The sequence below is a fragment of the Nothobranchius furzeri genome, chromosome 18 (genome assembly GCF_043380555.1).
Source record: "Nothobranchius furzeri strain GRZ-AD chromosome 18, NfurGRZ-RIMD1, whole genome shotgun sequence".
NCBI lineage: Eukaryota > Metazoa > Chordata > Actinopteri > Cyprinodontiformes > Nothobranchiidae > Nothobranchius > Nothobranchius furzeri.
Window position 1 is genome coordinate 23,883,219 of NC_091758.1, and position 142,865 is coordinate 24,026,083.

The window sequence follows — 142,865 nt, forward strand, 5'->3', positions numbered from 1 at the left end:
GAGGAGAAAGAAGGAGAAATAATGAACTTGTTAAGCGACAGGAGCTTTGGGAACCTTGATCAGAAAAGTGTCGACTCCCCCACCCTAAAAGAAGCAAGGCTTCAGTAATGGCTATGGTCCATTGTTCAATCTGATCCTTAAACAATTAAAAATAAAGAAATAAAGGAATCACTTCTCTTTAGGCAGCAACATTGGTCTCAGTGTTATTACAATTCTGCTTTTAAACAAAGCATAAAGACAAAAACAACATAAAAATAAAATCATCTTTTGAAATGAGACTAATTAAGGATCAAAGTTTGCTCATGGGTGAAATGGCTGATTTATGAAAGCACAAAGCTTTTAATACATAACTTTCCTTCTGACGCAGCCCCCATCTTTTTCTTTGTTTGGCGCCACCTTCTTTCCCAGTTTGTCTTTAAAGTGGAGCATCCAGAAGGAATACTGGCCCTTCAGTGAGAATTCACAGACTTGAGTTCACTTCCTCACGCTCCACGTCAGGCCGCAGAGAAACGCGAGGAATGCGAGATTACAGGCGGGGACCGGGAGGAGCTGGCAGAGGAACTCCATCATCAGCAACTTTTAAAAATGATCTCCCCCTGCTCAGGAAGTAATGATGATGGGTGAGACAAAGAAAGGAGGGGAGGGGGGGGCAGCAAGCAGGCGCCAATAACAACTGGGCAAAGCTCAATGATGAGAGCTGATGCAATCTACCAAGCTCCGGTTTCTATAGCAACCCACTTCTCACTGCCCAAACCTCTGTTAGTCCGTCGTCTGTTAGGGTCTTTGAAGCAGGCGACGCGTCCGTGGATGTGAGTGTGTTTATGTATGAATTTCACATTACATGTGCACAACTGTCGCTCACTCTGCTTCTGTTGCTACCAGCGGTTGATAATCTGGTTCATGTAGTCCTCAGTGGGGAGCCTGCTGCCCGCCTCCTCCGTTCTGCCTCCCTCTTCACCATCATCCCGCTCCTCCCTCTCCCCCCGCACTCCCTCTAGGTCCTCCTGCCGGGACTCCAGGCTCTGCCGGCCGTGGGAGGGCCACAGGCTGACGCCCAGACTGAGGCCTTGGTGGTTCTGTTGCATATGGTTCTTGATGCGCTGCTGCCGCCTCTCCTGCTGCCTGGTGTACTGGTAGCGCTGCTGGAACAGGTCTCTGGCGTAGTCGTAGAGCTCCATGTCCAGCTCGTTCAGCTCCTCTATACGCTGCACCTAGCGGGGGGGCCAGAATAAATGTTTACGGGAAAACAATCAGTGAAAGAAATGAGTGCGAAAGCAGGAAACAAAGAAAACTAAAGGAAATTTATAGTTTTTAACATCTGGGACATTCTGAAAAAATGTTTTTTTTTTGGTTTGACCTGATATAATGAAGGAAAATAATGCAATACAAGAGGATTTTAGATTTGTTTCTTCCTTTTTTCTATAGAAATGTAGCCATTGAAGCTCTTTATGTGGTTCTAGAAGGGAAATCCCAATCCTAAGAACTATTTGGGTCACAAATGATTTTTTTACAGGCTGGATAAGAAATGTCTTCCCAAGGTATCTGAAGCCTCGATCGACTAATTTAAAAAGGCAATGTCCAGAAACAGAGATGTATCAAAAATGGGATAAATCAGCCTAATGTCGTTAACGTATTGTTGCCACAAAGTGATAAACTAATCTGATATTTTATCAGATCTGTGAACTCACCATCACTAAATGGTACATGTAGCCGTATTTGGATTTTATGGAATGTTCGGTATGGGACAGACGTGCAAAGAGTTCCCACACATAATGCTATACACTTTAGCCGCCAACACACAAAGTCAGCATTCTTTGAAAAACCCAAACAACCCGGTCGATGTACCAGGCACCAAGTCCATCGTTGGCCAGAAGACCAAAAGTCTGCATATGCTCTAAGAGGGATAATTAGGGGTTCACCGATCTATCGGCCACGATCTCTGGCTTTTTTCAAGGTTGGTAATCGGCCAAAAACTGTAATCGGTGCACCCCTAGTTATTGTTAAAGCAAACCATTGCTATTGAAAAAAAATATTTGGACAAGTGTGTCAAAACCGGTAAGTTTTGTTTTCAAAATTAGAAAAACGAAAGTCTGAAGGAACAAATATGATTTTGTAGTTCAAACAGCATTGCTAAATATGTTCCTTTATATTTGAGAACATTACACCATGTCTAGTTGAAACTGGTATTCTTTCATGAGAGTTCATATTGGTTTTCTCAATAAAAGGAAATTGAAACATTTACGTAATCTGATTTTAGTTAAGACAAAATTGGCTTCGGCAAGTCAGGTTTTTCTCAAGATCGGCGATCGGTCAAAAGCTGCAATCGGTGCACCCCTAGCAATAATACAGCCAAAGGTGATTCTGATTAGAGCAGGAGGCTCCGAGGACTCGAGTCATCGCCACTAAAGTGCCAGTCATCAGAGAGGAAGCATCAAATTGTTCGGTTTGAATGACAAAAAGACTGGAATTCAAATACCTTCACAGAAGAATTTAGAGTAAATCTTCTTCCTGTTGCACATCTAATGATTTTCAGCTTTAATAATGACTCCATTTCACACAGCAGTCTCAGAATATGATATAAATGCTAATTCGAGAATAATTACCAAAAAAGCCCTGACACACACACGCACACACCTTTTTTTGGGGTAATAACTTTTGGTCCACCTCTCCAGAATCTGGCAGCTGTGCATATTTTATTTCCTCTCCAAGCTGCAGGTTTGATGTATAAATCACCAGTGGGCTGCGTACCGGAGGGCTTTGAGGAAATTGAGCTTAAGAACTCCCTCACTGGACCAATCAAAGTGTGAAGAACACATTTGAAGCTGCTGTCTTTTAAACAGCTACAGTTCTCCAAATCCATTTTGCAGCAATCTAAGACCCGGATGTTTACTTGCTTTCTCACCGCTCTCATCCTCAGTATGCATCCACGATTCCAGGACCAGATTTGATTTCTTTTCGAAATGTTTTTCCTTTTTGACAAGAGTAAAGTAAACTAACACATTTGTCTTGATTTATTGTCTTTTTGCTGCACTGACCGTGGCGTTGTCCAGGTCCACTCCTGCTGCCCGCGTGCTGTTGTACTGCATGAACGGCCTGATGAAGCGTAACCTGAAGGTCCGTTCAAAGAGGAACTGGGTCTTCCTCTGGTACTCGGTCAGACCAAAAAAGGCCATGTCTCGCAGGTTCTTCTTAGCTGACTCCAGCAGTAGCTGGGCCCTCTTCTTCTCTGGGACCGTGGACATGTTGTAGCAGCCGACAAGACTCAAGTCCGCCAGCATGCGAACCTGCAGACGAGACCAAAAGTACAAAACCAGGTTCACAAACCAAACCTTTAACTCCTCACTTAAAACAGAAAGTCTGTGTGACACAGATGAGAAGATAACACCTAACTTTCCTTTAAGATGCACTCATTCATCTATGAAATGTGAGGAAATGCAGCAGTAGAAACTCTCAGGAGGAAGGTCAGGTGGTTCATTTACTGCGACTGCTCCTGTTTACATTGAATCATTCCTGTGCAACATTACCAATTAGCAGGTTGATTAGTGTCTGTGTGTTCCTAATCTCTTTATTCTGATTATCTTTACTATTATATTCACAGATTATTGTTTTATTGTCTGTGTAGAAATGTCTAGAAAAGAATCCTTACATCTAAGATTCATCAAGAAAAATATCAACTAAAGCAAACTACAAACAAATACGGGAGCCGTCTTCTTAATTAATTAAAGTTTCATTTGCCATGAAATAGAAGAAAAGTTTGGTACCTAAATAAAAAATCTTCTATATTTAATATTCTGATGTTATTCGATTTGAGCGGAGTCGTTAAAAATCACTGAAATATGAAAAAAAAAACAAAGATCATTGTGTGTGTGTGTGTGTGTGCACGCGACAATATAAGACCTTTAGTAATAACACCCTCAGGTTAAGATGAGATAAGCTGGTCAACACGCCGAGGTGGGAGACTTAGATAGCAGCAGAGAAAAAGGTGTGAATTTGCTGTTTATGGCCAGCAGGCAAACTCCTGAATGTTCATGTAAAGGGGTGTGTGTGTGTGTGTGTGAGAGAGAGAGCGAAAGAGAGAGAGCGCAGTTCACTTTACTCACCTACCTTCTTTAATTTGAAAGAATCAAGCTAATTAACTTTAGCTTTCTGAGTTTTTCTGTGGAGATCATTTAAACAATTTGAGGTATTATTTTAAGATAAATATATAGATAAGTGCATTTTTAGAGGTTTGTTTTATTGTTTAAATACATTTTATAATATTCTGGCTTTTCCTTTACCTGTCTGTTGTTTGCCAGGTTGTACGGACAGTCCATAAACTGCTGCAGCGTGCACCCCGACCAGTCCGACCCCTCGTAGCAGGAAGGCAGCTCCTCTGGCGTCGGAGTTCTCCCATCGCACATGTGCAGAGAGGTTTTCCATGTGGCTCCTCGCTGCACATGCCTCCACTCGCTCAGGTAGCGAGACACGGGGTCCCTCAGCAGAGTGATGTAGTAGAACTTCCTGTTTGGTAGAAAAAGGAGGTTAGAATTAATGTTTCTCAAATAAAAATCCTGATGTAGAATCAATCATTCAGGCTAACTTTATTCAGTTACACAATTCATAATTTAATCATATTTTTTAAAACATGCATTAAATCAAAAGTCTTTACGGACATAGTGGCGCCGCAGTTGAGACAAAAATGTATGCAACAAAAACTCCTAATCACACGTAAGTCCACAACTGGCCATGTGGGGGCGCTGCTTGCAACAAATTACAGCAAAAGTTAATTCCATTTCCTGTTAACTCAGGGCAACAGACTCAGGTTGTCACAACTCCCATTATTAATCTCATTTTTCTAGAAGCAGCAGCGATTTGCCAGAAGACAGGAAGTGAAACTAAAAATGAGCAGGAGGAAAAACTGGACGGAGCAGATTTGTGAGGCGGTGGATGGAGTCAGGCCACGCTTTGTGCAGGAAAAGAAACTGCTGGCACAAGCACAGTTCTCTCTGCGGCACTGTGAGAATCCTCGTGTCTCAAAGAGTAAAAAATAAAATAAAATAAAACATCCTTCCTTCAGCTTCACACTGGCACCAAAGTATTAGGTCTGCCTCTAGGAGATGACTCATCCCACATCTCCTATCCGAATGGGACTGTTTGTGCGGCGCGCGTGTGTAAAGTAATGGTGCATAGCACAGTTCAATGTCTCTCTCTAGAGGGGGACCACTCCCACTTGAGCGGAGACCTTTCCAGGCCTTCACACTCCAGATAATTACTGCAGTCTAATCAATCAACACATCCTCATTAACCACACACACGTTCTGCCTACATGTGTGGATCGGTGCTCGCAGCGTGCCCGAGCGCGCTGGCACGGATTTGTCACAGACTGTGGCAAACATGGGTGCCTTCCTCCTTGGCTTGCAACACGCCGGAGGAATGTTTGCAGGACTCACAAACGCGGCGCAGTTTGGATTCTCACTACAAAGCATGTTGGGATAGAGAAGAGTGACAGACCCAGGAGCAGTGAGTCTAGGCAGCCAAACCCACCCGCTCAGAAACCACAGGGAGATCCTGGACTACACAACACTAAGACATAAATCCTGCAACAATGAGGAGATCCTTGACGAAAAAAAAAAAATCTAATTTCACTTGAGAGCTCCAACAAAATGACCCCACCCTGATTCGGCTGCAGAGCAGTGATCCCAGCAGATGAAACAAATCAAACGGCTGCAGGGGGATCTGGAACAATAAAAATGACTAAACTGTCAATCCACTGGCAGCTGGGAGCACCCAGGCAACGGACCGGACAGACCTCTCAATCCCAGGGACGACAGGGGAATCTCAGCCAAAGACACGAGTGTCTAAACTCCAAATCCCATCATCCTAAACCTGGAATCTCATCCTCTCCTCTTCCCACCTAATAAATAAAATAAAAAAGAGCCAGCAGGAGACATGGGGCAACGTCATGGAGACTCCTATGATGACATTATCAGGATTCTTAACACCCTCCAGAGTGCCGTGTGTGTGTTTGTGTGTGACTTCGTGAGCCTGCTGTGTGTTTGTGAGCAAGAGTACGCCTATTAAATCAGAGATGACATTTCCCCCCTCTTGGCTCCCATTCCCCACACAAAAACATGGTACTGTTTGGGCCCTGTTGCACAGACTGGAAGGGAAAGAATGAGGGAAGGGGTGAAAAACAGGGGGAGAGCGGGAGAAAGGAGGAGGAGAAGGAGGCAGAAGGGAATTTCAATTAGTTTTCTAATACTGTGAAAGCAGTGAGGGCCCCGAGCCCAAGTGATTTATCAAAGTTATGGCTCTTGCTATAATGAAGGCTCGGGAATATTAGCAGGCAAAGTAAATAAAAAATACACAAACGTGCACACACTCATGCACACACACGGATGAGTGAGGTTCAACGCAAATAAATGATCTTAAACGGCACGTTGTGTCTGACGGCAAAAACGATGTCGTGGAGACTTTCTGGCCTGAGAATGAGCCGAGGCTCTGAGACTAATGAGGTTTCAGCCCCCCTCCCAACACACACACGCATGCACGCACACACACACACACACACACACACACACACACACACACACACACACACACACACACACACACACACACACACACACACACACACACACACACAAAGGTGGTATTTCTTCTACTAGAAGCACTTGTCAATTTAACTTCAAAGCTAATAGGAACCACTCGGCGTCTCATTGTTGAGATTTAGGAACATCATCCTGGATGAGTGCAGGAATGTTCAGTCTGGACATAAAACCCTGGAGGAGGTCCGACTCCCAGACTAGATTTATGAACATTTTTCACAAGAAAGAGAGAGAAGAAAAATGAAGAAGTACCTCTACCACAGCAGAAACATCTTATTGATTTATCCAATTAGACAAATTGTGTGTAAACGAACAAGCAGAGGAAATCTTTGGGTGGGTGTGATGAAGCTATTGTCTGAACTGCTGTGGGACTTCAGCAGAACAGACAATTGGTTTGATTTTTTTTGTGTCTCATTTTCTCAACTTCTTTTCAACCTGACCCTGGAGCCGAGGCTGAGAGCAGAACGAAGCTGGCCAGATTTCTGGCTGCGTAAATAAAAATCCACCAGGGGATCTTCCCTCTAGCTCTTTTGTTGTATAAAGAAGTGAGAATGTGATACTTAGGCATTTTGCACCTTCTCAAGACAATAGAAATGCCAGGAACACATAGGAAACCTACTTGTGAGTAGTATTGTTGGTCAGTATTGGTCTAACTTGTGACCGTGTTCATGAGAGGTTACTGAGGATTATCAGAAGGAAACACACAGCATCTGGCCCTGTTCTGCACCGGTTTCCTGTGGCTCACAAATCACCACTTTTAAATTCTCTCTTTAACCTCACTTCCCTTTGGTTTAAATCTTTCACCTTTTCTCGTTAAACTTTTCTTCCTTATGCTCACCTCCTTCTCTTCCGTTGTGCCTGATGTTTTCTTACTTCCAAAAGTTGGATTTGTTGAAACGTAAAGGTCTCGTGCCCTGAGAAATCGTATAATACTTGTTCTTTTTGAAATACAATCCGTCACTTTGGCTGCATACTGAACATGAACACCTTTCTCCTGCATTAGCCGCAAACAGGAAATATATGGGAAAACAATCGGGTAAAAAAAAAGTCTCTTATACATCACAGGGAAAAGTAGTACTCATGGCCTCACTGCTTTCGGCTCGCGACCGTGGAAGGCTGTGTTTATTTAGCATCCAGGAGAGAGCAGAGCCCGTCTTGGCTAGTAAAGGCTAACCGTTAGCACTAGCAACTCTACAACATGACAGAACAAATTTAGGCTTGAGTTAATTGTAGAGTTAAACATCGACGTTACATTTTTCATCCAAGAAAGACCAAACAAAGGCAGCGGAAGAGACGAGTTGCTGTTAGCCAATCAGAACTGATAAATTTGCATATTATGAATATAGAGTAAGACTTGTAATTCTTGTCTAACTGAGCTAAGGTATTGCAAAAGGCTGAATGGGGCATGATTGTGCCTACATGCTCCGCTCCACCCCATCTAAGGAGTCTCGATTCCTGATCCCTCTTCTCCTACACTGTAAACACTAACACTCAGCCTTTCTTTGTAGCTAGCAAGGAGTTTAATCTCCACAGTTGTGAAAAAAGTGTTTTATTTCTTATCTAGCCTGCACTTAAAAATGCCTTTAACTACAAAATGCATTTTTGTCCACAAGAAGTAAAGGTTTCCTGTCCAGTTTTCCTGAAGGAGTTTAATCTGCAGAAATGGTTGGATTTTATCTTCATGAGCTCTCAAAAAACAAAACAAAGACTGCTTGTTAAAACCCTGTCGGAACCGGAGTGGGTTTCCAGATGGATTACTTATTCAAACATATTCCAAAGTTTAAACCACCTGATGGGTAGGTCAGAGCAGTGAGTACAACCAAAACGCTAGCTGGTAGCTGAATGATTACAAAGTTTGGTGAGCGAGCGTCAGTGGTGGGTAGGGATGGGTACCTTTGACATTTGAATCGATTCAGTACAAATTCCCGGTACCTACGAATCGATACCGGTACTTAACGGTACCAATTTTCTATACTTTTGAGTGTTTATTATTTTAATTCTCTTTTATAATTAGATATATATTTTTCTCAATTTATAACCATATTTGATAAATATCACGATAAATAACATACAACTGTTTGTATTTTAACATCGTCCTTGTAGTTTTATAAGCTGATAATTAAACTGAAGCAAACATCTTTACTGTGAACTAAATTTACTGTGTATCTTCATTCCTTTTGCCGTCCTTTTTCATTTGATTTTTCCTACTGGGAAGTTAGAATTTCCGAGGAGAAAGCGAACGCACCATTAGCTGATAACAATGGTGGCAATGGAAGCTAATTTATCAAGCTAACGTTATCGTAAACAGTTTATTTAGCTGCTGGAGCAGATTAAAACGATGATGCCTCACACTTAGATCGTTGTCGCTGGTTTCATCTTCACCCAATCACCCGTGGCATTTAGTAAAGTGAAGCCAAACTTTAGAGCGCGTTCATGTTGTTCTAGTCGGAAATTCGGAGTTCCGAGGAGAAAGCGAACGCACCATTAGCGGAACGGAAGCTAACATATTAAGCTAACATTATCTTAAACATTTTATTTACCAACTGGAGCAGATTAAGATGAGGATCTCTCACTTAGATCGTTGTCGCTGGTTTCATCATCACCCAGTTACCCATTACATTTAGTGAAGTGGACCCAAGCTTTAGTGTGCATTCTTTCTACCATGCTGCTCTGTTTACAACTTGTTCGCAGCGACCGATGTAACGCTCTTGCGTATGCGCAGCTGTTTAGTAGGGCTGGGGGTAAACGATTATTTTTAAAACGATTATTCTGACGATTATTTTATCGAATAGTCGACTATTCTAATGACTATTTAGAAAATTAATCTAATGATTATTTTTCTATTGCATAATTAACAAAAACCAGAAAATCTCAAATAAATTCCTCAAAAAAATTGATAAATTCTTACTGTAAGAGAATAAACACTACAGGCCTTCCATTTTGTATAACACTGCGTTTATTGTGTTGGTTGGTTATGTTCTGGTGACGTGTAGAACTTGGGAGTGCAGGCTGCTGCCTGAGAGGCGGTAGAAGATGGAGTGTCTCCATGCTGCTTTGTTTTGGTCACTTATGTGCGTGAGGCGAGTGGTCTTACGGGTTAAACCAAACTCAGGTGATATTTTACACTAAACCGAAAACCCACAACACTCTAAATGTAATAAAAGGGAGATCTACACCACAAAAAAGATGAACTCTAAACCAAAACGTAACAGCTTATCCCAACGCAAGAAGCTGTTAGCGAAGATGCTAACAGTAGCTTTACCAACGTTAAGTTCAAGTTACCAAGTTTAAATAAACCAAAAACACCCAGCAGCAAACAGACCAGCACGGAGGAGAGACTGCTACCACCAAAACAGCTCTCCTCATGTCTGAAAGAAGCTCCTTTATGAAGGGAGAAGCGCTCCCGGTGATTTTCTACATCTGCGATAGACACGAAGCAGCGCATCTGACCCCGGAAGTTGTTGTCCGTTGCCGGGAGACGAAGGGACAAAACAGGAAAATAATCTAGTAGTGGACGGACGTTGTTCCGGGTCTTCGGTATTTGGTGGAGATGTTAGTGAAGGCGGAGAAGAGGGCGAACTAGAGGAAAAACAGGCAGATTCCTCCTCTATTTACAAACTCCTGGGGATGCAACAAGTGGGCGCGGTGCGTCGACTTCCGGATCTGACGTCGACAAATTTTTAGAATCGAGCCGTCGACTTCGTCGAGGCTTCGCTACAGCCCTAGTGTTTAGACAAGTTCTCATTATGAAGGACGGGTACCGAAACGAGGCACCCTTTCAAATGACGTGAATCGGTGCTCAGTCGGTACTGTGGAATTCGGTCAGTACCTTAAAAAGTATCGAATTCGGTACCCATCGCTATTGGTGGGCTAGGACAATAATTAATCCTACCCACCTTTTTCACTCGAGTAGTGTGGGTATGTTAGCAGCTTGACCCTACAACTGTGGATTCTATGGTGGGTTGCTGAGTGGGACATGTTGGCTTGAATCTTCAGCAACCAAGAATCTGCAGTCTCTGGGTCTGCAGCTGTGTACTATGATTGAATTCACACTGAATTCACCTTGCTTAAATGTAAGCTTATGACTCTCTTTCACACACACACGCGCACACACTCATATGAGTATCGCAGACACACAAACACAGAGACACCAAGTTGCACCCTGCTGCGAAGAGCAGCTATGATTTATTAATAGTCCTCGGATGTTTGTTGAAACCAAATCTTCTCAACAACATGGATATTTCTTCCCCTAACCCTTAAAAATGAAATCTGGACTCAACCAATCTAAAAACACTAAAAAGTAAAAAATGAAAAGAAGGACAACCAAAAGTAAGATGTAGGTTTGTTTACCTGGTTTGGGCGAGTTCAAACACGCATTTGCAGAGTGCAAAATTGAAAGTACAGACTTGGGAGAACTAATTTTAAACAAGGGAAAGGTTTTCTATTATTTTAACTTAAAAGTTGGGAAAAATCAACAAATATGGATGCTGAGGTGGGGCTTGTGAAAGCAGGGCCCAGTCTAGGAAGTGTTTTCTAGTCCTAAAAAAAGAAACTGTCAAAACTGCTCAGCCACAACCTCCCAGCAGCACCGAAGCCACAGAAACACACGGCGAACGTCCACCCCTGAAGTTTACGCCTCTCTGTTGAGCCGCCAAGCTAGGCTGTATTCTGAGAAAAACAAGAGCGTGATTCTCACTCAGCGGCAGGCGGGCATGCAACAGCAAGCCCAGCGATCCTCCAGCCAACTCCTCAGCCTATGGATCCCTCAAAGCACCTTTTTAGGTTCACCATCAAAGTTCTTTCATCTTGGCTCAATTCAAACAAAGCAAGCCTCAGCCTGCGTGTTGTTAGGGAGTTCACACAAACAAGATTACACATTACTGCAAAATTATTCTCTTCATTATTTATTAAAAAGATAAATGAACACAGAAACGTTCTTTTCAATTAACCCCTGATCATTTAACTCACTGAGTAATTTTTAACTACTACACCAATCACTGCTAAGCAGCAAAAAGCTGCAACAACCCACGTAAGGTCTGAGTTTGGGAATTTGTTATTGAGGATTAGGGTAAGAACTGGAAGTAAAATTAAATGCAGTTGACACAAAACACTATGGATTACAGGCCAGATTATGATCAGTCATCAACTCAGGGTAGTTTATTTTAACGGTGATGGGACTAGTTTATAATCTCAGTGTTGCTGTTTGGTTGGACAACAATGAAGGGTAAGGATGGAACAAATGTGGCCTTCAGAGCTGTTTGGTACCATACGAGTAGAGATGGGACATCCCTAATAAGGAGAGTTAGGCGTGGACTCTTGTTTACACTTCCAGGGAAAGCCAGGACTGAACTTAAGGAATGCAGATGATGACATCTACCATGAGTGTGTGTTTGAGTTTAGACAACGAAGCAACAGAAGCTTGGTGGACTTAATGCAGAGTTCTTCCTATGTGGCACTTTGTGCGAATCCAGGGGCTGCATCCTTTCAAGTAAATATTTTAACATCATGTCAAAGGACACTCAAAATCCTCGTACAGCAAGTCCAGTATTTCTTTGTGTATTGCTGCTAAGTTTAGTTTTTTGTTTGGCACCGTCATTGTTGCTAGGTGACAAAAAATATGCTGAGATAGGGGCGGGAATTAAAAAAAAAGACTAGAATGACCAAATTCACAGCCGCTCACTTCCAGAAAGGAGCGAATTTTGTGGATTTGGGTCCTTAAAAGTATGCTGCCCCTGAACTTTCACAAAGCCTTTATTCATCATAAAGCTGGGCGTGTCAGGAAACAGCCCGATGATGAGTGTTGACAATGTTTTGACCGAGAATGTCCAACTTGCATGAAAAGTTGATCCCTTCTAGGGTTGGACATCGAACATCGATTGGAACCGATTCCAACTGTCCATTTGTCCCGGGATCGCTCAACGTTTTTTAATTTCGATTCCTACTATGCCGACGGAAGAGGAATCCGCGGCCAATCTCCATGAAAAATAAACGTGATCTGCAAATTGTGATCAATGCTTTTCAGAGCTGATCACACCAGCTATCTGTGTGCAGCACAGTCCCCCCCCCCTCGAGGGGGGACTCTGTAATGTAAACTTAAACTCCTGCAGCGTAGAGGAAACTTGTTAAAATACGCCGACACGGTGGATTTAATAGAAGCTTTAAAGAACAAACTCTGGACGGTGTGAGGTGAGTTTGTCTCACTGCAGAAATAAAAACACACATGGAGCGTCAGAAGACTGAACAATAACCTGTAGAAATTAAAGTCATCATGCTAGAGCAGCTTATCTGTGGTGGACCACACCAGCTTCTGCCACAATAAATAATAATAATAATAATAATAAATCACACATGAAGCTGTGAACATTTTAGTTTCCTTTCTGAACTATTTCTGTTGAGTTTTAATGTTTAAAATCTGTTAGATTGTTACTGACAGCAGCTACATTTAAGTTTCACTTCCTGTTCTGACTGAATGCTGCTGCAGCATGGAGGTGTAGTTCTCAGTCATCCTGGACATGATCAGCCTGAGAGTTTTAGCTGAAAACAGCTGGATGTTTCTGGATATGCTGGAGACATTTAGCCTCTCATCCCAGAGGCTGCTTCCAGACTTTGGTTGTGGTCAGAAACAAACACACTGGTTGTGCCGCAAGTCTTTTTCTTTTTTTCTCCAAAACATGTTTTTGTCTAAATGAAGGTGATGTTGTTGTTCATTGAATTAAAATTCATGTTGAAGTGAGATTATTTCATCAAGTAGGACCTGTGGTTAGCTAGCTGATGTAAAACATGTCATGTTTTTAAAGAATTGAAATCGGGAATCGATAGGAACCGGAATCGAAACGAGGAATTGGAATCGGAATTGTTCAAAATCAAACGATGTCCAACCCTTCAGACTAAACCCTAGACTTAACCCTTTGACCTCCTTCCTACGTCCGTTCCTGCATCGTCAGCTTTATCCATCCCTTCATCCTGGGCACTAGAGCCAATAAGGATGCCCCGAGGCAGACAGAAATAGACCATCCAGCTCAGAAAATCTCTGCAGGCATCTTCTTTGGCAGCCTTGGCTCACTCTTCCTCTACACGCCACCTCTCTTTGTTAGTAGATCAATAGCAGCCTCAGCCTCCGGAGTTAGACAAGCTGCTTGGTAATTTAGACTTTAGACCCAAAAGACGTAAAGGAGATGGGGTTAAAAGAAAAAAGACAGAAAGATGGAGTGATGGGGAGTAACAGGAAACAGGCAGGACAATATTGGAACAAGGGTACCCGGGGGTGGGGTGGGTGGAAACGACATTCAACAGTAAGTGGTTAAATATGAGAAGACTTGTGGAAACTCTGTTTGCTCCCAGGAACCAGGAATCTGTTTGTACCAAAAACTTACGACATAAATATTTTCTATTCAAACTGCTCATTTATGTATGTATGTATGTATATATATATATATATATATATATATATATATATATATATATATATATATATATATATATATATATAAACTCAAACACCAACAAGTTCTCTCTACTGGTGTCCTCTCAAAGAAGTGCGAGCTGCCATGTGACTAAAATGAAACTCGGCTTTTGCCTAAAACAAAGAACAGTCACAGCATTTTAGCACGAATGCATCTTTGTCTATGACTACAAGACGTAGAAGAGCAAGATCACACGGAGACGGCTGGAGTTAGCTGTGGAACGTACAAAAACAGTGGTTGGTAGGGGGTTGGGACAGGGGAGGGAATCCCCAGAGTACAAAGCTATGTGCAGCAGGAACGTATGGCCGCCTGTTTTCTCATGTAACTTCATGTGCAAGAGCCCAAACAACTGTCCGGCAGAGAGATGGAGAAGAGGTGGGGGTGGGGAGTAAGATGGATTATGTGAAAGGAGAACTGGAGGGGTATCAAGAGGGTTGCACAAGTGCACGTTGATAATACTTTAGTTGTTTTTACACCTTGGACTGAAGCGACCCTGAACGAGCTGGAGAATGAGACGTGAACCTGTCCACATTTTCTTTTGTTACTTCAAGAGATTTAGCTCAACAATTAGGGGAAAATATAGATACAAATATTTTTTCTAATTAAGGAGATGGTTGAAATTTACCCAACAGATGTAGGATCCATTGAGTTGACTTAATCTATCTTCTTACTTCCCCATTCAAGCTTATTTTTAATGAAAATGTTTGTTTCCAGCAGGAAGACAACCTCAGCTGAGTTTTCAATAAGCATTAATTTGTCCCTAAGGCTGCGTCGTACAAAAAAACCGAGATATTTCCAGTGAGAATCTCTATTGTCATGCTCCTGTAGATTTCCCAGATATATCTCGTGTTAAATTGCTCTGTACCAGTGTATAATGAGTAAAGAACCCATTTGAATGTCCGCTGTGACACGACCACATCAAGAGTCAAAGGAAAACCACTAGAAAGTTCTGTTTGTATTTGTTTAGCAGACCCATGAAGATGAATATCATTGCAGTCGGTGCCAGGTTCACCTGTTAGGCTGCAGGCACATCCCAAAGTAACAAAGGAGTGAATTTGTGCAAAAGAGACCAAAGTATAAAAAAATTGTGTGAAAAATGGACTCAGCTCCTTTGGGGAATGCAGTGCTGGAATTAAAAAAGAAAAGGAAAAAAAATTGTGTATTTACCCACCAGAAAACAATCCAATAACACAATCAGCTGTAGTTCCCTGAAGCTGATGCACATAACCATGATCACATCTCAAAAATGTGCTCATAGGTCTCTATAACTGAGGTCAAAGCAGCCATTTTACTCACAGACTGGAAAATGCACGTTCATAAGTCACGCTACCACACCCAATCCCACCTCACACACACACACACACACACACACACACACACACACACACACACACACACACACACACACACACACACACACACACACACACACACACACACACACACACACACACACACACACACACACACACACACACACACACACACACACCTGAATGTCATGACTTAATCCCTGCTGGAAGAGTTGATGTCAGATTATTGATGCCTCCCCTGAGGTTGCCTGCTGTGATCGGGAGAAAAAGTAGTGAGAAAAGTAGGAGGAGGAAGAGACAGAGGAGGAGGAGGAGAGACGATGCAGAGTTTGGGGGCAATTAAAAGGCTGGGTAACGAGGCTAATGAGTAGACAGGTGGCCCCATTATAGAAGCAGCCGAGCACAGTCATTAACACACTCAAACACGCAAAACCTCCCCTCTGGCTGGGATTATATTAGAGTGTGCCTGAGTGTGTGTGTGTGTGAGAGACCCCTGTTCTCAAGTCGATCAGTCATCACATACAAGGCGGGAGGCAACAGGGTGTTTCTGTGTGTTGTGTTTGTGAGCGCGACTTGAGGCGAGAGTGTGAAATTGGAGAGATAAGGCAGAGTCAATCCCCCACACCTGCCTGGGCCGACCACTCAAACGCCACATAGTAAATAACAAAGGCCATCCTCATCGCCTCCGTGTTAATGTGTGTGTGTCAGAAAAGGCGATTGTTTGTTAGAATAAACAGGATAATGAGATGTTGCTGAGCCAGTGACGTGCTGGGATAGCACGCGTGAGCCTAAGAGAGGAGAAGACGGCAGCACAAAGACTTCTCTTCTCCTTTTGAAGAACACACTGCTTCAAGGTAATGTCAAGTGTTTGCTTGAAGAAACACGGAGGAGGAAGTGGGGAAAAAAGTGGCTGTAATTATGCAGACGTATGTGAGTATGGAGATGCTGCGCTTCACCCAGCAGATGCACACGTATAACACAAACAAACATAAAAGAGCAGAGTCACGCGAGCATAAAGCTGCAGCATCCTTGAGAAGTAGAAGCAAGAGCAAAGGAGGAAAAAAGTTTTTTTAGCTGAGAGATGGCCAGAGATGGTGAGGCAAAAAAAAATAAATAAATAAAAAAATAAAAATATACACACACACACACACACACACACACACACACTGGAGAGGTAACTCCGAAATGGAAAAACATAAGATGCAAGAGCTGAAGGGTATGAGCCCAGTTTCATTTGAGGGAAATGTCTGCATGTGAATCAAGTTTGTCTGAGTAGTGGTTGGTATAATCCTCTGACAGTGAGGGGGAGATAGGGGGAGTCAGTGGGTGGGTGAGTGAGTCAGACAGGCCTGGAGATGGGCCTGAGGTTGGATTTCTACTGTCCCGCTCTACAGCCACAAACTTACCCCAGGGAACAGGATGGGCACAATTGGCTCTTTAAGCATGGGGGGAAAGGGGTGTTGATGAGGTATGTGTGTGTGTGTGTGTGTGTGTGTTTGGGGGGGGGGGGGGGGGGGGGTGTAGTGGTGGGTTCCCTCCAAGCCCAATTAAGCCTGACAGCATGTCTAAGGGCTGTGCCAAACATGCCCCACCTGTTCAGGAGGCCAAGGGGCTAATGAGCACTGCCTGGAGGGGAGGAATTGCATGAGTGAGGCAGGAAGGAAAATGGGAGAAAATTCCAGGGACTTAAGGAATAATGACGACGTTCCCTGTTTACTCCCACCCTTCACTCCCTTTCTCCCGCTCTCTGATTATGCAGCCACAACTTTGGAGGCACAGCGTCACATGGACTTCATCGCTAAATTTAGCCTCTGTTATCATAAGCAGTCATACGGTTTAGGGCAGAACTATGTGACGGGGTGAGTTTACACACACACACACACGTACGCACGCATGCACGCACGCACACACAAACAAAAACAAACAGCTAGGAAAACTGGGAAAGGTCGGAGCAAACAGGAGAGCAGGAAGAAGCAAGCAGGAGGAAATTAAGAGGAGCAAAATATTGTGCAACAAGAAAACAATAGTTTTTAACACAGAATGCCTCTGTGTTGAAAGTGTGTGTGTGTGTGTGTGTGTGTGTGTGTGTGTGTGTGTGTGTGTGTGTGTGTGTGTGTGTGTGTGTGTGTGAGTGTGTGTGTGTGTGTGTGTGTGTGTGTGTGTGTGTGTGTGTGTGTATAAAAATGGGGTGAAAGGGGCTCATTGTCCAGCAGTGTAACACAAGCTCACAGCTCCAGATCAGCCTGGAATGAGCCGTGAGGCTGTGGCATCCTTCCTTCAATCCCTCCTTCTGTCCTTTTAGGCGCTTCAGACACACTCCAATCATCCCTTGAAGAAATACTTTGACATTTAGGAAAACACGGCTGTTTGCTTTCTTTTAATGTCACCGATGTCACTCATGTGAGTCCTGTACATTTCAGAAGTTTAGGCTTTCTACCTAGCATGAGGAAGGTCACAAAACCTGCTTCTGTACAAGTTCTCCTCCACAACGCTGGGTGTAAAGATGCACCGATGATGGTTTTCAGGACTGGAACTGATTTTTGATTTTTGTTCAACTCCAGTTAATCTCCCAGACTTATATTTTAATTTGATCTATGAATAACTGTAAAAGTATGATTCTGGGAGCTAAAACATCTTTACAGACTACCCGTTACTTCCAACTGTAGCCGTGGAGAGTTAATAGACCAGGAAAAATGTTGGTTTTTCATTGCCGCATGGTACTAGAGTCATCTCACACAGAAAAAAAACAAACAAACAAACAAACAAAAAAAACCAATTTCTGAGGTTCCAAACATGTTGAATTGGTTCCATTTTTCTAGTAGATAAGATTCCTTTTGACATCTATAAACGATTTTATAATAAATAGTGACGTATGGCTTACTTTGATAATCATTATGTGTATAACCATTAAGTTTAGAAATTCTCACAAGGTAGTAACTTACCGCGGCGATATGTAAACGACACGTTATGGCTACGAAGTGCAATTCATAGCTAATATTCGCCATAATAGCTAATGGGTTTGTTTCCATTGAGCACGTCTCAGTAGTGTAGTGTTACGCCGCTTGCTAAACTTACCCTCCGGGTCTAGTTTTAGGCGCTACGTTTTTAGAACATGTCAAGCTCAACAGTTCAGATCGGGCCAACACGTGAGCAGTATGAAGCATCAGACAAATTTCAAAATAAAAGTCACAAGTAGAATTCCTATTGCCCAACTATAAAAAAAATGCATCTTTACTCGTGACACCTGCGTGGCTGAGAAAACAGAACAGGAAATAAACCACAGACATTTTTGGTAACATGCTGCCTTTTCTTTTTGGTTGTCATTAAGTAAACTGATGAAATCACGTGTGATCTTGTTGTGATTTTGTGATCTTGTAAGAAAAGTTGCATTGAACACATTCACAGCTGCCATCTGAAACACACCCAGTGGGAAGGGACGTGCCTTTAAAGTAAAAACGCATCTAGTATGGTTCGCATTTGGTTGAAAGTCGGGGTTAATCTGAAAATTTTCAGTATAACAACTGAATGTATTGCGAATAGATCTGGCTCACTATTTGGCAGCAAACCTTTTTATTTAGTCTCTTCCTCAATTAACACATAATAAACTCTTGAGTCATTCATACACTTATGAATGATTTCCAAAGTGATCCAGATGACTTAATAACATATCTATAAATTATGTATTAGCTATTTAAAAGCGGAGCCTCATTGTAAAGCGGTACCGACCACACATTGGTCTTTAACTACCGGTATATAAGTTTTTAAATTAAAATGGGACCTTAAATGCAAAATGTGTCTTTAAATTTGTGCAGAAATAAATTTGACAAAATTATAACAAAAAAATCTTACAAGAGTTTTTGTGCAAATAAAACACAGAAAAGACAAACAATGAGGGTTTGTGCCACATTTATTTTTCTCATCAGAATCACAACAATTTCCAAACGTCTCAACCACTTATTTATGTTTTAACTTCTAAACAAACAAATGCACACTCAAGTGCTCAGACTTCTAAGATTATAATTTCTAGTTTTGTTCCCGACACCAGATTACACAAACACACACTCTCTTGCGTTCCAATCAGCTGGCAGCTGCTAACCCCGAGATTAAGGCCAGTGTGACAGACGTGATTTCAGGCTAAATCTGTGACAAAGAGAGAAAGAGAGCAGGACAAACAAACTGAGAACAACATGCAGACACCGAACACTGAGCAGCAAATTGTTACTGACTAGTGGAGAAGGAAGAAAAAAAAACAAAACGAGGTGGATTAAAAAAGAGAGAGGAAGAGGAGCCACGCACCATCTGTTGGGTACATATTGACGGTGTAATCGGCAATTCGAAAGGCTGTTAATGCTGCACAGGAGTCCAACATCCTGGGTCGAGGAAAAGCTGCTATCAAGTCATCTTTTAAAAGAAAGTAGAGAAAGAGGAAAAAAGTGTAGGTGGAAAAGGGTGAAAGTCTGTGCCCTTTTGAAGTTCCCGTCTACAGCTGAAAAAAGGAAATGGATTTAAAAAAAAAGGGTGTTTGCATTTGAAGCTTTTAGTTAAGAAAACTGGCCTTTGCTTGTAGCTAAAACTGAATTCAATCTCCATTTAGTGTAACACAAACATCTCTGCACGTGTTCCTCTCAAATGTCTCCCCTTTTCTCTCATCTCTCTACTCTCTTTTAGCTTCATGCTATTAGAATGACACCGAGAATAATTGAAAAGCCTCCTACGGCCGCCTCTAAACTCCAAACCTTCTTTTAAAGAAAGTCATGGGAAAAAAGGAGAGCAGAGATAGAAGGGAGTCTGAAAGAGAGAAGTAAAGAAGACAGGGATGGTTTCTGGGGGAAGCTGAGCAGCTCATTGATATGACAGTTTGATTTTCTGGGCTCTCCTGTGAAGGAGCTTAAGAGGGCATCCCTCTATTATAAGACCTGTGACATCTAGCCTCTCCAGCTCTTCTGTTCCCAACCTGCATATGCTATTCAAAGATGTTGCAAGTGTGGCTTTAAGTACAAGTATTTTTTTGACTGAATGTGTATCAATCCCAACCAGACACTCCCTGGAGTTTCCAGTCTCGGATAACATGTGGGGGAATGTGAAGCTGGAGCAGCTGTCGGCCTGGCAACACTTCCCGTCAGCCGAGCCGGATAGAAACTCTGCAACATCAACACCTCGACTCAGCCTGAGGTCCATGAAGGGTGTGCATGTTTCAACTCCAGCAACCATTTATGTTGTCACTCACTATTAGGAATTCAGCCGAGGACCCCACCCAGAATGATTAAAAGCCAGTGACTGCATTTAGAATATTTTTACATCAATAAAAGACTGCTAAATCAATTTCAACCTGGCAGCTTCCATCGGCATCCACAAGGCTTTTCACAATCTGTGCCACCTGCTTTAATTTGGCATCATTAGAGGAGAGGGACCATGCTGGTGGCTTTTCTTGCAATGACAGATGGACTAAATTTGAAAAAGGAGGGAGGAAAAGGGCCGTAGACTAATATTTGTCACTGTAGACGAATACTAGCCTGGTAGGCCAGCCTGCATACATAAAAATATAGTCTGGCCACGACCCATAGACAGAGCTCAGTCATAGGGGCAGAATCTATAGTTGTCTTCCAAACTGTCTCCACACGCTAGGACCAATCAGAGACCAATTCATCGCTATGGAAATCAGTCAATGAGGGACTCCGTCATTCACTGTCCTTTTAAAAAAAAAAAAGACTCACTATTTGCTCATGTCTGAAAAAAAAAGCTCAAGTCTTCATCGTCCAAAGTTAAGGCCAAAGTCGCTTCAAACAAGTGCAATTCCAGAGTTGACACCATCTTTGTAGATTTGTTTCACTGCCGTAAAATGGTGCATGTCCAACATCTTTACAAACAGCGTGCTGTGATTGGCCCATTCTAAACTTCGCCAAGCCAATGACTGACCAGCTGAGGCTACAATGGAACATGGCTAGACCAACACACAAAGCCAAATCTTTTGCTACAGCTATGGGTTTTCTAGATTTCTAGGCATGTAAATGTAGCTTTTAATAAAATAAACAAATAAAATGAACAGGGGTAAAATTAAAATAAAAAGAATTCCTGTTAAAATGACAAAAATGAGGAAGCAAATGAACATTCCCTTTAAAGGAATACTTTGCAACCGTTTCATATTTTTAAGTAAGTTTCTTGAGCCAGCATGAGCTAAAATGACCCTTAATATGGTTAATGAAAAGCCACCCATCCCCTATCGCCCCCTGTGGCCAGAATGTTCCACTTGCCACTCTGATGGGAACTTTTTGGCTGACATACCTGGCGCTGCAGTCTGGTTCCAGCACATTTCCTGCATGTTCGTTGCCCGTGTTTGTGATATATGTTGTGTTGCCATATTCTTGCCAACAAACAGCCCTAATAATTATCAAAATTCATCTTCTCTTGTGTTCAGATTGAGTTTTCCCTCTTCAAATCTTTCCTTCTCTGCTTTTATTTTTCAGGATGAAATGAAGTCGATGAAATATAGATATAATGAAGATAAAAATGGCTTTCACAGGGCTTTAGACTTGATTAGGACTTGAACTTGAGTCAAGACTTGCAATGACTTGGTCCCAGCTCTGCTAATAAATAATTTTTTATTAACAGTAAGACTCTAGGAGACACTTTACCAAATTTGAAAAGCTTATAAAAAAGATAATCACTGTTTATTACGCGCGTCTTATTTCATCACTTCCCTCAAGTCATCATTTCTACGAGTAACAGCAGAAACATCTGAATCCACGAGATAAATACTACACTTTGGGAACGTGGCGGTGCTGAATAGAAGCCCGGCGGGGAAAGAAACACTCTTTTCCATGTCGTCAGTGATAAGATCAGCTCTCTTGATGACAATATTTTTTCGAGCGAGGGAAAATAAAACAAACTAAATTTTTTTTTAATTATGCAAAATTGTGAACAGAACCCGCCCAAAACCAGACAATGCAGCTGCGGTTTCAATTCGACAAACAGCAATTGACTCAGGGCTTGCCCGTTTCAGCGCCAACAATGGAGCTCTGTGTTATGGAGAAAAAAATTGTCAATGGAACGCCTAAATGAGAGTAATTGTACTATCAGTGTGCACGAATGTGTGGCAACACATCCTACCCTCTCCAAAACCAACAATACAAGATTTTGTCTCACTGGAATAAATCAAAGACTGTGTGGGTGGAGAGTGATATGTAATTATATTCATATGCCCAGACACGAGAGACAAACACACAGAATGATAACGGAGGAGATTCAGGGTGAATCCGGGAGAATCCCAAACAAATCCTCGGATCAGGTGCTGTGGAAGGGGGGGTGAGGAGAGAGAGAGGCTTGACTGCGTGTCGGAGGCCACAGTGAGAGTTCATATGTGGTTGTTATGAGGGACTTTGATGGGAGATAAACACACACACACACACACACAAAAGGTAACATGCAAAAAGAACAATATCCTATTCAAATGAGTCTGAATCACCTGAACACTCGACACACACAGAAACACGTCTGCTCAGAGCAGCCAAGTGCTTTTCCTAGTTTTCATGCTAAATCCGCAAAAGCCTTGTAACGGCTATCTCAGCTCAGTCTGAGAGGAAGAGTCTAGAGAAGAACAGAACTAGAGAAGAGGACAAGGGATGGAGAGGGAGAGAGAAGTGGCAGACGCTCAGAAGAGCAACTGGCCAATCTCGTCTTCTGCTCCTTCTGATTAGCATTCAGAGGAATGTGGAGGAAACAGTTAGCAGCCTGGCCCTTATCACAGCCTGCATGCACACCTCCCACACTGGGTCACCGCGCTGAAAGCGCACTGTGTCTTTTTCCAGTGTCTTCCCACTCCCCATTATCTGGAAATCCTCCTACGCTGGTTCCACTCCATGTAACAAGAAACATTAATGGTTTAAAAGATCAACCTAAACACATACAGTCAGGTCCATAAATATTGGGACATCGACACAATGCTAACATTTTTGGCTCTATACACCACCACAATGGATATCAAATGAAACGAACAAGATGTGCTTTAACTGCAGACTGTCAGCTTTTATTTGAGGGTATTTACATCCAAATCAGGTGAACGGTGTAGGGATTACAAGAGTTTGCATATGTGCCTCCCACTTGTTAAGGGACCAAAAGTAATGGGACAGAATAAGAACCATAAATCAAACTTATACATTTCAATACTTGGTTGCAAATCCTTTGCAGTCAATTACAGCCTGAAGTCTGGAAGACATAGACATCACCACACGTTGGGTTTCATCCCTGGTGATGCTCTGCCAGGCCTCTACTGCAACAGTCTTCAGTTCCTGCTTGTTCCTGGGGCCTTTTCCCTTCAGTTTTGTCTTCAGCAAGTGAAGTGCATGCTCAATCGGATTCAGGTCAGGTGACTGACTTGGCCATTGCAAAACAGTCCACTTCTTTCCCTTCAAAAACTCTTTGGTTGCTTTTGCAGTATGCTTTGGGTCATTGTCCATCTGCACTGTGAAGCGCCGTCCAATGAGTTCTGAGGCATTTGGCTGAATATGAGCAGATAATATTGCCCGAAACACTTCAGAATTCATCGTGCTGCTTTTGTCAGCAGTCACATCATCAATAAATACAAGAGAACCAGTTCCACTGGCAGCCATACATGCCCACGCCATGACACTTCCAGCACCATGCTTCACTGATGAGGTGGTATGCTTAGGATCATGAGCAGTTCCTTTCTGTCTCCATACTCTTCTCTTCCCATCACTCTGGTACAAGTGGATCTTGGTCTCATCTGTCCATAAGATGTTGTTCCAGAACTGTGAAGGCTTTATTACATGTTGTTGGGCAAACTCTAATCTGGCCTTCCTGTTTTTGGGGCTCACCAATGGTTTGCATCTTGTGGTGAACCCTCACACTGGTGGAGTCTTCTCTTGATTGTTGACTTTGACACAGATACACCGACCTCCTGGAGAGTGTTCTTGATCTGGCCAACTGTTGTGAAGGGTGTTTTCTTCACCAGGGAAAGGATTCTTCGGTCATCCACCACAGCTGTTTTCCGTGGTCTTCCAGGTCTTTTGGTGTTGCTGAGCTCACCGGTGCATTCCTTCTTTTTGAGAATGTTCCAAACTGATGTTTTGGCCACACCTAATGTTTTTGCTATCTCTCTGATAGGTTTCTTTTGTTTTTTTCAGCCTAATGATGGCTTGCTTCACTGATAGTGACAGCTCTTTGGATCTCATCTTGACAGGTGACAGTAACAGATTCCAAATGCAAATAGCACACTTGAAATTAACTCTGGACCTTTTATCTGCTCATTGTAATTGGGATAATGAGGGAATAACAAACACTTGGCCATGGAACAGCTGAGAAGCCAATTGTCCCATTACTTTTGGTCGCAAACTGTTGTAATCTCTACACCGTTCACCTGATTTGGATGTTAATACCATCAAATAAAAGCCGACAGTCTGCAGTTAAAGCACATCTTGTTTGTTTCATTTGATATCCATTGTGGTGGTGTATAGAGCCAAAATGTTAGCATTGTGTCGATGTCCCAATATTTATGGACCTGACTGTATAGGGAGAGCTAATCACACCAAAAGCCTGCAGGACACGTCTGCTCAGTCTGACCTGCTCTGTGTCGTCTCAACCCAAACCAGCACTTTGGACAGTGAACTTGTGATTTTGCAACTTGTCCCTAGTGGACTGATAGCAGGACAAAAGGAGAAAGAGGCAAGGGAAGGCAGCTTTATTTATAGAGCACATTTCAAACACAGAGGCAATTCAATGTGCTTTACAATTATCGGGATATGATATGAAAACAGCAGAAAAACACAAATTAAAATACACACAAATGGAAATACAAAGAGGAGGTATGTGATGAGTAAAATAGAGAGGTCATGGTTCGCCTTAGGAAACGTGCTAAAGATGTTCATCTACAACAGAGGGGTTAAACATTCCTGAACTTGATTTTGCAGCATTGCTAAAGTATGCTAGCATCCCTCAGGACCTTCAAACTCACAAACATATACTCTTGTAAAATGTAAATAATAACATCTGTAAAGGCTGAAGGTATCCAGTCTCCACAGCTGCCTGTTAAATTCCCTGCAAACTTCCCCCTCGATGGCCACTCAGTTTGGTTTTTTCCCTCTGGAATGTGTGTGTGTGTGTGTGTGTGTGTGTGTGTGTGTGTGTGTGTGTGTGTGTGTGTGTGTGTGTGTGTGTGTGTTGGAGGGAAAAGGTAAGCAGCAGAGGAATGATGATCCTGTGATTTCCCCCAGGGGCCACATCTGCCCTCGTTGAGCAGGCCGCCTTTAAAAAGCCCCATCCGACATTCCTGGAAAATTCCACGGACATTTATCAACTGTTCCAAGACCTCCCCTCAAATCCCTCCACATACCCCCAGTGTGTGCACCTCTACCCCTCCTTCCACAAAGATCTCTGAAGTTAGATCCAGAAACGTCCGCAATGACTGCTGTGAGACTTGGCAGAGCTGGAGCTCCATCCCTCCTGCCCTCCCTGCAGCACCGGGGTCATTGTTCATTCCTCATCCGTCGCTCACTTCATCTCTTCTCTCTTCCTCTGCAGGGACTTGCAACTCTCTAATAGAGGCATCTACCATGTCCAACTAACTGCTGGAACAGCTGGAGCTCGGATGCATGCAGACTGCTGAGCATTATGTGTGTGACGGAGTGTACTTTTTGGGCGTGCACGGACGAACATCTGTGCTGCGAGGGGCGATGGGAAATGATGTTGCAAGCACCGAGCTAGGAAAATCTGTCACAGTCTGACATATCGACGCATCCAACTGCATGCACACACAAGCACACACAGCTGAGGACTACAGAGCTCAAACACTCAGCCGCTATGCAAACAATGCAAAGGCTGTTTTTTCTTTAACCCTGTAAATAACAAATCTTCTAATTGCCCCCGACTTCCTCCTAGTCTGACAATCTGCTCCCTGACAACCACTCCATATAACTGACAAACGGGTCACCCGATAACCGTCGCCCTGGGCAACTGCTGTGATTATCGGAGCCTTTGGAATCATTTTGGTTTTGGCAAAGCACTGAAAGTTTGATAAGGTGACGGTGGGCACGGAGCTCCATATTTAGCCACTGCTGTCAAACTGATTTAGCACCACAGGTAATTGCAGAGTGTCACAACAGAGCAGGCAGGGTGTGGGCTGGGAAGGAGGAGGGGCAGGCTAAATTATGCTGAATAGCTCTGCAGCGATGTCCCCTTTTTTCCTGTTGAAACAATGCATCAGCGCAAACTACTTTTCATTGAGACAGCAGCATCAAAGCAAGAATAATGGATCCTTGCAGAAACCTCAGCTCGATAGCAGGAGAAACAAAGCTTGTATTGTAATCTCTGGGCCTCGCCTTCCTCTTGCGCATTTAATCCTTTTCACATTTCTCCGACTCTACTGAGGGCCATTAGATGAGAATTACAACTCTACTTTAAGGTCTCCAATCGGTTTCCTTCCATTTTCCTCCTATTTCCAATCAACATTTGGCAGTGGAGTAAAGAAAACAAGAGATCTCTGAGAACATTAAAGACAAGCACATCAGTGCAGAATCAGACTGATATCAAATACCAAATGACTAATCAGAGCACAAAGTACAATCATGAGGCTAGACGTTAGGAGGGAACAGATCCTGCATTTCTTCAGCTGACATTTCAGATTGAGAAAACAGCTGTTGCCAAAACAAGGTTAGCTAAAGGTCCACTCAGTGTTTGATCACAGGATCTTTTTTGTTTTGATTGCCTTTCTGTGCCTTTTTAAGGGAAAATGTGATTTACACATTAAAGCAGGCAGAGAAAAAATTATATATTTTTATTTGGCGCAGGCAGCATTTAATCGACAAATACAAGAAAGTTGGTTTCTGCTGACAAATCTCATGTGATCCAAACCTAACCTTAAGTCAAACATTTTTATTGGTTTTAGGATACAAAGAATAAACAAAAATAGCATCATAAACATCAAGAAGCCAGGTGGCAGTTATCGGGATGCAAAAAAATTATAATTACTATTTCTTTAGTCACTAATTTAACACAATTACTCACTGATTTGAGGAAATTTTCACAGCATATCTCTTTTCAATTTATAAGATGCTATGATTATCTGATAAAAATAAGGGTTTCAAGCCATGCCCAAACTCACACTAGAACAGTGGTTCCCAGCCTAGACCCATGACCCCCAAGGGGGTCCCCTCAAGATAATCTGTGCTGAAGTTGTAACGTTTCCATGAATATGTTTATAAAATCCCCAAAACACACCTAAAAGTATAATCAAAGCTCTGAATAACAGTTGTAACTCTGTATGTCGGTATAATGTTTGTAATAAATCACTTTTATAAAGTATGGAGGTAGGAGTTTTGGTTGGAGTCCTCAAGGAAAAATGGTTGGGAACCACTGCAATGGACTACATATTCATATTATGATCCACGTTCAATTCAGTGAAGTCATCTATTTGTATTTAGCTGTGCATTTAAAAAGTATCTTCAGAAATGTACCATTTAACCATTACTAGGTCAATTAAAAACCCAAACTTTTAATTGCAGAATTTTTCTGATTCTGTAGCGCTTAAAATATTAAGAGTTCACATTTGAATGAGACAGCAGACTTTGAGCGGTAGAGTTGTGCTAAGTGGTAATTAAAACTCCTGAGTATGAACTTAAGACTAAAATTACATTTATCACAGCAGAACCAATACAGACCACCATGAAAATGTCTAATGTTCTGCCACTGTCCACTCATTATCTGCTGTGAATGTTAACTGCCAATTGAAACTCACTTCTAAATATCCAAAGGAATATACGGAATAACATTTAACTAGGAGCATTTGTGGTGAGAAACGGTGCAGAATAACATCATAGTCATCAATGTTTGTGAAGATCAAAAATCAAAGCTTCAAAATCAAAGACAAGAATTGCAAGAACGAAAGAAAAAGTGTGTTCCATGAGACAACAGCTCACATTTGTGGCTCTCTAGATTAATTAATCTACATATTCTGTGAAAATCTTCAAGTGATGGAATTGATTAATCCTCCAGCGATTATGTGTAATAACAAGAGGTCTGTATGGTAGACGCTCAGACCGCAGGGTTGAAAAAGAAGTGACCACAGATACAAAGCTACAGGATGCTATCGACTGGAGATCCATAGTCGCCGGACCGGAATGAGTCTGCGGGGAAAAGGGACAGCTGGAAAAATAGATGGGAAGTGGTTATTTAAAGCATTTTCTAAGCTCTTGGGGGCTCTGGTGATGATAATTATAATTGATTTTACAGAGTTTCCTTGCTTCTTTAGCAGCATCAGAACTTAAAGTCCCATTTTCACTTTATGGCAGGGCTCTGGGTATTGTTTCATAATGTGGGAGTTGGGTCAAAGGCTGTGTGTCTGGGTGAGTGTGCACACACAGTTGGAAGATAATAAAAATCAAGACAGTTATAATAAATGGAGAGGCTAACACATAGAGGCCATCACAGATAAGTGTTCCAGTTCGTGGCAGATCGGCTAAGGTCCATATTCTCCCGCTCAACCTTCGAAAAAGAACAAAAGGAATGTTGTTCAAGTATCCTTAATCCATTAATGTTCATGGCAATGTTCAAATCCAATCTAATCAATGCCGTGTGAGGACATTGAACATCAGATATCGGTCTGAGAATTCAGACCCACGAGCAGCTGGCGTCCATTGTGTGATTATTAGGACATTCATGGGTCTCCAGGGGGAACAGTCTGCCTCCGTAGCTGCCAGGCATGGCCCAAGGCCTTGAGATAGATGTTTAGTGATTTGTGAGATACCCACTGGTATCTGAAGGGTCTGAAATGCCTTGTATAAGAACACCTCCACCACACAATTGCTTGCTTTGGGAAAATGGCGTCTGGTCTTACCGGACTTCCTTTGTATCCATTAGGCTTTGACTTATTAACTCTCTTCTTTCCTGGTTATTCATATCTGCTGTACAAAGAGTTTCAAATAAGGGTACTTCATTCCTACCATTGTGTCCTTTTCACCCTCATTCTCTCCAAGTACATAAACATTGGCCTCTAAAGGCTCAAGGGACAACCGGGGTGGCCATTTTTGTTTGATTTAACTGACAGATAACTCCACAATGGAGTAATTCTGTGGTGTGTGTTATTTTGTCTGCGTCCCACCCTGACTATGCACTCCCACATGTACAGACAAACACATCTGTCAGTGTGTTGACCGCCATTGTTTGGAACAGGAAAAGTTTATCAGGCTTCACGTGGAGAAGAACATTAAAAAAACCTCTCCCTTTTCTCACTTAATATAATCGAGTCTGCATAAATAAAACCTCCGACTAACACATTTATTATTCTAACCTGCAGGACGCTTAACCGAACAATGTGCTGACGTTTAGCCGATCACAATCACGCTCCATCGCTCCTTTATACGACTCAGCTGGGACCAAAACAAATTTGGTGTGAAAAAAATAAAATAAAAGAAAGATCCGGGCTCATTTCCCTACCTTCAGGAGAAACCATTAGCTGCCATTCACTTTCAGAAAGTACAAAAGACAGCTTCAACTCACTTGTCTCAGCAATATAGTCTGTGGGAGTAAACAGAAGACTTAATTTGATTTAGCCCGTGCTGCTGTGTTATTGTTATTTCACTGTGCTGGGGCTGAGTGTTTTCAGATGGCTCCCGCATTACATTACAGTCAATTGACTGACAATGACAGGAAGACTTAAGTCTCTGCCAGGAAGAGTCCTGGGAAAACATGATAGATGCTCACAAACTATCAAGCATTTGCTAATTTGAGGGGCATGCTAGCCAGAACACGTCTTTGACAATGAAAATCAGCTCATTTAAAAAAAATTGTTTTTATTTTTTTTGCTAAATTTTCCTTAATTCCCTCAGAGCTGCATGCATAACAGTGGATGTCAAACTAGGTGCGGAGAGATTCATTTCCCCCACTGTTGAAAAAATAAAATCTCCCAAAAGGACCTGCAGCTCACCCCGGCTTGCACACAAAGGATGCATGAGTCAGGACTGATCTGGTCTGATTCAGTCCTACGTGAACCCGCCGTGCAGAGGAGGTCGAGGGCACCCCAGTGCAACCTGCACCTGTCAGCGCAGGTCGGCAGGGGAGGGATTATAGCGAGGTATGGGGGAGGGAGGGGAGACAGATTAAAGGGCGACACAAGCAGAGATCTGGAGTGCCAATCTGCTGAGCGGTGGGGGATCCCTCGTTTGAGATCGAGGCAGGATGGGATGTGATTGATGTCATAGCTCACACTCCTAAACCACCTGCAAAAAGCCCTGTATACACAAACGTGTGCATGCTCCGACAAATGCCTCCGTGTTTAATTTACTTTGAACTCGTGCTCTATGTAACTTTCAAGCCTTTTACCAAAACAAAAATAGCCTCCAGTCAGGACAAACAGTAATGCTGATCCAAACTCTCCTGTCTTAGCTTTAATGTGCCGTAGTTTAAAGGTCTTGCACAAAGCAAAAAGCCTTCGGGGCCTAGAGGTAGTGTCTGGGCTCAGGAGCCAAGGAGCTAAAGATAAAAATAAAAAAAACTCTCCTGATTTCACAGGTAAGCGTTCTTACTGGCTTATTTTATTTTTATTTTTTTGGTTTGGTCAGTTTTGTGAGGATAATCGTTTTACTCTAATTCAGCCGGTTTACCTGAAATTCATAAATTCAACAGGAAACATTTTACTTCACCTCCTTTAACAATCTGACAGCTTAGCACAGCAAAGAGCACAATCAGCGCCAAATAACTCCGCATTAACGCAGGCTCTTGGAGCGAGAGCACTTCAGCGCAACAACCCTCGCTATAAGGTGATTCTACGTCCAAACGCTGACGTCTGTGGAAAATGTGCACGACTCACACTTGCAGTTTGTCCTTGGAGGAGGGGATGGGAGGTTGTTGCTGCTGGATACTGTTTAAGCTCCACACAAAGCAAAAGCACAATACATACACCTGACTAGCATCTGCAGACACGTGTGCACACTCGTAGTTTTATGTCCGTTCGTCTTTCAGCGGGCCCTCATAGCCCCTCTCTGTTAGTTCCCTGCGCTTCCCCCCCACCCGACTCCCTCCCAGTGTTTTGCACTCATTCAGAAAAGCAAAATGTGGAAAACACAAACGCCTCCAAACACTGATTTAATTAGCTGATTTAATTAAATGATTACCAAACTTCTATCTCCATGCTACAAATGGCAGCCAGCGTTATTTATCTTCATAGCAATGCTGCTGAACTTCCCACTCACAACCAAAGCTGTTGCTCTGAAAGAAACGGGACAGCTGCCCTACTTACACGCTTCGAGTGTGAGTGTGTGTCCACAATCAAACCACTGTAAAATTCAAAGGTTTTCGCTATGAGAGGCCATCCACGTTTGTGCTAATGCTAACATCACCACGCCTCAAGTTTGATGGGACAGATGCTGCAATGGGGGAAGAGAAAACACCCACACACACACAAACACACTTCGGCTGGGAAACCGTCCCTCTGGTACCCATAAGCTGTCACTTCTGTCCTCAAGCTGCGATTAATTCTGTGAAGGTGTGTGTTTCACAGTCTCAAGTCACTGTCGTCATCCTCTAACAAAGGAAAGAGGGAGAGGCTCCCAGTTAAATGAGCAAGTTTCATTCCATCAATGTTCATCATTATTTCATGGATTCCTGAATATTTTATTCATCCTGAGTGTGTGTTGCTTTGTGTGTGGGGTGCACACACTTGTTTATTACTATGCAGCTCTTCAAACGGTGTGTGTGTGTGTGTGTGTTTGCGTGCATGTGTGTGTGGGACATTAAGTATTAACAGGGCTGAGAGGGGGGAGCTCAGAGCCGAACTTCCAGGTCCTCTACTATCCCAGCATGCTTCGCTGCTCTCCTGTCTCGCCTTTCCAGGATAGGAGCCTGGGGAGCTGTCAACACACACAGAGCGCTGCTTTCGGTAACAAGTGAGTGTGTGTGCGTGCGTGTGTGTGAGTATGCAAGCATTGTTTGAAAATGGGAAGCGACCCATCTAAGACCTAGAAGAAGAAGAGTTAATAATGCTGTTTGAGAATCTCTTTAAACACTCACACTCTCAGATAAAGCGCCTGCTTGCAAACACACACACACACATCCACACACACACTTGCAAACAAATAGGCACACATGGGGCCCTGACTTGCTTCCTTTCTGCAAGATGTGTTCTTTTCGGTCCCCTCCCTCATCTGAGCTAGCAGAGGGATGGAAGGAGAACGAGGAAGGGAACGGGCAAGGGACCAAAACAGAAGGTGCGGACGTGGACGTGAAGCAGGTGTCGTCAGTAGATTTCTCACCTGCCACCCTTCCTCTCAATCACATGAATTTCTTGCTTCTGCTTTGGCACCTCCTCTGTTCCACCTCATTCATTCTCCTCATATCTGGGTCATCCTCTCTTCTGTCTCCTTATGGGTGTATCATAGGTACAGAACAAGGCGAGAGAAACAATAAAACAGCGAGAGCGGGATATAGAACAGACTTCAAACTGAAACAATTTTTAGAAAACTTGCTTTTCCCTTCTCAGGAAAGTCCTCTTTGACCCGTTTCCTCACCAACTCCTCAAGTCTATACGGTGAAAGTTCAGATAGGTCCACATTAGTGTGTAAAGGAAAATGGAGGTGAGAATGTGCAAGTAAATAAACTCCAAGGGATGGGTCGTGTCCAAAAATGTAAAGTAACAAAGTACAAATCCTTTACTTTGCTTAACTCACGCCCTAGTAACTACACTTCTACCTGAGTGATGGATGTCAGTACTTTTGACACCTATGGTCATATACCAAATATACATTATTCATAGAAAGTTGTTTTTAAGTGCTTTTAAATTATTAAGTGCAATTTTAACAGCAAATGTTCAGAAATTCAAATCTAAATTTGAAGAGTTCAATGTATCCAAATACCAGAAAACCCTGGCAAACTTGTCAAATGTGATGTGGAGAAGGTGGCTCAAGAGAAAGTTTACAGATGTTGTTGAACAGGTTTTTGTAAAGAACAACCATATTTTTACAAAGATTATTGTTTTTTTCTTTGGATGATGGATGGCTCCTGAGGGGCTCAGAGGCCAGAGATATATATTTAACATCATCATCTAATGGTGACGAGTTTGGTCACAGCTTTGTAGCCTGTCTGTCAAATTGTGGTCATTATTATGCTAAATAAAATAATTTTACTAAATTCCTGATTCAAAGATCTTTTAAAAAGCTTTGATCCATTTTCTCAAACCAAACGTGACATAAATTTAATAAGCTGCTTTGTTTGCTTTATTCCGTCATAACCAATGTCAATCTGCTGTGTGTAACTGCTGATTAAGTAGAAAGTAACAAAGTTTGTTGTTTTTCAAATTTGAGTGAACGAGGGTAAGAAAGCCACAACAAATATTTGTTTGTTGTGGCTTCAAACATGTTTGATTTGGCCCTCTTTTATGTTGAATTCATTCCACAGTTTTCATTGGTACACTCAATCCATCCACTCAATCCAAATGTGTTTCACACATTTGTCCTTTACCAGAATGCTTCATCTATCTTGTAATTTCCATTTTGTATTTTGTAATTTGTATTTTGTAATTTGAATTTCTTTTATTGTTGATTTATTCAATATATTTACATACAACTGTACGATGTTCAGCGCTTTGGGCTTCCTGACAGGGTTGCGGAAGGCGCTTTATAAATAAAGCTTTGATTGATTGATTGATTGATTGATTGATAATTGCATTATTATATATGTAGGGTTATAATGTGATAGTGATATAGCCCCCTAACACCTCTATTAAAATATATTTCGAAAACTTCGCCGAACCCTACAGGAAACAGTAATTATGACTGCCAACAATCGAGATGTGGCCGTTCTGAAACTACAACTGTTGTGGCTCCTTGTAAACATCAGCTGCGTTGAGTTGCGGGACATTTCTGGGAGAGGGGAAGGTGACAGGGAAATACATTGGCTCTTTCCTTTCAGCCTCGCAAATTTGTCCGTTAAGGAATTTGCTAAGAATTCGGCATTACGCCACAGTTTCAGCAATGAGAGACATTATTGATCCAAGAGAGACCCACAGCCATAGACATTCAAGACATTTCATGGGGTCAAAAGTAAACCATATTTTATGCTGTGGGCACATTAAAGTATGGCTGTGTGATGTAAAATGCTGTGTTCAATGACCAGTTCTTTACAGCGCTATGTAGGAGACCACAAAGCAACGTAAATCCCAGTGTTGTAAAGGAATTTTTCAGCGTTGAGTTTAGAAATAGCAGTTTTTCAAGTGGCGTCCACACTGCTGGTTTTCTCTTGCTACCATTTTGCTTTGCCAACCATTCAACAATCAGTAAGCATGAGTTTAATGGTAAATGGCCTGTATTTGATCTAGTACCTTCTAGGGTTTTACAACCCCCACAATGTGCTTTACAACAGCTTTTCACCCATTCATACGTTGGTGGTGATGAGCTATATTGTAGCCACAGCTGCCCTGGGATGCACTGACAGGAGTGAGGCTGCTGAGCTCTAGCACCACTGGTCCCTACGAACACCAGCAGAGGCTAAAGGTTGGTTTATGCTTGATGCGTCCGCGAGGTCCGCACGGCGAAATTGCGTCATTTTAACAACCACGCCCCTCCACCGTGCCTCTGCACGGCCCAAAATTTCCACACCGCGCACCTAGGACATTTTCGAACCACGCAGACGGACGGACGTGGAAAAACATGGCGGACCGGCAAGAACTAGTATAGCAGAGGTTCGTAAATACAGACATTTGTATGATTTAGCTCTCAAAGATCACTGTGATCAACATGTTGTTAATAATTCTTGGAGAGAAATAGCTCGCACTGTCGGAAAAGACGAGGGCGCTGTTAAAAACTGCTGGAATACCATGTTGTAAACAACAGTAATTTTTACTTCTACTATGGTGTAGTGTTGGATGCATGCCGTAGAGCTCCATGCTGCCCCCTACAGTTTGTGAGGATATTGGCTCACCGCAGAGACAAGCCACACGAACCATAAACGCTGCGAGTTGTGAAGCGCGTTCCATCCGCGAGCTGCATCACCAAGCGGAAAGTAAATGCGTCAAGCATAAACCAAGTTTTAGGCAAGGTAAGTGTCTTGCCCAAGAACAAAACAACTGTGATAGATGGGGCTCGAACCAGCAACCCTTTTGTTTATGGGGCGGGTACTTCATACCCCAGGGAAGGTACTCGGTAATTTCCAGAAAGGGCCACAGAAAGGGCTCCTTTTGGGCTGGAGAGGTGAAATGGAGATGTGCGAGTACCGTTAAGGTTCAGTAAAATTACCCAGAAGTTCCAATAGTAGAAAATTACCTAATTCTGCCAAATCTAAATAAATTCCCTTGAGATACTACTGAGATGTCACCCTCAGAGGAAGGAGGCACCAAAACCTGAAATACTATTAAAATCAAGTTTGGCACCAAAGAAAATTAATAAAAGTTTCATTCAGAAAATCTAAAAGGTGACTTTAGAGGTCAAGATTTGATGATGAAGACAACACACCACAGTTGTCTGATGCTTCACTGATCACAACAATGATGCCCATCCACACTTTATCTGCAAAGAGAAATGTGCACCGACTTGCAGCAGGAAATGGAGTGGTTAACTGGAAACAATCTTTCAACAGATGGTAAAACTATAGACCAGTGGACAGAGAGGAAGACTGAGGCAGAGAAGAATGCATAGAAAAAATAATGAATTGGAGAAAACAGACAAGTCTGCAGCAGAACGTAGAGCAACACTTTTCTTTCCATTTGAATGCTCCACAAAATAACACACACTCACACACACCGGTAGGTATGCACGGGCTGCGTTTCAGGCCTTGGCTCCGCTGCAAAGGAGAGATAAGGGACAGGAGGGAAACGACGTCCCGAGAAACACAACAAGAAGGGATAGAGAGAATGTGGAATGATGGGAAATTAGAGGACAGGTACTTCAGAGGCGAGAGAGATCACAAGAGACAGCTAAAGGAAAACAACATCCTGCAGGTGATGAGACCTGCACACACTCTGAGACTACAAAATGTTTCCACTTATCAAGAAATTACACAAATACAAACTGGTCTCTCAGGCAGCTTGAACGGGTGGAAGGGAAAGACTAAACCTTTATGGAAAAGCTGAACCATCCCAACACACACACACACACACACACACACACACACACACACACACACACACACACACACACACACACACACACACACACACACACACGCACACGCACACGCACACACACACACACGTTTACAATCAAAGGTTACACATAAGCTCCACTTGTGTTGATTTACTAAAGCAGTTAAATGTTAACTTGACTTTGAAGGGCTGAAGGTTTTGTTATTTTCCGCTGTTGTGTGTGTGTGTGTGTGTGTGTGTTTCACTCAGAAGTCAGGGATTGTTTTTAAGTGTGTGTGGCCACCAAAAAGTTGACTAATAAACCTGAAAGGCACAACGGTGAGGCTTTGTGAGAACGAATCTGATTTGCACAAGAACACCAAACAGGTCAGATTTAGAAAACAAATTAAAAACGGTCTTACCTGAGTTCAGAAGAAGCCACGGCGACAAGGATTAAGGCAAAGCCATGAAAAAAAGAAGAAAACCCAGCGATTAGGTGAGGTGTGTGAACAAAAATTTGAAGAGAACCATTAAAAACGGTAAACCGATCGCAGATATTAAATCAAAACGCCACTTTTTCCATTAATTTGTTGATACAGAAGCTTTACTTTGACAGATTTAAAAAAAAAAGCTTAGCAGATAGGTTGATTCTTAAAAAGACAGGAACTAAATAACCTCCACACAAGAAAACTGTTTTTGAAGGAGCAGTGGGATGAGGGGGACAGCAAACAGACAAGGGGACAGATGAATAAACTGGAACGACTGAAGGAGATGGACAAGCAGACGTGCAGACATGTTGGAAGTGACAGCAACAGCATGCCAAAAGCAGGGAATTTGTGCAGCCACGGGGACAGAAAGGCTTGACACCTCATTATAAATGAATGAGCGATGCACGCTCAAAGAGGCTGACGCTCAGGGGAGAAACAAACACACGGTGAGAAATCCCCTCCCTGGAGAAGGCGACCAGATGGACAGGTAAAGAGTAGAAGAAGAGTTCCGGCCTGCTTTGGTACTCCTCCAGATAGTCTGCAGCGGAGGGCCAAAGCTTTCAGATGGAGATCCAACTTGGACACACACTCGCTGCCAGGCAGGTATGTTCAGAAGGAGACAAACAGAAGGATGGAGAAATTACGCAGGACGGTGACAAATGTAGTGAAGGTGTGAAAAAAGAAGAGAGCGCTGGTGGATTTGTGTGAGTGTACATGTGTGTGTGCCAGTGCCTGAAATAGGCCTGATGGCAGCTGTCAGCTTCTATCTGATGGAAGACGGGAGAGAGATGCAGAGATGACAGAGTGAGCACAGGTAAGAAACGAGGAGTCGGGAGGAGATGCTGACAAACACCGCAGAAGAAAGATGGATGGAGGGGAGGAGGTAAAGATGGGAGCACTTATACCACAGGTACGACATCCCGTAGTGCACATTCCCAGCAATCAACACTGTCAGGAAGCATATAGAGGAGTGTGTGTGTGTGCTCTTCCACTGGTGAAGTCAATTTTACCTTAAAGTGAAATTAATCAAAAGGGGATGTGGCAAAGCTGACACAGAGCAAATGCATGGTTATACATATGTATCGTTGCATTTAAATGCAAAGTTACTTCCAGACAAACAACGCCGCGCTCAAAGACTGATGGCTGGTGGAGACGCGCCGTAACCTCGATGCGATGACACGTGAAGTCGGAGAGGAGATTGCAGGTGGATTTGAACACGGCTCATTTTGTCATGGATCCCAAAACAGGCATCAAAAATAAAGATTAAATTAAAATACATTATTTTAAGTGGTGTCCCTTTAGGGCATCCACCCAAATGGCCCCAACGCTGCTCATTCATTGTTTGAGAAACATGTCAAAGGAGTGAACTATGAAGCCATTATTCAAATTAGTTTCATGGTGGTGTCGATTACACAAAAAAGGGAAGCTGAAGGTTTTTGACAGGAAAAAAAAAGACAGATTTTGACTTTGTGGGAAGAAAATCAGCTGATAAATGAAAAAAAACTGTACAGTTGTAATAAAAAAGGAAGTGTGAAGGACCACAAAAATTTGTTGAGAAAAATAAACCTGTTCAGAATAAAGGCTACCAGATCTATTTGGTCATTTACCGTAACAATCATATACTTTTGATGATTCTGCATTATTTAAAGACTGGAAAAGTAACACTGTCAGCAAGCCATGAAGAATTTCCTAAACAAACATGAGATTTCAGCAGAAGCTGCTGGTCTTGTCAGAGTTGTCTGGAAATGCTTGTTTCATTCATACAGAAGAAGAGATAATAAAATCCAACCTGAACTTCACCGACTCTCACTTCACGTCTCTGCAACAAGGTTTAGTTGGATTGTTTTGTTCGTGTGTGAAATTGCACGCCCCAATTTCTCTTACGACGGCCCAAAAAACTGCAAAGCCCTTTTAATTTGAAACAGCTGCTTCGACTGTTTCAACTGTAAAAACGAGGAGGAACAGAAACAGAAACTATGGGTTAGAATAGAGACCCAAGAAAAAAAGATTCCAGATCTAAACGTTTAAAAGAGCAGAATATAGTAAACATTTTTAAAAAGGAGCTATTTTATGTAGACTCATTCTTCAGCTGACACTTAACAGGCCTTTTTGGTTCCAGTAGCTGCAATAAGACATTTGTGGAAACGACAACCTCAAAAAGAAAAAGAGATTTACTTTATTTGAAAATATCACATAAAACTATAAATGTTGATGCTTGAGTTTAGTCTTACTGTGGATATCACTAGCAACCCACTGATTCAGGTTTTGAGACCCGATACTAGAAGGAAAAAATGGCTTATAAAGTAGAGATGTCCCGATACAACTTTTTCACTTCCGATACGATACCGGTATTGCAGCCTTCAGTATTGACCGACATTGTTCCTTGCTGCTTTGCTAGCACATATTGTTCTGATCACATGGACTTTGCATGCTTGATCTGGGCGCTGCTGGATAGAACGGCTGGAATGGAATTCAAAGCTCAAAGGATGACTAATATTGGAAATTTTGGATGCAGTCCGACATAATCCAATGCGCTTTTTTTTAGCAGGTAGCCGATATCAATATCGGAATGGGACATCCCTATAATAAAGCTTCTCTTTATAGCTAGCATGAGTTCATGGAGGCAAGATAACAGACTGGAGAATGTGCTAGATTTGTTATAGCTGCTTTGCACCAAAAGGTAAAAAAAACAAAACAAAAACAAAAAAACACATTTTTGAAGTGATTCTGATCTCCAGCTGACGTTTTAGTGCATCTATAGCCATGACCACTTCCTGGTAATTGTTTAGACCTACATGAACCATCAGCCTGGGCCTGGATTGCAAACCATTTGGAAGAAAAACTGCTGTTACACTAATTATCTTCTTTTTTCTTATTTAACACAGTGCAGTAATTTGATGTTTTTTTTTACCTTCGGCTGACATGTTTCGGACGGAACTTCTGCCTTCGTCAGAGCAGCCAGATGTGCGTGGCATCACTTCCGTTTAGGTGCGGGCAGCAGAGGGCAGCATTGTCCTCTGCTGCCCGCGCATCCTTCATGCTGATAACACAGTCCCACGTGTGATCCAATGTGTAAACACTGTCGCCTTTGTTCATGGTGTTGTGTCTACGTCTCCTTGTCCCTATCGCTTCCTTAATCTATCTTCTGTATTTTTGTTGTTCCATGTTTATGATCTGTGTGCTGTCACAATCCATTATGCGATTTTCCCTTGTGCAGTGGTACGCCACTTTCCGCCTCCTGTTTTGCTGCTCTTGTTTGCATTTGTTTTGTTTCTTTCTCACACTCTTTTTGATTATCTGTTTTTTGCGTGTTGAGTTGGCGTCCTGTTTCTCCTATGTAGGTTTTACTGCAGAGCTTACAAGGTATTTTGTAGAGGACACCGCATTTTTGTCCCGCTGGTATTATGTCTTTTGGGTGTACCACTCTTTTCTTGACCGTCAGATATGGTTTTGTTGGTGTGTTGATGTAGTGTCTTTTCATCATTGTCCTTATTTTTTCTGTAATGCCTTTGATGTAAGGAAGGGTTATTGCTACTCCAACGAAGGCGGAAGCTCCGGCCGAAACATGTCAACCAAAGGTTAAAAAAAAACATCAAACACTGTGTTAAATAAGAAAAAAGAAGATGATTATGAATCAATACACAGAACGGACATTCACAAGTGTTGTTACACTTCAGCTAGCATAACGCTGATGGTATTACGAAGTTGTCACTTCTGACAGTGAACTACAAAGTCTTGATGGGGCAAACGGACACATTTTCCCTCAGATTCTACTAGGGCAGAGGGACATGGAACAAAACTCACATATTTTTTAACTGAATTTCGATACATGAAATATAGCAATATTTATTTTACAGAAAAGCTGTTATGAATCAAAGCTAGGGGGGTGTATTAACAGGAATCTGGCAATACGACACACATATCACAATAAAAAGGGAGAGGATACGATATATTTCGGTATCAAAAGTCAGATGATGTTTCCAATTTTTAAGATGGTTCCAAGACGCAACTCATCCAGTTTTATTGCAAGATCTTGTTCTGTTAGAATGAAAGTAACAATAACTGCTGCCACCTAGAAGTTTGAATTGCACCACACAAAAGAAAAACAGTAAATGTTTGCTGTAAATTCTCATAAGAAGTTGACACATCAATTATGATGATGTGAAAAATTGTGATAATTCAGTGCATCATTATTTTCTTACATTTCTAATTAAAGCCACATTTCTCAAATGTTAAACTGACACTTTTATTTATAATATATCTAGAACCTAGGTCAAATAATTAAAATTCCATGTAAGGAAATTCCAGTTGAAATTCACTTCTTGTTTTTTGTGTAGTGGGCATAGAGCCCACTAATAAAGACCATGCCAAGATCAAAAACGGTCAACATTTAGACTGACTCTTCACGCCATAGAAGGTTCTTCATCCCGTATGGGTACAAACATAAAATGTGCACCATAATCTTTTCCATAATAGCTACATTTTGATGTTTAAGCCAGCTCATTAATGTGTTATGTTGGATAAAAGCAGGAGGAATTAATATTTATTTCTCCTTCATAACTATTTGATGTGTCATCTAATAAACGTTCCATGATTTTAAAAACGCTGTTAGGAGGCATGTTAAGATGGATGTAACGAACATTATAATGGACCCCTGTGTGCAGTCGCTCACTCGACAAGGACTGGAGAGAGCAGAAAACCCAACCTGACCTTTTCACCCCGCCACACAGCCACACACACTGAAATGCCAAATCGGCTGACCTCTCTCTACTGATTAACATTCCATTAGGGGAGGAGGGAGAAATAAAGAGACACTTTTCCTCACCCTTTTCTCTCATTTTTCTCCTTTTCACTTCATTTCACCTTTAAATATATCTTTTCTTTTTGTTGGCCCACTAGAAGGCAATTACTGCATGTTTCCCCTGCTGCAGTGCTTTTATTAAGCTTTTCATGCTCTCTTCACATTCAGATCTATTCTCACCCTTAGTTGTGTTAATACAACGTGTGCATGTGTGCGAACTGCTGTATTGTTAAGGCATGTCGAGGCAGGTTCATTACGCCGCACACAGCTTCACAGGATCCTGACTCAACGCTGGACCGAGTTAATGATGATGAATGCTTAAATGAATACTTATAAAACTGATTTTTTTTATTTGTGTGTGCAGCTACATACACAAAAGCAGATGCACATTTTTTCTCCCAATCTGACAATCAGAGAAACACAAACAGGAAAATAACTAGGTGTTTCATTAACTGTTCCACACCTCTATGGCTTTATTAAGACCTGTGACTCACGTTTCCACACCTGCTTTTTGCTCTCTAAAAAGTCTTTGTGGTCTGTCAGTGCACTGGCTCGTGGCAGAGGTTGCCTAATAAAGACCGACTGCATAAACGTGATATCTGACTCTCAAAATTAAGATAACGGCTTCCTGTCACAAAAATAGATGGGACTCTCAAGCGTGCTCTCACTTTTCTGTTTTTGAAAGATTCACCTCTAAAATGCAAAAACAAAATTATTGGTTTTAAAATCCCCTTTGGACAAATTCAATTTATTTGTTAGTGTAAATGGAGATCGGCAATGAACTACCCACAAATAAAGAACGAATTATACAATAGCCCCTTAATAAACATTTAAAGGAGTGAAAATAAAACACCATAGTTGAAATGCTATTCATCATTTATAGTGTGGGGAGTAATTTTCATTTTTGCACAAAATGTTTTTGTAATTTACACCTTGAGGCTTTTAAAAGGTACGATGATGGTGGAATATAATTTAAATGACTGAAAATACCACATATCTATTCCCAAAATGTTCATTAAGAGGTATGTATTTATCTTTAATAAAGACTGAAATTTACCCAACTAACTCAAAAAAATTATTACATTTTCTCAGTGTTTGTATCTAATGATAACTAGGGCTGCAATAATAAAACAAAAACCTGTCAACAGAATTTAATGAGTCGTGCAAACCATGAACACATAACATCTCGGCTTTTCCCACTCACTGTATGTTAAATATGCATTGATAATTTAAACATTAAAATGCAAACAATGTGTTAATTATGCATTGCTTGACAGGATAATTTCCATCGGTTGTGCCTTTTTTGATCAGCTTGAGAGGTGTCTTTTCTCACCGACAACCCAGATCCAGGACTAAACCACTTTAAAAAGAAGAAGGCGTGTTTTCCACCTTTCAACAGAGAAATATCCTTTAACCTTGTTATAACCTTTGTCTGTTCTAATGACCTCCAATTACATACAATCTGATCAAAATTAGTTAAAATGGTGCTACCATACAGCGAAGAATTGGATTGAACTAATAAATTGTTGGCTACAAAAAAAAAGATTAGTCGATTACAACAATGACCATTATTTGAAGCCCTGATTAAGGGTGAGCAATATGGGAGAAAAATAAAATAAAAATTCAACCACAATTTTGATTTTGCAAAATCACGATCACAATTTTATCACAATTTATTCTATTTTGACAGTTCAGACATTTTGGAAGTTATTTACCAGTTTATGTCCAAAACTTAATGCATCAATTGTTAGATTATTTTCCTCAGCTCTACCGAGCACCCCAGCGAAACAAATCAACACACTGCTTTAAACTTGCTCTTGGTGCCAGTGGCTGGGATCTGAACCAGCAACTATCTTGCTGCAAGGCAACAGTGCTACCTACTCTGCCACCATGCGGCCCCCAAAACCTCTGTGACCAAACTTTGAATTCTAAGGTCTGTAATACTGATGATTAAAACATAAAAGCATCTAAAAGCTGAAACTATGCTGCATAAACAACCTGCACGGTCACGTTTTCTGCTGGGAGTTGCAGCAAATATTTCACTTCCTAAAAAAACGAAAGACAAACTTGCAGGAAATATCATAATTTGCATATCAAGATAAAACGGAGGGTCATTTGACTTTCCACTCATCACAGAAACCTGGTGAATCATAAAGGACTCACTTCCGTTTTAACCTTAAAGTGAACAAAACTACAACAGAGGTGGTGACAGACTCACAGCGTTTACTTAAGGGAGAAAAGCAAATGAAGACGGAGTGAGACAAAAGATGGATGAAAACAGAACCCGACACACCTATGAGAGGACCATCTTTGTGAGTTAGGCAGCCGAGCGTACGAGACCACGCAACTCCATGTACATACAGTGTAAACCACTGGCACAGGCATGAGCAGAGTGAACAACGAGTGAGCATATCTGTGTGCAAGAGTGTGTTTGTGTGTAGTTGAGTGTGAGCAAGACTCCAGCTGAGAGGGGAGGCAATGGCAATTCCCACTGACCTGAAAACTAGCCGGCGAGCCACCTCAAAATACAGGGGGAAAAGCCGGAAAATGTCAGTGAGCACGGAAGAACGGACGCCGTATAGAAGGTGAGATTTAGAAACACGATAAAACGCTGACAAACACACTTTGGAGAACAGTCAGAGATTATGAGAAGAAACAGGCCTTGACAATCTAATTTACCGCCAAATCAAACTGGAATTATTAATAGAAAGTGTACATTAGGGTGGGGAAAAATAATTAAATCAGAGACCATGTGAGAGGTTTGAGATAAAAACCTAATTCATACCTCATTAGCGGAGGTTTCAGAGACATGCACACCTATAGACAGAGACATTTTCCTCTTGTCTGGAGAGTCTTGGAAAGCAATTCCCTACCAGGACAGTCATGTCTCTGGTCAACGATAGTTAACTATTGTGCATTGGTATTGTTTGAAAGATTCTCCTTGACCTCTAATCCTTTGCCACCTCCAAACCCATGTTTCCTGCAGTTTTATTCAATAAAATAAAGGTCTACTGCACGTGTGCTCCTTGGGTCATGGGTTGCACCAATGTTCATTTTGTCTGACTTTTTCCACAAGATGATATTTAATGTGTTTCATGTCTGCTGCTAGATATCTTCAGCACTCGTTCTTTCTGAAAATGTCTTTGCTGTTGACAAATTCAAAGGAAGCGGCGAGCTAACTAATCACAGGCTTGCGCTCTCCATAGGTTTCCACAGACATTTAAAAATATCAGATATGTCTCCCCTAAAGGCCTGTCGCAGAGCGCTTACGTCGACAGATGATGGCGTTGCGTGTCTCAGCACCCCTGCGGATGGAGAAGTATATCGAAGCTTTTGAGATGTGGATGAGTTTGGCTCTTTTTTGCTTTTGTGACTCCTAAAGGTCCCCCGCGGTCAAGAACGGATCCTCTTTCTCCCTTGTGCTTTCTTTTCATACACTCATTCCCCCTCTTTTTCATACACTCACTCTTTGTCCCCTCCCTCTCTTTTAGCACAGCTCTGAATGCCCCCCCGCCCCCTTCTCTCTCTCCGATGAGTGACTGATGAATGAAGTGGCTCTTTGAAGTCAAGAGTCACAGCAAGGCTGGTCAAGCGTGAAGAGATGGCCGGACAAAAGATGGCCAAGAGCGAAGGAAAGAAAATAAAGGAAGGGAGGAAAAGGAAAAGCATGCAGGGGTGGGTGGGGAGATTCAACAAGAGAAAACGTCAAACATCCATAAAGTCTGTAAAGAATGAAGCGAGAACAAGTGTGAGAGGAGATAGTTGACATTTTTGAACTAGTACATCTCAGCACTTGTATAATATTGCATTCAAAATGCAAACAAGAATATCATGAAAGAGAGAAATAAAGTCGCGATGGGGTGACATGCCTCTGGACTACCACGTGGTCTTGTTTTGTAACTTCAAATATCTCTACAGTCACTCTACCCTTTAGAACACATATGTCAGACACAAGGCCCGCGGGCCAGATGCGGCCCTTATGTGGCCCGCGAGATAAATATCAAAAATATATTAAAACTGGCCTGCTGGCCGATTTTACCGCAAAGACGTCAACTCCCATGATGCTTTGAGGCGTCAGCGCGGAGCCGACGCGCCCCCTCCTTTGTGTTTTCTCCAGCGCCTGCTGCCGGTGTCTGCAGCTCCGCTGTCTCGGACAAACTAAACACTCCTCTCAGCGCCGAGTTCACTCAGCTATTTTCTGATGTTGAAGCCCAGAAACAGAGATTCTAGCCGCTCAGTAATGTGTTCACGACTGAAAGAGAAAGTTTTCCAACTAACGTCCAGACAGAGCTGATATAACTCCAGCGAGCAGTGACACGCTCAAACCAGCATGACTCTGTGGCTGCTGTCGTTGTGTTTCCTCCCCGACACACAACAACGTGGTCAAGCTGCTCAGACATGTTCAGCAGCACAAACCTATGTGAGCACCTGTTGTCATCTAATGTTGTCATTATTATGATGAAGATGAACAAAACAACAGGAGTCTCCTCCTCAGCTCAGATCAACCCCATGATGCAGGTATCTGGCTGGAACAGGTGAGCATCACAGTAAACCAGTGGAGCAAACTGAGCTTTAAATATGTTGGTTTTATGCTCTTTTTCTGCTCCAAAACATGAAAGTTAACAGGTGAGATGTTGCATTTTCATTTAAGATAAAATTATATTTTTATTTTGTTGTTGGCCCGTGAGAAAAGATTTAACCTACAGTAAAACAGGAAGTGGAAAGGCTGCAGATAGATGAATAGAATAGAAAATCCCTTTATTGTTCCTCAGTGGGGAAAGCTAGACGTCACAGCAGTGATGACAGGTATTACAGGAGAAAAGAAGGAGAATAAAAAATAAGAAAATGAATAAACAAGAAAATATAAATCCTAAATAGATTTTAAAAATGCTGAATATACCACAAGTAATGAATACCACTGATGCATTTTATTTAAAACTGACTTGCTCGTGTGTAGTTTGGTTATTCCACATTCAGTGTTAATGCAGAAATAAGTTTGTTTCCAAATTTAAAGGTTCAAAATTGCATATATGTTGATAAAGAAAATGTGCAAATTTGCCGTCACTTTTTCAAAAAATATCAAGTTTGGCCCTCGACTCCGTCCCAGAGTTTCATTTCGGCCCCGTGTGAGTTTGAGTTTGACACCCCTGCTTTAGAAGATGCAGATTCATACACCACTTCAATGAAAACAAAACTGAAGTTTGATCTAAACTTTATGGTTATTTCTCATCACTATGTGCCATTTATCGAATTAAACGTCCCCTTTTCTGTAAGCTGTAGAGTTATTTCTAACTATGCAAAACCATAAACGTCATTGGGAATGAGCTGGCTTCTGATCTTCAGAGTGTGTTATATTCTGTGGTGAATTTAACACTGATGAGACACTTTTAAAGATGCAGAAGATTTAGGTGTTCATTGTTTTTTCCTCATAGAAAAACTGCCACAATGAGGTCCCAGAGGGGTATTTCCTTCAGTTTCTATGCATCCAAACATAGAGGGGGTCTCCCTAAAACTACCCGCTACTTCCCGCCAGTGGATTAGAGGATTATTAGGGGGACTGACATGACCATGAACGGTGGTGCCTCAGAATAAGACGTCTGTAACATGGATTACGGGGAAGTCTGGACCAGTCTCCAAGGGTTTTAATCTGGCTACATCTTCTGTTACAGTTTTAATCTCTCCAGTTATCTACCTTTCTTCTGTAACATTTGGTGCTCTTTTATAGTCCTTCAGATAGAGATAAAGGCTCGCATCTTTGACAAAAAACTAAGAAGAGATTTATGCCCTGAAGAATTTTTCTGTAAAATTTAAATGGATGGTAAACTTGCTTTCCAATTTGCACCTACTGAATCACAGGGGCTTTTTAAATTCAGAAGAATTTCTTTTCTTTTTCCTCTTTAATTTTTCAGTCAATGTATGTACACTAGGGTTGTCACGGTAAGAAAATTTAACCTCATGGTTATTTTTGACCAAAATTATCACGGTATTCGGCATTATCGCAGTATTTTTTTTAACATGTTACATTTTCAGACAACTAAATAAACCTTGTAAATCAGGAAAATATTGTCCTCAGTTTGTCTAAATTTTGCCTAAAATTTGTTATTTTGTAATTATGTTGTTTATTTGTTTACATTTTCCCCTTTAGTCTTTAAAATACCAATATTTGCCCATAACTTCATATTTTTTGTCTGTTTGATGTCATCATTTTAAAAATATTAGATCAGATGCTACTCAGTACTCAAGTAGCCTTCTAATCAGATACATTTTTTATGCTTACTTGAGTAATAAACCCTATATCAGGAAAATATTGTCCTCGGTTTGTGTTCTTCCAGTGAGCTTTGCAGATTCAGGAAAATGTCATCAGGCAGTAATCATTGTTAAATTCATAATTATTCTCGGAGAGAGACAAACTCTTATCTGCCCCTGGGAGCCCCGTAATGCATAGTGTCATTTCAACAAGGGGGTATCCGCGACACGGTTCATATGCAGGTAGGGGGCGCTGCGGCTGCTTTATATAGCGATTCGTTGCATTCTCCCTCAACCCAAATCGTCGGATCACACATTTTAGCTAAAACGCTAACGTTAACTTGCCTTGCGTTGACTGAAGAGTTGTGGGTGATGGTCACGCAAATGTGTCATGAGATTTGAAGTGTTGCTGCCTTTCACAGACACTGTTTCCTGCACGTGCTGCAAACAGGATAGCCGTCTTCTATCAACTGTCCCTCGGCATTCTTCAAATATCCAAAAAATGCCCGTACTTCCGACTTCATTTTCTTTGAGGGATAATAAATGTCCCGAAAGCTGCTGTCTCCTCCTTAGGGCATTGTTTCAGCTTTAGCTTCAAGAAACTTTTGGTTGTTAACACCAAAGTGCGCATGTGCCGCCGGCAACTTCAGCAGATGATACGGTGGCTGGTAAGGGTCACTGCGCCTACACCACAGCCACAGTAATCCACAGAGATAGTATTTTTTTTTAAAAACAAGACGGTTGTTATTATTATTGTTAACTTTTTTGCCAGGGTTTACCGCTACACCGGTTACCGTGACAACCCTAATGTACACATAAATAACTAACTTCAAAATTTCATGAGAAATAAATTAATAAAAGTCAATGACTGAAAGGTTTTGGCAGAAGTGAAAACACTTATCTATGCCCAAAACCTAAATTACAACATAATGCGACTTGCCTTCAACAAGGAAGAAGAGCTAGTAAAAGAAAGAAAAGACAAGCTAAAGTACACAAAATAGGTTACATACAGTTTTGTTCAATGGCTACATAATTATTTATTGTATTAGCTTTGAACTTCTTTTAAATTCTTTTAAGGATATAGAATATTTTATTGTCTTATCTACGCTATTCCATATATTTATTCCTTTAACTGACACACATTTACCTTTAATGTTTATTCGAAATTTACTTTTCTGATAAACATGTGTTCCTCTCAAGTTATAAACTGTGTCTCTGCGTTTAAATCGGTCCTGAATAAATTCAGGGAGTTAATGGTTGTGGACCTTATGCATAATAATAGCTGTGCTAAGCTCTATCAAGTCATGTAATTGTAATTTTTTTAATTTAATAAATAAAGGATTTGTTGATGCATAATAATCTGCATAATTTACAATTCAGCAAATTTTTATTTGCTGATTGACAATAGGTTGGATTATGTTTTTTATTATTTCCCCAGAATTCCAATCTTTTAGGTCAGGAATGGCAGGACGAGTGCATGATATATAATAAGTAGAGTTTTGATTGACAATTTCCTTGATTCTACACAGCATACCAGCAATTTTAGATACTTTTGTTTTCACGTAGTCTATATGCACTTCCCAATGTATTCTTTCATTGACATATAATCCCCAAAATTTAGTGTTGCTCACCCTTTCTATTTCCATTTAGTCAATTTTTAACTTTATTGTGTTATCAATTTGCTTATTCCCAAAGATTATATATTTTGTTTAATTCACATTCATTGGTAACTTATTATAATCAAATCATTGCTTTAATAATCCCAATTATTTTTCGACTGTTTGCAGTAGCTGTTTAATATTTAGTCCAGAACCATACAGGCTAAGATCATCTGCAAAAAGGATACACTGCATGGTTTTAATGACTTGACAAATGTCGTTAATGTAAATAAGAAATAATTTTGGCCAAAGAACAGAGCCCTGTGGGATTTCATCTGTTATTATTTGTGTTTCTGAGCATGAAGTATTAGTTTCTACATATTGCTGTCTCCCGGTGAGATAATGTTTTTTTTACCACTTCTATGCAACCCCTCTAAACCCATATCTTAGCATTTTTGACATGAGTAATTTATGAGTTATAATATCAAAAGCCTTGCTCAGGTCTATAAAAACTCCAACTGCATTTTCCAACGTATCTGATTTGTGATTTCTTCCTCCAGGTCCATTACTGCCATCAAAGTTGATTTATTTGCTCTAAAACCAAACCAAACCAAACCAAACATCATAAATTTTCCTGGAAAATTCACCTTTTCTTATTGGGACTGAATAAGGTTGGACAACTGAATGAGTTATTTGAGCATCAGCGATTGACCAATCCCTTCACTGATTATTTTAATGAGCAATCATTTTTTATTCCTATGAATTAGTTGTGAAAGGGACATTGCAAACATCCACATCAAATCAGCATCAATTTTACAACACGTGCTCTAGGGTACATATACATGTTGCACATCATTTGAAAGCTTGCAATTCCAATAATAAATTGGAATCAATGACTTAACCATACCTGTACACACAGTAGAAGCTTTTGTCAAACCACTCAGAAATAAAAAAAAAAAAGTCTAACTCACTGTTTGAAGCCTCACATCATTGACAGAATGGTGCCATCTCCAACAAGAATGGTCTTTTTTACATCCAGAAGTCCAATAAAAGTACTCCAATAAACTAGTTGGTCCACAACAAGTCTTGTGTTCACAATCCAACATAATTAGACCATGGAAAGCATTCAAATTTCATAATATATCATTTATCTCATAATCCACGTTAGCATCCAAAGGTTAGCTTTTGAGTTACCCACCTTCTACTGGGGCAAAAACATCAGCTATTGGCTGACAAGTCAAAGTACTGCCTTCTATTACCACATGTGTAGCACCAACCAGTAGCAGTGCAGTTTATAGATGATTGAGGCATTTAAAAGCCAATGAATTTCGAAAAACTACGACGTAACCTTCGTGATTTGCTTCTGCAAACTGAATATGAACAATTGTCATTAATTAGTGATGGGCTCCTTAGAATTTTCCTTTTCCATTAAACTCCAAGTAGTTGATGAATGTTAGAACATCCCCAGAAATATCTGAAACACGGAAACACCTCGTTTATTTTTCACAATTCAGGCTTGTAAATGTCACAGTTTGGTTCTTAAAGGTCTTTGATTTTTTCTGCACTGATTTAAGTATAAACCCGAGATCCGGTAAAGTTACGTTAATTTTTTTAATAAACGCTATGACAAACGGCACAAGGCTCTTGGCAGACATATTACATAGCATGAAGGATCAAAAGGCTGATTTAAACATTACAAGACTCCTTCCTCAAGATGCACTGATACGAGGTATCAAAGCTGACTTTTTTTTCTAAAGACTGACTGGTTCAACAGGTTTAAAACACCCACATTCTAGATTTCACTTTATTTGGCAGTCACCCCGAGACCACCAGTTTTTTCTACCCACACAAGAAAAAAAGAGAGAAAGAAGATAAAAATAAAATGATGGCTTCTCAGTCATGCAGCTCTCTTGAGAAAGAACTCTACACTCCTCCCATGTTTATCTCAATCTCACATCAGATCAGATCACCGGCAGATAAAGGCCCATCCTGACACATCACTGCCTCTCTGGAGGAAGCCAACACGAGCCACAGACCTGGGATGACAGCGTGCTGGCAGGGGCGATGAATAAGTAAACTTTTGATGGAGCAAAAAAAGAGAGAAAAAATGAAAGAGGGAGGAAACAACAGTAAAGAGATAGATGAACAGTGAAACCTACATATGCATGGCCCAGATCCACAGAGCCGAGACGGGTATTAAGAGAAGGAAGAGGAAGCAGGGCACCAAGAGACGAGGAGGTGAAGAGACTAAGAATAGTGTAACTGGATTAGCTTTAACACTGACCTTTATTCAGCAGGTTGGCTCTCACTCACTCTCACAATGGCTCTTTACTGCCGCTACAGAAAACACGTGTCCTACTTTTAACTCACTGATTCATAAAGCAGCTTGGATATGACAGCATAAGTAAAACAGTCAGCTTTTGACTGAAAGTTAAATATTAGTTAGCAAAAGCAGATCCAGACAAGATCTGAAAACAACAGAAAAAGGTTAACCAGTTCCTAGGTCTGAGCAACAAAAGGACAACGGACCCATATGCCATCAGAAAATGGCACACAATCCTCTAAAAGTGAAAAAAGACAAAATTGAGCAAAAAATAATAATAATAATAAATAAATAAATAAAATAAAACACTACCAACAGGTTTTTAGACGAGAGACAAAATTCAGTCTGGGAACAAAAAGTAAAGCTTCTCTTTTAACCACAAAATCCACTCTGACAATTTTACAGCTCATCATTTGAACTCAAAGATGAACCAAACAGGTCAAGTTAGTCAAAAATGGTTTTTAACATCCTGTCGTGTTTGTCTCTTATTGATTTGACAGGAATTTGTGTTGCATTAAAGCTGCTATATAATTACAGAGGAGTTAAACCGAGGTGTGAAAGCACACAGCTGTACAGGAGCAGAGAGGAAGGAAAAAACAGCAGAAGAGAGCAGAAATAAGAATCCTCTTAAGAAGCTTGCTTTCAAACCCTTTGGGGGAAAAAAACAACCTAACCACCAAGTCCTGACGTTAACCATTTAACTCAGTAAGTGAAACACTAGTTTGATCGGGTCTATTGTTTTAATGTGTGAACCAACCAGGGCTTTAATTCATTCATTTATTGACAACAATTGACCACATATGATGATGATTAATTAATTTCAGCTTAACAAAACATAACATTAGGAGAAAAATAGAAACAAGAACTCGGGATTACAAACTAAATAAAAAAACCATTCATCTGTATTATTTTGGTCTTAATTTATAAAGTAGATAAGTAAAGTAAAGTAAAGTTTAAGCTTCAAATCCACAAAAATATCTTGCTTGTTGACTGGATGAAAAATATTTTTATTCAATTGAAGATTACCAACAGAAAATAATCATACTGCTATTATAAGTGAAGTATGTGAAAAGCAGAACGATCGTTTACACACACTGGTGACATACGGCCAGGTCAAAAACACACACTAAGCACCTTTTAAGGATTTTAAAAACCAACCTTGGTCATCTACGGCTCTTCCTGAGAGCAAAAATAACAGATTAAATGTAGCAGAAAGAGGAATTTTCTCACACACTCATACACACACACACACATTGAAATCTTGGGATGGAAAGATGGGAAAAAGAAAAAAAGCAGGAGACAAGAATGGAAAAAGACAAGTTGAGGCATAGAGTAAGACAACGCTTTTTTTACGATCTGATAAAACTGAACACATCGTGTGCGAGGCCATCGCAGCAAGTTCAAGCTCCTCCCCCTTAATTCAAAAAGGCACCAAGCAATTTGCATTTTTCCCACAATTCAATTAACACGCCTGTCAGCCTCTTCTCTCCGTTCACAGGCCTCCTTTGACCATCGTTCACTCATCAACTTCGAATGGGCAAAAAAATTCATCCATGTATTTGTTTGTTTACAAATAATGAGAAGATCTCAAACTGACAGAGGAGGAGAAGCTCCCAGCTGACATCCTGTCTGAACTTGTCACATTCAGAGACACGAAAAGACAGTGCTGCTAATGGATGCAGAGAGCGGTCCGTGGGGACGTCTCCCTTTTTGTCCTTTTCTGTCTCCAAAGAAGAGAAGGAGACATGAAGGAGAGACAAGATGAAATGTCAAATCAAAGAAGGAATCAGGTGAAGCAGCTCAAAGAGAGACAAGCCCGAGGTCAGCGCTCAAAAATAAAAGAGACCAAACGATGGAGACGAGGCTGAACCAGAATTTAAAAACTAAGAAGCAGAAGCTGCCAGGGAGGCAGTGACTGTACAGCGAGACGGGCTAATTACTTCAGCGAGCCTCTTGTTTGATTAATAGGCTGTAATCCCATTCTCATGGATAGCATACCGTAGCACTCTGCAGTACCACTCATTAACCAGTACAGCAATGCCCACTAATCACTCAGTCACTTTTAGCTAGCAAAGCTAACGCTAGGCTAGGATAATCAATAGGCTGTAATCCTGTTGGCGGAGCTGCTGCAGCGTAGCGGCTCCAATTACCAGCCATAGAAATGTCTGCTGATCATTCACCGCACTATTTGTCCACGGGGCTGCAGCGTCGACGCAGCGGCTTGACATCTGACTGTCAGTAGCAGAGGGTGGAACAGGAAGAGTGACACTGGGAGTAGAAGAGGCTGTGTAATGATTAAGAAACACATCACTCCTGCTTTCCTCTCCCGCTTCCCCTTTCCCACCATCTATCCTCCACATGGAGCATGCATCCAGATGGGTCTGGGACGTCTCAGCGAGGCATTTATGTCATTCAACTTTAATCAATCAACTATAAAACCCACTCCGATCTATAGCGGCTAATCGATACTGAAGGCTTCAGGCAAAGCGGCGATAACCCTTTACAGACCACAGATGGAGACAGTTGTCAGTGTCCAAGTCAGATCCTGTTCCGTCTTTAAAAGTCACTGAGGGGAAACAGATGGGGTGAATCAATGTCTGCAGCAGCTTTAACTCAACTTGACCTTTCCTGGCGCGAGCTCTGCCAGGTCTCAGTTTAATGTAGATTCTACAGTATAATACTCCACATTGATTTTACCGAGGTCATTCAGCATCGCTAATCAAACAAAAACAAACTGTTGTCTCCTGCTAAATGTCCGCAGGGTCACACCAAAGTCCTGCAGGGGTAGCAAGGGGCCCTAAAGTCCAAACTTTGCTTTGTACCGATGGGTTATATGTTACACTGACCCGGGGGTGAACTCCACTTGGACTCCTGTAGACAAGAGCCATGGTGCAGCAGAAAAAAGACCTGTCAACACTCACCTCCAGCTACCGAAGAAGAGAACGCATCGAGAAATCTCTCACCCTTTTATGTGCGTGATTCTGCGAGAATCACCCTTTAACTATACTGTAAAGGGCAGGGCACGAAACTAGAACAACCACTTTCTATAGGGCATCATTAACTGTTGGACAGCCAATTAAATGTTGAATTTAAGTTTAGCATGAAAAATTTTTTGAGTATCATAGCAACTATTTTATTTACAAAACCCAAGTCCTAAACAAAAGTAGTGAAAGTGATTCACAGACTAAAGAACACCTTCACCTTTAATTGATAAATTCATCAGGATACAAAGCCAAGGGTCAGTGATGTTTTTATGTTTTCATTTAAAATATCCAAGCACCTTGGTGGAGGTTCCCTTGTTCAATGTTTAGAACATCTCAACTGCTCGCTCCTTAGAACTACCAGGTCAGTCAGCATCAGCGGCTCACACCAATGATAAGAACAATTGGACTAAAAACTGGGATATGGAAACTACAAAAAGAACGGTCTAATTATGTTATAATTTTCTGCTGCATTAAAAAGGTTTGATGCATGCTGGCCTTCTATACAAGATCAACCTGTCTATACATTTACAAGCTAATGTCACAGGAAGACAAAGTTATGGTCCACTTCCAAAAATGGTTACACTTCACTCTTAACATACTGGCATTGATCTGGTAAGTAAAACTGGGTGGATATTAGGGGTTGTACGAACCAGTCGACTAGTCAACTAGTCGACTTCACGGCTCTGTAGTGACTTTTTATGCCTGTCATCAACTAGTCGCTGTCACGTGATAATGACTGACAAGATGCAGTCCTCGGAAAAGACAGCAGGCGATGAGCCCCTGCGCGTCTGGATCGAGGCGGAGGCAACGCGCTGTGCGGTACTGACACCGGCGGTAAAACGGACATTTAACCAAACTGTGACCTTTTCCCTCTTGCAATTTAACCTTCCCCTCACCCCCATCCTAATCTTAACCAGTTTGTGCATGCAAAGCTCTGATCGTTGACGTGCGCTCCAGACATTGGGTCCTGAGCACCGCCAAATCAGGTGTCACCACCTCAAAAACAAATTAAACACGCGATCGTTCATGTCGGCTCATTTCCTTTCATGTCTGTCTGTTATTTGTGCCTGATGCGTTTCGCTGCTGCGGAGCGAGGCTCTTCACCTGTTTTGTTCTCCGGTGACGCACCCCCAAGATTCCACCATCTCCGCTCCGCTCCAGCATGAACTCCGCAGCAAAAACGGTCCCGTTGTAGTTGGCTGGCGAGCAGCGGCACTCCGCTGTTTTTGCGGTCGGTAGATCTTTTAGAACTGCAGTTCAAAGGTAACTCATAAGGTGAATATATATGAACGCAGGTAGCAGTTTCTCTTTAGGATTGAGAGGAGATGCAGGAAGATAATAAACAGACAGGACAGAAAAATAGTCAAATAAAAACAAGTTAGTTTTTGTACCTGGTGGTTGCAACAAACAGACACCATTGAAGGTAATCAGAAGTGAGGAACATAAAATGAAATAATTATTTTAATGTTTAGAGCAGCAGGAAAGGCTGCAGGCGCATCAGTGAGTTTGCGGCTGCTGCGCAGGGGGAGGGGGGAGAGGACTGAAGTAAGATGCAGAAACTACCGTTGTTAAAAGAGATGTGTTAACTTAGAAAATGTGGGCGCAATTTTAATTGTCAAAAACTCCAGCGAACCTACCGACCGACCCCCCCCCCCCCCCCCCCCCCCCCCCGCTTCCGGCGTATGACGTAATCAACAACTAGTCGAAGTCGACTCGACTTTCATTACTTGTCTGTCGACTTTAAAAAAAATAAAGTCGTGCAGGCCCTAGTGGATATTAACAAGACACACTTATTTTCATTTTGATGCCGTTTGCATACCAGTTCCAGGAAAGGGGTACGGGGTTGCCCTATTTGTTTGGGCATATAATGACGATGCAACTGAAGCAGAGAATCACTGTAAGTAGTGTGGTGGCTTTTATGTGGTGTAGAAAGTGTAGGGATACACACCTAATTAGGGCTGCACAATATATCGAAAAATTATTGTCATCGGGATAACAGGACATGCGATAGGCCCATCGCAAAGCACATCAAAAATGGCGATAAATGCATGGTTCAAACATTTCCGTCTGTGTCATACATCAACTTTTTGTAAACCAGCTCTGTTTTTTACGCGGAAGTATTATTTGACCAATAAAATGTAGCCTTCTGATATGCGGCCAATCAGATGGGTCCGTTCACGTAATACGCCCGCCCCCTACGTAGATCCTTAGGATGGAAAGCAACACCCGAACTGAGTTAGCGGCACCGTTCCCTTGTTCGTCATGCTGGCTGAGAGCAACAAACGCACTTTGTGCGGAGGTTTCTGGAATCAGCGCTGCTTTCAAATGTAAATGTGAGTCCGCTTGGTGTCGTTAATCATTTTTACCGGGCTGACACTGAAACGTGCAGGTGATCCAACCCACCTTCATGTCGCTAGTGTTCCACCGGGTGGTGATGTTAGCCCCAGGCTCCGGTTAGCTTCCAGCTAAAACGTTACAGCACTCTCCTCCCAGTCCCACCCTGCTAAAGACGGCCTGGAAAAGTTCCCCCACACATCAAAGTGATTTTTCCTTTATGAGCTTTTATAACCTGGTTAATCAGGATAGTTGATTTGCTGCTGCACATAAACCGTCAGTCAGAAGCTCTGCTAGCCGATTATCTTAGAGAAGCCTGCTAGTTCAATTTGTTAGCTTGTTATCAGAATCATAGTTGCAGTTTCATCATCTGAGCTGTTTTTTAAGATCTAGGTAAACTTGTTCAATTTGGGGTTAAAAACAAACGTTTTCACATATTTTCCATGTAGTTTTTTGCCAGTTCCTCTTCTGAAAGGTAGACAATTGTTTTTCTCTTTCCCTCAAAAAATCTTAATTTTCTCCTAGTTTGGCCCAGCACAGTTCACTTTCCAATTGCAGCAACAGCCTTATATCATAACCACATAAGTGGAGAAAATGCTCAGTAGCAATGAGAGAATTTGCTGTTGCATCTAAGTGATGTTAACTATTATTTAACATTTAAACTTATTTTCTGATTTTATTTATTCAAAAACCCTGGTAAGGGATGTTTTTCTGCATTTGGAGCATCAGAAAAAGTTTAATGGTGGAGGTGATGTTTTAAAGTCACTGATAAACTGCATGCATGCAGTTTGTTGTTTTGCTGCTAATACAGTAGCAGGTGCAGCTGCATGTTTTTGCAATAAAAATGTTATGTTGTAATGGAATTCATGCATTAGTTTTTGTTTGCTTTGAACCCAGAGCAGACGTCACACGCCAGACGACATCAACACTGCATACTTTAGTATTTGTTCATTTATCGCGAGTAATATCGATATCGCAATATTAAGCACTGTTATCGAATATCGCAGGTTTTCCTAATATCGTGCAGCCCTACACCTAATATTGGCTAATGTCCATAACAGCTGTGCTAACATAGGAAAACAATGTTGGTCTAAAGTTTCCATATTCTTTCTGAGAAGTTTATTAGCATGCTACTGTTTTCCGCAGCTGAGGTTAACACACTTGGGTGTCTACTCTCAAGACTTAACAAAGGACCAGTGTTACTTGTATTTTGCAAGACCTTAATGCGTTAGCATAATACACGTTAAGTAAGGCAGGCCCAGATCGTCACAAGTGTAAACCCAATTAGTGTGTGGATTCCATTAAGAGAAGCAATCTTGACCCACAAGCAAGTGTTCCCGTGGCTCAGCGAATGAAAGGAATAACTGGATGGAGGGTTTGTGAGGGTGTTTGTTGGGAATGCCGGAGTGTATTGCAGCCACAGCCGCGGGATGAGCGGACGTAACCGGCTTTGGAGTGCCTGGCTGCCAGCGCCTAAACCCATTTAATCTGATTGGATTAACACCGACCTGCCTGACAAAACACGAGTGCGTGTGTATGTGCACTCACGAAGACACATACTTGCTGTTCTGCTACATGCCGATCAGTTGGGGCTGCTTCTGCAGCTTCCTCGAGTTCATGTGGATTTGGGGTTGTGCTGGATGGCTGATGGCATCATGCTGGGCTACAGCATGCATCCTCTCCCATGCATCCATCCCCCCCACCCATGACATGCATACACACATGCACTTATTCACAGAGCTATCTTAGAGCGCACCGATTTGTGCTGTGAATCTGAAACAGACCCACTGAAAGAAGAGGAATGCCCAGTGCTTGACAACCGTGCTAATTGACTAACCCCCTCCCAAGCAATGAAGCTAAATGTTTTCACCACGCCATCTTTTATCTTTTCAATCACTTTTTGACACATCTCCTCTTGTCCCACCACTCATCCCGTCCTCTGCCCCTTTCAGCTCACCCAAGCCAACCCTCCTCCCAAACTCATACATGTAATCATTCATTAGAACCAAGGCAGTTGTCCATTAGGCAAAGCAGCCATTTTGGAAATTGCAGCAAATCTTCCATGAAAAGACATTCCCTCTAATGCGGCAGTCACGCTCGGAGGAAGAGGGAGAGAAAGATGGCAAAGGAGGGTAAGAAAGACGGGGGGGCTGAGATGGGGAGAGAGAGGAGAGTGGAAAGTGGGAAAAGTGAAGCTGAAAGAGAGGCGAGAGAGCACCCCCCCCACCCCCATCACATAGCCATAAAGCCACAAAGCGGAAAGAAAGCCTGCTGTTTGATTATAGACTGACACCATCATGGATGGAAGGAAGAAGAGAGGGAGAGAAGATGGGAGGAAGAGGGTGACAGATGAAGGGGAAAAAGCACAGGGATGTGAGGGAGGACCGAGATGGAGGTGGTAAAATTAGCTCCATCACTTTGCTTACGGAGACACTTTGTGACACACCAAGATTAAAAACACACACACACACTCATAAGACTTGTGCACATACACACTTGCACACTACAGATGGTATCCCCGTCTGAAAGAGTGGCTCTAATTTGAGTAAAGTGATAGGACCCTCCTTAACCAATTACAACTCCAATATCTTACAGCTTGCATTAGGGTGTGTTAGTGTCATACACACTTTTAAAGATTTGTGTGTGTGCGTTTGCGTGTCCCATGGGATCAACGAAGAACACTGGAATTGAAAGAAAACGTTCAAAATGGCAAATCCACTCCCAGTGGCTCTCTGCTGAGCCTGTGGCTTCCCATCTCCCACAATGCCACCGTTCATCTCCATCTCAACTAATCACCGATCAAAGACAGACCTGTCCCTCCTATTACCCACCATTCATCTCACCGCCGCTCTCCATCTCTTAAAGCACCCTCTCCCAGAGCGGACACACGCACCATCAGACCAACTAAGTCTAATCCTTCGTAGCGTTTCTCTCAAATGCTTCGAGACGTACCAAACTTGTAAAAACCTCCACAATGGATCTGACTTCTTCGGCGTATCAAAGAAACGTTTCATGCTCCGCTAAAGGGGATGAGTTTTGAAGAGCATCTGTTGGGAAAATAATAAATAAACAACCCTAATCCAGGCATTAAACAGCTGCACGTGAAATGGTTTTCTTTTATTTTCCAAGCTGGCGACAAATGAATATTTTCAGCATTTATACTGCAATTACGTAAAGGGTGTAGGGATTATAAAATGCTTAAATATGATTGATTTTATATGTTTTTGTTTATGGTTATGCATGTGTGTATGTGTAAGCGAGGGAGTAAAAAAAACAACAACATTTGATGGAAATGGTCCAGATTCGCCTGTTATTTTTGCAGCACTGGAATTGCTCGTGTAAAATCCACTTGACAGCTGGATGGGAACACAGCTGCAGAGTGAGATGATGAATCTCAGCACAAGCCCTGCTGCTGCTGCGTGGTTGAACATTTCTGGATGAGTGCTTTCTGTTTCTCATAAGTACAGATTCTACTCCAAACCACTTCCTCCTAAAAGTGAGCAGATGTACGGTATATGTGCGTGCGTTTGTGTGTGTCCCACTCAGTGCATTTCCACCACACCGACAAAATGCACAGCTGATCTAAAAGTTGTGCGTCCAACGCTGCACCACAAATCCCTCGTCGTCCTTCTGGGAACATGGTTAATCTTTTTCACCTTTTGACTGCCCCGAAGACAAATGCTCCTTTGCTTTAACACGATGACAGAACACAAACAAAATGAGCGCGGCAGGAAAAAGCAGCACTGAGAACAAAACCGGGGACTGAACACTGATGCGACAGCAAGGGGAACCTAGAGAGAATGCACGTCCAGTTTGTATTGTGTTGTAAGCGATGTGGAACGGCATTGTTTGTCTTTGGGGTGTTATTGGGCTTATAGTTCCTTGCCTCTCCTGTCAGGACTGATCGGATAGTCGATTAAACCTGAGGGAAGAGGATTGTCTCTCTGCTGCGCTCATGCATACAAACCTCTATTCCACTCCTGTCTTGTTTCGTTCCCCTGACCTCTTCAGGTGAACACAAACACAGAAACGGCCATGCAGCAAAAGCAGAATCAGGCCTTGAAACAGTGATGAGAGGGCGTTTATCCCACATCCACTGTGATACCTCAGGCTCTTCATACCAAAGGGCCAAATATGTTATCACCTCTGACCGGGGGGGGGAACCACAGGAGTCAGGATTGACGCCAAAGCAGCAAATACCAGCGGTTTGTGTGTGTCCCAGCGGCAATAATCACCCGGATTAGAGCGGAGCCAAACCCCTGCAGGGTCCTCCTCTCCTCCCCCACCTACCAGCCCAGCCCAGCCTGTAGCGCTGACCCCCCCCCCCCACCCCAAGTTTGGGTCGCCATGGGAAGCAGAGCAGCCAGCCTCGCATCCTCATTGAGCTTAGCAGCCAGACAGGGAAATTTCCACTTCTTTTCCCTCCCCATTGACCATTAATAACAAAAATAAAATATTGACCAAGCTCAGGCAACACAAAGGCTTGTACATTCCATTTAACAAGCTCCAGCAGCAAGGGTGCAGTCAAATGGAAGTTGATACAGCCGTCAATATGTCTGAGTGAGGGATGCAAGGACAATAGGGAGGTGGGGAAGGGGTTTAATAGGAATCTGCATCATGTTTGAGAATCTCACAGCCAAAACAAGGGATTATTACTGAGGAGGGGGCGTTGCCTGGGTGATTTACCCTAGATTTACACCCTAGATATGAATTCAGTCAAATCTGACTGTCTATCAACAACATGTCAGGGAGGCACTGAGCTTCAGTGGTATTTGTGACAGCGCAGCATGGAAATGTCAATCAGCTCCTGTCTTCCTGTGTCCATTGTCATCCCAGCCTTTCAGGAGGATGCACACACAAGTTTAGACTTAGTTATTTTATTCTACACCCAACCAGTCAATAGAAAACCTCCATGACTTTAGTTATAGACCTGTAACAACCATTTAGTTACTGTACGTATTCAGTTAAAGTTAACAGAATCACAGTTTCACAAATGACTCACTAGTAGTTTAGACTCAACTGCACGTTTGGATAAGAAGCTCTTAAGATTGTTTGAAAGTAGATAGGATGTCTGTGATTTCCTACATTTACATTAGTGTAAGACCTTTATTAAATGTTTTGTCCTGTTCCAGGTAAAAGGTGACCTTTGTTCACCCTTACCTGCCTACTTTACTTGAACTGAATTTGACAGAAGAACCTAAAAAGTTTTGGTTTTGTCACAAACATCAAGACAGACTGTAGGTCTGATTTGAGGTTTACCTCAGAGTTTTCTGCTTGCTCTCCTTCTTGTTGAGGACCCCCGGCACACAGTTGGTGAGCTCGGTCCAGTCGGCATGCAAGCCGCAGCTCCAGCCGGTGGAGAACCGAGAGAAGAGCCAGGTCTCCTTGCGGTTCGGCCGGTAGCAGGTACACTTCTTCTGTCCCGGTCTGCAGTCGCAGGGGACCTCCAGACGGACATTCTGGACTAGGTGCCGACCAAAGGTAGTCCCGCCGGTCTTCTGGATGTGCAAAAACACGATCACGTCCTCCCCCTTGATTTGAAAATCGATCGTCCTTTCCAGGTCCCTGACGGGAAAGTAGTATTTCTTAACGTAGTGGGGGTCCGGAGTGGGGAAGATGTCCCCCTCGTCTTCCTCCGTGAAATAACCGTGCGGGGAGCCAAAATTGATCACCCCGGGAGCCACGTACTGATACAGAATCAGCATAAAACACACGGATCCGACGACTATCAACAAGAATTTGCTGCTCCTCTCGACCATGATCCTTCCCAGTGCGGTTCCCACAGCGCGCTACCATTTCTCAGTCAAGCCGACGACACTGAGCGGGGCGCTCGGCTTCTTCATGTTCGCTCTCCGCCGCCAACAAGGACTCGTTTTCGGAGCTCAGGAGTGGCTCGTTCCGCGACGAGGCGACCGGCGAAGTTGGCTCATGGCTCAGCTAGACGGCTCAACACGGTGAAAGACGCATTGTAACTCGCTGAGAGCTCCCCTCCCCTGTAGCAGACCCTCCTCCGTTTACTTTGCGCTGGTCTCCAGTCAACACAACAGGCTCACTGCATCACAGTGGAGCTATGTACCCAGGATGCAGCGCGAAAACCCACCTTTTCAACCTCGCTCGCTCGCTCTCAGAAAACCAGAAAACACGCCGAAAGGGAGGGTCGCTTTAATTTATTGGTTAGCACGAGACGGATACGTCACACACTGACAACCAATAGGAGCGCACCTTAGAAGTACAGGTCGAAGAGAGGATTTAACAGTGTTTATTAAAGTAGTAATTTTTATTTTATTTTCATTTTAATCTATCTATCTATCTATCTATCTATCTATCTATCTATCTATCTATCTATCTATCTATCTATCTATCTATCTATCTATCTATCTATCTATCTATCATCATCTAATAATGGGTAAATGATCACATTGCTTCTAGTCAGATGAAAAATCATTATAGCATGGTCATAACATATTTAATAATATGTAAGCAGCCACAACCTTACTAGAATTGGGCATTGGGCCTGCTACAGTTGTGACTGTTTCAGATATTTTCACATACAAGTGTATTGACTTTAAAAGTACAAACAATAAAGCTAGATTTACATGTCTCCGTGCGCTCCGCAACAGAGAGACGCACACGGAGTGTTGGAAAGGTTTTTTACATGTGAAGTTCAGTGCAGGCAGCAGAGTGTGTGTGTGGAGACCCGCCAGGACAACAGAGCACTTTTCTGTGGTATCCTGCCACCATAACACTCTTGTATCAGGCCCATGATAGTGTATTTACTAATGTGTTTATATATTACAGAGACTTTATAATGAAATTTGTCCTTCATTCTCCTCCACCTCTTCATGCGGTCACTACCTCTAAACCCACGTTTCCCACCATTTCCATCCACATTTGCTCCGTATTTTGTACTTTTTCAAGCACAATGTCAGAGGTCAAGTGTCCAGCAGCTTCCCCCTGCTAGGACACTTGACTGTCTGTTGACATTGGTGTGGACCACGGACAGATTTTTGACTTTAGAAGTTGTGGGGGGGGGGGGACAACAGCAAAAATATGTATAAAACTATAGAGGCTCTTTTATGCAATGTCAGGAATGCAGACCTGTCAAGTACACAGGTGGCAGGAATGGCCAACCACTCGTCAGCAAGTATCAGCAGAGCCAATAGATGAGCTTATGGACGGTTCCAATGTGAAACACGCTTCAACCCAAGCGGTTGTTTTTACTTGGTCCTAGTGCTCAACCAGCGTTTATTTAATATAGCCTAATATTGTTTTTTGATGGTAAAAAGTGCAGGGGACAAAAACACACACACACACACACACACACATACACACACACACACACACACACACACACACACACACACACACACACACACACACACACACACACACACACACACACACACACACACACACACACACACACACCCCAAAACTATGTCCATGCTGTGGAAAGATAACTTTGTTGGACATGTCCAATGCTACACGGATGAATAAATATTCATATATTTGGACTTTTCTGCGATGCATTCTTCATTCTGCCGCTAAATGCCTTTTCACATTTTAGTGGGGCAACAGCGGTGCTGGTGACGAATATACAGTAAGCGGTGTCCTGACCAATCACGAACTTGCGGTCTCCGTTACTTTTGATGGATTTTTAAAGTTTTGGGCATGTCTCCGTCACCCTCTGTGAGCCCGTCGGAGAGCCTTTGTGCCGACAGAGAAGTATAAATCAGGCAATGTTCCTTCCTTGTCTGATTATAAATACACCCATTGTTGGCCGCGATGGATTCAAGGTAAAGGAACCATGTGTGCAAATCTAGACAGTACATTGGCTGAGATTTATGCATTCAATGCTTATTTGGACAGCATTTTGATGATAAGATTGTGATTATTTGCAAGGCCTACATGTTAAACTTTTGATATAAAATCCCAAAATTTGTTAAGTGGTGAGGTGGTTTGTATCTTTTATTCTCAGTGAAGGTAATATGGATTAGGTGATAAATAAGACATTTCCAATAAAAGTGTAGAAACTATAAATTTTGGTATAAAATACAAAATGTAATTTTAAATAGAAATTGAAATTCCACTTGAGCATTCTGGTTGGATTAAAAAAAAAAGAATGCATTTTAAAGTGTCCCAAAGCCACTAACAGGAGATTTCTACTGCATTAAAAACTCCAAAGTTTACATTTAATCTCTTTTTTAATCAGTAGACATGTTTTTACTCCCTCTGTTGTCAATATTGTGTGTTTTATGTATTTGCAGAAGCACACAGGTTTTTCTGTTTTAGCATCTCAAAACATCTAATAAAGCCAACACTGCAAACAATAACGACTGAGAACAAGAATTTATGCAAAGAATCAGGATAACAAAAGAAAATAAACAGATAAAAATGTGTTCTTGCTGCATTTCCAAGAGCAGTAAATCACAGCTCACTTTGACTATTGCACAAAATCTCTGGAGGAAAATCCTACATTTAATAAAATTATTAGGTGGTTGTGCTTCATTGAAGCAGATGATAAATGATAACAACTCACAAGTTTATAAAATCTAATAAAAGGCCACGGGGCAAAGCTGGATCAGCTCTGTGACTTGGGCCAAGTTTGGCTCCAGTTTGTCCTTGGCTTTCACATTGTGGTGATAGAATTATAAATTGGAAAAAAAAAACACAAGAAGCAAGAAAACAAAATAAAAATAAAGAAAGCAGAAATTGTGTTCTGAATTTGTTTCTGTAAGTAAACCTCCACGTTTTTTCTACCATAAGACACGTGGTGGTTTTTATTTACTTTAATATTTTTGCCTAAAAAATGCACAGTGCCTTGAGATCCTGCATGAACACAGCAAACATGATCAGGGACAAGGAGCTGGTCCAACACCTCCTCAGAACGAGCCTAACATAGAAGCAGGAATCCACATGCTGCTCTTGCTTGTTGTACAGGAACTGGATACCCCCCCGTACTCCCACTGCAGCCCCCCACAGAACGCCACGAGACACTCAGCCATGACCAAACTCCCATGACCCCTCTCATTTTCCCAACATGAATGTCCTTTATGAACAGATTTTATGTCTGTAACAAACTTCTTAAACCTTTGGACCTAACCTCATCAGACCAGCTGACGAGGAACACTTTTACATTCTGAGTATTTTACTTTGGACTGATGAGAAAGGGAGTTTTAAACCCTAACAGCATCATCGTTCCCTTAATAATCTCATGAGATTAATGCAAAAATGTAAAAACATCTTTTATTCCATGTTTTTACTGCAACCACAAATCACACAAACAGCTGTGTGTCTGAAGCTCCAGAATGAATCTTTGATTGGAAAGATGAGATCAACTCCCGCTTCTCAATGCTTTTCTCCCGCTGGTTGTCAGCAAAGAGTCCTGCTGATCCTCTTCTGCAGCGCTGCCCACCAACTTGTAGCTAAAGCTGAAACGAATCACAGGGTCGACCAGGTCTCCGAGTGAAGAGAAGAACATGCTTGAACTGCTGATCGACCCTGATCATGGTTTCCACAGACTCTCCTGCAGGTCTAAAAGCAATGTCTCTGTCATTTATTGTGATGATAAACATGTTTTACTGATTTCCTCATATTTCTTGCAAAAGGCTGAAAGCCTCAGCAGCCTTCAGGGTGTGGAAACAGCTGTTGGTTGGTGCTGACAGCAGATGAGGTTAGTAGGAGATGAGATACGTTTTAACTTTGAGCTTTTTTGTGTTGATGATGCGATGTTTGTTTAGTCAGGCAGTAATTTAATGCTGGTGCTTTTCATGATTTCCCAGTTGGAGGTGGCTCTCTGAGGGCCAGTCATCGTGTAATTCATGGATTTTGAGTTGGGCAAGGTGTTTGCTGCTTTTAGATGCACCAAATATTTCCAGCCCTCAATACTAGAAACAAATGATTTGTTTAAAGTAAAACTTACATAATAAGGGAACTACTAGCTGTAGCTTTCACCAGTTCTGGCTATTGCACATTATAATTAAGAGGCTGATGAATATTCAAGTGATGGTTAATAAATTCTGTCTAACCCTTGAAATGTATCTGTTTTCATTTAATTTGAGGCCTAATTTGCTTTTATTGTATGATTTAGGCCCTGTCCACACGTAGCCGGGGATCTGCCAAAACATAGATATTTTTCTACGTTTTGGCCTGTCATCCACACGAAAACGGAGTTTTTTCACACGAAAACGGATCTTTTTAAAAACTCCGGCCAAAGTGAAGATCTGCGTTTTCTCCGTTTTGGGTGTCTGCGTGTGGACAGACAAAACCGGAGTTTTAAGGTCCGCGACATCACTTTCTGCGACAAAAAAATGCTGACATCACGTGTGCGACCTGTGTTTACACTAGCCGACAGCATGGATGCTGCGCTCGCTTTATCAATTGTCCAAGCGCTTTTTGCTTGTTTGTTTTTGCAAGCGGAATTACTGCTCCTTGTGGAAGACCACAGACGAAGGACGAGGTTAAGAACTGGGGAAGTACTGCCGCCTACAGGTCTGGCATGTCCTTAACAACGTATTTATCCGGGTACGTGTGGACAGTTTTTTTTTAACGAGGTGGTGTGGATGCAAGTTTTTGGAGGGGTGGATATTCGTTTTTGAAAAAAACCCGGCTACGTGTGGACTAGGCCTTAGTGATCTACACTCTAAAAAATTAAATGTTGAGTTTATATAAGCAATTCAGTGTCTTCAATGTAAAATGTAAAGTACATTTAATTTTAACAGGACAACATATATTACTCTTTACATTTAAGCAATAGCTTTAGTTGAACCAATTGACATAACCTGGTTCAGTAAATTCAACATTTAATTTATTACAGTGAATTTATTAGTTTTGTCATATTTATTTGATTATTTTTTGATTGCAGTTTACTTCAAAGCACTTCAGTGAACTTTGGTTGTTTTTACAAGTGCTGCAGAGACTTTTTTCTTCATGTTGCTGCAAATATTAATGATCAATTATTGTGATAATAAAAATCCTGTATACAGTTTATTATCGATGCATTTGATGACTCTGGAGCATCAACCACAGTTTTAAAACATAAAATTTCAAGCTAAGAGAAATACTTAGTATAGATATTGTTGAGAAAAAATAATGAAAAAGGACACAGAAATCACCTAAGCAAGCTTGTTTAATAGTCTTAATGAAACTCATACTGATTATTTCTGAATCGCCACAAAATTAGGAAACAAAAAACAAAACAAATGCCATTTTTTTCAGAAAGCCAGTTAGCTTTAAAGACCAAGGAAATACAAAGAGCTAAACAGCAGTGGTGTCCAATCCTGGTCCCAGAGGACCACTATACCCTTTAGATGTTTCTTTGTTCCAGCACATTTGACTTGAATCAGTGGTAATTTGGGGGCTTTTGCAGAACTTGAGGATACTCTAAAGAGGTAATTCAGCCATTAAATCAGGTGTGTTGAAGCAGGTAAACAACTAAAATATGCAGGATACTGGCCCTCAAGGACCAGGAATGGACTGTACGCTGTACAGAAACAAAATAAAAAACAAGATATTTTAAAGGAGTGAAAACAAACATTTTAAGTGTCTTTCTGTGAAAATGGAATGAACCATTAATATGTTACCCATTGTAGCCAGGTCGCTGAGCAACTTCAGTTTGGTGAAAATTAGATTAGATTGGATTTGACCAGACAGACATGCTAATGGCTATTTTGAGCTGGACCAATATGTTGGTGTTGTCCTAAAACAACTTTAATAAAAATATACAAGTGTGTGAGTGTGTGTGTGTGTGTGTGTGTGTGTGTGTGTTTTTGTGTAGCAGCTCACACAATTACTCTTTAGGAACATTTACGCCACCATAAATTCTAATAAATGATATACATGATTTGTATTTTTTACAGCAGTAATTAAAACCAGCTACTGTAACCCCACAATTTCAGAGTAATCAAAGACATAACCAAGACCTGTTAAATTTGCGACACTGTAAATGTTACAAATTACCTTTCTCTTGAATACCTGAGGCATAAACAGAAATAACGACAGCCCTGTAACCAGTGGGTTGCAGTTTCAATTTCTATCTGTCTCAGCCATTGTTTGTGTCCACGGGCAAGACACTTCACCCTTTTTACCTCCTGGTGGTGGTCGGCAGTGGTCTGCAGTCTCACCTCTGTCAGTGCGCCCAACGACAGCTGTAGCTAAATTGCAGCTCATCTGATTGTGTTGTAAAGCACCTTGGGGGGTTGTAGAACTGTAGAAGGCAATACATCTTCAGGCCATTTACCATTTACTTACTATAATCTGTTTCTAAACTGGGGTTGTTTGAAAAGCTGTCTGTTCAAATAAGCTATTGATTATTTATGATCTTTCCAGGGAACCATACTTCAGTGTGTCTTATCTGTTGATTTTATTAACAATAAAAAATGTTGCTTGAATGTATCTGGTTATATATGATTATTCTCACTCACTTAGAAGGCTATAACGCTTACAATAAACCTATATGATGTCACTTTATTACTTTAGAATACACGCTGGGTGCTAACGTTTGTGTTTGTCATTTACAACATTTACTATGTTACTGCACTCTGAAAGATCATGTCCCCTAGGGGGCTGTTATGTCGTCCCATCCTAGTTTTGTTTTGATACATCATAGGATCCCACCCAAAACAAATCTGTTAGGACGTCTCACACAGATCCATCACAAGTCCTCTGAGCTTTTTTTAAAAATTTTTTTAACCCTGGCTATTTAAAACCAAATATTTCCATGACTTCATACACTCTAAATAGTTTGACTGACATTTACTTAAATTTCTTGGTGCAACAATTTTACACTTAAAAATAATGAGTAAATGTAAAACCAATCAAATCTCTTTAATATACCTTATCAGTAAATCAAACTAAAATGAAATAAGTTGTCCTGAACAATTAAAGCTGTTTCAGTGACATGCAAAATTGAGCAAATACTATTAAAATTGTTGATAAAATAACAGTAAGCTACAACTGAATCCACATAAAAAAGTTAAGTAGATAATCCTGTAATGCTAGGTACATGTAACTTAAAACAAGGCTGCTATCTGTTTTTAAATATTGGTTCAATTTACTCAATATTTAAAACTTAACCTAAGTAAAATTTTTTAATTACAATTAACTATTAATTTGACTGCCTTTCAATGGTAATTTTAATTATAAACTAGCCTAATTCTTTATACAAACACACACGCACGCACACACACACACACACACACACACACACACACACACACACACACACACACACACACACACACGGGTAAAAAGGACCACATCAGTTCAACATTTTTCACATTTATTTATGTGAGCATGACATCAAATCCATTCAACCAGCTTTATTTTGTGAACCACACCTCAAGCAGATTCATTCTCTAAAATCAGTGAGCTAAGCTGTACTCATTCAGTGGATCGAACATGGATGAAACTTCCCATCAACAGCTTTTTAATATGAAGTGCACTCTCAATTTGCAAGCTTGATAAAACCCCTTAAACTGGCTAATTGTTGTCAATGATCCAATGAAAAAAATTAACCTGCTGTACGAAGATCATACGAGGCTCAAGGGAATATTTCAGATAAGGCCTACTGAAAAAAAGAACAAGCAAATTAATGAAAAAATTCCAAAAATATAAATCCTGAAAAAAAACATTTGCACTGTGTCCTTGTTTTGAACACCTCATTTTAATTCTGAGAAAACAATGACAAAAAATAAATGTGATAAAAAAGGCCATAATAAAAAAAAAGAAAGCTTTCAAAAAACAATAAAGAAGACAACATTTTATGACCAGGAGAGTGAACACAAAAATATGAATGGTGCAAACATGCTTTGGAAATGTCAACACATAGTAATGCATCAACTAAACCTTTTGATGACTATGATGTGTCATCTAACAAGTCCAATACTTTAGGAACAGCTATGTGAAATGGTGTCTACAGTGCACTGAGGTAATTTTTCAGTCTTTGAACCTTGACAGAAAGGTTTCCTGGATCCAGCTCCAGGAACACTTTTTGAAATACGTCAAATGTGTATTTGAGATTCTTGGGGTATTTCAGATCCAGAGCATAGGACAGTTTCAACAGACAGCAACAGGCTTTGCTGAGATTCCCGAGTTTGCCCAGAACAGTGATGCCCTCAACAACATTACCCACATCAGTAGGTTCGACAGAGCTGTCTTAGTTCTGCAGCAGGTAAATCTTCATCACCTCCTCAGCCAAAGCCTCTTCAACACTGACAGCATCAGCATCCTCCTTCAGACAGAGAAATAACTGGTTCAAGCTTACATTTATCTCAATTATTTCAAAACATGGACACAAAAAAGACACATTTACATGAAATCACTGGCATTCAAATCATTTGGACACTGTGCTCCAAAATCTCAGAGCAATAGCTGTTCGTTTGAATGCTTAAAAGGGATAGTTTTTTCAGGACAGTGTCTGAAGACTTTTCTATGATCTGACAAGAAAAAATAAATTAGTAAAATTCCTAAAAGATTTATTGCACCAACATCAAAGGTTTTGATAAAGTCACTTGCACCCTCTCCCAGATGGTCAATGAGACATCGGACGATGACTTCTCTTTTTTTGAGTGGAAATTCCACTCTGTAAAACCGAAAGTCTCAACTGTAGGCAAAATATCAAAATTTGCACATTAAAACATAATTTAGCTTTTTTTGTATGAGCTTAATGAGAGACTAGGCAGTTTAGGCTTTCTTTTAGCATCCTCTAGTGTTTGATTATAGAACCTAAACCAAAACTTATTTCCTTGCTGTGCGTGTTTTTTAACACCTTAGTCTAACAGCTGAAACGTCTCCCAGCCTTCCTTAGTGCCTACAGGAGAGATTTATCACTCAATAAAAAAAATAATGGCAGTGTTCATGATCTAAAACATGCAGCAATAAAGGGCATCCTATTCCAGGGGTGTCAAACATGCGGCCCGCGGGCCGGATCCGGCCCGCAAGCGGGTTAAATCCGGCCCACGAGATAGTTGTGTAAACTTTATTTTCATACTTTACAATGTAGAGTGAAAATAAACTTATCTTTGCGAGCAAGTTTTCTGTGTAATGAGTATAAATAAAACAAAGCTGCGCTCAAGGCTCACACATGAACTTGAATCACATCCTGAAGTTGGCTGCCACTCAGGATGGGACTTCTGATATTGATGTGCTGGTGAAAGCTAAAAGATGCAAAGTAAAATTAGTCAAATATATTTTAAGCGCTGCATGAAACTGATCTAGCCATGTGATCTGTAAGCTCTTTGAATAACTAAGGAATGTTTTTTTAATTTATTGATTTTTTATTTTTTTCGAATTTTCAAGTACACTTCAGGAGTTGTACTTGTACTATTTTGGATACACTGTCCTCAGGCTCCAGCCTTGTTTTAAATTGATTGTATTAAAACAAAGAAAACAATCTGAAGTTGTTTTTAATTTACCGTCCGGCCCACTTGGGACTAGATTTCTCGCAATGTGGCCCCTGAGCTAAAATGAGTTTGACACCCTTGTCCTATTCTATTCAAATGTACATCATTTCAGTAAGTAAATATTTATTAACATTGATCTGTTAGAGCCTGCTGTACATATTTTTCCTTTGCATAATCCATAGTCTGCTTTTGAATAATTAAAATATGCCCAAATCTTGCTGCCTGTCCTGTTTTACTCATGCCTCATCCTTTTGTAGTGCTGTCTGTCTTTTCTTCTCTTTTAGTTTTTTCCCCACCATTATTTACAGCTTCCATCATTTAATGCATTAATTGTCTCCCAGGCATGTAGTGCATGACACCTGTCTCCCTGATTTCACTGCATCGAAAGTGTGCTGCAACCCACCACACCCATCCTCACTCCTCCTCCCTACCTCTCGGCAAGCAGCGGCCCGCTACGCACATGAAAGCGCGTGCCACGCACGCACATTTCACCATTTTTTGGCAGATACGGGACCTGCGGCCAAAGTCTGTATCACTCACTTTAACTCCTCCATAAGGGAGTCGGCTCCTCAGAGAGAGCTGGCTCCTATCGGTCACATGAACGAGCCGCATCTGAGAGCCGTTTTGTTCGCATAACTAACTGATGCTGCAACTATCGTTAACGCGTGATATTTTTATGGTCTTGCACCGACTCAAAAGTCTGTCTGAATAAAAACGCGGCCAGCAGCACCGCAGGGGCGTGTCCAGGGAGTGGCCTGGGGTAGCACATGCCACCCTTGGAATCTGATTGGCCACCCCAGGTGCCACCACACTAATTTACCTTTAAATGGGCTTTTCATTGTCCACAAAAGGCTTGGGGGTAAAACAAAAAAATAAAAACCATTGGTGCCACCCATGAACAAAGTTGTGCCTCACCTGGGCCACCCCATTTTAAAAGATCTGGATACGCCACTGCAGCACCGTGCGCACCCCCCTAACCGGTAGATGGTTCGAAAACGGAAATGAATGCTCAATATGCACAAACATGCTGAAAAATGTGAGCCAGAAAAACACTCTTTTCTAATTTACCTGAAGAATTATGTTCTTACAGTAAACTCCTCCATTGATGCTTACCAAAACGGAACACAGACCAGTCAAACAGAAACTACCTGGAGAAAGTTATTTCACTTCAGAAGTACAGTTTAGATGCTGCGGTTTTCAGAAAATGTAACTAAAGAATAAAACTGACGTTAATATTACAGAAGAATTAGTATGCGGTCACTTACCTGCAAACGTTTATGCTGTGGAGCTGTCGTGCACAAAATCTCCCATGAGGCCGTGCTCTTCGCGTGCGGTAAATGGCAAAGGTCATCAGTCTTACTCAAAGTTTTCAGTTGTTTTGGGGGAACACATAATATTGATTTTGAATAATTGATGATTGTAGTTGAAGATATTGATACGTTAGAATACCAGTCTCAGTTATTTTGAGTACATTTCTATTAGAGTTATTGAGTATATACAAAAAATGTATTCTGTTATTCAAATACAAAATTTTATCTTTGAAATAAACTTGAACAAAAAAGACAATTTCAACATAAAAACTGATGTTGAATTTTCAGGCATGTTTTTCAATGTATCCAACACAAGAAACCACATTGGTGATATTCAGAGATTTAATCAAGGTCATCTAAATTATAATTATAATGATATTTACTAAGCCCCTGAATTATTTTTTAGGGTGTACATTCCTGAATAAGGCTGCACGAGTTTGCTACAGCTATTGAATACTGATCCTTCTGCTTGGCTCTGTCTCAGTTCAGACTGTTGCACCTTGACAGAGAGCAGTTTTTCTTTCCCCCTGTCTGCAATTATCCCAGCGTGATTGAATCTGAGAGAGTGAGGGCAGCCAGCATGTGTGTGAGCCATGTCTCAGTCCTGAATAATTCACCCTGCTTATTTACATGCGCTTTACTTACACTGAAGCTGCAGCTGCCTGTCACACCGCTGTTAAACAGACTCATGATTATGGCTCGTGCCTTGCCCCTGGCATTTGTAATAAATACTGGGAGATTTTTGGAAATGTGTGTGTGTGTGTGTGTGTGCGTGCAAGTGTGTGAGCATCAGGGAGCGACTCAGAATATTAAAACTGTGTTTGTGAGTGTTAACTTGTGCTTATTTGTGTACCGTCGTGTTTGTGTTTTTCTCCCTCCATGTGCGGAGCCATTGTGAGCGAGGTTACTTAAAGAAGATGGATGTCAGAGAGTGTGTTGCCCTCTGGCTTGAGTATAAAGTTATGACAGTCTGTTTATCATCAGAACCAGTTTATTGTTGCTTTTGCATAATGATCCTTTTCAGATGGATGCTTTCTTTGTGTTGCCCGAGACTTTGAGTTGCCTCAGTGTCAGTGTGTCTTATACTAATAGTGCATCCTTGTTTTTATAGATGTTTTATATTAGTGACAATAAAATACAATAAGAGTCACATATAGTGCTGTAAAACTATTTTCCCTCCTCACAGCAAACAATTAAATGCACCATCAGAGCAAAAATGGCTAGCTTGAGTAATTACAAAAAACTGTTTAAAAATAACAATTTAATAATAATAAAAAAAACTAGGCAAAAAACGTGCCTCCATTTGGAATAGAATAGAATATAACAGAACAGAGTGTAATATAATATAACATAACATAATATAATATAATATGATATAATATAATAATATAATATAATATAATATAATATAATATAATATAATATAATATAATATAGTATAATATAATACAACATAATAGAATATAATAATATAATATAATATAATATAATATAATATCATATAATATAATATAATATAATAATATAATATAATATAATACAACATAATAGAATATAATATAATAATATAATATAATATAATATAATATAATATGATATAATATAATATAATAATATAATATAATATAATACAACATAATAGAATATAATATAATAATATAATATAATATAATAATATAATATAATATAATATAATACAACATAATAGAATATAATAGAATATAATAATATAATATAATATAATATAATAAATATAATATAATATAATATGATATAATATAATATAATAATATAATATAATATAATACAACATAATAGAATATAATATAATAATATAATATAATATAATATAATATAATATAATAATATAATATAATACAACAATAGAATATAATATAATAATATAATATAATTTAATATAATACAACATAATATAATATAATATAATATAATATAATATAATATAATATAATAATACAATATAACATAACATAACATAATATAATATAATATAATATAATATAATAATATAATATAATATAATATAATATAATAATATAATATAATATAATATAATATAATATAATATAATATAATACAACATAATATAATATAATAATATAATATAATATAATACAACATAATAGAATAGAATATAAATATATATATCATAATATAACATAACATAATATAATATAATATAATATAATATAATATAATATAATATAATATAATATAATATAATACAACATAATAGAATAGAATATAATAATATAGGGCGTTCTTTGTTGCGGGTTCGAAACTGTGGAACGCACTGCCCCTAACTATTAGGGGCTCTCCATCAGTAGCAGTTTTTAAAATGAGGTTGAAAACCTACTTTTATGATCTGGCTTCTAATTCTGTGGGTTAGAAATTGTTAATGTTTTATATTTTGTAATTCTCATTTGTGGTTTTAATAATGTATGTAGCACTATATGTTTTATTGTTTTACTCTTTTGTTGTACAGCACCTTGGTGGCATGCACATGACTGTAAGGTGCTTTATAAATAAAGGCTGAGTTGAGTTGAGTTGAGATAAGTCTGTCTCATATATCAGATTCACCTTTTCAGCTGAATTACTGAAATAAATAAACTTTTGCTCTATATTGTAAGTTTTCAGGTTCCCCTATATTCAGTACTGAATTTGTTTTTTGCCGATTTGAGACATTTAAAGCTGACCACAACAACAGAAGAAAACTCAAAAAGGGAGGAAAAACATTTGTTTTTACGATAATGCCTGTATTTATGAATCTAAAACATGTTTAGTTTAGTTTAGTTTCTTTCAAACAAAGAAAACATACATAATTTTTTTAAAAAATACCACAAACAGAAAAAATACATATCATCATCCATTCTTCTCTGTTTGAAAAGGAGTAGGCTGAAGTGGGAACTTATATGTCCCTACCCCTTTATACAAGTAAGTTTTACTTGTTTACTAAATCTAACACAAAACCTACATTAAAAAAAACAAAATGGTACAAGTCACCAAAAAATAAAAATAAAAAATAATAACCACCATGTCATGTCAATGGGTTGTGGTCACTGCGTGTTGAAACAGCTTCTGTTGGGTTCAATCATGTTGCACAGGTTTTTGTCCCAACATTGTTTTGATGTGCAGGAATTCACTCAGATGCCCTGATGTTCACCTCACAAACACAGACCCCACCAGTGCGCGCGCGCGCGCGCGCACACACACACACACACACACACACACACACACACACACACACACACACACACACACACACACACACACACACACACACACACATGGATGTAATTTTCACTTTAGAAGTGGGGGGGACACGGGGGTGGGAGGGTGTATCTTTACAGTATGTTCTAATGGGACACAGGCTTCAACACAAACGGTTGTTTTCTGCTTGGTCCTAGAGCTCAACCAGTGTCAATTTAATATAGCATAATATTGTTTTTGGATGGTGAAAAGTGCAGGGGTCAAAGGTTGACTTTGGAAAAAGTGGGGGGGGGGACATGTCCCCCTGTCCCCCCCCCCCAAAAATTATGTCCATGCACACACACGCACTGAAAGAACACGCAAGCTTTTTCAACCTTTTTCAACCTTTTTTCTGCAAACAAACACACAAACAAATTGTTTGTCTTAGAGGCATTTTGGTTTAGTTCTCAGATGTTTGTTTTATTTATAAAAATATTTTTAAATAATTAGAAGTGAGACTTCATCAAAAAGTTCATAAATTAAATATTTTATGGATCTCCTCTGGATATTTTCCTTTGATCTGTCTGAGATTATAGCTGTAGGAAGAATAGACTAACAAAAACAAAAGTAGTTGTTATGTTTCCTTTAGTCATTGCTCACTCATAAGTTCAGGAGGAAGTGTCTTAGTGTATTTTCATGTGGGGGCTTTGCTTAACCAGTTTAGTTTGACTACATGACCAGTATTTGTATTTCCAGTATTCAAACAAATACTGAGAAGATTATGTTTACACCTGTGGCTGGTGAAAGTAACTGTGTGCAAACATTTACACCTGGAAAACGGAAGGATGGTTCAAAAAAGTTCTAAAAATGGTCTTAAGGAGATGCTTTTTCTCCAAATAGTCCTAAATTACTGGAGTTGATTGTAACTAGTTCCTTTCAGGTGAAACAGAAGTATAAAATGTTGTGCTTTTAAATTATTAGAAGATGTAAAACCTTTAATCCTTTAGTTATAGATAAATTTAGCTATACATTTTGAAGTTATAAGTTTAAAAAATACATGTTTGAAATTCTGATCTATTGAGAATTGTTTTGTCATAAATCAGTGTGACAATAAAAATAAAATTTCCAGTCACACATTTAAATTAAACATTTAAATAGATTGAAACAGCAGAAAACCAATCTGCCCTCAGATCAGATATGTTTGGATGAGGTCATTCTTTGACAAATCTGCTTTAGAGGATACAATATTACCCTTTAAACTTGGGGAAATTTATCATGCACTTTTACTGCTTACACTAAAAATGCCCTGATAGTGATCAAACTCATTGTCAGAGGACGTGAGCTCATTCACAATGTGAAATCTGGATTTTAAAGCTGAAATGACAATTGCAACAGACCAAAGGAAGCATCACATGTACTTGTTTCATTTTATTTAATATTTAAAATCATCCATCCATGTTTTGAATCAACTTTCTGTTTATTTTGAGTCACATTTGAGTTGTTTTCAAGTTTATTTAATCTGATAGACAATAAGAAAAGCTTCCTTCCTGATCCTTTAAAGGTGCAATGTGTTTGAATTAAGCAAGAATAACATCCAGTGGTCAAATTTGGGTACTGCAGGCCATTTTTTGAAAGAAAAAGTGACTCTCACTCCTGTTTTGTGAGTTTCATGGCTGTTGCCAGCTATGGATCAGCACCAGAAGATTCTAGACAAGCAAAGAGGAGTCATACACAATAAGTTGATAAGTAGATAAATAGGGGTACAAGAAATAACTTCTGGGTTGCTCCTGTTTACTGGCTGCAGTTCTTTAAACAACTCTGGAACATTATTCCTGCCGGTGTCAAATTTAATTCCAGTGCTGCAGCCTTAGCTCAGCTCAGACTTGGCAACCTTGTGGGCTTACTGACAGTTTCTACGTCCCTTTTTGACATGTTTTAAAAGGAGAAAAACTGGCAACCCTCAGCCGGATGGGAAGAAAATTTGTTTCAATGTAACCTTCCTTTGAACATCATTAAAACATTGGACCGTTTTGTGATTATTTTACTGTAAAAACTTACAAATTGCTCCTTTAAAGCCAACATGCAGCCACCACATTAATAACTGGATATTGCAGGACTTGAAACCAGATACCTGGATATATTTATCCAGATGTGATTTAAAATGCATGTTGCCCCAGAGAGACGCCTGACTGTTAGTAAGTGATGGATCGGGACATGTGCAGCTTGTTTCTGCAGCTTTCATGTTCACCTGTCTGTCAACATCAGGCGCTGAACTGACTTCAGATCAGATCAAGTTCTGAGTAGAAAAATGCCTGAAATACCTGATAAATGTCTGCCATGAGGCTCCTGCAGCTCCTTCTGTCAGATGTTTCAACCCAGATCTTATAACAGATTACAATCCTGTTATATTTTTAGCTTTATGCTGAAGCTAGAGTCAAAGTTGAAGGATTTCCTGAATCATTGGATATAAAATCACCTTCACAGCATCTGTTCCAGACACTTACCTCTCCAGACCACGTGTAGACATGACGGCCCGACTGAAGTTAATTATGCTGACATACTTTTGGCCTCAATAACAAATTTAGCAAAACTAATATACTGAAGCAAATTAGTTGGGTTTATTCTTAATCTCAAGGAAACAGGCTGCAGCGTGTTTGGTTGCAGGCGCTTGCCCAAGGCTTTACATTTGTTTTTCAGCACAGCCTGTATTTTTTCTAAAAACATTTTTTCCAGATGGGAAACACCACAAACCTAAATTTCCAAAAATATAAGGATCAGCAGTGAAGATTTGACTGGGTTTAAAGCTTCTTCTCCTAAAATGCTCCTATTATGTTTCACAGAGGCAAAATTCAACTGCATCTTGATAGTTTAAAAGCACACAGAGTAAAATATTGATTAATTACTCAGGTTCTCAACTAAAATAAGCTATAAATGTGACCTCAAGTTAAATTCCAATTATTACTACTGCTCTAATTTAACTGTGAAAATTTGAGAGTTGCAGCTGCAATGAATTGAGGGACAGAATTATCTCCTTGTCGTCCTCCAGTGTAGGCAGAGAATTTGTCCCCTGATGTTTACGAGTTAGACTGAGTTATTTTATTTGATTAATAAATTGATTTGCTTAGCAGCACAGATGTTAAGATGCCACACAAGTGAAACTGACATCAACGAAGTTAAAATGAGCGATTCTTTATTATTGTTATTTATAAAAGAAGAAAAAGAAGAAACGATCTTTTATATTCAATCCTAACTCGCCTCTCAAGATAAAAATCAGGAGGCGCTTTACAAGAACAAAAACCTAAACGATAAATAAATAAATAAATGTTATTTAAAAATATTAGGAAAATGAGAAAAAAAGGGGTTTAAAAATGTAAAGAAAGGGACAAAGAAAATTAATAATCAGTGGATCCCATAAGAAGAAGGTAGTGATGAGAGCTTATTTGATGATTAACATGATTATTTGTTGCAAATCATTTAACTTAATTTTATTTAACTTCTTTAAGACTAATAAAAACATAATTTAGCTGTACACAGACTTTCCACCAGATTATCTTTAGAAGGTATATCTAAAAGTCTTGATTTGATTTTGGTACAGCCTTTATGTGAAGGTAAAGTGAAATGCTTCTGTAAAAAATCCCTTTTGTTTTCCAGATTTCACAGAATGTTTTCAGAACTTCTTTTCCTTTGAGAAGTCTTCACTTAACTGCTTCCACTGTGTCTGCATTTTAGAGCACATTCATTTGTGCATCACACTTTCTTTCTGTAGGGTGTTATTTTCCAGTGGTATCGTTACATGTGAACTGTTAGCCATGCAGAGAATATGTGTTTTCTCTTAACTTTTTTCTTAAATTATAATAGTTTTCTAATTAATATAAAACATGTTTATGAAGTTCTTTGCACTAAATCCCTCTCACATCAAGCAGTTTCAGCAGTTTTATTCTTGACGGTTTCAATGCCTCCAGAATGAGCCGTTTCAGGGCTCTGTCACTTTAAGAAAACATGCTAGCACTGGCCACGCCCACCTATCCCCGCTGCTAAAAGCTGAGAAGGTCCAATATCTAGGAGGGGCTCGAAGAGCCAACTGCTCCTCAAAGAGCAGCTGCTGTCCTCTGGGTGAAAGGTGGTTCTATTTTCCCTGTTTGTGACATCACAAATGGGGACTTTTTGGAACGGTTTGTTTTGAGCGCATAATTCCTGAAACCAAACACTGACACAAATTGGATGGATGAGCTTTTCGTGTTTGCTGTGTTTATGGAGGCAGTACAGACCCACATAGCAGTACAAGAGGTGAATTTAGCATAATTTGTCCCCTTTAAACATTCTTGCAGGATGAGAAATAAAAGTTTAAACTGAATTCCTGTTTGTCTTGTTTTTTTTAATCACACTGATCTGTAGCTTGTTTGTGCTTGTTGTGTTGGTCCGTGGGATGATTCCAGACAGTCGGAGTCTCCAGACATCATAGTTTGTTATCATAGTTTGTTTTGTGATTTGTAAAGAATAAAACTGCACTCAATGTCCGTTTCCTCTGTCAACATCAGCCTTGGGAAATTTCACTGGAACAAAAGCAAAGGAATCAAAGCGCCAATCTTCTTTGTTTGAGTGGAGCAGAATCCGATCCAGCTGCAGCTCCAGCTCTTGGAAGACAATGGTCGACTAATGGAAAGACACACATAACCTCACACTGTCTCACTCTATTTTGTCCTTACTTTTCTTCTTCTCCCAGGGACAAATCAGAGCTAACCAACATCACATCACTCCATTTCCTTTAAAATAAACGCACAGGAACCGATGCCGTCTGTATCTTTTTACTTCATCCAAGTTTCCTTTTCATGTACGTTTAATCCGATCCTCATCCGTACTCCTGCCTTTCCACTCAGCTCCATTTCATGTCAGTTGCACATTATTTCCTTGACTGCCCGGCAAAAGCAGTATTGCAGCAGAGACAGCTGCTAGCTGTGAGCAGATAGCAGATTCCAGCCCAATCAAAGCTTGGTTTCAAACATGTAATGAACCTGGCGGATTCTCATCTGAAGACATGAAAACAAACAGCAGCAACAGAGCCGTGTCGGCGGTGAAACGGTCGATTAGGATCATCTGTGATCACTGGCATCATCTGCCTTATTTCTGTTTTTGAGGGAGTTCCTCAGTCAAGCTACAGTGTGCTCGGATGAGGAGCAGAAATAGGAAGAGTGAAAGATAAGTGGATTATTTGACGCATTTGTGGTAAAGGTTGGACATTACCAATTAGCATAGAACCACCTCTCACCTGGAAGAGAGCAGCTGCTGCTGGAGGAGCAACAGATCTACTATGAGCCCCACCTAGAAATCAGAGCTTCTTGGCTTACAGCAGTCTGAAGTGGGGATGGGTGGGTGTGGCCAGCTCTGGCTTGATTTATTAAAGAGACAGAGCCTTGAAACGACTCATTCTGGAAGATACTGAAAACATCAAGAGTAAAACAGCGTTAATCGTTTTATGTGAGAGGCATTTTGAGCAAAGACCTTCAGAAACATATTTTGTATTGACAAAATAATTACAACTTCAGAAAAAGTCATAATATGTCCCCTTTGATATATCCAGCTTAAACATTCTTAAATTTCATACTAAACACAACTACTACATTACTCTCTTTAGGGTTAGAGAAGTCTTTGGTTGACTGGCTAGTTGCCACACATTACAGGTAGTCCAAAATTAATAAACAAACAAACAAACAAACAAACAAACAAACAAACAAACAAATAAATAAACAAACAAATAAATAAATAAACTTTAGGAAGCAAAAATTTCTAAGTAGGAGACAAAGTTAGTTTGAGTTTACAATATTGGTCTCACAGGATGAGAAATAAATCTCTTCATAACTTTTCTTTAATGCACTTTCCATTTATCTGATTATTTTTACATACACAGATCATACACTACTGTAAATAGGTAATAACATCTACAAAAGTACTTGCAACACTGTGAAAACGTATTTGTTCCTAACAAATTTTCTCTGTTTTTCTTTTTTTTATTGCGCTTACATTTTTTAACAGTCAGCAAACAAATTTAAAAAATAGGCGAAATAACTGGATTAAATGCAAAATGCAGTTTTTAAAATAGTTTAATGTATTCACCCTTTAACTGGTAGGTCAACCACTTTTTTGAGAACATTTTAATCTTTAACCTCGTCGACACACGCACTGAACTTACTAAATTAAAAACAATCTAAAAACATTAAGGTATTTGTGAAAAAGATGACACCTTATTACCTAATAAAAATATTAATACAGGGAAACATATCAAAAATACACGTGTGATATAAAAATATTAAACTTTTGTCTAAATTCTTGTAAATCACAAGAAAATCACAAAATCTGAAGATTATCTTATTTTCCTTTTATTCAAATGTTTTTTCCGTGTGTGTGTGCGTGTGTGTTTTACCCAAATACCTCATGCATTTCTGGATAGATTTCAATGAAATTCTCAAAAAGAATTAAATCTACAATTTTTTTGTTTTTGGCGTCGACCTTATTCTGGATAGCGATTGCAGCTAATATTACTTTCACAAACACAGAAAGGGCAAAAACTCAGTAAATATGTTCACAACACATTTTCCTCTAACAGATTACTCAAAGTCCTGCAATCTTTACCCCTTTCTCATAGTCAGAAGATCCTAGTTTAAGACTTGTAGTGAGCAACATAATTTTCAGGTATTTAAGTGATGAAATTGAAGAAAAACATGATTCTTTTTTAATTTATGAGGAATAAAAATCCTGACACGACTCTTTAAAACGAGCCAGCATCTGCAGATGACCTCCAACTGACATCACCTTCATCACACATAATGCTGCTGATGGATCCCGCACTACAATCTTTTCCCCTGAATCACATCTTTTCTTTTCAATGAAAAAAAAATCATATGTTCAGCGAAGATAAAGCTGATCTCACGATGGATTTGGAGAAGCAGAGCTCCACCCCTGCTGCCGATTCTGCGTCCTAAGTATAAGCAGATTAAAGTTAATGATCTAAAGTGAATTAGATATTTAATCATCTTATCATCTTAGCGTGGTCAGGTCATAACTCCGCTCTGATCTGAAATCCCATCTGTTAGACAGCACACAGCAGGAACACAATAAGCTCTGTCCAGAGGTCGGTTTGCAGCCTGCAGCAGGTTCCACTAAATCAATTTGAGGATTGAGAAATTAAATTCATCCATATATGTTTTTACCCTCCTGTTCTTTCTGATTTGGTGGGATTCAAAAACATCACGTTAAAGGACAAATAGTCCTCAAGTGATGCAACAGAATTGACCTGGAAGATGAAAACTACCCTGGGAGACACCTCCATTGATTTATCTAATTTTCTTCCTTCTTTTCTTTCTTTTTTAAACTCTCTTCATCATCCCCTCTGCTACTCTCTCTGTCACCCTCCAGCTGAACTCTCACTGATTGAGGTGAGAGCGCTGTGATTTTACTACACACTTGGTTGCCCCTCACACACACATTTACTCTCCCCTTTCCTCACTATTTTTTCTCTGAGTTTCTTTTTTTTCCTCAGCAGAGTTAAGGCCTTTTTTTTAATCTCTTTTAGTATTTTCTTGATCCTAATTTAATTTCATCTCTTCGTCTTTTTCTAAATGTTTCATTTGATCTACTCAAGGTTCCCTCTGCTAACGTCCTTTTATTTAAACCGTGGCTCATAGTTTGAGTTTATTGTGCGAACCAAAATAAAAGTTGCAGCTAGAAAATAAAGCAAAATGTTTGCTACTCATTTATCATGTCTCAGATTTCTAAATGTTCACAACCAGACACTTTTGTAGATAGATCTCAGCAGAAACAAATGAGGTGAAATATGTGTGGACATAAAAATGCCTTTGCAAACAGATAATGGCTACAATAACACAGTTGGGTTCTGCAGAGACTGGATCAGAAACGTTAAACATCAGAGCTGCTGCAGCTTGTCGACTCAGCACAAAAACAGAAAGTGTCAATCACATAACCTGTCGCCAAAAGTCAGTTTCTTAATGCATTTTGAGCCACAACCCTCAGATGTTTGGGATAAATTATTACTGAAATATACTCTTTTGCATCCATGTTGCAGGGAGGCTTTGGATGTGAATTAGGACATTTATACAGAATGCCATATGTGGATATAACGTGTTTGGGGCCAGTAACCCAAAACACACCTCGAAAATATTTCTGCATCAAAATATAAACAGTCTGACTGCACTGTGGCCAGCACTGACTCTGGAGATGCTCCAGGACGTATGAGGAGGAATTTAGAAAAAGTCCTAAAGCATGTCAGGATGTAAATACGGCAAAAGTTTCTTTTTTAAAGTGACAGTGTGTATTTTTCCTGGCGACAGGGGGCAGTAGATACATGTTGATAAATTGTTGCAAGCAAGCGGTATTTTTTGTTGTTGGAGTAAGACCTTACCAACGGATGCCCATTAGGGTCAAAAAGCCCTGGGGAGTGTAAAATTTAGCTAAATAACAAGCACATCAGACTCCCTTTCATCACTGGCAACAAATGAAGAGGTAAATGTGTAAAACAACAACATTTAAGAATGACGAAAGTTTTGTAACCATTTGGTAAACAAATCAGTAAATGCATTTTGTACTCATGGGCTCCTGTAGAAGAACACATGGCTTCTAATATGGCGTCGCCCAGAGACTTGGGGTGCTTCTCAATGCCAAGGAACGTCGCCTTGATGTCTTGGCCCCGGTTGCCTAGGAGATACGTCATCAGGAACCACCAAGGCGTGTTCCAATGTTCATGTTCTACTGAGCCGTGTGTTCTCAGTTTGTTAGCCGTTTAACTAGTTGAGCGAGGATACAAAGGAAATGTCTTGTAGCCTAGCCTTGGTAAAAAATTTCACAGAATACACCGTAGTATTTTGAAAAGGATGGCGGATCAGAAGCCGGCAACTACTTTGGGGGCAAATTTCAAGTTTAAAAGTAAGTCAGCTAATTTAAAATGTTTATTTAGATCCAAGCAGTTATCTATGGTTGGTTAGTTGCTTAGTAGTTGCAGCTTTGGTGGCTAGCGGGTAGTAACTCACTTATATATTTAATTTGACAAATATATACACAATTTAAAAAGTAAAAGGCTTGTTATATATTTATATTAAAACTTATATGTATAAAATATAACGTTATCTCGCGTGTCACGTGATGTTACGTGACCGCCGTGGAAGCCGCGGTCTCGTGATGCAAGTCTGTTCCATTTAACCGTTTTCTTTCACCAAGGAAGGACAGTGTCCTCGTAAGCAAGGCGCCTGGCCTCGCAAGACATCGCCTCGCAAAGCCAGGCGCCTTGACACTGAGAAACAACCATAGACCCGCTCCCATGTATTTTAGACCTGATTTTTATGGTTATATGTTACGAAGCCGCCAATATTTTTCAACAACTGGGCATCATTTCATTCATTTTCAACAACATTTTGATGGATATTTATAGAAGTTAATGGTTAAAACTACACATTGTCTTTTTAAAGAGAGCAAAAATCAAAGACAACATTCATACATTTTAATAAAAAAATGTATATTTAACTCTGATTATGTTTTTACGTATGTTCTATTCATAATTTATTAGTGTAAAAAACTTCATGAACATGTTTTGAATTGACCATAGAACTAATAAAACTTAAGAGAAAAAGTCATAATGTGCCCCTTTTAATAGAATTTTCCAAGGGATCCCACATGTATTGGTGGTAGTGCTTCTACAGGTGAAACTCAAAATAGTAGAATCTGGTGCAAAAGTCCATTCATGTCAGTAATTCATCTTAGACTGACCATCTAAAGGCTCAGGAACCCTTTGTAAGATTCATTAGCTGATTAGATTTTAACACTTTGAGTCTAGAATTTTGAACTTTTTCACAATAATCTAATTCTCAGAGATTTTTTTATATGCGGTTCTCAAAAGCTTTAAGCCATAATCATCACAGTTATAGCAAATAAAGGCTGACATATCTGGCTTTCATATATTAGTTTTACCTTTTCACTTGACTTACTGACATAAACAAACTTTTGCACCATATTGTAACTTTCAAAGTTTCACCTGTAGGTTTTTATTCTCTCACACAACCACACAACCACACATCTGCAGGGAAAACATTAGAAAAATCAGCAGGAAAAGTTAGGTTGAGTTTCTGCTTTCTGTGTTTAGAAGCACTCTGATTGTGGGTTTGTTTTGGCACAAATTCAATTTATTTCTATTTATTTACAAAAGAATCAGTTTGCAACAAAACTCATTTCAGACTGTTTACTTTCTTCTGTAGCTCAAAATACAGATGAAGGAAACAGGCTGAGTTTAAATCCAATCACGCCGGGTCCAATTCAGTTTCATTCTGTCTGATACAATTTACTCACAATACCATTTGATTTAAAGCCAGATTAGCATTTATAACATGCATATTTGTAAAAAGCAAGGAAGGAGTTTTAGGATTTTTTTCTGTTTTTACCTCTTGAGCTGGAGCCCGAGAGCCGAAAGCAAATGCCATTTTATCTCTTAAATGTCACATTATCTCACTTCCTACTTCACAGATTATTTCACACGTATTCAATCATTTTTGCAGTCTGTGAGTGTTGGAGTGATCTACAACAACAAAAACTGGTGATAAAGTCTGTTAACTAGTTGTTTTTAAGCGACAAAGGGGTCTTATTTCATAAAACTGCAAGAAGCTACACTTTCATTATCAGATCAATAAGAATCAGAATCAGAATCAGAATCAGATCAGAATCAGAATCAGAATAGGTTTATTGCCATTGTCAGTGAACAAACAATTCACAAACTAGGAACTTGCTTTGGTACTAATGTGCTACATATAACATGAATAATAAGATTAAAAATAGAATAAAATAGAATAAAACTTTCAGCTATAAAAATGGCAGGTAATGGTAACATGGCCGATAACGTGACGCTGTGTCGAGTACAGAAGACCAGCATGGTTGCATGTTTATAAGCTATTCACAAGTCTAACGGCAGATGGAAAGAAGCTGTTCTTATGGCGGGAGGTTCTGGTCCGGATGGACCGTAACCTCCTGCCTGAGGGAAGCGGCTCAAAAAGTCTGTGACCCAGGTGAGAAGGGTCAGCTGCTATCCGACCTGCACGCCCCCGAGTCCTGGAGACGTACAGGTCCTGTAGAGATGGAAGGCTGCAGCCAATCACCTTCTCAGCAGAGCGCACAATGCGCTGCAGTCTATGTTTGTCCCTCACTGTGGCTCCAGTGTACCACACAGCGATGGAGGAGGTGAGGATGGACTCAATGATGGCCGTGTAAAACTGCACCATCATCTGGGCCGGCAGCTTGGCCTTTTTCAACTGCCGCAGAAAGTACATCCTCTGCTGAGCCTTTTTGAGCAGGGAGCTGATGGATGGCTCCCACCTAAGGTCATGTGTGATGGTGGTTCCGAGGAAGCGGAAGGAGTCCACAGTGGTGACGGGGGTGTCCGTCAGGACGAGGGGGAGAGATGGGGCTGTGACTTTCTTGAAGTCCACAATCATCTCCACTGTCTTCTGAGCATTGAGCTCCAGGTTGTTGCTGCTGCACCAGTACACCAGCCGTTCCACCTCCACCTAAGGAAATAATCAACACAGTGGAGCTGCTGCAGATAAAGTGATGAACTTCTTTACTATTGCAGAGTGAACTTTATCCAGGTAAGATAAAAGGAATAAGTGTTTGCTCTAAATCAGATATTTGTTTCCCATATATAAGAATGACATTGTTGTGTTCCCATGTTAATTAATTTTAAATTAATTAATTTTAAAAAACCGTCTGAACAAATAAAATAACCCAATTATGAGATCCATGATGTTTGTGATAAGTCAGAAAACAACTCAAAATAAACCACAGTAATATTTCAGATTGTTTTAACACACCAGCACCTGTTCACTCGTCCGTCTCTGCTGTTTGGGAACTGTCCACCCCTTCGCTGTCGGCTGCATCTGGCTGCCTGCACGGGATTTTGGTGCCTGTGTGGTTTAAATTAAACTCCTCTCTTTATCTTCTTCACACATGTGTAGTTTTGGTTTCAGCAACTGCACCAGTGGGTCTATGAGTCTAAACCTTTATAGCATTACATGAATCACTTATTTGGAGTCCTTTGTTCTCTTCTCCACTACTTTGAAACAGATTCAAAAGAGAAAACCTGAAAAAAAAGCATCAGTATTAAGTATCAGTGCCCCTTCAGTCAGACTCCTGAAGGCAATTCGGTTTGTAGCTAAATCTGAACTTGTCAGAATAAATCAGATGAAACACTGGCTGACCAGATGACAAGTGAACAGGTCTGATCGCTCCATGAGTCAGACACATTTTAAAGCTCTGACAGATACGGACTGTTTCAGAGGTTCTTTGGTCTCATTTTTCAAATAAAATAATGAGGAGTCATGTTTTGCTGTGTGCACGTGGTTCAGACACCATCAGAGATTGCTGGTTTGAGGACAGCTCATCCAAAAAAAATTAAAATAAAGCTCACACAGGTAGTTATTGTAGCGTTATGAATCAATGAGGACATGAAAATATAATAGTATTTTATCCTGTGAAACAAACATTTATTAGTTGTTTTTGTTTTAAGAATTTAGAGCTTGCGTGTTAAATTTTAATCGCCAGGATAACGTTTGTGTCCAGTCCAGGCTGCATGGAGTGTTTAATGAGTGACGTCTTCAGGAATAAAAAATCTACAAGAAAACAACATTTAGGTTTGATCTCTATTCACTAGCTGTGGTGTGAGCTGCCAGGGCTGCAGCACCCCCTTCTGGTGGTTGAAAGATTTTGCAACTTAACTCAACAGTAACTTTACACAACAAGCAGCAAAAAGCACATGGATGCTAATTAAGGCTGGGTTATATACTTGCTTTTTAACAACGCATACACATGTTTCAAAATGGCTGCCTCACGTAACTTGCATAGATTTGAAGCGTTGTTTGTGCGCGTCCCCCAAAATTAAGGCGGCACATTTGCACGTTACTATATACGAGTAACCAGTAGGCCGAGTTGACAAAACAAGCGAGACACACTGGTCACTCCGTCTCTGATTCAGAGGTCTTTCATACTATCTATGGTACCGCTGCTGTCTTTTTTGTCTGCCGTGATTTCAAAATTAACCAGTTACTGATCTCTTCTATTGACGCCATGTTTGTTTTGGTTGTACCCTCAAACCCTGGACTTTATCTGGTCTGAGATCCCTACTCTGCCCCCTGGTGGAATACTCTAGTACTGTGTGCAATGCAGCAGCATGTGAACTGTATGCAAACTGTGTCATCGCGAGGTTAAACAGCAATTATATTCCAGGTCTAACACATTGTTAGCTGTTAGCTTGTTAGATGTTGTAATAAACTACCATCTCAGTGGCCTAAGGGTAGAGTGTCTGCCCTGAGACTGGGACCAGGTTCAAATCCTGGTCAGGCCACACCAAAGGCTTTAACAATGGGACCCAATGCCTCCCTGCTTTATACTCAGCTTTAAGGAGCTGGGTTGGGGCTTAGTCCACAGCTGCAGCTCACCGTTTCCCACAAGGATGGGCCAAATGCAGAGATGAATGTCACCAGTGTGTGACGACTAATAAGACTTTCACTTTGACTGTAACTTTTGAAGAGAGGGTAATTTATATGTATTTGGGAGCTTTTAAAGCTTAAGACACTTTGACCAGTGTGATGTGAATTTCCATATAAATATGGAAATCCAGTCTGATTGGTCTTTAATGTTTAACCAAAAGATTTAGAATTCTTTGTTTATTTAGGGATTGTTGAACACTAATATTACTGTGATGGATGGATCTAGGTGGATGGAATGTGATGTATGGTGACTGTGTGTTAATGTGAGGTTATCAGAACCTTCGTATCTAGAAGACTTGAGTTCTGGGTGTAAAAAGGAAAGAATTTGGTTTGCGTTAAGTTATGAAGTTGATTCTTATCAAAAAGGCACCAGATGCTATCTGTGTGTCTACCTCACCATTTCTTTGGAGACCCTCTTTGTGGATCCGAAGGTCAGGTAGGTCGGATGACCTCTGGCATTGAGGTTTGTAGAATAACCGCAGCACCAGCTCTCCAGTCCAGAGATGTTTCGGGTCACAACAGATGGATGAAACCGTTTGCGTCTAGAAGGACTCTTAGGGAGTCGGAACAATATCAGCTTTGTTCTGCAGGAACCGTTTGCTGTGTCAGCGGTAGGCAGCTTTTAGCAGGGTTTTGACAGCTTGTCAAAAATGCTCGGGGTTAAAGAGACTTCGCTCCGGACGGCCGTTCCGTAGCATTCTCTAGGACTGAGTCACCTTCTCGCGAGCTTTGTTTTAATATTCTCATGTTATGAATTCTTGTCAAATCGGAACGCGCCATGTTAAGGGATATTACCAAGAAAACCTCAGAGCATCACGCCTTCTTTCAGATACGGATGCCCTGATTTGGGGTAAGGAAATATCTGTGCGCCATGAGTTTAACTTAACTTTAATTAGTCCCTGTGTCTAAGTGCAGGCGATGATTGCCTTGTCATACCAAACATTACTGATTACCATATTTATAAATCATTCAATGTAATAATTCATTTCATTTCAGTAATTCAAGCACAGATCAATCAACCTTGTTGATTTAAGCACAGATTAATTAAGACATTATTATTATTATTATTATTTCATGAAAGATTAACTCACATAAGCTGAAAACAGCCACTCTTTTAACAGTCCAGTCCGGCCTAGATAACCAGGCAGGCTTGGCACAGAAAGACCTTGAGAAGGGAACAGTTTGTTGACACTTTGTTATCATGTGTTCCGAGCTGCAGAGAGGCCTGGACTCCAGCTGATGGAACTGCAGGATCCGGCAGATTAAAGGCAACACATGTAGACTCCTGTCTCCTTGTTGACCAGATACTGAAGAGGTCAAACTGTACATGAAAACTGACCATTTCTGGACATTACACTTTAAAGGAGGATAGAAATGAAATCAACAGCAGAAAAGAAGAAAACCAAATCTGAACGTGTTTCTATTCACCTACACGTGGTTATTATTACAGCAGCAAAGCTAGCTTAGCTTGACTCACTGGGTCAAAACTACTGGTGACGAGATAGAAATGAAAGTTCTGAACGAGTTTACAGAATTTGAATTCACCTTCCAGTGCTGCTTGGACACGTCATCAGTGAAGAACCCGGGGTCATAGGGTGTTTCGGGTCTTTAATCTTCATACACCCTCACCCGGGTGACCCAGCTGGGGGTGATCAGTCCCCAGCTTGTGTCCAAGTGGTTTATTGCTCCACGGATCCCCCCTGCGGATCCACAGCCACCGCGAGGCCCTCTCTGCGGCCTTGAGGATGGTTTTGGTGGCTTTCTTCAGTTGCAGTCCACTTACTCCAAGGAGTTTGAGGGTTCGCAGTAGTGAGTGGCCAGCAATGCCTCGGCACCCAATCTCGACAGGCTCACAGCGAACTTTCCAGCCGTTGTTCCGAGACTCCGAGCTCAGCTCTGCATACTTGGCCCTCTTTTGCTTGTAGGCCTCTTCGATACGGTCTTCCCAAGGGACCGTCTTAGAATGGCCGCTTGCTTGGTGGACTCAGATGTTATCACCATAACCATATCTGGGTGGAGAGATGTCGCTGTGATGTTTTCTGGGAACTTGAGCTGTCTACCTACATCAACTTGAAACTGCCAATCGCGAGCGGTAGAGAGAAGCCCCCCTTGGGAGCTGGGCCGGTGGTATTGTGCCTTCTGCCCTGCCTTAACAAAGGTGATAGCTTGTTGGGGAGCTGCCTGGGTCTAATAATATTCCCAGAGGTTCGCGGGTGTTCTCAGTCATGTGTTTAACAAAGTATAGTGACAGCTTTCTATTGGTCTTTTGTACGTTCTTGCTGTGTTTGTCTTCAAATTCCATTTTTGGTTCTATTTTAAACACAGATAAGGTTTTTCTTTACCTTGCTGATGTTTCGTTTGCAGCTGCAAACATTCTCAGAGCTGACGCTGATGGTGGCGTCACTGCTGCCCGTGGATAAACGTCAGCTCTGAGGATGTTTGCAGCCGCAAACGAAACGTCAGCAAGGTAAAGAAAAACCTTATCTGTGTTTAAAATAGAACCAAAAATGGAGCTTTCTATTGTATTCAAGAGCGCGTCTCAAACTGAGTTAAAACGTACGATAAATATGAAGTGACTTTTGAAAGTATGGAGATTAGATTAGAAATAAAAGCAGGGTATATTACAAAGAAACGAAGGCAGGCCGGACATCTGAGAATCAATAGAAACAAATTAGGACGTATTTTGTAATTTAGCCACAACTGGATGAATGTTGCTTTTTGTTTTCAGGTAAAGTCAAATGTGCTTCCAATTTTGTGAATTGCCTCAAACTCACCAACACTTCCAGCTCAGTGAGAAACTCCTTTCAGAAGATCAGAGTTTGAATTTCCCATGAGCCAGAATTAAATCTCATTGCTCATAGAGCAACCATTTAAGTAGATTAATAACGTAGAGTGAGTCGCTGTTTGTAGAATTTTGTGTTGCTGAGAATGTTGCAGGTGAAAATCTGCCATATGAACAAGTCAAGGAAAAGCCAAATGCCAGATTTCTTGTCATTGGTGCTAAAAAGCTTATATTTATTCAGTTTATTTGCTTTTAAAGAAGTAGTTTCTTAAGATCAATCAATATCAGTGTTTAAATATTTGAATGATTAAAATTACTGATTGTTTGACCCCACAGCCACATCACAAGCATTAACATTATTAAGATGCACTTTAGTAAGTATATTGTTTTGATTATTTTGCATACATGCTCATCCACTACACTCACAGACACCAGTGGCAGCAGAATTAACATAAATGAACAGGAATTTAAGATCCAACATTTTTAACAAATAGCCCCTGAAGGTAATCTCTAGAGAAGATTAGTGCAGTCACAACCATGTTTTGCACACTCACAGAAGTGCTAGCATGCTGAGCAGCTTCTCGCCAGGTCACCTGCTGTGAGAGTTAGTCGATGCACTTTCAGCACTTTTAAAAGTGTCATGCATTAAGTAGCCAGTCATGGAGGCAGACTCCTGTGGTGAGCTACTACAATCCAGCAGCAGAAAACACTCAGAAACCTCCATCAGAGGCTAAGATCTGAGAGAAGTGACAGCATTAATTAGATGTCATGATTCTGATGTTAATAATTACAATAGTGGAGAGAATGTTAAACCCGACCTGTGATTACAGAACAGAAAAAGGTGTTGTTCTTCTCTCTCTTTGGTTTGGTGATCAGTTTACGACCTCTACGTCTCAGATTTTTGTTCGTCTCAGGAAAGTACTTTTTGTTTCTTTCCCTTTATCCTTCCTTCTCCTCACACTCCCTTCACCTGTCCTGTATGGATGAGTAGTTACACCATTAGTATGCCATTAGCCCTGATCATCGATTCCTCCTGCAGATCTCCACCCTCCTTCTCATTCGCTGACGCGCAATTCTGAGGAGATCCGTGAACTTTATCACCTTTGGCGCTCTGGTTTCCTCCTCAGAATTCCCACTGGATCAGCACTTTCCTCCCCTCCAGACCTTTTCTAATTATCTTGTTCCTACTTTTCAATAAATAATTACAATAAAGGCCATCAATCAAAACCGAAACATTGATAACTGAAGAGAAAGTCCAATACCCCCTTGGCTGAGTCGTCCTGATGTCATAAACGCAATGATGGACTGTGTGTATGTGTGTGTGTGTGTGTCCTGTTGTGAAAGTTTTGTAGCAGCAAATGATCTTCACATAAATCATGTGCTGTGAGATAGATGAGAAGCTCTGGTAAACACTGGGCAGACATAGGCTGCCATGACTAAGCATTGTGTGTGTGTGAGTGTGTGTGTGTGTGTGTGTGTGTGTGTGTGTGTGTGTGCAATTTTGAGATTAAAAACAGACACAAAAGCAAATAGAATATGATCAAACACAACAATTAAACCAAGATTTAAGTTCAGGTTTAACCCACACACACTTCACATTTAAGCAGCTCTATTGCATTTTGATTTGTACACACACACACACACACACACACACACACACACACACACACACACACACACACACACACACACACACACACACACACACACACACACACACACACACACACACACACACACCTGAACATGCTAATATCGGTCTACAGAGAGAGCCGTGGGCCAGTCTCTGGTGCCGGTGATTGGTTGCTATCTGTCTTGCCTGGAGGAATGGTGAGGCAGCCAGGCCACCTGCCGGGCTCAGCCCAGAGAAGAGCTCTGATAACGGGGTGAAGGCTTGAGCCTTCCACGGCGTCAGCCTGCAGGAGCCGCCGCCTCGGGCCTCCTCTGAACCAATGCTGCAGCCTAAATGAATTTCTGTGCCTGGCAGCTCAGTGGAAACCAATACTGTTACAAGCTGTTGCTCTGCACAAACACAGTCACACAGCTGTGCAAACATCAATGCGCACGCTCGCTCTCGCTCGTACCTCCACCTGCTCGGCCACACGTAGGGGGGAAATTAGAAAATCAGAGAGAAATGTTGTCTGTCGAAAGAGCAAACACACGAGTTGCGTTTGAACGTGGGAGCCCAAATGCATTAATTATCCTGTTGTGTATGTAGGCACCGTGCTCTGAATATCAACACTGTTCCACCCCCATACAGTCATCATAATGCAAAGCCAACACACACACACACACACACGGAAATGAACAAATACCTTTAGCTGGAATAAACATATTGTTCTTTTTCCCGCTCTATCTATCTATCTGAATTCCTCTTTTCTGTTTAATTGGTCCTGCATAAGCCATCAGCAGCTCTAATTTACCTCACATGAAAACACAGCTCCACCTGACTTCGACCTGCAAAAGTTCCAAACATAAAAGAAATAAGGTGTTTAGGCTTTTAGAGCGATGATGGTTTAGAAGACACTGATTTGCTGAAAAGGAGTTTTGAGGAAAGTGTTTGGCATGAAAATGGGTTTCTGTTCAAGAAAAGGTAATGGGTAGAGCCAGGCTTGCCTGTCTACAGGGCACAGATGGAGAGAGAGAGAGAGAGAGAGAGAGAGAAAGAGAGAGATGAGGGTTCTGAGGTGTCGTCGAAGAGACAGCACAAGAAACAGTTTGCTAGGCATATCTAAAGATAGTGAGCAGAGCTGAGAGGGCTGGGAGGAGAAGGTTGACAGTGGGCGTTTAACCAGCCAATAACACTGCATCCTAAACAGGTGAAACATGCGTCACCAGATGGGTCCACGTCTAACAGAACCATGGCTTATCATCAGCCACTGATGCAGACACACTATTTATTACGCCGCACCTGCTTTCTCTCGTTACAGTGACTCTTACTTGTGTCAGTCGAACAGTGTCAGTTGCACGGTCGAAAGTTTGCGTAAACAAGATGCACACATGGACCATTTCACAGTCATGTTTTAAAAGCTACGATGAAATAATGGAGAAAATGTGATGCATTAAAGTAGACAAGTGGAGTTTTTTTCTTAGAGGGCTTCATCTAAAGCCAGAAAAACCGAATTCCGCCTTTAGCTCCTCTCCCTTCATCGGTATTTACAGCTTGAAGTCTCTCAAGACTTACCTGTCCGTAAAGAATGTTGCCAACTCTGCATCAGTCTAGGTATGTCCTCAAACACACACACACTCTGTGATGCACATCTGTACGCAAGTGGATGTCAAATGCCACTGGCTAAAGCTTGGTTTATGCTTGACGCATTCACTTTCCGCGCGGTGATGTGGCTCGCGGATGGAACGCGCTTCACAACTCGCAGCGTTTATGGTTTGTGCGGCTCGTCTCTGCGGTGAGCCAATATTCTCCCAAACTGAACGGGGCAGCATGGAGCTCTACGGCATGCATCCAACACTACACCATAGTAGAAGTAGCAATTACTGTTTACAACATGGCATTTCAGCATTTTTAACAGCATTCTCGTCTTTTCCGACAGTGCGAGCTATTTCTCTCCAAGAATTATTTACAACATGTTGATCACGGTGATCTCTGAGAGCTGAATCATACAAATGTCTGTATTTACGAACCTCTGCCATACTAGTTCTTGCCGGTCCACCATGTTTTTCCACGTCCGTCCGTCCGCGTGGTTAGAAATTTTCCGAGGTGCGCGTTGCGGAAATTCTGGGCCGTGTGCAGGGCCAGATTAAGACTTTGTTGTACCCTGGGCAACAATATTCAAGGGCCCCATCATCACGACCCAAGGATCACCATAATATGGTCACATACAGAATATTTTACTGTAATATGCAGTAAATACACCAAATACTTGAATGCCTGACTTCACGCTCAGGGTAACCTTTGACCCACCCGTGCGGTGGCGCGGTGGAGGGGCGTGGTTGTTAAAATTACGCAACTTTTCCGCGCGGAGCCGTGCGGACCTCGCGGACGCGTCAAACATAAACCAACCTTAATGCTGACCAGCTCTCGGTTCAAATTAGACAAGGTTCTAATCATTTATTTGAAATGTTTCTATATTTAAAATTTTTTGTTTTTGTGAAGCGCCTCAGGATTTTTATCTTGAGAGGCGCTATATAAAAGATCATTTTCTTTCTTTCTATGTTTTTTAGTTATATGTTTTTCCAGCACTTGTCCATAAAAATTGGTTTATTTTCTGCCTCCCATCACAGAACACACTCATGTAAATTTAGAATAAACAGTTTGCATGTTTTCGAAAATGGCTGAAACGGTAAAAAACACAAGAGTCCTGCTTGGATTCAAACCCACCTCCTTCTGAGACATTGGCCCCCCACCTTGACATTCGCATTGCAAGTTATTTAAATTAAATGTCACCACAATCAGAGCCGCATTCACAGAATAAGACTGGAAAGCAAAGATGGATGCCACACCTGACGTGCATCCTCTGGTGCAGATTTGTGCAATCTCTCACCTAAATGTCAAACATGCTGGATGAAATGTGACACAACCGTTTAGATTGGGGTTTCTTTGAAAATCAGCAGGAATTCTTTTGACTTAGGACCTCATATGAAAGTAACTTGTACAAGAATGAAACAAAATCAGATTTCCGCAGTGCAGTCTGTAATAAAAACATCCGTAAGTCACTTGATTTGTGATTTGTGTAGCTCTCCCCAGAAATATAAACATGGCTAAAGTTTCAGTGATGTACCTCGCTAACAGGATTGGTACCTTCCTCAGAAATCCGCCTTTTAGCATCTGTTTTCTTTTTGGATCTAAATTCCACAGGTCAGGTGCAAATTTTATATTTATTGTAAGATTTCAAGTTTATACAATAACATTGTGGCGGAGTGCTGGGAGGAGCCCAACTGTGGGGGAGAGCATGGAGGCAGGTGAGCTGAATTGATAATCAACGCCTCCAACTATAGGAAGCCAAAGTCTCTTTCATTTTCAATCAGCTCATGGACCTCTGGAAGAACGAAAAAATGAATGCAAGTCAACGAGACCAAAAGAGCTATTTTCTAATCTGCTTAGCTTTATGCCCTGGATCACACGTTATGTTGTTCTTCTATTTAAATGTAAAGTGATGATGGGTGTTTTGACCACGCCAGTCACGTACTTTGAGATTTATCAGCTTGTTAAAGTTCGTAAATTAGCATCAGCATGTCGCATAGATGACATAGATCACCACATAATTTCCTCTTCCCTAGGGCAGCTGCTATTTATCACATGACCAGATTTATGGTTATTCTTTCCTTCTGAAGGAAGGATTTGAAGTTTGCTGAACTTGCAAAGACTTTCCCTCTGTTGTTCTCTGTGTCTGGTTTGATGACATCACGTTCGTGAAGCTCATTTGTAGTCCTGGACTTATTTTCACACCAAACCTAAAATAGAGTTTCCCCCTGTTCAAAAATGCGTGCGTTCTTGGAATCAAAACGTGTCTTTAAAAATCACGAACATCATATGTGAAATCTATTACACATGTCAAGTGGAATTAGAAAATTACGTTTTTATTCCCATTGACTTGCTTCATTTTTACGTTCTTCCGGAGACCCATGGTCCGGAAGTAAATGGGCGTGACTCAGGCTCACAATATGTATACGTGGCAGACGAGGAGGAGGGGTTCGCTTCGACAGACTGAGGACCACAAACGGGACACAGGTGGAGGACTGAGCCTGGCCGAATAGCCTGTGTGGGACAACTGTGTAATGAAGACACTTTATTTATTTCGTCAAGCATTTAAGAATTAAAGAGCCAGTTGGGTTTAGTTTTTAGGTTGTATGCAGAACACCTGCAGAGCATTCTCACTTTTGGCACTATCACACTAGCATCGGCTCCCCTCTGCCTGGATTAGGTTGGGAGTGTTCTCATTTAGGTAGCCTTGTATTTTCCTGCACGCAACCGGACGTCTTTTCAGCCCTCTTCCCTAGGCGCTCTGCCTGGAGCTGAACAGTGCCGATACACCCACTGCTGGCTCATTGGCTGGCTCAAAATCATGCACAGGGGGAGCGTCTGATTGGCGGACAGAATCAGCCTGCATGCACCACTCATTATCATTCTGGATGCTATGGAGTTAACGAGCCTCTGACTGAAGCCGCTTTACTCTGACTCTCACTGATGTGAGGAGAGCACGCACATACGCACGCACGCACGCACGCACACACACACACACACACACACACACACACACACACACACACAGTGCTGCCAGACACAGCAAAGCAGGATGCAAAATCAAAGTTAGAGTCTCCAAAAGCAAGACTGCTCAGGCCGATTTAAAAAAAAATGGAGACAGGCTTTCTCCTCCTTTCTTCAGGAGGAAAGAGCAGGCTTCTCCGCTCTCTTTTACCCGCCTGCGTGCTCGGAAATGCGCTCATGACATCAGACCGCCCATGTGCTCAATCACATCCGCATTCCTAAGGCAGTGTAGAACGAATGTGGCCAGGCTGGGGCGGAGTGGAGCGGAGCTGATGCTAGTGTGCAAGTGGGAAGAACCCACAGAACTTTGTGTTTGTGTGTCAGAAATACCGGTCCACTGAGAAACAAATAAATTGATGAACGATGTGTTTCTCAGTGAACAAAAGGACCTTTCCGACTGTAAAATTGCACGGAGCTGCTTTTTGAGGAACTGTAAACAAGATTGATTGTAAAATACTTTAAAACGGCTCAATTTGAGTTATTTACATTACATCAGTCGTTTAAAACCTTGTCCGGGTAGCTGATTACTCATATTAACAATTAAGACTGATTGTGTGCACAAACAACAACATCCAGGCTGCATCTGTTCCTGCTGGTAATAACACAAATTTTCAAAAAGTATAACTTTTAACTCATAATCTAATTACCTGCAATTCCAGCAAAGTTGTCTTTTTATTTGTTTTCATTTTAGACCAGCTGTGCTGAATGAGGCTGATAAAAAATTATGTTGATCTTTCATTTCCTGCTCTGATTTACTGCCAAGTAACCGGGTGTCCAGGAGTCTGATTTAGAGAAGGAAGTGAGTGTAAATTGCTTCTATTTCAAGGTATCCTGCTGAGTATTTGTTATAAACATTCATGGATGTGTTTACATAGAGCATCATTTCCTCTTCCTCCTTATGAAACTCCTCTTTTATTCTCCTCCGGCGGTCTTCCTCTGTGCCATTTCTAATTTATTCTTTCACTATAAATGTTTTTTCTGCTGAATCCGACAGAAACTTTTGCTCATTATTATATGAATGTGTGTCTGTAGATTTGTCAGTACAAGAAACGGTGTGACACAAAACTTCATGAGCATCAACCATCTGGTGCCACTTTCAACATATTCTGACTGAATCTAAATGACAAGTTTATTTCATATAGAGACTAAACATCCAAGAAGACTACAAATTTTATTTGTTATGGTTTTTGTTCTTAATAAGGGCTGCATTGTAGTGTAGGTGGGCTGTGCAGTGGCGCAGTGGCTAGAGCTGTTGCCTTGCAGCGAAAAGGTCCTGGGTTCGCATCCTGGCCTGGGATCTTTCTGCATGAAGTTTACATGACTGGTTTACTGGTCTGTCTAAATTTTCCTTAGGTGTGTGTGTGATTGTTTTTCCTGTGTGTCTCTGTCTGTCTAGGGTGTACCCCGCCTGATTGCCCGTTGACACCCCCCCCCCCCCCCACCCCCCCACCCCCACACACACACACAACCCCACATGGACAAGCGGGTTCAGAAAATGGATGGATGGATAGATGTAATGTAGTTTGGTAGCATTTTCGCCAAGAAGGTTGCAGGTTCTAATCCCAGCTATGGCCTTTCTGCATGAAGTTCTCCCCATGCATGGATTTTCTCCAGGTTCTCCAGGTTCCTCACACAGATTAAAGACAAGACTCCCAGTGTGAGTGGCTGTTTGTACTCCATGCATTTGTAATCAATTCTCTCTATGCTGGGCTTGGTCAGTCATCACTGCATCGTCTTCAGATCGCACAGAAAAGTGCCGCCAGGTTGATGACTGGAGCCAGGAAGCGGGACCACATCAGTCCTGTGCTGGCCTCCCTACACTGGCTTCCTGTTTTTTTATCAGGCACATACATCGTTCGCAGCAACAATTATTACCTGAGGTATAAAAACCTAGAACACTGAGAGAGGAAACCCAAAAAACAAAGCTTGCCCCATTATCATGAATAGAAACCAGTTGTAAATAATAACACTTCAATGAAATATTTTAGAATAACATTGTTTTCTTTTAAAAAGTCTTTTCCAGCTTGTAATTGTAGCAGATAATTCCAGGATTTTTTTCCAGCATGTGCTGATAACCAAATAACGAGCCTGCTTTAACTTTGTGTTATTCATCTTCCTCTGTTGTGAGAGGCTGCGAGCCTTAAGGAAAAAGGCCATCAAACAGTAATGACTTGTGTGTGTGTGTGTGTGTGTGTGTGTGTGTGTGTGTGTGTGTGTGTGTGTGTGTGTGTGTGTGTGATACTCATTAAACAAGGTCTGGGCACATTTAGTGTTTACATATGATTGTACACAGACATCAGCAGTGATTGCAATAGAAATATAATTGCTTCAAATAAGCTGAGGGGGGTGAGCATGTCTCTCTCTCTCTCTCTCTCTCTCTCTCTCTCTCTCTCTCTCTCTCTCTCTCTCTCACACACACACACACACACACACACACACACACACACACACACACACACACACACACACACACACACACACACACACACACACACACACACACACACACACACACAAACAAGTGCAGAGCAGGTGTTCTTTAACTTTGAGGAAATAACTCAGTGGCTACGATGTAAAACCATCAGTTAGATATAAGGGAGTATTTCTCAGCCTCAGTAAGTGTGTAAATGCACTCTATTGTAAACTCATGAATTACTTTCCCATAATGCATTCTGTCAGCCTGACCTTGGCAAAGAGACTCTGTTCACTGCCCTGTAAAACAGGCCAGTAATGCTGGGCCTGTCAAAATTGCTACACACACGCACACATGCACGCATGCACACACATAAAGGCATATTTGCTGCAAAATAGCGAAGAGGAAAAGAGAAATTTATCTGGATGAAAGAGTAAACGTGCAAACGAATCCAAAAACATTCCCAGTGTTTGTAAGGTGCGCGAACAGCTGTAGACAAAGGTTTGAGAACCACACAAACATTACCTGTCACAAATTGTGCAGCCTTAGTTTTCATGAGTTTGCAGTGTGGTCTGAGCTGGATTTATTTCCCATGAAAACAAATTGTTCATATTTTACTCTAAGAGGCTTCAGGAGACCCGTGAAAGTTCTGCAAGCACCAGCATCCTCTCCAATAGCTAATCTGAGAGATCTGAGCACCACCATTGGAGAGCTTTCTCAGGACTGTCAGCAGAAAAGTGGAATGTGTCAGGTTCGTTGGCAGATCTGAAGCGTGACTGAGAGTTCTGTTGCCCAGACGCGGAGAGACGGAGATAGCCGGCGTGGTTATCTCCTGTAGGTGTAGTTTGAGTGTTTTGAGGGCTGGTAAGCCTGGAGACTCGATACAAAGTCTGGTGAGAAACGATGACTGAGCAATGAATGAAACGCCGGCACTTCCTTAAGTGCCGGCGTGATGACGTCAGTCGCCACGTTGGTGGCAGGAATGAATGGAATGCAGTCAGCTGGAGGAGTTCGTGACAGGACCCCCCCCTCGAGGGACGGCTCCCGAAGTCCCAGGACGGCGGGCCCAGAAGTCAGTCAGCAGGGTAGGGTCGACAAACGAGCTCGTGGGCTCCCAAGAGCGTTCCTCAGGCCCGTACCCCTCCCAATCCATGAGGTACTGCCAACCTCGTCCCCGGCGGCGAGCGTCCAGAATCCTGCGGACCGTGTAGGTTCGATCCGCCTCAACACCGCGGGGCGGAGGCACCCGGACCGGTGGAGGGTGGAGAGGAGAGGAGATCACCGGCTTAAGCTGGGAGACGTGAAAGACTGGGTGGATCCGGAGAGTAGCCGGGAGGCGCAGACGGCAGGTGACAGGATTGATGACCTTAAGGACGGGGAACGGACCCAGGAAGCGAGGAGTGAGCTTCCGGGAGCCAGCCGGCATCCTCAGGTTAGCGGAGGAGAGCCACACCTGGTCGCCAGACCGGAAGACGGGGCCAGGCCGGTGGCGGCGGCGATGCTGACGGGCATACTCCGTGTTGGCCCGGGTGATGGCCGCACGGGCCCGGATCCAGGCGAGCCGACAGCGGCGGACCAGCGTCTGGTCAGCAGGGACCTCCACCTCGGGCACCTGATGATCAAACAGAGGTGGCTGATAACCGTAACAGGTCTCGAAGGGAGACAGACTCGTGGCTGAGGAGGTCTGGAGGTTGTGTGACAGCTCCGCCCACAGGAGGAAGCGGGGCCAGGTGGTCGGCTGGGACGAAGCGAAGCAGCGCAGGTAGCGTCCAAGCTGCTGGTTAGCTCTCTCTGTCTGACCGTTTGTCTGCGGATGGTATCCAGAGGACAGACTGGTGGAAGCACCGACCAGGCGACAGAACGCTTTCCAGAAGCGTGAGACGAACTGGGGTCCTCGGTCGGAAACCACGTCCTGAGGGAAACCATGGAGCCGCACCACCTGTTCCAGGAGCAGTTCGGCCGTCCTCTTGGCCGTGGGGAGGCCGGCCAGGGCCACTAAGTGCACGGCCTTGGAGAAACGGTCCGTGATAGTCAATATAGTGTCCAGGTGGTCGACCGCCGGCAGTCCCGTGACAAAGTCCAGCCCGATGTGTGACCACGGCCGTTTGGGCACAGGGAGAGGCTGCAACTCTCCAGCGCCGGGTCGGTTGGAGGACTTGGATCGAGCACACACATCACATGCAGCTGTGAACTCGCGGACGTCCCTCCTCATGGACGGCCACCAGAGAGCCCGACGGAGGAACTGGAGGGTACGGGCTTGCCCTTGATGTCCCGCGAGCCGTGAACAGTGCCCCCACGTGAGCGCCTCTTGCCGGCAGGAGGCAGGAACGTAGAGGCGGTTCGGTGGGGTCTCCGGCGGCGCTGGATCGCCAGGAAGTGCCGCCTGTATGGACTGCTCCAACGGCCATTGGAGGGAGGCCAGGAAGCGTTGAGCCGGTAGAATGGTCCGAGGCTCCGGGGGGCCGGCATCTGGTGCGAAACGCCGAGAGAGAGCGTCCGCCTTGAGGTTCTTGGAGCCGGGCCGGTAGGCGATATGGAAGTGGTACGGCTCGAAAAAGAGGGCCCACCGAGCCTGACGAGGGTTGAGCTGGCGGGCAGTCTGTAGATGAATGAGATTCTGGTGGTCGGTCCAGATCAGAAAGGGATCGGTGGTCCCCAGGAGCCACTGCCTCCATTCCTCCAGCGCCCACTTTATTGCCAGCAGCTCTCTGTCGCCGACCCCGTAGTTCTGCTGTGTGGGGGAAAACTTCCGGGAGAAGTAGGCACATGGGTGGAGCTTAGAGTCTGGACCCCGTTGCGAGAGAACGGCCCCCGCTCCCACATCCGAGGCGTCCACCTCCACGACGAAGGGCCGGGTCTGGTCCGGGTGGAGGAGGATGGGTTCCTTAGTGAAACGTCCGACCAGCTCATGGAAAGCACTGACAGCCTCTGGAGTAAGGCGAAAAGGGCGAGGCTGATTGGTGGTTTTGGTGAGTGAGGTCAGAGGTGCTGCGAGGGAACTGAAGTTGCGTATAAACCTCCGGTAAAAGTTCGAGAAACCCAGGAAGCTTTGCAGCTGCTTCAGGGTCGTGGGTAGAGGCCACTGAGCTACGGCCTGAACCTTCTGGGGGTCCATCTTCAGGCCCTGGGAGGAGATGGTAAAACCCAGGAAGGAGGTGGACTCCTGGTGAAACGCACACTTCTCCAGTTTGCAGTAAAGTCCATGGTCCAGGAGGCGGGACAGAACAGCTCGAACATGACGGATGTGCTCTTCGGCCGTGCGGGAGTAGATGAGGATGTCATCTAGATACACAAAGACCCAGCGACCCAACATGTCTCTCAGCACATCTGTGATGAACCGCTGGAAGACGGCGGGGCTGTTGCAGAGTCCAAAAGGCATCACCAAATATTCATAGTGGCCAGTGGGCGTGATAAAAGCGGTCTTCCACTCCTCACCTTCCTTAATACGGATGAGGTTATAGGCGCTGCGCAGATCCAGTTTAGTAAACACTGCGGCTTGTGTGATGGCGTCCAGAGCGGTGCCCATGAGAGGGAGAGGGTGGCGGTCCCGGATCGTTATTTTATTTAACCCTCGATAGTCTATGCAGGGCCGGAGATCCCCCTCCTTCTTTTTAACAAAGAAAAACCCCGCGGCCCCGGGGGACGTTGAGGGACGGATGAATCCCTTCTGCAGGGCATCAGTTATGTAATTGTCCATAGCCCGGGTTTCCGCCGGAGAGAGGGAGAACAGGCGACCCCGAGGGGGGGTGGTGCCGGGCTGGAGCCTGATCTCCAGGTCATAGGGTCGGTGAGGAGGTAACCTGGTAGTGGGTTCTTTAGCGAAGACCTGAGCGAGGTCGTGGTATTGAGGAGGGACGAGCGTCAGGTCTACGTCTTTGGGAGGAGCTGCTGCTGCCCGAGGTGCAGGGGAGTCCCGGTGGTTATGGCAACCCGTGCCCCAGGCCAGGACTTTACTGGTGGACCAGGAGATGTGAGGCTCATGGCGGTAGAACCAGGAATGACCTAGGATGAGAGGCGTAGCCGGAGCCTGGATGACCAGGAAGTGGAGGGTCTCCCGGTGTTGGTCAATAGTCATGTGGAGACCCTGAGATCGGTGGGTGAGAGGGTACGGCATGATGGGCCGGCCGTCCACAGAGGTCACGGGAATGGCTCAGTCATCCTGTCAGGTTCGTTGGCAGATCTGAAGCGTGACTGAGAGTTCTGTTGCCCAGACGCGGAGAGACGGAGATAGCCGGCGTGGTTATCTCCTGTAGGTGTAGTTTGAGTGTTTTGAGGGCTGGTAAGCCTGGAGACTCGATACAAAGTCTGGTGAGAAACGATGACTGAGCAATGAATGAAACGCCGGCACTTCCTTAAGTAGTGCCGGCGTGATGACGTCAGTCGCCACGTTGGTGGCAGGAATGAATGGAATGCAGTCAGCTGGAGGAGTTCGTGACAGAATGCACCTTGAGAAGTAGGATTTTGAAGGATGGCCTTTTGTTAAGAAGAGCAGCAAGGAAGCTACTTCTCTCTATTAACATCAGAGACAGAAATGTGTTCTGCTAAAAGTCTGGGCATTGGACTGCTGAAGACTGAGGCTGAGGGGAGGGGCTTTATATTGGATAAATCTGTGTCTTAAACTTTCAGGGCATCTGGAGAAACTGCCCTGTGCGTCCTGGGACCACCTCAGTCGAGAGAGGGGACTCACACACAGTTCAACCTCAGATCAAAAGTTCCTTGAGAAAAGCCGAAGTTGATTCAGAACAATATGTCAGTAAAAATACAATCTAACTCAACATTAACTTTGAATTTAATTCAAAGTTTATGAACACATTTTTCTAACTAAACCAAACTACGTACGGTGAAAATGAGAAGAGAAGAAGAGTATGCCTCTTGTATTTTATTTATGATTGCTTTATAAAGTTACTAATATTCATGGATTGTGTTGTCTCTATATTTACACTTTTACTCAGCATTTAAGCAGGAAGGTTCCAAAACACAGATATGATTTTGTTCTGGTTTGTAAAAACAAAGATAAAGTCACAGCAAAATTCAAATGCTTGAGCCCAATGGAAACATCCACTGTGTTGAAACAAACGGTCACCAAGCAAATGTTTCAATGTTTCCAAAATAAATTTCAGCTATTTTGTTTTCTGTGCAACTCTTATCTTATCAAGCAGAAGCTTCTTAGGTGGAAATGGTATTTAGTAGAAAGCTGTTTTGCATTGTGTATTTAGTGTTTTTGTGCAAAGAATAAACCAAAATGTGCAAATGAAATTACAAAAAGAGCTAATCAAAGTAAATCTAAATAACTGGCCAACTAAATAGGGCTGCATGGTGGCGCAGTGGTTAGCACTGTTGCCTCACAGCACGAAGGTTGCAGGTTCGAAACTCGGCTAAGGCCTTTCTGCGTGGAGTTGCGTGTTCTCCCCATGCATGCGTGGGTTTCCTCCAGGTACTACGGTTTCCCTCACAGATCACAACATGCCCTTTAGGTGATAAATTGTAAGTCGCTTTGGATAAAAGTGTCTGCTAAATGAATAAACATAAACATAAATATTATTTCACAACAAGTCAAATAGGTTTGTTTGTGCTCAGAAAACAGCAACATTTGTTTTTCCTGCTTAGAATTTTCAAATCTGAAAGAACAAATTCTATTATTTTGAGATAAAGGAGTTAAGTGCTCGCCTCGCAATCGGAAGGTCGCAGGTTCGAGACCCGCTCAGTCTGTCGCTGTCGTTGTGTCCTTGGGCAAGACACTTAACCCACATTGCCTGCTGGTGGTGGTCGGAGGGACCGGTGGCGCCAGTGCTCGGCAGCCTCGCCTCTGTCAGTGCGCCCCAGGGCAGCTGTGGCTACATTGTAGCTCATCCCCACCAGTGTGTGAATGTGTGTGTGAATGGGTGAATGACTGATTGTATTGTAAAGCGCCTTGGGGGGTTCCATGACTCTAGAAGGCGCTATATCAAATACAGGCCATTTACTGCTTTTATTATTATTATTATTTATTGTTTTTTCCACCTTTCCCCGCAATCCACTGATTTCCCTCTTTCTTACTCATTTTCTCTTTCCCTTTCCTTACATAATTATTTTATTTATTACAATTTCAATATTTTCTATTATTTTAAATACATTTGAAATCATTTTTGAAAAACTTTTTTATACTTAAATTTAACATTTTTATGAAGCGCCTCGTGATTTTTATCTTGAGAGACACTAAAAGATCTTTCTTCCTTCCTTTCTTTCTTTCTTTCTTTCTTTCTTTCTTTCTTTCTTTCTTTCTTTCTTTCTTTCTTTCTTTCTTTCTTTCTTTCTTTCTTTCTTTCTTTCTTTCTTTCTTTCATTACACGTCACTTTTGCTCCTGGTGAAAAGACGGGGTTGGGGGCATCAACAAAGTAAAAGAGAGAAGAGTAATTGTAACTAGCGGAAACTTTGGCCTTCAACTCTTCTGTGATAGCATTTTTGTCCTATACATAACTTTCTTAAATTCCTGAATTGTGACCTTTAACCTTTCATCGTAACTATGTGAGGCCGGAATAGCTTTAGATAATAATTTGGGTTGTTTTGCTGTTGAATGTCGTTAGAAAGAGGTAGGATGTGTTGATTTTTGAGATCCTTTAGCCTTTATTACCTCCACTGGTAAGGCAGTAATCAGGTTTGGGTGGGGCTTGTTACTAAATTAAGCTTTATAAATATAACAATCATGAGTTTTTGCAGACTTTTGCTTAAGAAGTAGATTTAAAAATGTTTTCAGAGGAGTACGTCTCTGTAATTTTAATGTACAAAAAGTTAAACCAGCAGGTAGTGACCGGAAGAACTAGATCATGGATACAAGCGGCTGAAATTAGTTTTCTCCTCGGGGTGTCTGGGTTCTCCCTTACAAAGAGGGTGAGAAGCTTGGTCATCTGGGACAGGCTCGGAGTAGACCCACTGCTCCTCCACATTGAGACCTAAAGGTAGACCCAGGACACGCTGGAGGGACTATGTCTCTCAACTGGCCAGGGAACACCTTGGGATTCCCCCTGAAGAGCTGGCCCAAGTGGCTGGGGAGAGGGAAGTCTGTGGCTCTCGACTAAGTCTGTTGCTCTGCGACCCGACTCCGGATAAACGAAAGAGAACGGATGGATGAAAAAAATAAACAGTTTTTTTCCTCAGGTGTTTATATGTCCTTTGCTTTTTAAGCATCTTTGTATTTAGTTCTGAATGTTTCCCTTTTTTGTGCATCAGTCCTTCGGTTGTGTTTTTGATTAATATTGATTCAGCTCTTGTAGCCGGACTACAAAGACCCCACATTTCAAAATCTTCTAATTACACAGACGCACACAAACCTTGATGAATCTGCTCATAACTATGTTCCACAAATTGCAACCACAGTCTGACGCTGTCAATGAATCTGCCTGACTGAATTCTCGTATCAAGTAGAAGATGCAAATTATTATAGTGAGACACGTTCTTTGATCCAGTTTTATGTCAGTCTTTCAGGCTTTCTTACTCTAATTTCAAACCATCTCTCTTTATGTTCTTTTCTCTCCAATTTCAACCCACGCTTCTATTTCAACTTGCTTTCTGCTGTTGATTCAGCATCAATCACTGCAAAATCTAATTTGTCAAGTCTGTGTCAAGCTGGGCCCTCAACCCTTGTGCTGCTGCTGTGTGTGCGTGTGGAGCCCCACAAATGAGATGTGTGATAAGGTAACAGAGGGAGTTCTGCCGGGAATAAAAACAGACGTTTGCACTTTGAAGTCGGAACAGATCAAAAACAACAGAGGAGTCTTTGTGGTACAAAGAAAACACTCCCCCCTTCATCCATCTTCACTTGTTTCTGCAACTTTTCTCTGCAACCTGCCTGTCACTCTGAGCTGTCACAAACAGGCCCCCAGCCCTCCTACCTGCACTATCTGCTCCAGGAACAGATCCGACTTGGTGCAAGCGTGGAGACGCATGTGTGACTGTTTATGCATCCCTTGAGGAGCTAGGGGGCAATTAGTGCACTCTGTGCATTAGCACACAGCTCATAAAAACTGTGTATTCTGTCTATTTGTCTTCTCATATCTAGGTCGTATGCTTTTACTACTGTAGTGGCACCTCAGAAGCAATTTTCTGTCCTGTCGTTTCAGCAGACTCAGGTGCTCCCTTAGATTTTAGTGGCATTCTTGTGCTGTGAAGTCTTTGCTGCTGTCATTGCAGATGCTACAGCACTTCTCACGTCCCTGCAGAGCACCTTCCCCCCCTCCGTCCCATGTTCTTGACATGGGAGTCATTTGTCTTCTCCGTGTCCGCTGCAATGATGTGGGATAACGTTGGAGGCAAGTGGAGCAGACAGGGCAGTATTGGAATATCGATCCTCCTCCTTTCTACTCGTCTTCCTGCAGGAACTTTTATTTCTGCCTGTGTGATAAAGCGGCTGGTGCTGATGGGTTTTGGCTCAAGACATTGTTTCTTGAGCCTTTTGTGCTTTTGTATGAGAGCAATTTATTTGGAGCGTTTGCTTGTTGGTGTGTTGGAGTGGTCGTGTTGCTGTTAACTTTTCCCACCAGCTTTCATTTAATTCCCTTCAGTGTCTGTTTACACCGAGAAACCACACAAGTGGGCCCAACTCCTTCTACAAGATTAAATGTGCAGATAACGGAACCATAGATGTCTACTGTTAACCCTGGACGAATGAATAACTTCAGGAATAGAGCAACACTTCAGTGATAATTCATCCTTCATCACAAAGTTACTAAACCAATGTTTTCAAAAGTTGGGAAAATGTGTTTCAAAAACAAGTTTCAAAATGCTAGTTTCATTTCATTTAATTTCACTTTATTTATAATAAAGACCCTTCCGCTAGCTCATTGGATGCCCAAGGTGCTGAACAATGCAAGAAGTAATAAGAAACACATGTAAAAACAGTATAAAACAACCATAAAAAGCATTAAACACAATAAAACACCATTTTACTTGTTGGACAATGAACTAATGCTACGACATCTGCTGTTGGAATGCATTAACATAGAAATGCGTCTTCAAACGGGACTTCAAAATCAGCAGAAAGTGATTGGCACATTGTTAAAGCAGTTCATTCCACAGCCTCGGACCCAACACTTTAGATTGCACGATCCCCCCGTGACCTACACCAGGAATGCAGAACCATCAATAATTCCCTATCAGCTGAACGGAGGGCTCTTGATGGAACATGCCTATTCAAAAGCCTCTCCAGGTATGGTGGAGCAGTCCCCTGAAGAGCTTTAAACACCAAAGTTAACACTTTGAATTTCACCATGGAATACACAGGGAGCCGGTGCAGATGTTCCAGTACCGGAGTAATGTGCTCCCTGTGCGTCATGCCTGTCAGGAACCTAGTGGCGGGGTTTTGGACTAACTGTAACCATGTCACTGCACCCTGACTTGGGCATATAGCGCATTACAGTAGTCCATTCTAGGGAGGACCATAAATGACAGACTCCAGATGAACTCTTGATAGTAGAGGCTTAATTCTAGCCAAACGGAAAACACAGTTAATATGCATGTCAAAATTGAGGCCAGAATCCATTTAGACACCTAGGTTGGTAACAGTGCTCTTCACATGAGAGGCCAATGGACATAGATCAACATCAGCAGTGTTGTTAGCAGGTACTGCTAGAGTGAGACATTGTGCAGTGTGCCACTAGAACGCTCACAGTAGCTGCTTTTGCAGGACCATAGTGTTTGCAAAACTGGATTTGCCGCGGCTTCCTGGGGAGGATAAAGTTCGTTTATAAGATCAGAACATGGCGGTAATGTGGCGCAATCGTGGCAATTTTATAAAAGATTAGGTGATGGCGGCATAAAGGGGGTATGGGGGCGGTCTCTGCGCTGCCGCAGACTTCCATTTATCTTGGACATAACTTGCTTTTTATTGCGATTGAAGCCGTGATCGTTAAGTTTTTTTTAACAAGCAGCTCCTAAAGGTGTCTGTCCCCATCAGTCCCTGTGCAGTCTCTGTTTACTTTCATTTTCAATAAATTTGCCAGCCAGGCTCAGCAATAACTTCCCACGTCATCATGACATCTGCCTTTGTTGCGCCAGGGCGCATACAACAGACCATTACTGCAATATTACTACCAAGCGAGGCGGAACGAATGCCGCAAAATTTACGCAACGCCATGCCGGCATGGTGCGTTTATAGACATAGGATTGCAGTAAAATTACTCCGATTTGCCGGCGTGGTGTGTCTTATAAAAGAGGCTAGTGCGACAGCGGCAGAACACACCATGTGGCCCTGGCTTTAAGAAAATGTAGACCACGAAAACTAGAAAAATTGAATTGAAGAAAATTCACAAGTAATTTCTTTGTGAAGTTTTCAACCTATAAAATCAGCATCCACCGTTTTAATGAAAATTAATCATTATGAAATTTATGGAGAAAATGTCAGTAAATTACTGTGGATTTTATGTTTACCCCATTAAAAGAAAAGGCCTACACTGGTAAAAATGAAAACGTTCTAAACTCGTGTTTATCTGCTCTAAAGCCTAATTTATACGTCTCCGTCTGCGTCGGGGCAGACGCACGCAATGCCATTATCCGTCCTTGCAAGCCTGCTGGAGACCGCTCTCAAGGAAGGACAGAGTCGAGCTCTCTTTTCTAAACATAAGTCCATCAAGACGGAGAACGCAATCTTGTGATTGGTCAAGACGCCGCCATTGCGCCCTCAAAAATATAAAGAGAGCCGAGGATGTCTAGCGGCAGACAAGGAGATGCTTGAAGAATACCTCATGGAAAAATATGAACTTTTTAGTCCCCCATGACTGGAGGAGTATAAGGATACGCAGCAAGCTGTTTGTTTGTGGACGGAAATGACAAGATGACGGGAAACGTGGGTTTAGAGGTGGCGAGCGCATGAAGAGATAGAAGAGAATGAGGGACAAATTGTCCGTGTTAAATAGTCTCTTAAATACAAAAAACACAATATAAACATAATAGTAAATGCACTATCTTGGATACCACAGAACAGCGCTACGCCCTCTGTTGCCCTGTCGGGGTATTACTTTGCAACACTCCCCAGGAGACAGAGAAGTGTGAGGGATAATTGTCTCCGCCGTGTGTCTCTTCCTGGTGGAGCTGACAGAGAAGTATAAATTAGACTTAAATGTCTCTGCTGGCCAATACCGAAGTGCATCATTAGAGCCCTAAAACAGCTCAGAGCTTCTTAAATCTCAACAATAAACATAATAGTTATGTGTAAATGATGATTTTTGTTCTTAGTTTTTGGCAGAAGTAAGAATTTCCTTTCAGACTTGCCCTGGAAATGCTTCATTTTACATCAGCTGGTGATATTAAAGCTTGTAAAGAGCCAGTATTGATAAAGCTGCATGGACCACAATGAAATTTTGGAGATTAACACTTTTACAATCGCAGCAATAACTCAATCTTTCCAAAAATAAACTATTTTGCCAACAAAAAGTAAGATACTTATTAAGAATATGCATACAGAAATATTATTTCTGTTCTTATTGCTTCAAGGTTTTGTATAAAACAGATTTTTTTGTCGTTTTAAAATAAAATCTACTTAACAAAAATGATAAATATCAGTCCTTAGCTGTGTAACTTTATTAATTTATCAGATTTTGATGTTCAGCTACAATAATTAAGTCTTGTATGTTATTCAGTATTAAGTCTTTTTAAAATATTTTATCTTTTACTAATAGAATATTAGCTTAAATAAAAGTGCTTACTGTGACTGATTTGACCCAAACAGCCTGACAGACAGTCAGCTGGTGGCATTAGGATCTGTGTTTAGTCAGATCTGCTTACTTTGGTATCGATGGCCGCCACCCGTCTATTCTGGTTGTTTTGGAGCAACAACACACCCGCGTGGAAAGTTAAGCAAACACAGACATTTGCAAAACAAAACACAACCCCTGATGGGAAGAATTTTGCACGATAAGTCAGAAGTGATGATAAGAACTGGTGTGAAAAGCAAAACACGACTGCACACAGATAAGCAGAGAGGCAACACACACACACACACACACACACACACACACACACACACACACACACACACACACACACACACACACACACACACACACACACACACACACACACACACACACACAGTCACCTCTTGCCCTGTTTTAGGTGTAAACTAAAGGTCAGCGTTTTATTGGATAAAACCGGCTTGAAGACTAAAGTAATGTTTAGCTTTATGATGCTTGTCACTAAAAAAATCTATATTTAAAAAAACATAATTACAGTAATGTGGAACTTTTATCAAAACATATTTCACTTGAATTATTCCCAAATGTTCCAACAGTTTGAGCTGCATTGCTTCAAAAGTAAACAAGTCTTGACTAAAGAAAGGACAAAATCTCACGATTCAAACGTTTTGATCTGATGGTGGAGAAATGTTTTATTTTATAGGGAGAATTATGTTTTTACACGTAAGCTCAAAATGAGCGTATTTTTTTACAAAATAGTCAAATCAGGAGGTAACAATGCATTTCAGAACATCTGTTAAATGATATTGTTTTGTGGTTTTTCACATAAATTCCAGCCCTGAAATTGTCCACAAATGTTCCAGAGGACTGACACGTGAGCATAAATGCTTCCTCATGACTTCTGGTGAGAATTTGCCAACCAGCTGCTTAGTACTAAATCCACAAGATCATGAGCAAATAAAAGTCACTGCCTAATATGTTCTTTCTTTTCCTCAACTCTAACATTTCATAGATAATTACACGCATTTAACTTTGCCCCCAAATTAGTTCTCATTGTCATTCTGGCTGAACTATTAATACATCAAGACAGAAGCTACCTTGTGCAGCTAATGTGACATGATAAATGATAAATGACCTTCACTTATAGCGCCTTTCTGAGTCCGAGGACTCCAAAGTGCTTTACACTACAGTTTGGGAGAGGAAAATGTTAATGGCAGAAATGTTTTTTAAAGTGATCCCAGTGACATGCTGGCTTCTTTTGTCATTTCTAAATGTACAAGTTTAAAATTTATTTCAAAGAAAACTTTTAACCCAGCAAAACAGCTCTTGATTACTCGCCCAACTGCTGTGAGTGACTCAGAACCAAACGGTGCACTCGTTCCCCCAAAAGTCTCTGGTTTTCATGCAAGGAAAGGCTTTATAATGCACACATCAGGATATTGGAGCTTTTATAGACCGACAGTGACAATATTTGAAGGTAGGAAAAAATTATGCATTATTTATGAGCGAAGACTTTTATAAAAGAGAGAGAAAATGAGGCGTTGGAGGAGTATTAAATGAGGGACTTGGAAGTTGAAGTTTGACTCCTGTGTGGCACCACGACCGTTTAATTTCACCTTGGACAGAGCAGCTGCATCTCTTGTTAGAGCATTCTGACAATTCCTTTTTCAAATTTTCCCCAAAGACTTCTATTTCTTTTCCAGAGTCCAAAAGGTTGATTGGTGATACAGGATGGGAGCACGCTAGCATCTGTAATATGAAAAGATTTACAGTAAATGGAGAAGTGGACGCTGCATTTGTTTACAGATGCTCCTAAAACATAAAAACACACAAAAACAATTATTTTAATTTGTTTCCACCTTGCAGAGGAAAGAATGTGTCAATTATTTTATTTGCGTTTCGCTACTCCACACACACACGCACACACACACACACACACATGCGCGTACACACACACCACAGTAATTTGTCATGCTCATGATAAATTATAGCCTCTCCAGTTCATAGCCTACAGAGACTGGTGCACGAGAGAGAAATACTGAGAGTAGGTGGAGAGAGAGGGAGAGCTGGTTGTTTACTACTGCTGCCATTCGAATTTGATGCTAAGTACTTTCAAGTGAAACGTGATCAAATATACCAGAAAGGGAGTCCGTTCATGTGTTGTGAGGTTACCCCGGCGTGGAGTTGGCTGCTGTGGGTGGTAAACTGGTTGTTTCAGTCCCAACAAATCAAACCTCCAGCAAAAATGCCAACCAGTTAAAAGGGTCAGCTCAACAAATTGCATGATTATATACCAGCTTTGCTCAAGATAGCTTCACTTTTGCAGCAGAGAGGTCTCCCAGTGGCAAAGTACTAAATGATTACATTTAAAATGTGAAAGTCCTGCATGCTGTTGACCTGAGACAACCTCACACAGGCTGTTTTGGTACAAACCCCATTATGTATTACATCCAGGAAGACATAAACGTTATTGTCATTTACAGGGATGGAAAGTGTAGCTCAAATGCATTTGCAGCCTTTACTGCTTCCTAAAATGAACTTGGCCTTATCTATTTAAGGGCTAATTGTTAAAGGTGCGCACTTGAGCTAAAACTCGAAATCACCCTCTGCAGAAAGAGCAGTTTTAGGTGAAGCCCTGATTTGAAGCGAGCTTCATTCTTTTAAAAATTAAACGGTTTAAGGACCATTTGCAGTGTTTTTTCCACATATTGAGCTGAACACCCAACATTTTTCATCAGGTATCACTATTTTAATGTAGACTTCTTTCACCATGTTTGAAAACATTTGTGCACTTTTTTCTTAAGTTATAATAATTATAGTTTATACTAAACATTTCTTTTTTTTAGAGTTCTGCATTAAATCCCTCCCACATGAATGGATTTCAGCAGTTTCATTCTTGACAGTTTCAGTACTTGCCAGAATGAGCCATTTCTGGGTTCTGCCACTTTAAGAAAACAAGCTGGAACAGGCCACGCCCACTCATCCTCTCCTCTGTTATAAGCTGAGAAGCTCACATCAGTGAGAGGATAGGAGAGGAGCTGCTGCTCCTCCAGCAGCAGCTTTCTCTTGTAAACAAGAGGTGGTTGTATGTTAATTTTTCCATTTGTGACATCACAAAAGGTAACTTTTTCAAACATCAAGTTTTAGGCACATAATTTCTAAAACCAAACACCAAACAGAAATCTGATTTATTTTCCATGTTTGGAGTGTTTAAAGATGAAGTAGAGATCCAAATGGCAGCATTAAAGGTGATTTCGTTCTGTTTCATAACCTCAACACAATCAGTTGGAAATCTTCAGAGTGTAAAGAAGCTCCATCTGGTCATCTCTAGGTTTAGGACCTAAATGCAGACAGACGAGGTGACCTATGGAGACCAGAAGCTCTTGTTAAGTGGCTGCAGGTGTGCTAATAACGTATCTAGAGCAGGTATGATGAAGGAAGTGATTCTACAAGTGATGAAAACTGCTTCACTGTCCCAAAAGAGAGATACTGAAAAAACTCTTACACATGCACTGATTGCACCCATCAGCATTAATACTTTTATTTCATTACTATTTCATGCTTTGCCTTAAGATTGGTTTATATGAACACCTTAAGAATATCACATCTCTGCTTGGCCTTACAGCTTCAAGAAAGAACTCCTAACAGATAGTTTCTTTGTGCTTTATTACACAATAATAATATGAAATATATGAAGACATTTTCAGTCTGGGGTTTTGAACTTTTTAGACCCAGTCCTCTTGTTGCTGTTCAACTTTTCTGTTTTTCAACCATAAAATAAGAGTTTCAGACACTTGCAGAGATCCCACATCTAACTAAAGTGTGTAATCACTGCTAATAAGCCTGCAAACACAACTAACAACAAGACAGTTAGTCTGGTGACAGTTTGCACGAATGGTCTAAATTTCTATTGATTTCTGGGGAAAATCTTCATGATTGCATCTTGCAGAGATTCCAACCCAACATCAGGCCTAGCTGAAAGTATTTATTAAGCAATATTAGTCTAGCGAGGGGGGTGGGACAAATCTGAGAATAGCCTTACGCAGCATGTATATTTATGGAGGCTGAATGCCCCGCGGACCCGCCTGAGCCACGAATAGACACAGCCGGGAGAACTCATCTGTTCCTCGGCTTTTAGCTGTTCCAACACTCATAATGCTCCGGCCTCCCGGGTGGTTTTGTTTCTATAATAGCCTGAAACTATGCTGCACTGAAAAACAACCTTGCTAATGCTCACACACTTCCACGAGGGAGAGACCCAATGAAATAAAAAAGGAGGGAGAGGGGGACGTGTCTTCATTTTTCCAAGTCTAAGAATTTTTTATTATTATTATTTTTTTCCACAGGTGAGTTGGCTTAAGCTGGAAAATGCTGATAACTCCTTGACTCAAGGTCACACATTTAGTGGCGTTAAAAAATGTATGTGTTCACCACAAACTTTCCCCTCACACACTCTAAAGCTGACACATAAACAAAATTATGCTAACCACAGTGTTTTCCTCTTCATTATCACCCGAGAGCTTTGTGCTCTCAGGGTCGCTGACACAATTATCCCATTATATTAGATGAAATAAAGGAGATGGAAAGAAGCCGTGGGAGAGAAGAAACAGGCAGGAAAGAGAAGGAGTTGATTAAAAAACTGTGCTCAGGTATGCTGGAGCGTCTCCAGGTACCACAAAAAGGATGTGCAGGAAATACACTAGATTCCTTTGTGTCAACTAAGTGTGTGTGTGTGTGTGTGTGTGTGTGTAAGTGAGAAAGTGTTTTTCCCAGGGAAGGTGTGTCTGAGAAGAGGGAGCGATGGGATGAGTCATGTGGAGTGACAGCGAGAGAGGAGGATTTCTAAGAGAACTTGGGAGAGTCCGACTCATATTTTCATCCGACCTCAGGGAGAGCGATGACTGGCTCTCCACTTAACCGGCCAGCAAACACTCCAGAGAGAAACGTCCGCATACACGGGTGCGCACACATTCAAAACCTGTTTACACACCTGTCCGTGCACATGTCCATGCACGTTCATTTATCTGTTGCTTTTTAATTTTAAAATTTCACTTACTGTTGATCAAAAATCCCCCACCCCCCCAAATACAGCCTGTTCTAAAGAGTACGACTTTATCAGGAGCCTAATTACAGTTTTGGTTGAAGAAGATCAAATGCTGTTGCACACCAAAGCTTATAGAGGAATGTTCATAGCAGACACAAAACTGAGAAGCTTTCTTGATGATTTAGAACTTTAAATCTTTTAATCGAATAAAAAGGTACCAGAAGAACATTTTTTCCACAAAGACGAAAAAGATTAGAGCAGATCAACCTGATATTTCATTGATTTTCTTTCTAATATTTCCACTTATATAACTTTTAATTGGTATTTGTATTGCAAATTAATTTGCAAACTTTGTACTTTTAGCTGGAGTTTTGCAATTTTGAGATAACTAATCTGACTTAACGAGATCAGTAAATACCGCAACACTTTACTGATACACTGCTTTTTGTTTGATAATGCAAGTTTCAGCTCACATTTAAATTTTGTCAAGTTCAGTATTTTCCTGCTGTAGATGAATGTCAGATTGATCTCAGTTTGGAGAATCAGACAGGAATTCTAATGGAGTCATACTAGCAAATAATCAGATTGGAAATAGATCCAGATTTTTTTATTTTTTTTTACTGTTTAAAGGATTTGAAATATTAAAAACATAGAAATGCAAAACGAAAGACGGTGTTTTGGTTGGTTATTGCCTTCCATGCCCAAAGAATGTTTCTCTGGCAATGACATAGAAGATTTGGGAAACTACTGCCACCTACAGGCTTGGCAGGCTTACAAATGAGCTACGCAGTTAAACCTTTTTTTTTTTTTACTTTATTTATTTTATCTGAAAACAAAGTGAGGCGGATCCAAGTTTTTTCCTAGATGGGCGGGGAGGATATTTGGTTTTATGTGTGTACAGTACATGCTCCAAACTGGGATCACTCTGACTGCCTTTTTCTGAACAAAACTTCACTTAAAACCCCAAAATGAGCTCATTAGTCCAAACTTTGAACTTTCCTTTTACCATATATTCGTGCAGCACATGTCACATAATTCAAATGACAAAATAAGTCATTCTAGCTCAGGCAAGAGTAAATTACTTTTACCTTAACATGCTTTTAGTAGACAAGATGACAGAGTGTGAGTTTAGCAGTTTGTACTGTGGGTCTTGAGCACCGTAAATGAAAGGAACTCAAATCTCTCAGGAAGCAATCAAAGGTGAATGAAAGTAGGATCTAGAGGTGCAAACAAGGCCGGAGGTGTGATGAAGAAGAATTTTAACTTATAAGTTTCAGGCTCCTTTTAGCTTCTGAGGAAAGTTGAAGGAAATGATAAAGAAAGAAAACATCAGAAGAGTGCTGTCAAAGCAAGAAAAAGTCCAAATCTGACAGATATCTTTTCTTTTTTAACCAAAATGCTTTAAGTTTTAGGTGACAGTCTAAAAACTAAAGCTGCTTAAAAACTGACACCTAATTTCTTTCTTTCTTTTATTTTGATTTGCTGACGATAAAAACCAAAAACATTAGATTTAAGCAGCTCTTGTTTTTGGTCCTTATAGAAAAATTCAGTGGGAATAACAGAAGAAAGAGTTCACATAGAAAGCTAAACTTAACAGCTCTACATTTGTTTTCAAACCAATTAAAAAAACACAGCAGCGTTTCATGTTTGCAGCCCTTGTTAATGACACTAAAACACATTTTGGAGTCATAATGTTCAGACAAAAAAGGAGAGCAAAGAAAAGAAGCAAACCCGGGGTTATTACCCTCGCTGCTGTGTTCTGTAATGGAAAGCAATTCAAATCCCTAGCTTGCCTGAATATTCTGCTGCATGGCTGCAGTCCAAGACGACAACCTCCTTCACTTTACTCTTGACGCAATAATGGTCGTTCTTGATGACAAGCCCAGAGAACAGAAAACACCCTTGCTGGTAATTCCCTCGACTGGCTGTCCGATGATGAGTTCTGACTCTGCTGCTTGCACAAGGGCAGCAGGTAAATGGGTCAGGTTGGGCGTTTGATTCCCCGCCATGTTGGTGGAATGATTGACACGATCCTGCTCTGTATTCTAATCAACCCAACCACCACTCAGAGCTCGTAGGATCCATTCAGTCTAATCTGTTTTTTTCCCTCTGGAGAGAATTACTGGGCATGCAGGAAACATGTAAATCAAATGGCTGACATGAATTCTTTCGGACTTAACAAGCAGCTGTAGAGATGAGAAGCAGGAAAGGTTGTGTTTGAGTGTGTGACTGAGCAGATCAGCAGTGCAGGATGCAAGGCTGGAGGTGCTGCTGCAGGAACTTCATCCACTCATTGATGATAATGAGTTCCTGCTTAACATCAGGTGAAGTAGATGAGGGAGGAAGTGACAGATGGGGATAAAACATGAGTGATGCAAAAAGAGAACAAGGGGTGAACATTTCATCGGGGAAATATATAAAAGGGGAAAGAAAAAGTAAAAAGCGACAGCCCAAGTGTTCGTTGGAAGCATGCATATCTGTCACCACCTTTCATGTCAGAGTTTTGCACTTTAATCGTCTTGGCCAGTTCTCTAAAATAACGTCACATAAAATCTCATGCAGTTGTAAGATCACACAAGATTTGTTTGCACTAAAAGTATGTGTTGTAAATTACACCTCGCATTTATGACACCTAATCTGTAATAAATATCTGAATTACAGGCCTTTTGCGTTAGCAAAAACAAAACCCAACACAAGGATCCACCCATCCATCCATCCATGGGTCTGCCATTGGGTCTCGGGGGGCAGCAGAAGTACAACAGGTTGAGCGGGTTGTCCAGTAATCGGAAGGTTGCAGGTTCGATCCCAGCTCTGGACAGAGAATTCTGCTGTTGCGTCCTTGGGCAAGACACTTAACCCACCTTGCCTGCTGGTGGTGGTCGGAGGGACCGGTGGCGTCTGTGCTCGGCAGCCTCGACTCTGTCAGTGCGCCCCAGGGCAGCTGTGGCTACATCGTAGCTCATCACCATCAGTGTGTGAATGTGTGTGTGAATGGATGAATGAGACACTGTAGTGTAAAGCTGAGAGGCGCTATACAAGAGCGGACCATTTATCATTTGTCTCTGGAAAAAACGTCATTTAAAAAGGAACAGCTTCTACCTGAGCTGACTCTTACTGATGTGGAGGTCAAGCTCCACTCAGATGATGTAGCTCCTCACTTTACCTCTGAGGAGGAAGAATTTAATTTCAGCTTCGTGTATCAAGAATCTTGTTTTATGGTCACAACAGGGGCGGATTAAGAACTGAAGAACATCTGGGGCTTAACTCACACACACACGCGCGAACACACGCGTGCGCACGCACGCACACACACACACGTGACATGCACTAGTCAACATCGTATATGTCTTTTACTACATAATTTTTAATCTGAAGCTACATATTAAGCATTTTCAGGGCAGAGTATTGTTCCTGTTAGTGTTTAGTGTGAGATGATAGTAAATATTCCCGTTCTTTCTACAACCACTTTACCTGATAAGCTAACTTTAGGCAAACCAGCAGCACAACAAATATTTTCAAATAAGACTCACAAACCTGAGTCAGCACCAGTCTCATCAAAGCTGGGGTTCTGTCGTTGTACTTTTGGTCTAAAAAACGTCCTTATGTCCATCTTCACTCATGCGCTTCAGGCAGAGACTGCAGAAGAAGCCGGCTGCTGAAGGGCTTCTTCTTCAGTGGTGGAGGCTCAGGCAGGCTGTATACAAACTACTGCCAGCTGCGCCCTCTCTGTTGGACTTTGGTACTGCATGTTACTTCCGCGATTTAGATCCGGGGCTTTCCATGAAAGATCCGGGGCTTCAGCCCAAGTAGCCGGGCCTAACGCCGCCCCTGCGTCACAATCCAAATCTCATGAAATCAAATAACATGAGATATTCAGCTACACAGCCAATGTTAGGTTTGAACCAAGGACTGTAGATATAAGATGGACAAACCCTCTGTATGCTGTCACTCGTAGGTTTCTGAAGAGCTGACTTGAAGCCCAGTGGGCAATTCCCACCACGCCATCTTGGCCACGTTAAGTGTCTCGTCACTCCATGGAAGATTCAACAACAGAGCTGAGAGCAGGGCTGTGAGAGTGGGGGGCAGATGATTGACACCCATCATATTCTATATCAAAATAAATAATCATTTTTATTGCCTCCTAAATGTTCCATCCCGGAAAAAAACATATCTAATAATTGTGAATATCCTGTTCCTGATGATCGTGAATCATTACCCATCCATCAAATAGCCATTTGAAAGCCCCCCGAACATTTCACTCTCTGTGCAGGAATCACAATTTCTTGGCTTGGAGCAGCCGAACAGAAAACAAAGCTAGAGCCGAGCTGACTAGTGTTACTGGCTAGGTGTTCTGTTCTGTTTGCAAATCTCATTTCAGGAGTTGTTTTAAATTTTGTGGTTAGGGTCTGTTTGTGTTGGGAAACATTTGTCTGTGACGGACCTGTTGTCTGTGAAAGCTGCCTGCCCTGGCAGAGCTGTGTATCTAATGCACATGTGTGTGGTGTGTGTGTGTGTGTGTGTGTGTGTGTGTGTGTGTGTGTGTGTGTGTGTGTGTGTGTGTGTGTGTGTGTGTGTGTGTGTGTGTGTGTGTGTGTGTGTGTGTGTGTGTGTGTGTGTGTGTGTGTGTGACGAGGTAACAGAGAAGACAGTGAGTCTGAAGAGGCTCAGGTTGTTGTTCATGGGGGTTTTCCCAGATCGTCGGTGTCAATCAGCTCCTTTGATTTTGAATTTAAGAAAAAACAAACAAAAAAAAAAAACAAGAAACCTAAAAACAGCCTAGTTTTTCACCATAAAACTGATGCAAAATAGCTAGTGCTAGCATATTAAATTGCCACAGGGTTGCGTAGTTAGATATTATGGAAGAAAAAGTGCAAATAATCGGTGGAAAATGTTCAGTTGAATCACTGGGAACAAACGTTGCATGTTCCTGTATTCTGGAGATGCAGCTCGGTGGGATAAGCCTGAAGAAAATGGACTGGAACTCCTATCCTACCTTTAAATACTAAAATACAGTGTTGTAGCTCAATGCCGGTAAAATCCACTGAGTTAGTCATTTTTATGTTTGATAACATCTATTCTCCACCTTACATAGCTGACTTCCTTTGTCCACAACCTAAAACATGCATCAGTGACAGATTCCCAAGACTATCACACCACACCATAGGCTACAACCTGCTTCAATTGCATAAGGATGCAGCCACGGGGTAAAATATCACACAATGATTGACTGACACTGATGGCATGATTCCTCCTGTGTGAAGGGGGCCTAGTAGAACCCCCTGGAAGTGGCTTGGGTGGTTAATAAGACACCCCTTAAGACCCTAATGCCCCATCTGCTATTTATTTACACCAAAAGTCCTGACTCCTCCATTACAATACACAACTCAGGCAAAGCGTCCACACACATAAACACCTGTCCAAAAGAGAGAAAGACATCAAGAGGGTTGGGGTTGCCTAATATTCTCAACTATTAGCTCTCATAATAGCTCTCCCACCATCCCTTTTATTCAGCACTTCATGCATGAATAATCCAATTCAGGGAAAAGTGCAATATTTCCACCAGGACTCCAACTAGATTAGCAGAAGGGGGTTTGGCACTGTCCCCCGGAGGACTCCCAGACCTCTCCCAGGAACACAGAGGAAAAAGTAATCAGACACAAAACACATCTTTCTTATCTTCTGCCCACTCCTAACAAGCACATAATTGCTAATATCTCTGCTGAGCTGGTGAACGAATCCCCTGGAGACGGGCTATGTATACACACCATGATAGAGAGATGAGGATGGGTTGCTATAGGAACAACGGAGAGTTAACGTGTAAAAGCATGGAGCAGGATGGGAAGGGAGAAACACAAGAAAGGGAGGAGGAAGGTTTAAAGACCCTAAGAACATTAAAGCAGAGTAGTTCTAAGAGTTCCTTTTGAACTTTTCTTCACTTCATTGTTACAGAGCAATGAACTGCAACGGATGTAATTAGGTTGCTTTGAAACCGATCAACAGAAGAGACTATTCAATGCCGAAGTGAGTGAAAAAAATAAATAAAAAGAAAAAAAAATCCAATTATTGAAACAGGAAATAAACGACTGGGGAAGAATGAGTTGTCTTTACTTTGACAAAGTTTTATCGTTCCAGCAGCAGGTAGAATCCCAACTGGCTTTAGAGGTTTCAGCTGAGTAAACCAAAGTCAGAAACATCCAACAAAAGTAAATAAAATCTCAGCCAAAGTTTGAATCTTGCATTTCCAGAGTGTGATATTTTAAACTGCTAGACGGTTGCAGACAAGTCCTTGATTTGAGGAGATATGACAGAGTTTTGACGTTCCTACCAGACTGCGGAGTCTCTTTCCTTGTGCAAGCCTCACATTTCCTGTCCTTTGTTTTCATTATTTCAATGTTTGTGCACTCAACTCTCTTTCACAGCAGCTCAGGTCTGTTTTTTTTTTCCTTTGCAGTGAGTAACACACTTTTTCCAGTTCCCAAACATTAACAAATGCGTGGGCTACACGTTGTGTTTGGATTTTAGATTTGGTTGAGTTTGTTTAGGGGTCGTTTTTAGACTTGCTGCTTTAAGTCTCAGCTGAAGCGATGTTTTCCAAGGCGTCACATGAGGTACTAAGATATATCACAACAGGATCCCAGACACAGTAGGAGAAAGACAACAGACAGAAAACTCAAGGAAAGCAATACTAATTCTTGCATATTCAATGTTTGGAGTTTGTCTGCATTTGTGGGATTTTGTTTGTCCACCTATCTCCTTTAGACTGACCATGTGTTCTCAGTGGGATCAGGGTCTGGGGACTGATTGGAGAGTTGTCTTGTTCTACTCTAGACAATCAACTTCTAGACCTTCTGTACATAGCCCAATCCCAGAACTTTCAGCAGAGTATCAGTCTGATCCTTATAGTTTTCTTCAAGACAACTTAATTATTTGTGGCCCTCATTGACATCAGACCATCCTCCAAAGGAGTTAAGTTCATTTTCATGATAAAAAAGCTAGTTTGACATTAGTTTAATTCAACAAATCAGCAGTCATAGCATGGTGAGCATACAAATCGCATTCATGTAAATGATCAATCAGATTGATTTAATCAGATTTAAATGATGTTTGACTTATTTTTCCTTCGTATGTGACATTTTATAAGATGATCACAGGTGCTAAGAAAAAAACCCAAACCAAACCATCTTAATGTTGGATTGGATCTTTCCTAACTGGATGTGCAGCAGCAGCTTGCTGATTGGTTTACTTTCTTGTGTGGGTATATGTAAATTAATTGTCAGTTATTACCTAAATAACTAAAACTTTTTGTTTCCCGTTGACTGCTATGTGGTATATTTTCATTAATTCATTGCTCAAAGTAACAATTAAGCAGTTTTGTTTACCTAATTGCAACACAAAAAAATCTCCTTCACTGATTTGTTCATTCATTTAAACCAGTTCATTCTAAATTGTAGTCTAGGAAATACATGCCAAATGTCCTGCTGTCTCAAAAAAAAAAAAAAAAAAAAAAATTAAACGAAGGAAAAACCCATAGCATTGGCTGCATTTATTATTTTTTATTACGCAACAAAAACACAATAAAATCTCTACGGGAGAGAGTTAGTTGCAGTTCACCAAGTGAGTTAGAAAAGAGTGAGACTAAATATGGAGCGAATAGAAGCAAAGTAAAAAATGGGAAGGTTGAATAGGAAAAGATGGACAACTTCAAAATGGCAGCTCTGGAAATAAATGTTTTGATTAAGTTGAGTATTTTTCCTGCATGCCGAGATGCTCATTTATTATAAGTCAACAGCATACATCAGCGAGGCAGTTATTGAACAGAATATCTGTATCAGTCATGTCGCACATTACTGGATTACTCGCTACAGTAGCTATCTTTAATGTCAGCTTTTGTGCAGCGACGCAAGGAAAAAAATGAGGCCATAACTTATGTGTGTGAGAGATCACATTAAGTTGGCCAAGCTCTAATCATTCTTTGAAGCCAGAGGCGCTTCACTCAGCCGTCCTCTCTCGCTGTGTCTTTATCAATCTCTCAGCCTATCTTCTTCTCCCTTTGCCCATGTGTTTGTCTCTATCTTCTGCTCTTTATCTCGTTTTCCTTTCCTTCGTAATTGTATTTCAATAGGACAGATAGCCACAGGAATCCAATACGCAGAACGTCTAATTGAGTCTTTAATAGGCTGTCTGATGTCTGCTTGCTGCTGGTTCACACTGGGTGATACAGAGTCACACTTCAAACAGCCAGCTGGACTCTTTTGGAAAGGTCATTCATTCTGTGTGACCAAATCTGTAGAAAACAATGTGTTGTTGCTTAACAAAATTTAAAAAGATTTAGTTTCTTTGAACATCTGGGAAAAAAGGTTTGGTGTTAAATTATCAGTTGTATTAAAAATTGTAGTATTTTAAAATAGATGAACAAATAAACAGGTATTAATTTTAATCACAATGTTGTTAATTTTTTACCTATGATCACTGACTTTTACAACAACTAGAATAAGAAATGTGGTAGAAACGTTGAAGCACAATGGAAATTAAGTACCCTCTAGTGGTTGGATGCAGAACATAAAACACAAAGTTCTAAACAGTTTGAACAGAAGTAAAAAAAATGTAAAAACAGAAATAACATTTCTTCAAGCTTTATTTATGGAGTTTTTTGCTCCATCCATCCAATCATTTTCATCCGCTTATCCGGAGTCGGGTCGTGGGGGTAGTAGCCTAAGGCGAGAGGCCCAGACTTCCCTCTCCCCAGCCACTTGAGCCAGCTCCTCCAGGGGAATCTCAAGACTTTCCCTGGCCAGGTGAGAGACATAGTCCCTCCACCGTGTCCTGGGTCTACCTGTAGGTCTCCTCCCGGTTGGACGTGTCCGGAAAACCTCACCAGGGAGGCATCCAGGAGGCATCCTTACCAGATGCCCGTGCCACCTCAACTGGCTCCTCTCGATGTGGAGGAGCAGCGGGTCTACTCCGAGCCCCTCCCGAATGACCGAGCTTCTCACCCTATCTCTAAGGGAGAGCCCAGCCACTCTTCGGAGAAAACTAATTTCAGCCGCTTGTATCCGCGATCTCATTCTCTTTGTCACTACCCAAAGCTCATGACCATAGGTGAGGGTAGGAACGTAAATCGACCGGTAAATCGAGAGCTTCGCCTTCTGACTCAGCTCTCTCATCACCACGACAGACCAGTACAACGCCCGCATCACTGCAGATGCAGCACCAAGCCGCCTATCGATCTCACGCTCCAGTTTTCCCTCACTCATGAACAAGACCCCGAGATACTTAAACTCCTCCACTTGGGGCAGGACCTCATCCCTGACCCGGAGAAGGCATTCTACCCTTTTCCGAATCAAGAACATGGTATCAGATTTAGAGGGGCTGATTCTCATCCCAGCTGCTTCACACTCTGCTGCAAATCGCTCCAGCGAAAGCTGAAGATCACGTTCTGATGAAGCCAACAGGACCACATCATCTGCAAAAAGCAGAGACCTGATCCTCAGGCCACCAAAACGGATGCCCTCCACACCTTGGCTGCGCCTAGAAATCCTGTCCATGAAGGTTATGAACAGAGTCGGTGACAAAGGGCAGCCTTGGCGAAGTCCAACTCTCACTGGGAACAAGCCCGACTTACTGCCGGCAATGCGGACCAAGCTCTGACACCGGTCAAACAGGGACCTAACAGCCCGTATCAGAGGGCCTGGTACCCCATACTCCCGGAGTACCCCCCCACAGGGCCCCCCGAGGGACGCGGTCAAACGCCTCCTCCAAATCCACAAAACACATGCAGACTGGTTGGGCAAATTCCCACGCACCCTCCAGGATCCCCCTAAGGGCATAGAGCTGGTCCAGTGTTCCACGGCCAGGACGAAAACCACATTGCTCCTCCTGAATCTGAGGTTCGACAATCCGACGGACCCTCCGCTCCAAAACCCCTGAAGAGACCTTACCAGGAAGGCTCAGGAGTGCTCATGAAAGTAAAAATTTGCTTCACAAGTGAATAACTGCAGGTACAATTATGCTTTGATGCATTTTTTGTTGACAATATTAAAATAAGGTTGAAGTTCTCTGCCTCTGGATCAGCTGATCCATGCATCTCTTTGCTGCTTGCAACATGGAGCGTGTGCATACAAACAAGCACACAAAAGAGAGGGAGAGAGAGAGAGAGAGAGAGAGAGAGAGAGAGAGAGAGAGAGAGAGAGAGAGCACTTTCACAATCGTGTTTCATTACTAAATGGTACAATCAGCTGAAACTGTTGATGGAAATGTGTTGAAACTAAATGACTGGAGATGTTCAGAGAGTTTGGAAGCCTGTGTGAATCTGGTTCCAGATACAGATGTTTTTATAAGAAGGTTCAAAGCCTCATCAACCTCCTGAGGAGGCTGAGGTCCTTCGGAGTTAATTCTCACCTACTATAATCCTTCTATCACACTGTTGTTGGGTCTGTTATCCACTCTGCTGTGGTCTGTTGGGGTACAGGCAGCTCTGACCAAGATAGTGAGAGACTGAACGAGCTAGTTAAAAAAGCTAGCTCAGTTTTGGGCTGTCAACTAGATTCAGTTGAGGAGACGTGTGAAAAGAAGATGCTGGTGAAGATGATCTTTGTTTAGGAAAACCCTTCCCACCCACTGCATTCCACTGGGGAGGCCATGGAAAGCTTCTTCAGTGGCTGACTGAGACATCAAAGATGTAGAACAGAACGCTGCCATAGGTCATTCATCTCCTCTGCAGTAAGAAAGTATAACTCCTCAGCTTAACTGGTACTGGCATTATCCTGGTACACAATAACATAAATGCAACACTCAGTACATGTTCAATACTTGTGCAGTACCGGATGTACATTAGTATGTCTATGTCCCTTATGTTGCACAGTTCTGGAAACACAAGTTTCCTTTGTATTCGTTGCCTTTAAGTAAGTAACTAAGTAAATTTTATTCACAAATTCACAAAGTGCTTCACATAGATCAAAACTAAATAAAACAAAGTCATGAAATCATAATGATCTCAAAACAGAAATAGATCAACATCAGAAAAAATAAAGTCATATAATTATACATTTTCATAAACATATGAAAGATTCTAATTTTGAGTTAAAAATAAGAAAATAAAAGGTTGAGGTAAAAACAGCTGTAAATAAAAGGGACTTCAGTTATTTTTTTAAAGGTGTCCAGACTGTCAATGCTACGTAAGGATAAAGGAAGATCATTCCAAAGTCCGGGTGCAACAGTCTGGAAGGAGCTTTCACCTCGACTTTTATATCTGGTCTTTGGAACCTATAGAAGGTTCTGGTGGGTGGACGTGAGGGCTCGGGTTGGAGCATAATTCTTTAACAGTTCAGAAATATAGGGAGGAGCCCTGAAAGTTATAGTCAGGATTCTAAAATGAACGCTAAAGTTTATGGGTAACCAGTGCAGAGACATTAGAATTGGAGTGATGATGTGTCGAGATATTTCTTAAGTGATAAAAACAGTTTTGAACCAATGTTGTTGAGTGACCTTCAAGAAACATTGATCGGTCTAAAACAACACACAAATTCCTTAAGTTCGTCTTGACGGCAGAGGATAAATGACCAAGTTTTAGACTAATCAGGGGAACCATGCTCTCAGGGGCAATGATCAGACATTCAGTCTTTTCAGAGTTTAACTGGAGGAAGGTATCTGGTAGCCAGCTGGTGATAGCTGATAGACACTCTAGTAATTCTAGTAACTTGTAGAGCTCCGAATCCTTAAAGGAACAGTACAGAATATCATCTGCATATGGGTGATAAGAGACATTATGAAAAGAAACAACTATCTGTCCAAAAGGGTGTATGTGCAGTAGAAACAAAGGTGGACCCAGAATTTAGCCTTGGGGTACCCCACAAAACAGTTCGGTTGTGGTTGAAGTTTTCAATAACTTACGGCCTATGTGTATTTACCTGTAAACTTATTACTATTTTTTCTTCCTTTTCTCTAAGTGCATGTGCTGCTGTAATTAGTGAATTTCCCCACTGTGGAATTAATAAAGTCTATTCTATTATTTTATGTTATGAACCCTAAATGAACTGTTTATGCTTTTGCGTTAACAAGCTGTTACAGCATAGGACATTACAGTTGCCTTGATTTTTTTTCTGAGGATGTTTTTTGGGTTTGCTTCCGGTCAGTAACAAGATGGCGTCTGTGCTTGGCTTAGCCGCGGTCAACAGCCACATTTTCAAACTTTTCTCCAATAACCTCCTCTTTTCCACCTTGCTCCTGTCTGCGATCCTCTTCGGTAGTGTCCCTGCTACCATCTCCTATGATCGCCAGACTCTTTTATCCTTCCGTTCGTCCACGGTCACCCAAGATGCACAGAGGACGTACCTCCCTCTTTGTTTACCTGAGTGGCACACTGGCCCAGAGCCAAACGACGATTCCAACCAGGGAGCCTCCAGCGATGTTTATCCGGTCCCGGGAAAACGTCGGAGGAAAAGAGGTAAACGAGCAGGAATCCAGGTGAGAATAAGACTTCTCTTAAAGCGTGGTTTATCTAGTAAACATCGATGTGATCTTCTAGATTCTTGCCCTTTGTTTGGCAACCTGAGAGCCACTTCCGCATTCCCGCCAGGCCGCATTGCGGCGCGGTTTTTCCATCCAAGTTTTTTAAGGTCTGTTTATCCTCATTTTTCAGTGGTTTCCCCTCCTGTTCCCTCCATGAGTGGTTTTCATAAACACCGTGGATTTAACCCTACTAATTTACGTCCACTAATTGCAGCAGTTTCTGTAGTTTCTGATTCCTCCACCTCACTCAGCATGGCTCTATTGAACACCCGCTCTGTTAACAATAAGTCCTTCCTGCTTAATGTTCTAATCCTCTCTAAAAACCTAGATTTTCTGTTTCTGACTGAAGTTTGGCAGCAAAGTTCTGATTATTCTGGTCTGACTGAACTCTGCCTGAGTGGTTATTCTTTCCTTAGCCAGCCCCGGGGTTCTGGTCGTGGTGGAAGCCTAGCTGTTGTTGTCAGAGACCATCTTCCATGTAGCTCTACATCCTCTGGTCCCTTTGCTTCCTTTGAACTGCAGCTGATTAAAGTCAGGCGTAAGGACCCGTTCTACTGTGCTTGTGGAAGAAAACCCATCTCCATGTCCATCTGCTGCACCCAACGGATTTTCTGACATCCTTTAACTCTGCAGTCAGAGATGCGAGGGTTGCCTATTTTTCCAACCTGGTGCCCCAAAGCAAAGGGAACCCCTAGGTGCTGTTTAACACCATCAGCAGTATCTTCTCTCCTGCCTCTCCTACAGCCTCCATCCATTCTGTTGCAGACTGTGAGAACTTTCTGTCTTTCTTTGTGGATAAAGACAATAAGGTTTGATCTAGCATCTCTCCCTCAGCCTCTCCCGGCTCCAACTCGATTTTTCATCCTAGATAGCTTTGCTCCTGTTTCTTTGCCCGAGTTAACCAAACTAGTTAACTCTATGAGGACCTCTGCATGCCCCCTCGATATCTTACCCTCATCTTTGTTTAAAAGTGCTTGTCGGTCCATCGGTCCAAGCGTGCTCTCCATAATTAATTCTTCTCTGGTCAGGTCCCTGCTTACTTTAAGAATGCTGTAATCCACCCGCTTCTTAAAAAAACGAGTCTTGACCCCTCTCTCCATAGCAGCTTCAGAACCATCTCTAAACTTCTGTTCATCTCCAAGATCTTGGAAAAGGTTGTGGCTAAACAACTCACAGCTGCTCTTGATGAACATAACATCTATGATAGCTTCCAGTAAGGTTTTTTGTAGAGCTCATTCCAGTGAAACACCTCTTCGTAGGGTCTCTGAATGCTGGTAACAAGCCTGACCCCGGGTTTCCACGGGAGCCGTCAGCAGCACGTTACTGCAGCAGCACGTCTTGCTCGCGTAAACTGCTGCTTGGCCCTTCCCACGAGACGCGTAACAGCAGGGGAGCAGCTGTCACCAACCGAGCACGAAGTCACACGAGTGACTTCATCAGTAAACACAACAACAAGCAGGAGAAAACTACAACATGGCTCCAAAAGGTTTGTGTTTTATGTTCTGTCCGTTTATAATCGCCAATACGGACCTGAAAAACAAAGGAGGGCCGCACATTTAGTAACTTCTCTTAAAAGTAAAGCAACTGGAAGGCAGTACGTTTCTTTATTCTGAAAATCTCGGGAGCTTCTCTCCATTTCCGCGTCCGATTTCCTGTCTTTCATTCCCCAAAACTGTCGAAATTGACCCGTTTCAGAGGCGTCGCGCGTAGAAAATAGAACCGGCACGTAAAGGCCGCGACATGCTGCTCCTGCGACGCGGCCGACTCGCGCTGCTGACGGCTCCAGTGGAAAAGGTTCTGTTGACCACAGCGGTTCCTATTAGCAGCTATGACGTGCTGCTGCAGTAACGTGCTGCTGACGGCTCCTGTGGAAAGCCGGGGTTACAGATTTACTCTCAGGTGGAGCATCAAAGCGTCTGCTTTTAATGTCATGCCTGATACTTAAAACTTTATTGTTACTGTTTTTGAAGGCTTTGTAATTCCGACCAGACACGGAGTCAGAGGTGAAAGAGAAAGGAAAAGACAAAAGGTAAGAAGAGAGGGTTGAAGGGGGGGTCCACAAAAATAGACAATAATGAACAAGAGTCTGCTCCTAGACCTGCAGAAAGAGAAAGAGCAGAAAAAAAGGGACACACAACAATACATCAGGAGCAAGCTATCACTGCGTCAACCTGATGATGAAATATAAAATCAACATTGTTTAACTGAACAATCACATGATAATAAATCACAGTGCATTGTAGCGGAATATAGTTGGTATATTCCTACACTTTTATTAATGTCCAGAGATATCACTGATCTAAGCCTGAGCTGGATCATTAATCTTTGGGCCGGGCACTTAGAATCAAAAGAGGTTGTTTTCACTACAGGGAATTTTATTCAAACACCTTGTATTGAATTAGAGACAAGAAGAGAGAGAGAGAGGTGGGACGTTTAAGAATATTTATTTTATAATTATTCGAAACAATCACCAGGACTAACTCTCTAATGATGGATGCAGATGAATGTAATGCTGAAGTGTTGGTGTGTGTGTGTCAGTTCAGAATCTCCATCTGGTGGCGGCGGGTCTGAGTGCGAGTTGTTGTTTACCGTAACTGACCGAAGATGGATTTCAGGAGGAAGACATGAGACGCAATCTATGCCGGTCTACGTACCGTGCAAGAGACTTCCGTGTTAGATCCGGATGCCAGGTATGGACCCTCCTTGTACTGGAACCGGTGAAACGGCGTCGGCAGCACGACAAACCAGTCTGAGGATCGTCTCTCGGTACAACGGCAGGGTTCAGCGTCACGACGAGACAGTTCAGCTTTTATTCTGAAGGAACCGTCGTCTTGTTGATAAAACAACAGAATTTTCCAGCTTGACAGTTCTCAGCTTAAAAGTAGAAAATACAGCTGGCCAGTCTGTACTTCACTTAGCGATGATGGACATCAGATGGATTTGAGAGCTGGTTGAACTCACGTTGGAACTACGTTGAAACTTGCGGTGGAACTCGATGGAACTGAATTAAAATGGCGTTGTTCTGTTTTATCAAGCTTAGTTGTTTATGATTCTTAGCCGATCGGAGTGGACAGATTAACTAAACACCACAGAGCTCTGCCACGCATCAGAGAGGAAGTTCTGATTGGATGAGTGAACAATGTGTCATGTGTTTACCTTATGTGGATCAGGATGTCTAGCTCAGTTAGCCCAAAGTCCTGTTATTCGTTAAAACACATAAATCATAACATTGTGATTTCACAGATCAGTCACCTGATTATTATTGACCAACAGTTGTTTTGATTAGCTTTATTAGAAATAAAGTTCTTTGATTAACTAATGAAAAGCGTTCTTCGTCCTTCTTCTGTCTTCTTTGCTGGAATGTAAACATCAGAAGCAAGCGCACGACCGTGGCAATTTATGCACACTGTCACTGTGTCAAAGGGCAGCTGTTAAGGGCAGAAATGGCATATTCATAACGCTACAGCATTTAGTGGCAACAACAGCCTTAAGACATGTGTTGAACGTGCCCAAGCCCATACTTATGAGAGCACCATGTGAGCACCTGTGTGTGTACACGCGCTTGTTTATGTAAGGTTTCTCTATAGGAGCGTCCAATAGAGAGTGTGAGGGACCACAGATCCGCCCCCCAAAGATGTGTAGGAGACGGGGGAAGCTCTAAGTCCCAGAGATCCAGGCGCTGCCCCAGAACACAGGAACCCCAAGGAGACTGGAACCAGAAAGGCCCCCGCCCCCTTCGAGAGGCACAGAGGATCGCCCCGGGGGGGCCACAACCAGCAGCCGACAGAGTCCAGGGAGACATCAGCGGCAAGCCCACAGGCCCGCCCGCAGCCTCCCACCCCCTAGCCGGCCGAGCCCAAGACCCAGCGACCCGGGACCCAGGTGCGACCACCCAGACCCCACCAGGCAGCCACCAGGATTGATCAGGCAGCCGCCCAAAATCTTAAACCCCCTTACCTGGGAGCCACGAACACTCAGGCAGACCAAGTCACCACACCCCACACGAGGTGTGGCAGGGGGAGGGGAGACGAAGATCTATATCATCAAAAGAAGTCCCAGGAGAGGGGAGGAGTCAAAGGCCCCACCTGACATATACAGTCATACGCAGACACAGTCACACACTCCCTCCCTCATGCTCACACATGCACATACAACCAAAGACTTACAAAAATGCACGCCGGACACCCACTCATGCTCCCCATACACACCCTATTCACTCTGGTCCCGGTACTGCTGCACATTGGGTACAACCATCACCGGTTACCAGAGTTTGACCCTTTCTGCCGGGGTGCTGATGAGCAGGCTCCCCCGCCCAATGCTGAGCACAGCAACCCACCACCCCAGACCCCAACCAGACGGCCAGATCTCCCTCCTAGCCTCCAGCCCCGGGAAGCCAAGCGACAACAGACATGTGCTAAGACCCCTAGTCTCCCTCTGCCTGCTCCATTATAGTGTTAGTGTGTGTTGATGAGGTGTATTCCATGGCTGTGGTGAACGGGCAGTGCGGGCATTGTCTGGCCTATGCCAGCGGATGCCACCGCACTACCCCACTTGCACCCACAGCCCTCGGTGTCTAAGTGCAGTTTAAAATTGGAAGTCAAAACCTTTTTGCACGCTGCAAAGCTGACACAGCTTCGACTTCTTAAGAGTCGTCTTTGACGCAACACCTTGTTGCCTGTTGTGACCTGGAGACAACCCGAGACTGGACTGGCCGTACTGCGGTTTTTCTACGAACTTCGGTGCCTTGTGGTCCACCAGACTTCCTGGCATTCCGGATCACACTGGGGGTCTCCGATCAGGTTTGTAGACCCAGCAAGATTGTGTCTAATGTTGTTTAATTAATAAATCAACTCTCTAGTTTATAGCAGACCAAATTCTTTCTCACCCAGAACTCACAGCTTCTTCCAGATACAAAGGTTCTGATAAAAATCACATTCCATCATCATACATCACACCCCATCCACACATATACATCCATCACACATCGTTTCATAACTTGTGATGTATTATAATTAACCTAGAAAATAAAGTTTATTTTAATTATTTATTTGACTCTGCCTGAATTAATAAAAAGTGTTTATGGTCACTGAATAATTATCATCACATCTTATTGATCATAATCAAACCCTACAAAATATACTACCTAACAGTCGTTACACATGCAATAGACTGGCTTTTGTAGTCCGAGCATTTTCCTGTCTATTTTCCATTGGCAGCTAATGCAGAAAATAGGGGTAGAAAACAGTTTTTACATTTAGCCTGCATGTTAAACTCAGATGGACCCATTATATTTTAATAAAAACTAGCAAAACACTGTTTTTCAGTGAACTTAGCCTTTAACATAAGCACAAACCAAATCAACAATAAAATACTGAATAGTAAAAAAGAAATAATAATAATAATTGAATTTGCTTTTTTGATTCCCATTTTGAAAAGTTAGTGAAAGTTTATCATGGTGGCTCAAAATGCAAATTATAATCCAAACAAATTTGTTTTTCATTGTTAAATTAATTGGAACATCTGTGCTGGTGTAATACCACCAGCACATATGCTTCAACACCACATGTAATGCATGTTGTAACACCTTAGTTCAACAATAAAACAGTATTCACTTTATAAAAGAAAATTATTAGCATTTGAATCTCAGTCTATTTTTAAATGTTTCAATATGTAAAGTGTGAACAAAAGTGTGATTATAGATCCACATCTCTCATTTTCAGTTTTAATATCACATAAGTTTGTATTTAGTAACATTTTCATTTTCAATTAATTTGGTGGAAAAAAAATAAATACAGACAGATGTTGAAACTGTTAAACTCTGTATGACATTAAAACAGTTTTGGTATTTATTCACTGATTTGAAATTTTTCTTGTTTTATTTTATTTAGTTCAGCAACTCCCTTTGAGGGATTTCTGGTTTTCCATTTGCTCATTCAGTAATCACTCCTCCTTATATAATAGTCCCTGGTTTCTCACCAGATCCCACTGTTGTCTTCACTGCGTGTTCCTATTCTGCTTTTATCTTCCTTGTGATCTCCTGATGCTCCTTCATTTCATAACTTTTGTTTCCATGTTCAGTCAGCTTTTTATTTTATTATAATGATACATCCATATTTTATTCCTCTGCCATCACAACACGAGTCACAACCCTAACCGCACAGTCACAACAATCTTCATCTACAAAGTCAAGTAGAGATCAGGAAATACATTTGAGCTCCTCAGAGTCTGTTCTCAGTTTACTGAACCCACAGATATTTGAGGTTACTATGGTGACACTAATGTTTATAGATGCTAAGTTATTCTTTTTTTAGTTCTTCACGTTTTTGCTGCATAGTCAAACAGTAACAACATATATCTGTGAATTCATTGACCACAGGATCAACCAGAACGACTTTAAAACTGTAACGTTGTACATATAATATGTAGAAATGGTAAGTGCGTTGCTTTTAAGCTTATTATATTACCTTTAGTTATGACCAGGAAGATGTAATATTCTATATAAATATAGAATATTATAAATAAAATATTCTATATAAATATAGAATATCAACCTGCTTGGTCTTTGGATGTTTAATCAGAAGATTCTAGGATTCTTTGCTTTTTCAGTGATCAAACACACTTCATGTTACTTCAAAAAGAGATTCAAGTTTATAAAAAGTAAGAATTTATTTTCCAAACAATTAAAAACATGACAAGTTAACCAAGGCTACTGTGATGGATGAATCTACGTGGAGAGGATGTGATGTATGGTGACTATGAGTGAATGAGATTGTCAGAACCTTCGTATCTAGAAGAACTTGAGTTCTGGGTGAAAAGAATTTGGTTTGCCTAAACTATGAAGTTCTTATAAAAGACACATCAGACGCAATCTAACTGTGTTCTATCTCACACTTTTGGAGACCCTCGTCGTGGATCCAGAGGTCAGGGAGGTCGGATGACCTCTGGGCACTCAGGTCCAGTAGATTGACCTCTGTACCAACTTCCCCAGTCCAGAGATGTCACCGGGCACACAGGTTGGAACTTGTTTGCATCTCAGGAATAACTCTTAAGGGGTTGAAGTTGTCTCGGCTTGGTTCTGAAGGAACCGTTTTGCTGTGTCAGCTGTACGCAGATTTTAGCAGGGTTTTGGCAGCTTGCCAAAATAGCTCAGGGTTAAAGAGATTTCCCTACGGATGGCCAGTCCGAAGCTTTCTCTAGAACTGAGTCACCGTAAAGTGAGTTCTGTTTTTATATTCTCATATTAATTTCTTAACAAATCACAGCGTGCCATGTTAAGGGATATTACCAAGTATCTCAGAAACACGCCTTCTTTTAGATACAGAGGTTCTGATTTGTGGGGGTAAGAAAATATCTCTGTTTCATGACATTTAACTTAACTTAAATTTATCTCTAATGAACCTTATCCAACATTCATTTCATCATACATATAAGTCCTTTCAAACTTCAGTCATTCAAGCACAGATTAATCAACCTTATTGATTTAAGCACAGATTAATGAAAGCATTTAATTTATATTATAATTATAAGTGACAATAAACAAATGTTTATTTAGTTGTGGAAGTTCATCTTTTGTCCTGTGAAGCAGGCGGATAGATAAGGCCAGCTTAAGGCCTTGAGGAAGGGCATGATGTTGACAATACGTTATCATGTGTTCAGAGCTGCAGAGAGGCTCTGAACTCCACCTGATGGAATGCAGTATCCTTCTGGCTTCAGGAAGATAGAGTGTAAAATCCACTTTAGGGGATAGAATTAAGTCTGCAGATGACCAGTGGCAACTAGGTCAAAATGTAGGTGGAAATCGACCATTTCTGGACATTACAAAACTTCGAAGCAGAGTGTTGCACTTAATAGATTCCCCTCTCCTTCATTTGGCTCCAAACTGAAACCAGCTATTTGATAAACACAAAGAAGAGAAATTCTGATCAAATAAATCACGTATGGTGTGTTTTTGCTCACCACAGTTTGAGAGACACTTTGGTTTGGATATGTTGATGCTGAAGTCTGTCCAACCTTATTGAACCTGCGACTAAATGTTCAAATCCAATCAAATTAATGTATTTAGAGTCTTGGCTTTAGCCGTGTTCCCAATATGGATCTGTTTCCTGAATCCCAAAAGGAAGCCTTGCTGGTTTTCAAACAAAACCAAAACCTTCAAAGGCAAAACGTGGACATTCAGTGAAAACAAATATTTCAGTTTATCTCTAAATAGAACATAAAGGCCGCTCAGAAGTTCCATCTTTAACCCAGGAGCTCAGATGTATAAAGTATTATTTCCATATCAAGTGGATGATTCATGTGTGTTATTAAAGGATGTTTGTGCACCTGCTTGTACCACAGAGGAAACCATCTTATGTGTGTTTGGATCGTTACTGAAGCTGAACCCAGAGCTGTTGAACCTTGTTTCCTTAATGATCTGATGTTGTTTGTGTGGAGTGAAAACAGGTGAAACCAGACGCTTCAGTTGAGATGTTGAAAAAGTAAAAAGGCTGCTGATTTACTCCTTTAAGATTCATATTCACCTGCTACTATGAGATCATATGTATGCCAGTTTGTGTGTGTATCTGCAAGTGTGCTCACTAGCTCTGCGTGCCGATGACTACGCTTCGTCTATAACGTGGTATAATTAACATCTTCACTTGGCTCCTGGTTTGCACGTTTAAAAAAAGCCTAATTAATCACAGGAACAACGTTGGGACTGAAGTCAACGCCATCAAGCGTGAAATTACCTTTCTCAGTGGCTGGGCTCAGACGTCCATAAACAGTGATCCAGGCAGCCCACCCAGCGCACGCCCCGCGCTGCCATTCGTTATCTCACTATATACATGTTCTTGGGAGCGGTGAGTGGGTGAACAAAAGTAAGAAAGGACACCGGAGGTTGGCCCTGATGAATAAAACTAACCAGGAGTGAGAAAGTTTTCTTTTGTGAAATCCCACTACCCCGGCAGACTTGCGAGCACACTCTGCCGTGTACGTATAAAATTAGCTACCAGGCCAGGTATGTGGAACACCTACTCTGAAAGAGATCTTTGGCCGAATCGATAACTTTGAACTCTCCAGCATGGGAGCAGAGAGAAACTCTTTACATCAATAGATGTGTGCTATCATATCCCACTGCTGATGTTTGGAGCGCTGCAGAAACCGTTCTGGGAATAACTTCCATGAATCATTCAGAACGCCCACTTTCTCTAACCTCTCCCTCTCTACCCACCCATCCTCCTGGCACTCCGTCGCCCACCGCGAGCCGCTGACAGCATCAACTGTCTTTGTACTTAACCTCACACATCACTGCTAACTCGTATATCAATGTTGTGTTGAGACAGCGGAGAAGGGATGTATGTCTATTTCTGGCGAGGTAGGAGAGGATGATAGCAGCCGACCAACTTGATGGAGCAATATGTTTCACCAACACTCTTTTAGACTGAAAATCACCTCACTTCTCTCGTGTGAACATATCGACAGAACAAATTAGAGGCAGATTAATGATTTGGCAGGATTACACGGCGTCTTGTGATCAGTGAAAATTTTCTTTTAAGGTCAGTCATTACAGTTTGAGACTTTGGTTTTCTTTCCTTTTTGGTTTCATCAAAATTTCAACCAACAGCAGTGAAACGATCAGTAGTAGATGCCACAGAAGAGATGCGATCAGTGACAATGGAACCCCAAGAAACTGATGAAACAACAACGATTTGATGGATAAACTAAATGTGTAAAAAAATGACATACCTGCTGAAATTAAAACATCATGTTGGGGCTCAGGTTACTATGGCGACTTAATTCAACAGGAAAAATAAATGTTTTCTCATCCCAGCATTGTTAAGGTGCACAAACAAAAATGTTTCCGTCCAAAACATTTTTTTCCTTTTAAAAAAATCCTCAACTAAACTGAAAACATAAGTAAACCTAAACAACATCCAAACTTGATCTTTGATGAGAGCAATCAGTGGAGGAAAATCACTGCACATCTGTGAGCAACAAAACAGGAATCACTGATTGTTTCTCCACTGTTCTGTTCCTAGGTGCAAATAAAAGCATCTCACCAGAGAAACACGTTAGAATCAAAGATTTAGTTGGTACCGACGGTTTTATGTGCTGCAGTGAAACCAAAGGGGCAGCTCTGACTCTCCAGCAAGGAGAGATTTTCTAAAATCAAATTTAAATAAAAGTTTGATAGCTGAAATAATATTTTTGTTCCTTGAGAAAAGGCTTGAGGTGTTGGTCTTTTGGGTAGGTCGGATTAAATAACATTTTTGTTCTGCATCTTTTGTTGTTAACATTAGCATAGCATAGCATAGCATAGCATAGTTTATTTATATAGCACATTTAAAATGCAGCATGGGAGCTGCCCAAAGTGCTGCACAGGCTAAAACAAAACACACCCATTACAAGGAGCTAAAACTAAGGATAAAATCTCAATTAAAAGCAGAGAAAACATGAATAATAAGAACACATTAAAACAATGACACAATAAAACACTAAAACGAGTCACTGTCTAAAAGCCAAAGTGTAAAAGTGGGTCTTTAAACGAGATTTAAAAACCGCCAGAGATGGAGCCTGCCGAACTCCAATGGGCAATGAGTTCCATAGCTTTGGGGCAGCATGGACAAATGCTCGTTCACCCCGCGATTTGAGCCTCATCCGCGGCGTGTGCAGCAGCAATAGGTCAGCCGACCTCAACGAGCGGGTGGGCACATATGGAGTGAGAAGGGCATTGATGCACAATTTTTCTTTGCTATAATTATGGAAAAATCAAAGTTCAAGGTAAAATAAAGCTTTAAAGTTGCAATATGCAACAACGAAGTAAGCATGTCATCCTGTGGTCAAACGTGTACTGTAGTCCATTTTTTAAATAAAATGTGACTTTCTCACTACCGTTCATGGCTGCTGACAACTGCAGATCAGCACTAGAAGATGAGTCAAACACAGTAGGGAGCACTTACAACACTTATTACAGTAGCATGCATCTGGCATTAGATGAGTGCAGTCACAATTCAATTTCATAGGTCACCAACTCATCCCAAAGTTATCTCACATTTCTTGCACATAATTGAAACAGATCATGACAGAAGTTTTAGATCAAGCTAACATTTTTGATAACTCTAAAAGCTCAACTGAATCAACCACAGATGAGGTTCTAGAGTCACCACTGATGCTGCCTCACACACTGAGGAAGAAGAAATCGCACTAGGGAGGATGCCAATGGTTTTGTTTCTAAAGTAATCAGTTTTATTCGTTAAGAATCCCATAAAGTTGTTGCTGCTGAAGGCTAAGGAAATAGATGGTTCAGAGTTATGGTTCTGTGTAAGTATGGAAACTGTGCTGAGAAGAAATTTAGGATTAATCTTGTTCTCCTCAGTTAATAATGAAAAATATGCAGTTCTAGCTTGTTGAAGCTTATTTTTTTATAAAGCACTAGACTATTTTTCCAGGATAAGTAGGACTCCTCCTGGTGTGTAGAGCGCCATATTCTCTCCAATTTTCTAGCGTTCAGTTTAAAGTACGTAGTTCAGAATGAAACCACGGAGCCAACTTTCTGTGCTTAACTACATTCTTTTAAAAAGGGGCAACATTATCTAGTGCCACACGTAAA

At 41.5% G+C, this 142,865-nt stretch overlaps 1 protein-coding gene across 1 annotated transcript; it reads right to left on the reverse strand.

Moving 5' to 3' along the window:
* Positions 1 to 650: 650 nt before the first annotated feature.
* hs6st1a (heparan sulfate 6-O-sulfotransferase 1a) lies at positions 651 to 63,176 on the reverse strand. Its single transcript, XM_015969702.3, has 4 exons — positions 62,452 to 63,176; positions 4,278 to 4,500; positions 3,036 to 3,284; positions 651 to 1,211 (listed from the first exon to the last, which is right to left on the reverse strand). The coding sequence occupies exons 1-4, from the start codon at positions 62,949 to 62,951 to the stop codon at positions 876 to 878; spliced, it is 1,308 nt and encodes a 435-aa protein (XP_015825188.1). The 5' UTR covers positions 62,952 to 63,176; the 3' UTR covers positions 651 to 875.
* Between the last annotated feature and the right edge of the window lie 79,689 nt (positions 63,177 to 142,865).

Bases quoted from the DNA above. Each gene is read 5' to 3' on its own strand.
- hs6st1a (XM_015969702.3), bottom strand. From the start codon at position 62,951: ATGGTCGAGAGGAGCAGCAAATTCTTGTTGATAGTCGTCGGATCCGTG. The intron at 4,501-62,451 runs GTAAACCTCAAA...TCTACCAAACAG, and splicing joins AGCAAGCAGAAAACTCTGAG to GAAGTTCTACTACATCACTC. The intron at 3,285-4,277 runs GTAAAGGAAAAG...TCTCGTCTGCAG, and splicing joins ACCTGGCAAACAACAGACAG to GTTCGCATGCTGGCGGACTT.